At 39.8% G+C, this 141,820-nt stretch overlaps 10 protein-coding genes across 23 annotated transcripts; 5 read left to right on the top strand and 5 right to left on the bottom strand.

Moving 5' to 3' along the window:
- Nucleotides 1-21,601: 21,601 nt before the first annotated feature.
- Nucleotides 21,602-29,698, top strand: LOC122876941 (secretory carrier-associated membrane protein 1-like). Of its 4 annotated transcripts, XM_044197931.1 has the most exons (10): nucleotides 21,606-21,847; nucleotides 23,055-23,135; nucleotides 23,360-23,470; nucleotides 23,669-23,680; nucleotides 23,979-24,090; nucleotides 25,046-25,174; nucleotides 25,530-25,689; nucleotides 26,111-26,212; nucleotides 26,299-26,416; nucleotides 26,851-29,698. In XM_044197931.1, the coding sequence occupies exons 1-10, from the start codon at nucleotides 21,791-21,793 to the stop codon at nucleotides 27,010-27,012; spliced, it is 1,044 nt and encodes a 347-aa protein (XP_044053866.1). In that variant the 5' UTR covers nucleotides 21,606-21,790; the 3' UTR covers nucleotides 27,013-29,698. The 4 variants fall into 4 exon arrangements, with proteins under 4 accessions (XP_044053868.1, XP_044053869.1, XP_044053866.1 ...); XM_044197933.1 differs by lacking the exon at nucleotides 23,055-23,135 and having other exon boundaries at nucleotides 21,602-21,847; XM_044197932.1 differs by lacking the exon at nucleotides 23,669-23,680 and having other exon boundaries at nucleotides 21,608-21,847.
- Nucleotides 29,699-30,147: 449 nt separating this feature from the next.
- Nucleotides 30,148-42,731, bottom strand: LOC122876943 (LHFPL tetraspan subfamily member 2a protein-like). The gene is made up of 3 exons (XM_044197938.1): nucleotides 42,549-42,731; nucleotides 33,032-33,775; nucleotides 30,148-31,896 (listed from the first exon to the last, which is right to left on the bottom strand). The coding sequence occupies exons 2-3, from the start codon at nucleotides 33,441-33,443 to the stop codon at nucleotides 31,640-31,642; spliced, it is 669 nt and encodes a 222-aa protein (XP_044053873.1). The 5' UTR covers nucleotides 33,444-33,775; nucleotides 42,549-42,731; the 3' UTR covers nucleotides 30,148-31,639.
- A 12,319-nt stretch (nucleotides 42,732-55,050) lies between these two features.
- LOC122876937 (betaine--homocysteine S-methyltransferase 1-like) lies at nucleotides 55,051-58,125 on the top strand. Its single transcript, XM_044197925.1, has 8 exons — nucleotides 55,051-55,193; nucleotides 55,730-55,862; nucleotides 55,985-56,097; nucleotides 56,256-56,447; nucleotides 56,561-56,708; nucleotides 56,816-56,998; nucleotides 57,413-57,641; nucleotides 57,750-58,125. Exons 1-8 carry the CDS (start codon nucleotides 55,176-55,178, stop codon nucleotides 57,937-57,939), a joined length of 1,206 nt encoding a protein of 401 aa, XP_044053860.1. The 5' UTR covers nucleotides 55,051-55,175; the 3' UTR covers nucleotides 57,940-58,125.
- Nucleotides 58,126-58,396: 271 nt separating this feature from the next.
- Nucleotides 58,397-62,539, top strand: LOC122876938 (betaine--homocysteine S-methyltransferase 1). Its single transcript, XM_044197926.1, has 8 exons — nucleotides 58,397-58,546; nucleotides 59,606-59,738; nucleotides 59,908-60,020; nucleotides 60,317-60,508; nucleotides 60,656-60,803; nucleotides 61,314-61,496; nucleotides 61,674-61,902; nucleotides 62,046-62,539. Exons 1-8 carry the CDS (start codon nucleotides 58,529-58,531, stop codon nucleotides 62,221-62,223), a joined length of 1,194 nt encoding a protein of 397 aa, XP_044053861.1. The 5' UTR covers nucleotides 58,397-58,528; the 3' UTR covers nucleotides 62,224-62,539.
- Nucleotides 62,540-63,766: 1,227 nt separating this feature from the next.
- Nucleotides 63,767-67,944, top strand: mrps36 (mitochondrial ribosomal protein S36). Of its 2 annotated transcripts, XM_044197929.1 has the most exons (6): nucleotides 63,767-63,794; nucleotides 63,989-64,103; nucleotides 64,352-64,454; nucleotides 65,854-65,917; nucleotides 66,391-66,599; nucleotides 67,047-67,944. In XM_044197929.1, exons 3-6 carry the CDS (start codon nucleotides 64,401-64,403, stop codon nucleotides 67,062-67,064), a joined length of 345 nt encoding a protein of 114 aa, XP_044053864.1. In that variant the 5' UTR covers nucleotides 63,767-63,794; nucleotides 63,989-64,103; nucleotides 64,352-64,400; the 3' UTR covers nucleotides 67,065-67,944. The 2 variants fall into 2 exon arrangements, with proteins under 2 accessions (XP_044053864.1, XP_044053865.1); XM_044197930.1 differs by lacking the exon at nucleotides 63,767-63,794 and having other exon boundaries at nucleotides 63,825-64,103; nucleotides 64,355-64,454.
- A 70-nt stretch (nucleotides 67,945-68,014) lies between these two features.
- Nucleotides 68,015-71,282, bottom strand: LOC122876939 (pyridoxal (pyridoxine, vitamin B6) phosphatase). Its single transcript, XM_044197928.1, has 2 exons — nucleotides 70,475-71,282; nucleotides 68,015-69,144 (listed from the first exon to the last, which is right to left on the bottom strand). The coding sequence occupies exons 1-2, from the start codon at nucleotides 71,070-71,072 to the stop codon at nucleotides 68,798-68,800; spliced, it is 945 nt and encodes a 314-aa protein (XP_044053863.1). The 5' UTR covers nucleotides 71,073-71,282; the 3' UTR covers nucleotides 68,015-68,797.
- Nucleotides 71,283-72,593: 1,311 nt separating this feature from the next.
- Nucleotides 72,594-79,898, bottom strand: LOC122876936 (UDP-glucuronosyltransferase 3A1-like). 2 transcript variants are annotated; one of them, XM_044197923.1, is made up of 10 exons: nucleotides 78,635-79,898; nucleotides 78,242-78,343; nucleotides 78,013-78,133; nucleotides 77,535-77,698; nucleotides 77,114-77,278; nucleotides 76,195-76,403; nucleotides 75,856-76,001; nucleotides 75,554-75,639; nucleotides 74,920-75,139; nucleotides 72,594-74,812 (listed from the first exon to the last, which is right to left on the bottom strand). In XM_044197923.1, the coding sequence occupies exons 1-10, from the start codon at nucleotides 78,810-78,812 to the stop codon at nucleotides 74,545-74,547; spliced, it is 1,659 nt and encodes a 552-aa protein (XP_044053858.1). In that variant the 5' UTR covers nucleotides 78,813-79,898; the 3' UTR covers nucleotides 72,594-74,544. The 2 variants fall into 2 exon arrangements, with proteins under 2 accessions (XP_044053858.1, XP_044053859.1); XM_044197924.1 differs by lacking the exon at nucleotides 78,635-79,898 and having other exon boundaries at nucleotides 78,242-78,611.
- A 138-nt stretch (nucleotides 79,899-80,036) lies between these two features.
- Nucleotides 80,037-98,060, bottom strand: spef2 (sperm flagellar 2). Of its 5 annotated transcripts, none has more exons than XM_044197911.1 (39): nucleotides 97,839-98,060; nucleotides 97,329-97,431; nucleotides 96,931-97,183; nucleotides 96,547-96,717; nucleotides 96,110-96,256; nucleotides 95,502-95,578; nucleotides 95,149-95,368; nucleotides 94,665-94,853; nucleotides 93,681-93,868; nucleotides 92,433-92,604; nucleotides 91,966-92,188; nucleotides 91,730-91,803; nucleotides 91,444-91,510; nucleotides 91,240-91,280; nucleotides 90,874-90,977; nucleotides 90,413-90,660; nucleotides 90,176-90,248; nucleotides 89,925-90,079; nucleotides 89,637-89,843; nucleotides 89,171-89,277; nucleotides 87,744-87,871; nucleotides 86,968-87,106; nucleotides 86,717-86,848; nucleotides 86,330-86,475; nucleotides 86,166-86,222; nucleotides 85,985-86,048; nucleotides 85,555-85,614; nucleotides 85,333-85,462; nucleotides 85,097-85,222; nucleotides 84,679-84,817; nucleotides 84,001-84,073; nucleotides 83,608-83,764; nucleotides 83,398-83,504; nucleotides 82,903-83,085; nucleotides 82,538-82,630; nucleotides 81,973-82,143; nucleotides 81,467-81,703; nucleotides 80,596-80,718; nucleotides 80,037-80,286 (listed from the first exon to the last, which is right to left on the bottom strand). In XM_044197911.1, exons 1-39 carry the CDS (start codon nucleotides 97,894-97,896, stop codon nucleotides 80,221-80,223), a joined length of 5,208 nt encoding a protein of 1,735 aa, XP_044053846.1. In that variant the 5' UTR covers nucleotides 97,897-98,060; the 3' UTR covers nucleotides 80,037-80,220. The 5 variants fall into 5 exon arrangements, with proteins under 5 accessions (XP_044053846.1, XP_044053847.1, XP_044053849.1 ...); XM_044197912.1 differs by having other exon boundaries at nucleotides 89,171-89,274; XM_044197914.1 differs by having other exon boundaries at nucleotides 89,637-89,819.
- A 315-nt stretch (nucleotides 98,061-98,375) lies between these two features.
- On the bottom strand, nucleotides 98,376-118,699 carry lifra (LIF receptor subunit alpha a). Of its 5 annotated transcripts, none has more exons than XM_044197916.1 (19): nucleotides 118,543-118,699; nucleotides 111,731-111,944; nucleotides 111,382-111,518; nucleotides 110,641-110,794; nucleotides 110,060-110,335; nucleotides 109,530-109,656; nucleotides 108,607-108,737; nucleotides 108,277-108,419; nucleotides 107,805-107,958; nucleotides 106,903-106,967; nucleotides 106,322-106,553; nucleotides 106,064-106,144; nucleotides 104,852-105,028; nucleotides 104,547-104,648; nucleotides 104,297-104,443; nucleotides 103,906-104,049; nucleotides 102,970-103,063; nucleotides 102,670-102,736; nucleotides 98,376-102,464 (listed from the first exon to the last, which is right to left on the bottom strand). In XM_044197916.1, the coding sequence occupies exons 2-19, from the start codon at nucleotides 111,834-111,836 to the stop codon at nucleotides 101,769-101,771; spliced, it is 3,033 nt and encodes a 1,010-aa protein (XP_044053851.1). In that variant the 5' UTR covers nucleotides 111,837-111,944; nucleotides 118,543-118,699; the 3' UTR covers nucleotides 98,376-101,768. The 5 variants fall into 5 exon arrangements, with proteins under 5 accessions (XP_044053851.1, XP_044053855.1, XP_044053852.1 ...); XM_044197920.1 differs by having other exon boundaries at nucleotides 106,064-106,141; XM_044197917.1 differs by having other exon boundaries at nucleotides 118,522-118,670.
- A 4,976-nt stretch (nucleotides 118,700-123,675) lies between these two features.
- On the top strand, nucleotides 123,676-137,029 carry cep78 (centrosomal protein 78). The gene is made up of 16 exons (XM_044197922.1): nucleotides 123,676-123,872; nucleotides 125,296-125,564; nucleotides 125,735-125,910; nucleotides 126,398-126,470; nucleotides 126,579-126,682; nucleotides 126,853-127,027; nucleotides 127,153-127,266; nucleotides 127,639-127,703; nucleotides 127,795-127,897; nucleotides 129,077-129,194; nucleotides 129,407-129,449; nucleotides 129,645-129,794; nucleotides 129,934-130,011; nucleotides 130,493-130,674; nucleotides 133,663-133,831; nucleotides 134,456-137,029. The coding sequence occupies exons 2-16, from the start codon at nucleotides 125,303-125,305 to the stop codon at nucleotides 135,068-135,070; spliced, it is 2,427 nt and encodes an 808-aa protein (XP_044053857.1). The 5' UTR covers nucleotides 123,676-123,872; nucleotides 125,296-125,302; the 3' UTR covers nucleotides 135,071-137,029.
- Nucleotides 137,030-141,820: the final 4,791 nt, after the last annotated feature.

The following is a 141,820-nucleotide window of genomic DNA, read 5'->3' as shown; positions in this document are numbered from 1 at the left end:
AACACAGCAAATAAAAATACTTTTGGTCATGATGACAGAACAAAGACTGACTTTTTAAGGGAAGTATTCTCACCAGACAAGCAAGTAAGTACTGAGTGAATATCCATCAGTGAAGAAAGAAGATAAAACTGTGGTTTAAAAGCAATAAAGACGGCCAGGAAATTTGTGAAGAGCAGTCAGGCTAGAAAACGAAGCACTCAAGCCAGAGCCAATTCTGTTCTGGTGAATTAAAACCTAAACCTCTTTCGCATTAACATCCGCAGAGAGACAAGTGCTGCGGTAAGTGAATGTGTTGCCTGTGTTTGTGTCAAAAGCCTGTTTTTCTTCCTCTGCCAATTAGAGTGACTATGGCACAAAGGCTGCTAATTTTGTCAAGCTCCTGTTAATGGAATGATGGATGCTGACGTTTGGGGGGATGGGGGGGCACTGTGAGTGAATGTACGCTTCGTGGTTACTCAGCAAAGCCATCTTCATTAAAGCTTCTTCTAGAGAAACACATAGACATATTGAGAGAGAGACAGAGAGATGCACAAACATTCCCTATTCAGGATGAATTAAAAACCTACAACTCACTACTTTTCACAAGAGAGCATTCATTATGTAGCCCTAATGTAATGGCATAAAGCACAGGAGCAACAGCCTATCAAGTGCAGCAATTTGGCTTTTTTCACTTGTGCTGTTTCGTTGCTATAGGGTAATTTGTAGCACTCAGCAGGGCAGGGTAAAGTGAATCAAGATTAATTTACATGCAGGCGAACACTTAGGCAAGGCAGAGCGGTAAGCGAACGCACTGTCTCTGCGGCTGAGCGGGAAGAAGGCAGCAAGGCAGAAGGGGGAAAGTGTTGGATAATTAAGGAGCATCAAATGTGATTGCTGAAGGCAGTTAAAAGGCCACAAAATGCCGAGTGTGGTTGCTCTCAGAATGCAGCCTTCACGTTTTAGTGAAGCTGCGTTGATGGAAGCATGGATTCTACTGGGAACAACAGCTGTACAGCCAACCAGCCACTCCACATTCAGTCTTCATTAATTGTGCTTTAGTGTCTCTCCTCTAAGCATATTATTCCAATACATTAGTTTGTTTTCATTTAGAAAAAAGAGTGCCACACTCGCTACTGCACCAAACAAGACTGTGTACTGCTATAGTCTTTGGAAGAGTCAAGGAAGCTCTGTATGAACCAAAAAGCAGAGGTTATTCAATTGAAACACTTGATTTAAATAACACATCACCACACATCACGGTGACACAAACACAAAGCAAAGAGTCCCTGAAGATGCAAGGTTGAAGTGACAAGGCTAACTTGGACAAACCGCCGCAAACATTCAGATACAAAATGCAACTACGAGTGAACCAAGGAGAGGGGAATGAAAACGTTAAATGAGCTGTTTGAGCTGGACACACATCTTGGAGAAGCGATGGAAGCTGAATTCCTGCCCCACTGAACAGACTTAACATATCAGAGAAAGAGATCACTGGGATGGGATAAAAAGAGAATAGCTGGTAGACTTTCTCCCCTCTATCGCTCAGTGGTAATGGACCCTGGACCAAGCCTGTGGCAGGGGAATCCGATCAAGCATGCTCTCCTGGAGACACATGCACACACTTCACATGCACGCACACACACACACAAAATCATTCTGTCAAATCTGAATAAACACAAACACACATCGGTTGGATTGTGGGGTGCAGCTTGGGGATTTGGGGAGAGCGTCTGGCATATTTGGCCATCTCAGATCTCCTGTCAGGGCCTGAATGCGGGATGACAGCAAGAGAGAGCCCGCAGCGTCTGGAGACCTGTCTCCATCTATGCATCTCTCACATAAACAAATTCTCCCATCGCTGTATTCAGACTAGCCTCTCTGCTCTATTACACACAACACACAGCTGCCACAAGCACTCAGACACCCAATCAACAACCACAGAGAGAGAGAGAGAGAGAGAGAGAGAGAGAGAGAAAGAGAGAGAGGGGAAGGCAAAAGGAAGAGAGAAGGGGAAGAAAGAGAAAATAGCAAAGGGGGAGAAGGGCAGCAGAGGGAGATGGAGGAGAGGAGAAAGCAAGACAGGAGCAGCATCAGGGGAGATGCTGAGATGAGAATGTTGAGAGGAGGGCCAGCGCACCGAAACTCTGCTCAGCGTTCTGTCTGGCCGAGCAGGAAGCTCCTAAAAGCAGGACGACGATGACCAGCATGGATAAAAGAGAAATGGGCTCTAGTGGGATGAGGAATAGACAAGGGGCAGGAGTGGGGGGCTAAGGGCTGCAAACACATTGAACGCATGAATTATTAGGACCACCTGCTCTTTCATGAAATAGGCTGAGCAAGAGAATGCAGCGGCTGAGACCAAACGTTAGAAGAGTGATCCCGGTGTTCTGTGTAATCTGAGGGGTCGGGCACAGTGGCTCCATCGTCAGCACTTAGCAGTAAAGGAGCCGAGTTTGATTATCAATTCCAGCTTTTTCTATGTGCGTGTTTACATGTTTTTTTAAAGTTCTTTCTGGGTGCTTAGGGTTTCTTTTGACAATTTAGTTACAATCCACATCAGGTGGATAAAAGTCTTGACATTGAAATAAGGCTGTAACTAATGATTATTTTCAGTTTTGATGAATCTATTATTTTCTTGATTGTTTTGTCTATAAAACGTCAAGAAAATAGTGAAAAATGCCCATCACTATGTCACAGAGTCCATGTTCAAATAGCTTCTTTTGTCAAACCAACAGTTCAAAATCAAAATGTATTTGTATGATTCAAAAGAAAGAAAATTACTCACATTCGAGAAGCTGGAAGCTGCAAATGTTTGGCATTTTAGCATGATAAATGACTTGAATCATTAATTAAAAATTATTGAATTAAAATTTGATTTGAGTCAAGTCAATTGTATTTATTTAGCCCAAATGTTCCTCAGAGTGCTTTACAATGTGTACAACATACAACTGTATGTAACCCTGTATCCTCACACCCTAAAACGACGATGAACCTCTGTCAGGACAGACACACATGCTCGTACATACGGAATCGACAGAAGTCGTAATTACAATATGGATTAACAGAATGACAATATTACGAAAATTGTGAATTAATTTTCTGTTAACCGTCTTGACTAAATCAGCACTACATCAAACAATTATTCAATTGAATGTAATATCTTAATGAAAGATTCTCTGAGCCCCCTTTAGTAACTATCAAGAATCATCATAGATATTGATTTAGAAAAGTGGAGTTACTCCAGAAATGGACAGAGGCATTATTGCAGTTTCAAGCTTTTGGTTTTACTTTAAAACCATCATCAGAAGCAGGCAGAGGTGACAGAAAACAACAGCTAATAAATACCAGGTGTGCCAGCCGATTGCTCAGAATACAACTGAGTTTCAACAGTTTCCTGTCACCTTTACTTGCTCTTATATGTTTTAAATATCAGTGGATCTCCTGGTTTCTAGATATTGACATAACTGTCCAAAATTCAGCTCTAGTGAAGATTTCCTTTTTTAATTGCCCAAAGCTGTGACGTTTGTGTCGGTCTATCTGTGTTCAGCTATTGGTAGATAGGTAACTTGGGTGTCATCGAGCCTTCTGGGACAGGTGTTAGCCTTTTGTCAAAGAGTGTAAGTAATTTGCAAAGTCATTTGTAATGGTCACTTCTGAATCCAGATATGTGGCAGGCAGACAAGCGCGGCACCGGAGAAAATAGCTTAGTAGCAAAGTTAGGCAGCACAGTGAATGTGATAGGTGGACTAGAACACACCCAGAAACTGTGCTGTTCAGCCAGATTGATCTGCCACATTACAAAACATCCCTCCTCCTTCCTCTGCATCCCTACTTTCTGCTCCCACCTCTTCTGATCAGAGTATTGATCCCCGGACCAGTCGATCGGTTGCTACTCTGTGATCTGGGCCAGGCCAATTACTTCAGTGAGTAATACTGATTAGTTTGTGTCTAGATCAATTGACACTGATACAGGCAGAGAGGCTGCAGATTGTCTATAGGGGGAACCGCTGACTATTCACGTGAACAGCACATTTGTGAAACAACAGTGTCGTTGCAGGATCCTGTCCTTAGTATCTTGAATGTAATTGTTTAATCAGTCCATCAAACCTCCACAGAGCACATATCTGTGGCAGGTAAATTCAAGGCATACAGAGGGGTTCTATATTTGCAAAAAGTAAAAATGTTGAGACTTTTCTTCACAAAGAAGCCGAGAAAGTTTGAACAGACTGAGACAGCACTACATCCATTTCTTATAGCCCATACCAAACACACACACACACACACACACACACACACACACAAGCAAGTACACACACAAATCCATCACATACAGTTAGTGCTTAAATCTCAGCCTGTGGCATTGGTTTGACATTGTACAGGTCATTAAAGGAAAACTAGTACTAATGTCGAAGGCAAATCTATTTATGTTGATAGTATTCATGGGCAATCTTTCCATAACATTGATCAACACAGTTCGTCTAATAGGAAAATAATAAACAATTACTCCTGCAGACGAGAAGGGTAATTGATTTTCTTCTGTAAATTACTACCACCATCAGGCCTGCGTACACAGAAAGGTGATCATCTGCATAAAATCAATGGGATATGATCCTATCTGTATGATAATCATGGACTGTAACCAAGGAGCCTTCATTAGCTTCAGAGAGAGAAAGGAACGTGGAGGGTAAAACAAAGAGAAAGACAAAGCGAGCAGTAAGACTTCAAACAGATGTAAAGACAGCTGTCCTCTTAATAAATCTAGTCTGTCATTGCTTGTAGAGAAATCTTCAACATTTTTGGATATCAGGAGTTAGAGCACGATCTTAGCTCTAGAATCAATACTGCATAGATTGTATATGACATTTATGAAACTGAGATGCTTTGGACCAAATCTGAGCACCACAATACTCTTGTTTGTTGAGTTTCTCTTTAAATCTACAGTCATACTCTAGCATACTCTAACAATATGATGCTTGCATGAATAATGTGAGAAACTGTATGAACTGCTGAAATAGTAGAGACAAAGGCTGCATTAAATCTCTCTGATTAATTTCTGATGGGTGCTCATACCACCCCTGGTGTTCCCAGCCAGACACTGACTTATGGTGATTGGTAAGCCCACCACCGGACAGCTGTATGTATGACTGTGTGCAGGCCTCCAAATCAATATAGCCACCAATATTAATATCACCACAAACCTCAACAGGCGAGTTATCTGCCTGCAACAAGGACAAAGAATGAACGGAATGGATATGACTCACTAACACTATCAGTTACTTAATTCAACAAGACCAGAACAAAAATATTAAATGTTGCTATTCTCACTCTCTCTCCTATGGTCTCACCAAAGACAGCACTGGTCATTTGTTAAAACACGTAAATTGATCTATGTTAATGTTTTCCTGACAAGCAACTTGTTTGTGCAAAGTAAAGTGAATTTGGAGGTTTTAGAGTTTATATTCTACTATTAAAAAACATACACGAGCATTTTATGAGCAGATTTCAGCATTTTCAGATTCGATTTGTTTAAATTTGACAAGTTTTAGGGCAACAAAATAATTAAATCAATAAAGGCTTCATCATTTCCACCCTAAATTTGGGTGCTTTGGGGGACTCATGAACTTTGTATTTGTAAGATCTTGGCTACGTTGAGCTTACAAAGTGTCTGATTTTCATGTCAGAGACTGCGGTTCATTCCAAAAGTCAGTATTTTTTTTCTTTAACCATGAGCACATCCTTCCTTAACCAAGTAGCTTTAGTTGCCTAAAATTAACTATATCTTAATCATAGAGATGTCAGATATAAAAACATGAACATGAAGCTTTTTGTAGTAGTTATACTGGCTGTTTAGGAAGGCAACAACAAACATTTAGGTAAAAGGATATACAGTGGGTACGGAAAGTATTCAGACCCCTTTACATTTTTCACTCTTTGTTTCATTGCAGCTATTTGCTAAAATCAAAAAAGTTCATTTTATTTCTCGTTAATGTACACTCAGCACCCCATCTTGACAGAAAAAAACAGAAATGTAGAAATTTTTGCTAATTTATTAAAAAAGAAAAACTGAAATATCACATGGTCATAAGTATTCAGACCCTTTGCTGTGACACTCATATTTAACTCACATGCTGTCCATTTCTTCTGATTCTCCTTGAGATGGTTAAACTCCTTCATTGGAGTCCCGCTGTGTTTAATTAAACTGATTGGACTTGATTAGGAAAGGCACACACCTGTCTATATAAGACCTTACAGCTCACAGTGCATGTCAGAGCAAATGAGAATCATGAGGTCGAAGGAACTGCCCAAGGAGCTCAGAGACAGAGTTGTGGTTTGGCACAGATCGGGCCAAGGTTACAAAAGAATTTCTGCAGCACTCAAGGTTTCTAAGAGCACAGTGGCCTCCATAATCCTTAAATGGAAGAAGTTTGGGACGACCAGAACTCTTCCTAGACCTGGCCGCCCAGCCAAACTGAGCAATCGTGGGAGAAGAGCCTTGGTGAGAAAGGTAAAGAAGAACCCAAAGATCACTGTGGCTGAGCTCCAGAGATGCAGTAGGGAGATGGGAGAAAGTTCCAGAAAGTCAACTATCACTGCAGCCCTCCACCAGTCGGGGCTTTATGGCAGAGTGGCCCAACGGAAGCCTCTCCTCAGTATAAGACATATGAAAGCCTGCATAGTTTACCAAAAAACACATGAAGGACTCCCATACTATGAGAAATAAGATCTTCTGGTCTGATGAGACCAAGATTGAACTTTTTGGTGTTAATTCTAAGCGGTATGTGTGGAGAAAACCAGCCACTGCTCATCACCTGCCCAATACAACAGTGAAACATGGTGGTGGCAGAATCATGCTATAGGGGTGTTTTTCAGCTGCAGGGACATGATGACTGGTTGCAACTGAAGGAAAGATGAATGTGGCCAAGTACAGAGAGATCCTGGAAGAAAACCTCTTCCAGAGCGCTCAGGACCTCAGATTGGGCCAAAGGTTCACCTTCCAACAAGACAATGACCCTAAGCACACAGCTAAAATAACAAAGGAGTGGCTCCGGAACAACTCTGACCATTCTTGACAGGCCCAGCCAGAGCCCTGACCTAAACCCAATTGAGCATCTCAGGAGAGACTGAAAATGGCTGTCCACCAACGTTCACCATCCAACCTGACAGAACTGGAAAGGCTCTGCAAGGAAGAATGGCAGAGGATCCCCAAATCCAGGTGTGAAAAACTTGTTGCATCATTCCCAAGAAGACTCATGGCTGTACTAGCTCAAAAGGGTGCTTCTACTCAATACTGAGCAAAGGGTCTGAATACTTATGAACATGTGATATTTCAGTTTTTCTTTAATAAATTTGCATAAATTTCTACATTTCTTTTTTTTTTGTGTTTTGTTTTTTCTGTCAAGATAGTGGGCTGAGTGTACATTAATGAGAAATAAAATGAACTTTTTTTGATTTTTAGCAAATGGCTGCAATGAAACGAAGAGTGAAAAATTAAAGAGGTCTGAATACTTTCCCTACCCACTGTAGACAGTCTTGGATACTTACAGCTACTGCAGGGCCTGGTTAACCCACTATGAGGCCTGGGAGGGAAAAAAAAAAAAAAAAAGCTTTTGGGCCCCTATTAGCCACCTGTTTCTCATGATCTCTTGGGTCAGTCAACTCCAAATACCCATTAAGTGATATCAATGACAAAATTGTAGTTCACTTAGAGACCCAGTAAACAACCAGTACTACCTACCTGTATGTCCATTGGGTTTTGGCAATTAAAATACTTTAGTTTTATTCAACAATATGCTCCATGTAAAGTATCACCTAACATAATTGTTTTAAACTTGATTTTGACTCAGGACTCCAGAGCCTCAGTATGAGGTAATGATGCAAGACTCATTATCTGGCCTTTGGCATTTCAGTTGATACTATACTGTAGATGTGCATACTAATTTGTGATTTACTAAATTACTATAATCCAAATGACACAGTGAACCTGAGGCTGGGGTGTCTGGGGCAGCTGAGCTACAGTTGAAACAGTTTGCAGACAGTCCACAAAGTCTGAAACTACACTATGGTTTGTAGAAACTATAAGACAACTAAGACAGGAAGTAAGTGGGTTTGACAGTGGAGCACAACCTACAGCAAGAGGGAAAGCTTTTAGTGTGATTACTTTACTTCCATATCTCTATGAATCACCTTCAGTCTCTCCTGTCTATTTAGAAGCCAAACACAGACATACTGTATAATCAATCTATTTTAGGAACAGATGGCACTCAAACCCTTTTCATTCTGTGTTCACTGAGGAAGATGTGGTACACAATTTCGTTACACCCTAAAACCAAATAGAGGCCTTTTCAATAATAAAGGCTTTGGGCTTTTAAAGCTGAGAGAATGAGTAGCTGGAGACAAACAGCAAGAAGAGGCTTTCAGTATATTAGCTTCTCAAATCAAATCACAGTGAAGGGAAGACAGAACCAGCATTTAACATAGTAAGGAGCCCTGGACACAGATGAATAAAGTGAATGTTTGAATCTGTCCTCTCTTCATAGATTTTAATGGCCTATGGTAAAGTGAAGTGCGTTAACACTTGATAACCACATTAGCCTGGGATTATTTTTTAAAGTACAGAGAGGGCTTAGCCCATTTACCATCTCCATTTACATTACTGCTGTAAATTACACAGAATGAAATTATAACCACTGGCACACTCAGTCTGTAGCCTGTTATCAAATTATACTGATTTATTAAAACTAGTTAACTTAAGGTACTAAGTGCAATTAAAAAAGGTACATACTGATATGTAGTGGCCACTATGCATAGTCAACACATCACCTCACACTGAAGCCAAGTTTGCAGGTTTGGATTTAGCAAATGTACAGCTGGATTATAGTTGTTGAAGAAGTAGCTTTGTCCAGATTGATGTCCTGCTTCCGTCATGACCGGCTGGAAGGCTGGGATCACTCAATACTAATCAACAGGCTGGACACGAGCTGGTCTTTATCACTTTGTCCCCTTTATATGACTCCCAACCTTGGCTGCGCGACCAGTTGCCTGATTTCTCATTTTGTTGCACTGCGACTGACAGTGAGCGGCTCTGATTGAGGGGATCCATTAGGGATCAGCCTGAGGAAAGCCTGTTTGATGGATGAGACCAGCAGTCACCTTCAGAGATTGCTAACAACACCTGTATCCTCTCTGTCACACACACACACACACACACAGCACACTTTTGCTGACATATAACAATTCACACAGTGTACTGTGTAGAGAGTGAGAGACAGAGAGATTTAACAAGCCGAAAATCCATACTGTTTTATCAGCAGTGACTGCTCAGTTCAACCTGTAGCCAAAACTGATAACTGGTGAAACTACACTTGTAAAATAAAGGAGCTACTTTGCAGCAAAACCTCTTTAGTCAAAGCCTGATTTCCAGTTTAAAGATACCTGAGAGAAAAATGTTTATCTAACCATTTATAAGTTTTACTACACAAGTCAAGAAACAAAATAATATTTAAGAGCTTCAAGGAATTTGAGGAAGGTAAAACAAGATTTCTGTTTTCATATTTCATCATCTAAAAAAACCCCAAAAAACATTCAGACCATCTGATAAAAAGTATGAGCAATTTCAACAAAAATTTGAGCAGAAAGTGTTTCCTGTATTTCAGAGACATGGCTGAAAAATAGATACTGGACACTGAGAAGACTACTTAGCTGCCTATGTGACAAAAAAACAGCATGTGAGAAATATTTTGACAAAGCCAGCTGAAGTACTGGGAAAGAATGCACCTTAAATTAACTTATCCAATGATTACTAAAAACATACTGTAGATGGCCATCCCCTAAAGATGCTGTACCTCCAACAAAGAAACTTAAATAATACCCCAAAGCTATTATATTAATAAATCAATTAATCAAACAACATACAGCTACAGAATAAACTGAAAAATATTAAAACTGTTAAATTACAACAATAACTCTTAAAAAATAACTATTAAAACTGAATGTTAAATGTATATTGTTTTGAGTAGTTTGACATCAATAGAACATTTTAAGATCAGCTGACCATCAGCTGAAGCAGTGTCCAGGACTAAATGAACTTGAATAAATTAAGTTATACATTAAAAGCAATCTTTGTTTCCCCTTTAAGTGGCATATGTTTTCTCCACTCAGCAATATACAGTATACACAATTGTATGTATACACCTACTGTATGTGTGCAAGTCTACTTGTGTTGATGTGAATAGTCTTCTGTGTGTGGCAGGCTAATTGCTCAGCAGTATTATCTCATTAGGGCCCATCAGCCTTTGACATTTAAATACAGAGCAGCTAAAAGCCTCTCTGCTTATTTAATATTAACATTACCATCCATCACATCCTCCAGAGAGGCAGGGCAGGCACGGGCCTCGGTCTTGTTAGCTCCTTTTCTCCTGACTCCCAGCTCTTGAAGCCTCTGGGTAATTTTTTCTTCAATCACCAATTGATGCATTTAGTAAGAATAATGTTGTTAATAGCTAAAGGGAGAGCACAATCATATCACATGTACAGTCAGTGAACATAGTATAAAACAAGGAGGCAATGCCGTCATGTGTGAAGTTAAGCAGGAAGGTGAAATGGAGGATGAGAGATGGAAGAGAGTCGAGGAACGGGAGAGGGTGAAGGAGAGGGAGGAAGGTCAGCAGAGCAGTGTTAGAGAGGGAAGGTAGAGCCTGATGGGCACCAAATGAACAAATTATGACGGGCTCCATTTTGCAGGATGGGGTCACCCCCCCCCATCCCCCACCCCCCATCCCCACCCTCTCCTCCTCTCTTCTCTTCTCTCTCTGACAGTTCAATTTCCCCCTCTCGCCTCCCTGCTTCTTCCTGCTAATTGTGAGTGAAGCCTTATCATTGGGCCCCCCATCCACCCTCGGTCCGAGGGATCGCAGTGTCTGAGAGAGGAGACTGGAATGTCAAAATGTTATCTGAGACAGCAAACAGCCAGAGAGACAGAGGTCACACACAATAAGACCGGACGTTCATCTGAATGCACAAGCACAGTCACGCCACCGCTCACAGGATGCACAGACAAAAAGACAAGGAAACATTGCAAAACAATTCTGTGTAGAAAACACAATTCATAAATTCTGGGTTTAAATTCTATTTTGTATCTTTTCTATAAATGTATGAAGAAATGTTTTTGTGTTAAGCTTCTTGTCAATTGTCTGAAAGATTGGTTGCAGCAAAAGATAACTAATAAGTGCCAGGTGTCAATCAAATACAATTATTAGAAAACACCTCTGTTACACCAGGGGCAATAAAACTCAAAACCAATAGATTCTATTCTAAAACATATTGGACTTTGAGACTAAGAAACTGAACTCATGCATTCATGGCAGCAGCGAATTCTTGGAGCTGAATTGATTTATGTGCTTTATAAAAAAAAAAAAAGCCTGAATAGTGGATGTACTGCTGTCTCATTGGGTAGAACCCACACAATCACAAACACACACAATCACACACACACACACACACACTCTACTCCAATCTTGGCTGAGAGCACTTGACTCTTGTGTGCAAAGTGGAGCTAAGGCATGTTATTTATAGACTAGAGGAGGCCAGGTTTAAATGACACCTGAGGATAAAGCTCATCTCACACCAGTGCTCAGCTCTCTGTCTCTACTTTGTCATTTGAAATTGAAGCATTGCCGAAGAGCATTTGCTCATGGTTTGCTTTTTAGTCGCACTGTTCCCTCCATTCATACGAGACAGAGACAGATAGACAAACAAGCTGAGAGATATGAGGCAATCTTTACTCTGTGGGGAGCAGCTGGCTGTTGGATAGGTTGGGGTTTAAAGTGCTTTAGTGGTCACCTGATAGGGCTGATCTAAGGTCAGAATAATCTGAATGCAGGAGGAACTATCAGGGGCGACACAGGACAGAATCACTGATCCCAGACGTCCCCCATCACAGAAAGCTAGATGGAGGGTAAGAACGGGATAGAGGGAAGAAAATTCAGAGCAAGAGTGGGAAAAAGGGGGCTCATCTATATTCCAACACGGGTAATGAGGGTTAATTCATTGGTTAAGGATTAACAAGGTGCAAGAGTATGATAGGCAAGCAGTTGCCTTCTCGAATATAGGTTTAAATCAACCCCATTATGCTTGATGTAATTTCAGCTCCAGAGCCCCGCCTAGTGGGAAAGTAATTATGCCGTGACTTCAGGGACTCTTCTTCAAGTAAAACTACAAACCTGTGGTGCACTGACACAAATGAGAGGTGGTACAGGTGGTCAGTCCTTTTCATTGTCTCCTTCCTTAAGACAATCACTCCCTTCATAAGTCATACAACATCTCACATTGTGCAATTAAGTCATTGTGAAAGCTGTTTAACCCTATGAAGTTTTCAGAGTAAATTGTGTCAGGGGATTAGATGCACTAATCTGTACATATTAAATATTCTATATGCATACCACATACAAGGGGTGACTATATTACCAGCATCACCTTTGTGATTTCATTGCATTACAAAAAGATATTGCTTCTACAACCCTATATGCATATCAGCTTGACAGGACACAGCAAGGTGCAGAAGATCCAGAGCAGCATGCGTGGTTATATACAGGCTTTGATTTAGTAATGGCTGCAATTTATAATCAGTGGGTTTTAAAATGTGTTTTCAGCTCTTGGTTTTCCAATATTAAGAGAATTAAATGTTGAGTTTTATTAAATGTTGAAGTTAGGTTGTTAATTGTCAGTTAATGTAATGTATGGTTAATGTAATTGATACAGATCATTATTATTGACATTACTTTTAGACATGTGTAGAATATTTGCCAACATTATGCATGGGGTTCGTACTGTATGTGATCTTATGATACTTGGCTCTTTATCTGTGTTCTGACAGTTGAAAGGGATGTAAGTGACATTTGAAATAAGGCCTAATTCTACAGGAGAACATAAAATAATTGTATATATCTTAAATCAGGACAGAATTTCAAAACCATCCATACTTTTACAATAAGTAGAATTCAAAAAATTTAAATATAAATTTAAAAATACTAAACGTTTACTCAACATTTAAAATCATCTAAAAAATGGGTGTCTAAAAACTCAGTTGCATCTTTTTCACACAAAAGAGAGTGTAGGGTCTTTCCTCAGATGTTTTTCCATACAAATGTCAGATTTACAGTTATATATAATGCTAATATGGACTATCCAAGCAGATAAAAGAGGGGAAAAAATGGCTCCATTTGAAGAACAAAGCAAAGCACTGATATTAAAACCTTCAGATTTTAGCTGCAGCAGTCTTTGTCAGGTTTAATTTTTTTTTTTTTTTTTACAAACTGATAAAATTAAGAAATTCTGCACATTCAGTTAATAACTGGCTTTGATCTCTGTGTGAGAAATAAGAAGACCTGACCTCCAAGGCAAGCCCAGACTAACTAATGACGGCCTGAGCTAAGCTAATATTTTATCATCAGCTAGCCGGTGTTGAAGTTGTTCATGATGCTATTAGCAGACTAATGGCTAAATACTCTGGCACTGCTAAAGAGGAGCCAGCCACTGACACATATAGCATCCGTTGGCTCGTTTAGCATGGACATAAATGAGCATGTGAAATGGAGACATGAGAGGGATGGGCACACCAGTGACCCCTACATATATACATGCACATATACAGACACATACACCAACACACACACACACACAAGCACGGACATGGTGACCCCTACACGGTTGATGAGACGGGAGCTGATATGCGAGTCAGACGGAGCCACATTTGTAAAAAGCGATAGCCAATTACGGCAGCCCGGGCTGGGGATAATAGCCTGCCTGTCAGGCTCTGTGTGCAGTATATGCGAGTGCATGTACGTGTGTGTGTCTGTGCCTGAGCACGTAGTACCCAAGAGTGAATATCGGGTTCCTATTCTCATCTATTTGCCCTATATCTCCATTCCTTAGATATTAATTTCAGAGCAGTGCTGCAGCACAGGGGCCAGGTCGTTAGTGTGATTCATTTGGGCGTCATCCAAAATGGGCACGAAAAAAGGCCGAAAGAGTAAGCCATGTCTACCAAAATGGGAGGCATATTTCTGTAAGATTTCAGCAGCATGGAATAATGGGGAGGTTTTTAATCCATAATATTCTCTATGCCTGCTTCATATTACAAATGATGTGCAATACTGGGTGAAGCAGAACATAAAGACAGAAAATAAAAAGATTGGTAAAATATAAAAAGGAACATATTCCAGAGCATCAGAAAGAACTACACTCACAACATATTAGTGATGGTATATTATTCCCTACACCGTATATGATACTTCAAAGCACTCCAACAATGCAAAATCCTGTATCACTGTATGTGCCATGCCATGGACCTCTGTCATAGAGACACTGGGAATGAAACACAGAGCAGAGTCAGAGGGAAAGGGGAAACAATAGGGACAGTGGTTTGAAAGCTCAAACATCAGTGCTTGTCCTGTACTTTCCACAGACACATGATCTCCTCAAGGACTTGGCCCTGTCAGCCACAGTGTCCAGCCACCTGAAACAGAGGAATGATAGACTATCAGAGGAAGGGAAACTGTTCAAGGGAATTGTGTGGATTTAGTGGTCTAGTGCTGACACATGGCTTTGAGCATGGTAGAAAAGCACTTTAACTCTTCAGTGCTTTTATCGTATATACACACCCCATAAAACATGGGTCTGTGTCGTAGCATGGCTCACATGTACATTAACACACACACACACACACACACACACACACACAGTGCATACATAACACTCAGAAAGAAGCAGCAAGATTGTCAGAACAAACGAAAATCAGGTGCGACATAGCTCAGCCACTTTAATAAGTTTACACACTTTCCATAGTGTTGGCAGAAAGGTTCAAGCAGTCATTTGTTCCTAGTGTGATGAGACTGTGGATTGAACATAATGGGAGTTTTACCTGACCTATTCTCTGTATTTTTTCTCTCTGTGAGCAGCAACTTGATTCTGCTTTGTTATCTGCATTTGTAGTATTTCAGCTGTAAACAAATTTCCAATGGTGAGACTCACACTCACCGATTCTTATAAACCAACCAGACTTCTGTATTAATAAATGCATTGTCCCTGCATTTGCCATCTTATCATTTCCATAAAATCAAATCACAGAGAAGGCAAAAATGAAAACCCTACAGAATTGAAACACACCATAGCAAATTATATGGCACTGCTTTTTATAGAATTCTTTGATTGAATTTAAAGTAGTTTACTGAAAATAAATTATTTTTCAAGGGCTGGCAGCATACAAGCACATGAATTTTAAATCTATTCTGAAGCTGTAACAGTTTGCTTTTGTTCATATTTATTTGTATTGTGACAGTGGAGAAAAATGTAACTATGGTGACGATATGGTGGATTATAAAGTTTTCACAATATTTTTCATCAGCAAGCCTCTCCTTGTATATGTATATACATAATTCCTATGTACTTAAAGAAATCCCAGATTGGGGCTTTAATGCTGAAAACAAACAATGAAGTTAGAGCATATCCTATGAGATATTCCCCTCTCTCCTATTCATCTCCGTAATAGAGATGCAAGCTCCGTAATGCTCGCTGGGAGCCAAGCATGAGATTGAGGATTTCTCACACACCATGCATTATTCATAGTCCAGAGCAACAGAGTGTGTAAGATGAGAATTACACAGCATGAAGAGAACAGGAGAGAGGGGACTGAGGGGAGACGAGGGGGAGATGGGAGGAAGGAGAAGGGAGCAAAGGTGAGAGACCGTGTGGAAGAGAAAAAGATAAAGGAGAAGAAAAGAGAGCGAGAAAGTGGACACTGTCAGACCTCCATTTCCTATCCCTTTCAGGTTAAACTCCAGGATTGTTTTTGGAGTTTGTGAACAGTGGGGTGGAGGAAATGAATATGGAACCGGGAGCCCAGATAGCTCGACCAGATTGGCTCACAATTTGCATTTCTTAAATGTGCGTCTTGTGAGTTGGTTTGTATTCCGAGCACAAACTGAGTAGTGAGCAGGAAATTTCAGGGTTCTGTTATGATTCGTGTTCGGCCTTCGTTCTTCATAATGAAAAACAATGGGAAGTGAGTCAGGGTTGGAATTGATTTGTTTAACAATGGAAATGAAACAAAGTAGGAGGCATGGACCAAAATAGGAGGCATGCTATCTTAAATGAAAGCTCGGGACCAAGAAATTGCAAGATTGTGGCTGATACAATTTGACAAATGACTTGTACAGAATGATATAGAGCATTTTTCATCAGAATAATTGGTAGATGGATAAAAAATGATTTCATGTCCATTATAGTGCAAAAATATTCCTGTGCTGACATTCGTAAGGCTGGCCAATAAACTCGCAGTGCACTTAATTTACAGCTCAAAAAGTTCTTGAAAAAAAGCTGATGCAATTGTACAATGTAAATGTAATTTACAGTAACGATTTTCTGATTGTAATTATTAAATCAAAGCAGGGTATGTAATATGAAATAGTTGCAATAAAATTTTACTTATTCCTCTGATGACCCCATTTGCTTGGTCTGAAAGCCTTTCTCAGCAGAAGACTAATGTTGTTAATTTGCCAAGTTAATGGAATATTACATTTTATATTTTTTCCTTCCAATTTAAATACATATGTGTGCCTGTGTGTGCGTGTGCGCGTACGTACGTGTCTCCTCAGATGCAGCCTTAATGACAAGAATGTGATGGTTACTGGCTTTTTAACTTCCCAGTGATGAAAAGCCAGTATTAATTTAGGCTACAGATTTCATTTGTTCCGAACAGGAAAAACAATATAAATCACTTTTGGAGTGATTAGAGAGAGGGTTAGATTAATCCAGGCCTGATTAGGGCATTATGCTGGCTTGTTATGGACACACAGGGTGACTGACGGTAATTACTGTCTGTAATAGGAGAGCACACACTCAGTCAAGGCATGAGCCACAGCACAGTGTGTGTGAATTTATGTGTGTGTGGTTATGTACTGTATGTGTGCACATAGTTTGGCTGAAACTAGGGTTGATAATGTTTGCTTTTCACCAATTACACATTGAAATATGTAGACTGTGTGCAATCAGAGTACGGGCTGAGAGCAGTCTTATGTGAGAGACAGCCAGGGATATCGAGAGGGGTATGAGAGGTGAAAGAGTCATGGCTTTGTTTATGATTATTGATATCCTTAGACAAACATATTCACCCGTATAATAAAAACAGATGGCAGTAGGTGAGGCAAATATTACCCTGTGGAAAATTAGAGAGGTGCTAAATCAGCAAATCGAACCTCAGTGTGCACAACACACACACACACACACACACACACACTTGAGTCTAATCCATACACACAATATAGACAACATCTGAGTGGAATTTCTACCTCTACAAAAACTGTAGCACTTAAATTAAGGGATATCCTGATATCCCTTAATTTCCTTAACTGATATCCTATTCTCATTCTCTTATCACTTCCAAACAAAAATAAAAGTCAAATATAACCTCTGGAGTGATCAGTTTTATTCTTTTCAAGCTGCATTAACACCATAGGCGTCTTGACAGCACTAGAAAGCATAGAGCAGATTCAGCAAAGACTCCATATGTCAATATTGTCTTTATTATGGGGAATTTCCTGCAGGTGTAAAGCTAAATATCTTTTATAGTTTGGAAGCAGACATAAGGCGCCCAATGAGATGTGTCCCATTAAAGGCAAGGAAAATAAGTATGCATATTTAGCAGAACGCTGCACATCTCTCTCCAACTGCACTCTGTCTCTCTCCTCCATGCTCCTTTTCCATTTTCCTTTTCTCCCCCCTCTCCTCTTTCTTTCTTTATGGCAGCAATTGTTCCTTTTCATCACATCATTGGTTGAAAGAGAACTTTAATACGCTGTTGGCTCAGCAAGAGCGCCACATGATTTGATAGGCTGAAAGGCCATACACCGGTCCCTTTGGGCTGTAAAACAACAGTCTCGAAGCTTATTTTATGAGTGCACGCCTCTGCTCTTTGCATGTTTATGTCAAACATTTGGAACAAATGGCATCCATTGGCTGGAACAACACAGATAAATCTAGTCAATTCACAGGCAAGGAGAGCAGCACAGACCACTAAGAAAGTGGCCCACTTGATGGCTGACAAGAGGAGTGCTTGCATTATTCAATTAATACCTGAAAGGGGTGCATTTTATGCAGCATTTGCTAAAGCATCCACTCATCAATGTACGCACGGCACACACAAATACACAAACACACATACTCCCACACAAACACAGGGACTTGTGTTTGCATCCTGGGAAAAGACTGGACTCCCCTTCCATTTTGCCAAATCAAATATACAGTGAGAGCAAGCTAAAAGGCACTTTCAATCAGCCGCTCTGGGTCTGTCTGTCAATCTGGGAACAACAACAATCTAGCCTACTTGGAGTGGTCTAGTCAACATCCATTCCCCAATAAATTCAATCAGTGATGCTTTGTGTGTGCGTGTGTGTGCGAGTTGTGATTGTCTAAGTGCAAGTGTTTACGAGAGAGGCAGAGCGAAAGACAGATAGTCTTTCTGACAGGGTTGTTTTAGAACAACAAAGGATCATTTTAAAGTGACACCTGAATGTATAGAGGATGCTGAATATTCAAGGAAAAAGATACAGACACATCCAGGTTTAGAAATACAGGAAATACAGAAACGAATACATTTTACTTTACGCGTAATCCTCATTCAAAGTGACAATAAGAATCTCTAGTTACCAAATAATCTTAAAAAGCCAAGCAGCAGAGTTAACAGGCCTGAGCTAATGACATTGATGTGGAGGGCTGCACGCTGGAGTGATTGTCTGAATGTTTGAGACCCAAAAGCAGCACTAGCAGGCTCATCATGGACCCGCACTCTCATTATTTGGCCACAAATGGAAATGCAAATTGCTCGCTTTGCTGCGGACGCCTCAAATTTATTAAACTAAAAGGTTTAATTTCCATTTTTCTCTGCATCAGCTTTATTTATAAATGTCGTGCCCTATGAAGACCCTGTTATTTTCTCCCTCTCCTGCAGGCTCTTAACAAATCTGCTCATTAATATGGAAATGGAGAATCAATCGCTTTTCCGGCGACAGAGGGCTGTTTCCCTCTGCGGTGTGTAATGTGCTCTGACTGGTCAACAGCACAAACAGATTCACACATACATACACACCATATAAAAGCTATACATTACCGCATATCTATACAGTATTTTATATCTCCATCCACATATTTATACAAGAATAATACAGTCTACACTGTATTTTACTACATGACTGTAACAACAGCTCAATACTGAATTTTCCAGCACATTCAGACAGCTATCAGACTGTTGCCAGAATGGCACCAGATGTTGCAGCATTAATAACCCATAATATCAAGTCCTGCTTATCCAACCTTTTCAGAGCCCTAAAATAACACTCATAGACCTTAATGAGATCTAATTATGCACAAGGTTCTTATTCAGGGCAATATGATGATGATTGCATCTGCGGCTTTTAACACTTGATCGTCATGTTGGCCAGTAAATTGCTTCGCTCTCCCTTTCCGTCCGTCCGTCCGTCTGTCTCTCTCTCTCTCTCTCTACTTGTCTTTCTACAGTCAACAGTAGGGAGTGAACTATCACACCTATCCACTCTGGTCCGCGACCTAATGAACATTTATAAATGGCCATGACCAGCTGGTTAAGAGACTAATGTAGCAGCTATTAGCCAAAGCGGTTGTTTCCACACAGAGTCATCTGTGGAAAGCAGCAGGAAAGAGTGGACAAGGACAGACAGGTCCCCATTTTCATACTATTCCTCTCCATATGCACACACATATAGTACATTCATACACACACACACACACACACACACATTGCACAGCATGTTTATCTTTCACATTCTGCAGCAAACAAACCATGTGACGTATTCTCAACCCACAGTGCATTAGTGCTTATTAGAGCCTCAAGGTGTGTGAGTGTATGTGTGTGTGTCTTATTAGGAAAATTCAGTTTCACTCAAGGTCTCAGCACTGTGGTTGCAGACCACTGGCCATTGATTATTCATAGAGTCTGTGATTGGGTCCATTAATACAAGATTAGGGAAGGAACCGATGCTCATTTTGTGTTTGTGTGTGTGTGTGTGTGTGTGTGTGTGTTTGTCGGCCTGTGTGCATACGTTTGTGGACAGGAGTTGAATTGCAATTAATCCACAGTTTGTGTTTATCTAGACTCTATCAGTGCAAAACATTATATAGGTACAGTACATACTGTAAGGCAGGAGGAGCACATTAGCAGGGTATGAAGGTGTTTAGTTACTTAAAAGAAAATAAGTATAAAAGTTAAAGGTATTAGGTGTTAGGCTACTATAAAACCAACGTAACATGGTGCCTTCGTTTAAAAATGAGCAATAGGATTCAAACAATAAAAGGGAATATTTTAACCTCCATCATTCACCACATACTGTAAGATTTCCACCTAATAGCATTTGTTCTTCAATTGAAACTTAATCTGGGTAAATGGTGCTTAAATGTTTAAATCACATTTACAGGCTGTCAACTGATGTGATGTTCTTCACATGGTCACCCTTTGTTTGAATGAAAATAAATTGATGGCAAATGAGAAAGGATTCTGCAAAGCGGGTTGAGGAGACATATTGAATCGTAGCTCCCCCAAGTGGCCATTTTGGGAAACTAACAGAACCTCAGAGCCAATGTGGAAAAACACACACACCACAGGCACTCTCAGTGGGTCTGATACTTCTTATAGGGGCAAGTGAAATAAAATGATCTCCGGTAAATTGGGGGATCGCTGCAGAGAACGAGGTCACTGTTACATATCATGAAATAGGCAGTCTGGGTTCGCCCCTCCAGCTCTTTCTCACAGGAACAAGAGACCAACTGAGCAGCAAACACTTCCATACATCATCATCATCATCATTAACATCATCATCATCATCATAATCATCAAGTGGAGGAGACTGCTGTGGTATCTGACCTACAGGAGCTCAAATACGGTGTAGTGTGCATACAGTATATGTACAGGAATGAACGCAAGGATGATGTAGCCCAGGTGGGTTACATTGGCTTTTTCGTTCCAACTGTGTTTGGCGTGGTAAAGTTTTAATTTGTAGGACTATTCCCTTCAGTGTACAGTGAAATTAAATGTTGGTCCTCTAGGGTCTCTAAGAAACAAAGGTGGAGACGGTAAAAGTAAACAGCTATAAGTTTGGGTTGACATCTTTGTCTGGGATATGGAAACAAAAAGTATAAAAATTATAACTTGTCAGTTAAGCTAAGCGAATCCCGTGTTATTACCTAATCGTGTTGTGCTTTCCTATAGTGGGGCCCTGTGTTGTGCACATATCCTTAAAAAAAAAAAGTCTGTTTAATTTATATTACCACAAACAAATTGACACACAGAGAACATGGGGCCAGGTAGTATTAATCCAGCAGAGGAGTTGATTTTTGCGTCTCTGGGTAAATAATGACGCTGCCATGTAATGCTGTGCTTTAATGATTTAAATGTAATCAAAATGTAGAACTTGCACTGTACCAGAGACACAAAGGGCAGATGTTCCTCATCCCAGTACAGTGCGCCGGGGTGTTCAGTACCTGTGGTCGAGACGTCATGCTGTCCGCGGTGCTGAAACAGTGACGTAGGAGGTTGCCGTTCATCACGCAACCTCTCCTATGCTGCCATTTTTGTGCTACTGGCTAACTTGCTAAGCAAGGGGTCTCCATCAGAAGGAGGCGGAGAAGACTGCAGGCAGCAGAGAGAGGCAGTCAAATCAAGAGACTGAACCTTCCCTGGAAAATCGGGGAGCTCTTCCACACAGGAAACCGTTATTAGAAAGGCTGTACAATGTCTGACTTTGACAGCAACCCGTTTGCAGACCCGGACTTCAGCAATCCCTTTCAGGTAGCTAACTTAGCTAGCTAACGTACGCTTCAAAGCCCAGTGAGGCCATTCTTACTTTATCCCAGCTAGCTGTCTTAGCCAGTAGCTTGACAGCTAGCTAGAGGTTTTCCTTTGGAATACGGCTAGGTAGCAGAACGAGCTAATCATCATTCACATTATTTATCTCATCACTCACATATTATATGGCTGTTCACTTTGTAAAATAAGCTATGAAGGATTAGCTAGCACGTTGCTCCTGTGGACGTTTGTTTTCAACGTTGTAATAAGGGTTATGCCAACTAAGAACAAAGACACATGATGTTACATGGCTAGCAGTCCCCACCGCCAGTAAACATTTGCTGGCACCTGCTAGCTTGATAAATAGCTAACTGGTTGGTTAGTATCAGTTAGGCACATAGTGCTTAACTTTGCGTTAATATAACGTTAATTAACAGTTACACTGCACACGTAAACATTTGACACTAATATTGTCTTGAAACATTGATTTAATACTCATTTTAGTGTGGAGTAACACAGAAGACCGATTCCTCTTGTAGGACGTTCATAATTCTGAAATAATGTTAGTTTGTTTTCCATCCAGCTTATTTTTCATTGTAGGCCAGATGCAGGCAACACGCTGTTTATTTGTGTACAGTACAATTCATTCTCCCTTGTAAACTATCTTACCTTTTACCATAGACCAGGGGCTGCCAACAGTCTGCTGGTTCTCATTCAAACTGAACACCTCAGTAGGTGATTTAACTGTTGAGTCCCTCCCCTGGGAGGTGTGTTCATCAGCGGGTGGAGTCTTGGTTGGAATGAAAACCTGCAAACTGTCGGCTCTTCATGGCACATAGTGGGCCACCATAGACTACCATGGACTGTCCAGTCATGCATGCATGTAATTAGTGGCCTTTTCCAGTTCCCTCTGGACCTGATCCCATTCATAGTGTTTCAAGTGGCGACAAGATCAAGAAAGGCCACTTCAAATGGAATATAGTAACAAGAACGTTTTTATTGTGTTGCCTGCTCTCTTTTTCCACCCTACCTGTTGTCAACACATCAGTAATAACTGGTCAGAACACGTGAATTAACAGGCCCAGTGTATGTGTGGTCAGCTGGGGGTTTTCATACAAATTATAGGTTAGTTATCAACAACAATAAATAAGCTTTTGATTTTGTGGTTGTAGTTTTTACGAAACCCTTTGTGGTCCTCTCTGTCCCGTAGGATCCTTCGGTGACGCAGGTGACCCAGTCTGCCCCTCCTGGTGGTCTGGAGGAGTATAACCCCTTCACAGACGCCAGAACGGTCAGCTGAACTAGCATCACTATTGATGAGAGTGTGTGCATGCATGTGTTTGTGAGCTTCTGACTCATTGACCTAATTTTATCCACTACCCTCTTTCTCTCTACCTCTACCTCTCAGTCACAAAGGATTTAACTGACAAAATATGACTGTGGCCTAATTACAGTTTTAGGGTCTGTCTTTTGATTGCACAGATATTAACATAGCAGGTCTATGCTGGTTTACAGGCGGCTCCTGGAAATGCCCCAAAATCTACTCCTGCCCCTTCCCAGAACACACAACCTGCCATCATGAAGCCCACAGAAGAGCCGCCGGCGTACTCACAGCAACAGACTCAGGTACTACACTACTACACACAGAAACATGTTTATATACATTGATCACATGTAGTTTTCTTTTGACTTGGTTGAAGACATAGGCTCTCAACAATTGTATTCACAAAACTGTAACATTACACAGACACTCTCTGTCTTTGCTTCTGGTTCACATTTCCTCTTGTCCTCCATATATTGATCTGTTTTCTGATGGCCCAACAGCGGCGTAATGAGGTACTGTCTTTCATCTGATGTTTTCCATACCTCTTCATGTCACTGTCTTGAATAATGGGAATTCATTTAATGCCCTTTCCCAACTTTCCTCTTGCAGTACAATTTTAGACCTAGTTTAATACTAACTAAAGTAGACAAGTGACTGATTGATTTTACAATCCCTTTGTGTGTAACCCCTTAAAACTAACACAAACTCACCTAAGTGGAAAAATATCTTCATTACTTACCCGATTGGATATTATAACTCCTGTCAGATGTTGGGTGGGGAATTTTAAGAGCATTTCTGTGTCTGTGTTAGGACCAAGCGCGTGCTCAGGCTGAGTTGTTGAGAAGGCAGGAGGAGTTGGAGAAGAAAGCAGCAGAGCTTGATCGTCGGGAGAGAGAGTTACAGTCCCACGGAGCCGTGGGAGGTCAGTCAGTCCATCACTCGCTTACTTTTCTCATTAACCTCAGAGTCTGAATGGTCATTCCCAATCAATGCTAGATTCATGACAGTGTCGAAAAGATGTGTTACCGTGGCAACAACATAATTTGGTTCAACATTCCATTTGTTATGAACGTTATAACTCTCTGAGTCGCATAATACATACACATGAAACTATGCTCATTTATTTATTAAGCATTCTATGGAAGTACCAATATACATACATCTGAAGCACTTTATCTGTCCAATTATGTTCTATTTTAAACTTTGCACTGCACCTCAATGATTTGTAACACCATGTATTTTACAATAAATTTCAAATAGTAGTATTTTAGATTACAAAGGAATAAAGTGAGTTAAGTAATGGTTGTGTCAACAGTGTGACACAAACTTAAATTTGATGGGAAAGCATAAATATTTGAGTTACTACCATCTTAGACACTCGGTTATGAAACTAATGTGAGCTCCCAGCACAGAAAAGGTGAGTTGTACTATGAGAAATGTAATACAGTGGGAAAAGTATCTTTGAGCTTTATGTGCCGTGGCTTACATTATCAAAAGGCATTTAGAAACTGGGAAGAACGCTGATTGGAAAAGGTATGCTAGCATCATTTTTAAAACAAATGTAGAGTAGCTTTTCTGCTCTCCTATTTGGAGTCATCAAATATCTAGGCCATTTTCAAAGTGATCCAGGCTATTTCCGATAAAATAAAAAGTCACAAGCATTCTCAGTTAACTCACACCCATACTTTACTCATTTACTTATTTTAGCATATATATAGTGATCACACTGCTTGAGATTTAACCAAAAAACAGCAATTTTTTATTGGCAGTGTACTGTACTTTGTTCTTTTGTGCCGATTCTTGCACACACACTTGATATTTGTATGCTTCATAGTTTGTTAACTTAGGGTGAAAAATCCATGCTATTGTCCACCCAGGGCGTAAGAACAACTGGCCTCCACTGCCAGAGAAGTTCCCTGTTGGCCCATGTTTCTACCATGATATTGCAGTGGATATTCCTGTAGAGTTCCAAAAGACCGTCAAGATCATGTACAACCTTTGGATGTGTAAGTGGATCATCTGACACACCCCAACAATGGGCAGTATTCCCTCCTATACCAGTAAATATTATCATTGTACTATTTTAATTCTCTCACAAACACTCCCCAGAACACATGGGTTTACCAGACGAACCCACATATTGCATTGCAAGAGAAGCCACTTGCTTTGCAATGTATCTCACTTCAGAATCATCAAAAAACATGCAGAAATTTTAGTCAGTTTGTTATCAAACACACTTGTCTGCTCATTTTTCACAAGGATATTAAGAGATTTTTATTTATTTTGCTGAGCATAAATTATAGTTTACTGTGTTCTTGTACTCAAATGACACTAAAGATCTTAATTTTGTTTTTCCACCAGTTCATGCAGGCACGCTCTTTGTGAACATGTTTGGCTGCTTGGCCTGGTTCTGTGTGGATGCATCTCGTGGTGTAGATTTTGGTCTGGCCATGCTATGGTTTCTGCTGTTTACCCCCTGTTCTTTCGTCTGCTGGTACAGACCGCTTTACGGGGCTTTCAGGTAAGCAGATACATTGAAAATGACACTGCCTTCTGCAGTAGTAGAAAGAATCAGAAACATGTCTCAGTGGACAAAAATGACACACTGATAAGGCAAAAGGCAGGGATTGCTCCAAGTATGAAACTAGTAAAAAAGAGATGGGAGCGGTTGAGTTTGTAAGTGCTGTTATTTCTTGGGGTTGTAGAAGCTCGTTCTTTATGCTCCTCTCCTTTTCCAACCCTACACTTACTAATTCCCAAGAATTTTTTACTGTATGGGAAGAGAGTATCAAGTAAAGACATGGATAAAGGCAGACTCTCACAGACTGAAGGAAGAAGAGAGGAATTAATGTTTAATAGAGGATGAATAAGTGACTGAATCGAAGAAATTTTATTGCCTCCACATTGCTTTCTCACTACCTTGCTCTTTGTCTCCACTACAGGAGTGACAGTTCATTCCGCTTCTTTGTCTTCTTCTTCATCTATATCTGTCAGTTTGGAGTTCATGTCCTACAAACGATTGGCATCACCGGCTGGGGAACATGGTGAGCATTTTGTGCTTTTACTGATTCTGTACCACTACGAGTGTGTACTGAAGTTCACTCACATTGTCATTGTTTTGTTTTGCCAGCGGTTGGATCGCAGCTTTAACTGGTCTGAACACCAGTATCCCAGTGGGCATCATCATGTTACTGATTGCAGCTCTGTTCACTGCACTGTCTGTGGGCTCGCTGATTATGTTTAAAAAGGTAACAGAGTCACAAAGTTCTCCAACATGTCAGCACCAGTTGCTGTGTTTAAAATAGACTCTACCTGAGATGCAAGAAACCAAATGGCAGTAGCGAGACATCTTATTATAGAAGACAGCCCATGAAAATAAGGTTACAAACAGATTAAGGTTGTTTTTATTAATTGAATATTGGCGAGTGACCAGATGTTCTCTAACATACTGACAGTGACAGAAAGTGTGAGTACAAGAAGGCACTGTCAAGGCTTCAAGAATAAACAAGATACTGTGTGTCATTATTATTCACTACTAAGGCTGAGCAAACGTCAATGTTGTGATTAGCCAGGAAGTGAAACATCTGCCTAACTGAATCATTCAGTGCTGTGCTAAAGGCCTTGTGGTAGATTGAAATCACTTAACTTGATTCCAACTAATTTTCTTCTCTGCTCTTTCCAGGTGCACGCTCTGTATCGTACCACTGGTGCTAGTTTTGAGAAGGCTCAGCAGGAGTTTGCAACTGGGGTCATGTCTAACAAGACCGTTCAGACTGCAGCTGCCAACGCTGCAGCTAATGCTGCAACCAGTGCCGCTCGTGGGGCCTTCAAACCTCAGCCATAAACTGACACACATATGCACATGCACACACATGCTCACACACACACACAAACACACACACACTCAAAAGTTGGAGGTGCACAACTCTGGCCCTGCAGGCTCTCAGATCAAATTGATTCTATTTATGAATGTTGTTATACAAAGATTGCTCGGTACACTTTGCTTAAAAAGTGCAAAGAGTCAGAGACCAGAAATAACTGGATAACAGAAATTAGTCAGATAAAGTGACTAGAGTTGTCCACCTTCACTTAAAATCAAGTTTCAGTAAAAACTCTCCTACATCCTTCCTGTCTGCTTTTCAGTCAGATAACGGCCTGCTCACATCCCTTGAAACATCCACTAAGTGACTCAAGGTGTGCTCTCTGAGTATGTGGGATTTCATCTCACTCCTTCGCTTTCCCAGTTCTTCTGTCCCCTTGAGGTGATCCTAGGTCAGGCAGTTCCAGCATACCTTATTTTTGTCATGGTGTTGACCTCCAAACTGCTTCCTGCCTGGTTAATACAGTACAGAGTCATGAAAAGTGATAATCTGATCATGGTGTTTCTTGGTCACATACCTAAAGTACAGTGTATGTTTGAATAGCTGGGCCTGCGTGTGAATGTGTACTTCACTCTAAGAAAATTGTGGGTCTGACTTAGGTTTTTTATAATCCAGTGCTTGGTCATTGAGATCTGAAAGGTAAATTGTACCTTGTCCCATATCTGTGCTTCTATTCCAAGACTCTTGACAAATACCATCCTGGTAATCCTTATAAATAGAAATATGCCCCCAGCAGTGCTCCAGTGACACCTGTCAGTTGAACAATTATTCCCACTTTGTGTGCTACTTTGATTGCCAACGTGGGCTGCGTCAGCATCTCTCTGGCTTACCAGGATTTGACAGCATGATAACGACATGCATGTTTAGCACACTCAAGGTAGCTGCTTCTTTGGCAAAGTCATTCTGTCTACAGGTGGTAGCTGGGTTTGGGGGAATGTCTGCCTACTTAATTTCCCTTGGTTTCTGTGAGAAGTGAGCTGTAAAGGTATTGCATGTCCCAGTGGCTATTGGACTGATTGATGATGTTTGGATCTATTTGTGAAGACACATTGAACACCCAGGTCAGTAGTTCTAGCCACAAACCTAAAAGAGGTTCAGTCAGATGCTTTCATGACCTGGTGCACTAAAAGGGGAAAAAACTTGAGAAATATTCACATTTTTTAATGTATGTATGGCATTAACAGACTACTATGTGGCTGTCCCTCAATTGTTTTTGTAGCCCTTCACACTTCGTTAAAACCTAACGCTGCTATGAATCTGAGGCCTCCTGCTCCTCATGTCTCCTGTTGAAAAAGACACACACCATGCATAGGGGGAACTGAGAGAAGTGACCTGCCTTTTCTCACAGAAGATGACCTGGACCGTGATAAAGCTATGGTTCTTCTTAAGATTATCTTGCATACATAAAATAGTAAAAACATTAATACTGTGTATATGTACACTTCATAGACTAACAGTCCGTTTGCATTTTTACAGACAAAAAACTCAGTCCAGTGATTTTCCTCTATCAGTATTGGATTACTGGCATCAGATTTTTCATAGCCAAAATGAACATTAAGATAACAGAGGATTGGACTTGATTTCACATTCAGTGATATCGCTACATTAATTTATATACAATAACTGTGTTATTCAGTACTAAGTTGTACAGACTACTGTCACTGAAGTGAGATATGGACGTGGGTTACATTTGTGTCATGCTTTAGCACCTCTTGTAGTGGTGGTGAGTGGTGGGAGATGTGCATGATAGATGACTGGTGACTGGCAGTGCTGTTACAAATGAATGGACTGAACATTATAGTGGACAAAATACTCCTGTGAGTGTTACCAAGTTGAAGCTCAATAATTTGTCATGACATAATAAGCCTACATCGTGGCAATATTTTTTTTTGTTTGGAAATATTTTGTTTTAAATTCATTGCACATTTCTTGTTTTACGTTGAAATTAGTGCAAAATACAAATGTGTTTATTTATGGTGTAATTTAAGTTGTTTGCATTTCAATTTTGTTTGGTTTGATATGATCTTCTGTATTATGTTTGTGACATGATCATAGCATCAGCTAGATTTAAAAGTGTTTAACAACTTTGTAACTTGACCCTGCAAGAGGTGTGCTTGTGTGGATGAGGATGTGTGTATGATTGGTATGAAAAGAAAAAAAAAAATCTCCCTCAAGTGTTATTCTGTGTCCTGAAAAGCTGTGAGAAATCTACCAAATGTCCATATAGATTTGTTTTTAAATCTTTGTGATGTGTTCCCTTGCCATGTTTTATTTTAAGATATTACACAACTTTTCTTTGCTACAAACACCCATGTGACTCCCATGTAACTATAGTTTTAAACAGTTGTTATATGAAGCCATGCCACAGTGGGTCATTTCTTGATGTATTTGGCGAGCTGCAGTACAGAATGACGTGTTGCTGACACAAAGATGTGTTTTTGACCTGTGACGATGTTATTTCACTGAATCAGAGAAGAAACTCATTCAAAAGGGACACTTGTATATTTTGTAAAGTTGAAAATTTGATCCCCATTATCAATCACATGTAAAAAGAAAACGTAATGCACTCTTGTCTGGCCTTTGTTGCATGTGAAATAGTTTGAGTTTTGTATATTTATGGTATTAACATGAAATAAAATTTGAAAGAAATCTTTGTGGATTTTCAGAAAACCATTATGTAGTTACATAACTTTCATCTGCTTCTTATCTGTGTATATTATTGTCAAAAAAATTACTGGAATTTTTACTTAAAGCCAGAAAAATTTACCAGATATTTGCTTAGGATCTGTGGTATAAGCCAGTGACCCTTTAAAAAGAAACAATGTCTAGTCGAGCAGTTCAACCAAAATGTTGATGTTCACTGGTCAAACTCTTAAATTTAAACAGTTTTAAGATGATTGATGAAGTAAAGCTTAACTATTTAATAAAACCCCTCAAATTTATCTTGCAACCCAGGTTGGGATGCACTGGTATAAGCTACTGTTCTGTGTTGTCTACTTTCCATCTCTAGGTGTCAGTGTTTCCTCAGGAGGTTTTGGGTTTAACAGTAGGAACTTATGCACATCAGAGTAAAAGAAAAAGTTTTACAAACTTACCACTAACTTTTACTAAAGAAGGCCTGGTTTATTTGAGTACAAAGTACAGACTGCATCTTTCCTCACACATATCAACCTCTCATACATACAGCATCATACAATGTGCCACATATGCTGTTACTCTTTTGTTAATGTAACAAAAACAGCAGACAGTGAACATTAATTTAAGCACAGACAGACTAGAAATGCTTTGGATACAGATCCATGCTGTGATTTCACTCTTCAGTCTCATCCTCTCAGTCCACTCACTCTCACAGCAAACACACTATAGTTGAATTATTGCACACCTCATCTGCAATGAATAGAAGCAATGACATTTACAGCTACTTAATATAGCATTGCTGGAAAAAATGAAAACAAGTGAACAAAATGTGTAGCAATGTGAAATGAATTAAGGAGCAAGTGCAAAACACAATATCAGGTGATCTTTAGGAATCCAAAAGTGCCAAACAAAGAAGTCTGCCTTAATCAGCTTTTCAGAACACTGAAATGGCAACACTGATGACCCATTGGGAGTTTTTGCATTAGACTAGCAAAGCCTCAACAACAGCTTTTTCAGTTTTTACCCACTTTTTTGTGTCTTTACAAAGCCAGATCTTTTCTGTATGGTGTGCCATAAGGTAATTCATGATAAGCTATGGTGCTGCCTGCTTTATCTCGCTGAGCAAACATCCCCTCATGAAAACTCACCACAGTGAAACATATGGCAAAGTCTCTGTTCCTTCTCTGCACACACATTAATAAGCTGCAATAGACCAGCAATTAACAGGAGGAACTCCTTTTAAAGTGAGCAATCCCTTAAGTGGTAAATCTAAAGTTAGCAAGAGAGTCTTACTGTCCTGCTGTGCCACAGAATCAGAGCATATGGACATTTTGAAACCTCAAAAGTTAATGTCTATAATACACACACACACACACACACACACCATTTGCAAGCTGTTGTTGGGTGTTTTAGCAGACACATCTGCTAGTATTCAGTGGTTTGTTGAGGTTTGCAGGTGAACATTATAATGATGATACAAACCTACACACTGTTTTGCTGACAGTGTTTAACCTGTCCACAATAACACTAACGGCATATCCACTACCAATTTCTTTAACTAATCTCCTGCTTTTTCAGTACAGTGGTTTGTTTCAGGCAATTATTACAGAAATAAACAGTATCTTGGTCAAAAACACTGAATAAGTGTACACATAATGTTCCTTAGCCTGCTGCTGTACCAGAGTCTTTCTGGCAGTTTAACCTGAAGCTGTAGAAGGGAATAATACATTTTCTTCCTTCGTCTTGGTATCATCAGGTAGGCTTCAGCAAGGTACAGAAAAGAACAACGCGACGAACGATTTAAAACACTGTTACCAAGGCTTCTATCTTTTCAACAATCAGCTGATTTTATCCAGGCTATCATGAAGAAAATCACTCAGAGAGATGTCTGTCCTCCCTCCACTGAGATGTACAGGTACAGATTTCCTGGAGTTTCCCAAGGCTTCTGAAAGCTCAAAGCAGGCAAATCAGACTCTTCCCTTCCTCAATCTCCTCCTGAACCTTATCGCTGGAGGTGGCGATCTCAGCCTGTGCGGACAAAACAGCACACAGGAAGGTTGCCAGCGTTCCTCCTATCGCTGCGTAGAACGCCCAGCCGAGCGAACACAGATCCGGCTTAAAGGGCGAGGCCTCTGGACCGCAGTAGCTGATCACCTTCTCTGAACCCCAACCAGCAGGGTACAGCATGAGACCCACCATCAGCAACAGGCCTGGAGGGAGAGTAGACAATGAGACGAGGGGTTTAGTCACGTACACGTAAACATCGGGGCTGAAAGCACAAACAGATCACAGTGAAGCTGGGAACGTGGTGACTCAACTTTGGTGAAGAATACATCTATTTAGCTGACAAGCATTTGATTTGTGATGAGAGGAAAGACCACCACTACAATGATGTCACATAATGATAGATTACCTAATCGACAGACCTGTCAAGCCAAACACACCTGTGGGAGCCCATTGTTGAAAGAAACATGCAAAAAGATTTAGTTTAGTTAAGTTTGTTTGGCATATCCAACCTCCAACTAGGAAACGTGGGATGGAACACCACTACTGTAGATGTTGCCAACTTGTAAACTCAATAGCAACACTGAAACTCCCTAAAGGCATGATTATAAAACGTACAGCAATATGCCTGCATAGACATGTAACCACTATAAACAATGTCTCACAGATTCCTGATTATTAGCATTAGCTTCTGTAGCAAGTGAGGTGTAACTGTTTGTCACTGGTTCTTCACTACTTTTCCTGAGCTTTAGAGGATGCAAATTTTGTGAGAACTTCCTTCCTTTTCAACTGGTATCTCTGAATGTGTGAACCCAGAGGAAGCATGGCCCATTTTTTTGGGTGAAATCATTGTATGAAATGAACACTAAATTTTATTTGTAAAACATTCAAACAATTTAATCAATATTTTTCAGTTTTTACTTTACTTCAGACCTCTGTTTTGCAGAAACGATAGTAGAACTTTATTTTTTTTTGCTCGTCTCTTGTTAGGTTAGCAAGCAAGTTTTATGAGTAACTTGTATACAGTATATACGATTCTACTGTACTTTGGGGTGTCCTCTTGGCCTAGTGGTCGGTTTGATTCCAGCTGGGGACCTTTCTTACATGTCATCTCTTTCACTCCCTTCCTGCGTTTCCTGTCTATCTCTACTGTACACTACATGAACGAAGGCAAAATGCCAAAATAAACAATAAAATAAAATATATTCCAATTTGAGTGAAATGAATTTCTGAGGGTACAGTTTATGTGGAAGATCTGGACACAGGACTACTTTTTCTGTGTCAGACATGTACTAAACACACCTACACCCTTATCCACACACACAGAGACAGATATCTCACCTGCGATAGCCTGGAGCAGTCCACAGATGTTGAATATGCTCTTCTTCAGGATGCTCTGGAAGCACAGGCTGAAGACGGAGATACAGGCCACTCCTCCTAGTACTAACGTCCCTGCTGCCAGAAACAACATGGCGGCCTGCCAGAAGCCACTGGCCACTTCTCCAAATGTCCCGGCGTAAGGCCCACAGCTCACCCCTATTCCCCGGGTCCCGATACGAAGGCAGCGGCTGTAGAGGCCGAGAGACGGCCGGTACTCCCCGGAGTCCACTCCCGCCCCGCTCGCAGTGGAGTCCGACTGAGGGAATCCCAGCAACCAATCGGGGCTCATGAAGGCAATGAGCTCAGCAAAGGCCACTACAATACTGAGCAGCGTCCAGAGCATGGAGCGGCATGTTACAATAACATGGCACATGGCGTTAAGTCTTTCTGAAATGGTAATAATGACTGATAAAAAAAATTAAATAAAAATGATTGAAGCCCTTTAAAGCTCCTCCAAGTGACAGAGCACTGATATTGGGGAGTTGAAATTCCTTGCCTTACAAAGAGAAAGGTCAAATAGGTTCAGATCCACATGGGCGGCTGATCTTATCCTCTCTGAGCAGATGTTTCCCCTCCTCTCACAATTCTTTCTTCTTTGCTTTCCCCTCTTCTTTTTTTAACGCAAGGCCCGGTTCTGGTCATCCCAAACAGCTACAACGCACCAAAGCAGCTTCCCTCAGCCATGGTACCATCTGAAAGGCACGCCTACAGACACAGAGACAGAAGAGATTCAGAGACACACACAGAATCTGTGTACATGTGAAGTGGGAGTAAATGACGTGTACAAGGGGGAAGCGGGAGAAAAGAGGGACACAGTGTAAGAAGGATGAACAGCAACTATGAATCCACTATGAATCATCAAGCTCCCTTGTGTTTGGTGGTTGCCCCACAGGATGTCTAATTTGTACTATTGTCATCAAATAGACCCATCCTCACCCACCATCTTCCCACACAGTGCTACTTCAAATTCACTATCAGCCAGCTGTGAGTACCATGAGTAACACTTGCAGATGTCTCTTGGAACAGTCAAGATGAATCACACACACACTGAGAGAGATAACTGCCAGAGACAACAGAGTATACTGTTGTCATTTTACTCATGATTACTAGGCCTTTATGTGTTTGATTTTACCTGCAAAAATAACCGGAGCCTTGTGTGTTTTACCACTGAGCAGCTGTCACACAGATCAGTGCAGAGCTCTGTTACAGCATGCCACATTTGACAGTAAGACACAGTATAACATGCCAGATCCTCACTGCTGTGGCAAGCACACACATGACATCAACTGGAGCTCCATCAGTCAGTTTAAATTACAGTCTCAATAAACGCAATACATTAGAGGGAGTGGTTATTGGCTTTATTGTAGCATTTTATTATGTTATTTCTGGAGCAAAAAATCAAAAGTCTTTGTTCTTAATTCAACAGCAATCAAAACTTGATTACAAATAACTTGTAACCTGTAACAGATGACAGAGCAATCCTCTCAATCCTCTGTGTGTGTGTGTGAGTCGGTGTTCAAGTGTGTTTTGTGCGAGTGTGTCTAAGTCCCAATCAAAGCAATTGTGATACTGTTGCTATGTTATGATTTAGTTGCTGTGACCACACTGGCCCCGACACAGCCGTGGTCTCATGGGAGCACGGAGGTTTCTCAGAAGCCCTATGATGTCATGATCCAGCATTATGATACACACAGGAAAATATGTGGGACCTGGTTTAAATACAGTGAGGTCAACTCTGCTGTCTTGGTGGATCTCACTGGTGGAGTTAGGAGGAGTTCTTGATATTTCCAAGTCTGTATATCCCCCCAAAAAAGTCTGCGAGAAGTTTAAAGGATCCCTAGTGATATACAATGGAGGTGAATGAAATTTTTATTCACAGAGTTCTGGAGACAGGCTATTAAAAACTATATTTTTAAAAATTCAATGTGTCATTGTGGTATTTTCATTCTTTAGAACTCCTTTCTAGTGAAAAAATAGTCCCTATTCATTTTATATGATTTTTCCTAAAAAGACAAGATGCTGTTTAATTATTTAAATGTAATTATTTAATTGTGTGAGCATCAACAACACAATTCCATTCACCTCCATAGTACCAGTGTGCGGGCAGAAATCTCAGAAACTGGTATCTCAAAATCTGGCAACATAAAACCAAACATAAGTACATGGAGGTAAGTGAGAAGTAAGTTATTTGTTTTTTGCAATTTTGGTAAAGCGACTCTTTAAAAATGTCTCCAGTCTGCACCAGCTATGAGATGAACTATACATCAGGCTTAACCTCAGTCTAATAGATTCATAACTTTCACATAAAAAGGGAAGGGAGGCTGTTCTATCATGTTATCACTCTAATTCTTGCTGAATGTGTCATTTTGTTGGTGACGATGAAACGTTCAGCACACAAACATTCGTTAAGAGCCATAAGTCACTCTGATGCCCTGAGGGGAATAAATGTGGTATTAGGTTATACATAACCGACCCGCCAGCCTCCATTTAGGATGGTAAATCATCTCACCACATCTGTAGGGAATGAACACTGATGTTGTATATTGTCTGATATGATCTGAGTCAGTTCAAGGCAAAACACTTCAGACAGTTCCCAGGCCACAAAATAAGAGTATTATCTCATGCAGCTAAAAAGGCTGACTGATTCATATGAAGTCAGGGTTGACTAGAGCCCAGCAGAACTGGGTCATAATAGCAAAGTCATAGGCATGACAGCAACTGAGGAGCAGGTATGAGATTTGAAACATTTAAGATGCGGGTGTGATTCAGTTCAGCAGGATTCAGTCGTGTCTGCAGTTAAAGTTTGTGTTGTCAAGGAGTTCTGCTGTAGTTACGATCGGTATCAAGGATTGTGCTTCTTGTTTGTGCACAGGTTTGCTTTGTCTTGACATTCCCAGTCAAGTTCATCTCATTCCATCTCCTCTGCTTGTGCAGAATTTCAGGGACATGTCTCCACTTAAAATTTGCTTTATTCTCACTCTACAATTAATTATAAATAATTAGAGATTACCCTCAGCCAAAATATGCTGTCTACATATAATTACCCATCTTGAAGACAAACTGAGGCAGTGCATTTCAGTTACAACTGAGTTGAGTAACGTTATAGCAACAGGATATAGACGCTACAGCAACGTTACTATTCATTATCAGTCAAAAAGGAAATGGCAGAAATAAACAGGAAGCAAACAGGAAACATCAGTGTCTATCCAGCAGCCTCAGAGGCAGTCATGCATTGTGAGGATGATCTGTCAACCTATCTTCTTTCAATCTAAACCGTCACCCCTTACACAGGTTTCTGAAAAAAAAGTGTAAAAGGAATGTCTGATGAAACATATTTGCATTTGTGATTCTACTTCCGGGGAATTACAGCTAAAAGGAAAAGGCAGAGTACAATATAATCAGGTATTTTAAGTGTGTTTATGTGTTTCAGGATGGTTTGGGGTGTGCCCTATTCTATTATAGTCCTTGAGTTTATTCCAGGCCTCCTCACAAACCATGGCTCTCCTTATTGTTATCACAGTTTCCATTCTGCAGTAGTTACAATGGTTTCACACAACAGCACTCACTCAGTCTGACTCCCCACACACAAAGTCTTTCAGCACTATTTGCAGTAAGGTTTTTTTTCAGCGTGTGCAGCCTGAATAACTCAATGTGGATCTTTTAAGTGTGCACACACCATGTATATACTGTATGTGTGCATATTTGTTTGTATGACTGTTTTCAGCCACCTACGCTACAGTTTTGGTTTCTCTGTGGAGTTTGAGTCTTCTGTTTGCAGCTGATTATAGTCCAGGCAGGGCATGGTGCTGTTTGTTAAGACTACAATGCTCTCAAATTAGCAGCTCTGCCTCTTCTACTACAGGGATGGAGCCTAAACATATCCTGTTGCGGCAGTCAGCAGGCACCTTGTGTGATCTCCCCAGTTCTCACTTCATGGCTCTCTGCAGTCTCACTAAGGACTGCACTCAGAGGGAGAACTTGAAGGGACTTTTTCAAGTGGGGTAAAGAGCAGAGTATTTTGAGGAAGTGTGCAGCAGGGCTTTCTCACCCTTTTTTGACAATGATATTGACATTTAAGGCGAGACTTTAGAGGGCTGCTAGCAGAGAGTTTTTGGCTGATAATCTAAACATCTAATATGTATTTAGCATTAGATTATTGCTTTTCCAATCATATGAAATTTTGCTAATTTGAGATTCTAATCTACACATGTGATTTGCATGTGTCTGTGGTTGCATGCATGTATATATTGTCTATGTGTGTATGTGCGTGTGAGTGTGCATGCTGCAGTTCAGAAAGGTCACTACATCCTGAAACTGATGAATACTTTCCGCTTGTTTGCTGGTTGTTGAACAGACTTCTGGGAAAGTGCTTGAACAGCACTTCCTTGGCAAGGTCAAGATTTTCTGTGTTTATGTGAGTGCTGAGGGAGGAGTATTTTACACTTCACGGCACATGAGACACTCAGAATTATGACTTATTCATAACCTGTGGGTGAGAGGTCTCTGCCTCCCAGTTGCTTTTGATAGATACATATCTTCAAACTGTCAGATCTTTGTTACTGCAGCTCTCCATGTGCCCGTGGAGTCACCATCATAGATATGTATCATCACCAACACTGACAGATCATGGAGTCTTATGCTTCTTTCATGAATCCTCCTGATGCTGAGTTTAACTGATGATACAGTAGATATGCTACAACATGAAAGCTGACCAGCAGTAATGTGGTTGTGCATCTGATATGGACCTGCTCATTCCCACACTCTGCTCTCCTGTCCTGACAGAAATCAAGCCTGCCACACAGGATTATATGCATGTAGTGAGGGCCTGAAGCCAATTTACACACAGTTTTCCAGTCCTTCATTCAGCGAGCCAACATGAACAGTCTCCTTGCTGCTATGAGACAAACTTTCTCTCATGGAATTTACAAAAAATACAACCCAACAGCCAGCCATGTGGACTTCAAGTTTGGCTGTGAAAACCTGTTGGCCAAGCAGCCTGTATGCTCAATAAAATTTCTACTAATGAAGCGTAACATCAGTTTGAGCCGAATCCTTTCAAAGCCCCAGAAAAAGCAGTGGATACGAGGCATATGTGGGTCAGTCAGTTGGCTGTTAGTTACAGGAGGTCGCTGAGTAGTAAATCTAGAGTAATTGGTCTGAGATATCAGCAAAGGCTCTGGTAGCATGCCAAAGTGCTGAGGTAATGAGTGCTGGCTACTGCAGTCTGTTACAGAGGGTGAAAGTGTATGAGTGCTGAAGGTGGGTGGTAGAGAGATCTAAAGCACAGTTGACCCAGATTGGTCTATAAAGGGGAGGTTAGACACAGCCGTTAAGAGTTTGCAAGAAACAATTCCATTCATGGACATGAATTTAAAAATTGTGAGAGATTATGGAGATGCTTTTGTTTCTCTATAATGGGCATGAGCTCGTCACTGTTTAGAGAAGCGTATTTCAGCTGGTGGATCACCCACCCAGATCGGATGACCCCCCCAGTTGATCTGGGCTGGGAGAACTCCATTAGCTCATTTTTCTTAACTCAGATCCTGAACCAGAAACCTCAAACCAAGGCAATCTGTTCCCTAAGCTGCTGCGTCTGGTCTGGTCTGGTCATGCATCTGGACCAGCCAGGAGGAAGGCCCTCAAACCAAAACCACATAAGAGGCTGGTTCGCCATCTTCAGGGCCACACAGCTACTCAAACAAGATGTGGACAGTGGGGAAATCACAGGCCACTGATGAGGGTCTAATTTCCCTCTGTATCTCCAAGAATCAGGACAATAAAAAAACCCAAGAGTTATGAAACTAGTATGAAACCAGTCAAAGTTGGGCAGGACCAAACATATCCCTCTTTCATAAAAGAATGCAAGCAGCTGAGCTCTAGGTGAAGTGAAGGAGAATGAAGCAATGTAGCTTGAATACTGAACATACACCACCCACACCGGGAAAATATTACACCCTCAACTCTCAATTTCCCAATCAACATCCTATTAATTTTCAAGGACAGGCATCATTCTCAATACTTTATTAAGACTCTGATTTGACATGACAGAGTGGATGACTTAAGATCAGCAGGCAAGCCATAGCATTAGCCGGAATAGAGACACCCATGCCCTGCAGCAATGACTCGTAAATTTTCATCACAGCTCATTTCTATCTACTGAGCAACAACAGATTAACACCAAGCTCTCTTTGCCCACAGCAGTCTGAAAGGCAGATTTGGGAACATGTGAAACCCAAACCACGTCTACCATCACAGGTGGAGAGAGAACAAAGCCTTTCGAACAAAAAAAAAAAAAGTATGAGAGAACTTACACACAACACCAATGAGTTGTATATTATGGCTCCCTTTGATTGTCACACCTAAACCTGCAGCCTTAGGGAGGCAAACATCCTCCTGCTTTCACAGCATTCTTCATGCTACAGACAGAGGAGAGATAGTGAGTCATGCAAAACATACAAAACACCAAAGAGAACAAGCACAAAGATGAGTTCAGTTTCTTTGGTTCACACAAAGCTTTCTCAATCCTTCCAGATATTATGAAACAACCCGAGCTGCTCTATTGGAGAACTCTTTTTTTGCTAAGCATAACCATGTGAGCCACTGCTTTTGTAGCCCTCCATAAACAGTGAATGAAAGAGTTGCAAGAGGAGAAAATGTTTCCCATGGATAGGCATTTACCACAACTTATGTCTCATAAATTCAGCCAGTGAGTGATGGCGGCCATCAAATGCATGTTTAGCGCTCCAGAGTTAGTTTAGATTTATTTTACAGACCGAGATTAAACACTATAAAACAATTCAAGCTGTAAAAAGCAATTAAATGTTATTCTCTGACTGTGTATGAAGAGTGAAGAAATGCCAGCAGTTCTAGCTTTCAAATACAACTAGGGGGCCTGAGGTTTCGATGACAATAAGAGGCCCCAAAATGTAAACAGCAAGTCAACAGTGAAAAGCCCTCCAACAGTGTGCTGAAACAATACAGCCCACTATATTTATGCACAAACACGAAAACAAATACACACCCATCAACTGTGAAAGGTGCCGGCCTGTGCTCATTCGTCCGGGGTATAATTGCATCAAAGTGCATGACTTCCCCAGAGAAAAGTATCAACCAAGCTCGTTGGTGTGCATGTGCCAAAAATCCTGAATAAAATCAGCCCTCTTCATCTGGTGCAACTCAACTCAACAAAGGCTGCACAAAGACGTGCCGACACCGGCCCCCTCACTCACTCTTCAGCTCTCAAAGACATGCCACCGTTGGCCCAGAATGCTCAAAGACAGGCCGCTGTGGCCCCTAACCTATTCAATCCGTGCAACACCCTGCCCCTCACTCCCCACACTGAGTCTGTAGTGGCCCCGCAGTTTGTGACGCAGAAAGCCCCTCAGTGACCCCCACATTTCACTTACACAAAGACAGGAATGACATGGCCTCACTCTACCTACATCTTCAGCTGTCTCGTTTGTTTCTAAAAACATGATGGATGCACACACAAACTGTTCCTTTTTTCTTTTCATTAACATTAACTTTTACAGTCATGTTTGAAGGACCTCATGGGTGTTTTTTGCATGTTAACTAATAACTAATAGCAGCTTATACTTTATAATACTTAATATATTACACCTGTTTTTAGATCAGTTTAGATTTCTACTGGTTTCCATTAATTGCTACCATATGAAAACCATATGAAAACTTGCAGAAACTTGCCCGTGATATAGGTAATCCATCACAACAAACATTTTGTCAACGTTATGTTACCATAGAGTGGTAATACAATTGTGAACGGGTACAAAATCTTGTTTTTGGTGCATTCACAGATGTTTTCCTATCTAAGATGAGAGTAAGTAAAATACTGGCGATGAGAAAGAAAATTATGAAAAATGGGAACTTTTTTGCATTAAAGGGACACTTCACTGATTTTACATCAGAAGATCAGTTTATTGGTCATAAAAAATAATACTCTGCCAGTGAAAACTGTTGTGTAAAGAATTTTAGGATGCAGCTGTGCAGTGGCTGCCTCTAAAGTTTTACATGTATAGAGAGCTGTATGTATACAGAGCATCCATGAAGGATAGTTTATAATTTGCAAGTTGATTTTCGCACACTGGTGAATTCAAAGGAGAGCAGTGACCTCCTAGAGAGTAGGAAGACCTATGCTAAACAACAATCTAAAGAACTGGCAATGAGTAGTTAACAAGATAACATATACAAAACTATTTGTATGGTTTTTTTAGAGTCTTTAAATGTTTTGCTTTACTTCTACTCATAAATCACCAAACTTCTTCCTAGACTCACCACTTTCTGCTGATGTTCAAAGCACACACGCACAGGATGAAATCAATCACAGAAGAGGCAGAGCTACCAGTTTCTCAACTGTCTGGTTTAAGCATCAATAGATCAACAGACATAAAGACACTAAGAAGCACAACTTGTTTTTTCACTCCCTTTGCTATCACAACCACATTGCTCCATCCCATGACACGTAACAAGTTTGCACTTGTCATCTGGGAGTTGTCCATACTCATTCTAGCAAAAGTAGGCAGCTTCGGGCAATCACACTAAAGTCAATTACAGCATAACTGCATCATGAAATAACTCCTGGAATTTGTTGAACATTAAAAACCACAGACTTGAAACACTGTAAATGTTTTTGAGAGTAGATTATTCATGAAAAGCACTTTCTGAAAGACAGAGATGATTCTCTCCTCTCATCATTTCACTATAGTTTGTCCTTGAACTCAGCTAGAATAAACACTGAACATTTTCCTGGTTTTGTTTATGATGTAGTACCACTTCCCCTCTCAGTGCAGTGTGTATCAGGCAGAGAGCTCCATGGGTGGCTCCAGCATAAGATGGACCTCCTCCCTGCACTTCAAGGACATGGGGTTGTGGTGGAAAGAGAAGGGGAGAGCAAGGGCTGCTGTGTGGACATGAGTAAAAGACAGATTAAGAAATAAAAACAATATAAAAGTGCCCTATAATAAGTAGTTATGCTTCCCGTGGAGGTGTTTTCTCTAATAGGCACTGTGCTGTGAACTACTACCAGATGTTGTGCCTGAACACACAGTGTCATGAGTATATGGTCCAACCCACATCCCTCCAAAAAATGTTAAAATATCACCATTCAAAATGTCTTCAGCTGGCTGCTTCAGTATTATCTCTATGGATGAAGAATCAATGAAGCATGCAAACTCCAACTCCTTAATAACAGCTGCCAATAAACACTGCTATGCAATTAAAAGCTTGATTCTGAGCAAAAAACACCAAAAGGGCTATTAACTGACAGTTATAGGAACATGAACCTAAGCATGCCTCCTTGCATTGTGTGTGTGTGTGTGTGTGTGTGTGGAGCTGTAAATCCAAGAACTACTGACACTTTCAGCAACAGGATTCAAATCTGCCAGCCAAAAAGCAGATGTATGAAATCAGTGCCTAAAACAGCTACATTATGTTTCCTTGTTGCACTGTTGCATCTACTTACAGGAAGTGTGGTGAATATGCAGGCGCAGAGTGAAGACGCTGTTCTTTGTTTTTGAAACGCTGGTTCTTTTCCCGGGGCAGCCCAGCTTTCCAAACGCTCATTCACTGAGTCTCCTTTCTTCAGGACGTTATTCTCTTTCCTTCTCTCTCTCTCACATAAGGCCATCCCACTTCCATCGACGTCGTCCTTTCTCCTCTTTTCTCTCCTCCCTCCCCCTTTTCCCCTCCCCCACTCCGTTTGTCAGAGCGACAGAAGAAGAGAAGTTGCATATAATATTATTAGATGATGAGAAAGTTGATGACTAGTTCCTGGATTCCGCGACTTCTCTTCCCATAAACGCGTTGAGACTGATTTATTCACGCGTTTTCTTTTCAGTTTTTTCAGTGCAATTCAACGTCTTGGGAAACGTTACAATAAATTACAAGTTATCCATTTTTTCTTTTGAAAAGCCTTTATGAGCTACCCTACGGAAGAGGTATTGAAATATATTTTGGAATATAAAATTAATTAATATGTAGAATAAGAACATTATGTATTTACATTTTAAAAATACACTTTAACATGTACATAGCATCCATCATTATCAAATATAAATCCTGCACGCTGTATATACTGTATATAGGCAAGGCAAGGAAGTTTTATTTATTAAGCACAGAGGTAGATTCAAGGTGCTGTAAAGAGAAGTTAAAACAACACAATTAAAAATAGCAATATAACGAGATAAATATATATATAAATATAAATACAATTTAAAAATGAGATAAAAGAGTAAAAGAATAAAAATAAATAAGAGGATTTAAAATAATGAGAATAATATAATATAGACATGTATACATGCATGTACTGTACATAACATCCACTTCATATATATATATATAAAGTAATCTATTACATTACCCAATATTTATTCATTTGCACTATTTGTATTTGTTTACAAATACAGAAACACTTGACTTGTATATCGACTTTTTATGTTGTTGGCCATTGTTGCTTTATATATATATATATATATATATATATATATATATATTTATATATATACACCTATTTTGTCATAACATTTCTATGTTTATGTTTACCTATCTTTGTTCAGATTTGTTGTCCTTGTTTTTAGCTGTATGTTCTACCTTCCTGTAAATTGCTCTGTGTGTAACAGTGAGAGCAACTTAAAGCAAATTCCTTTATGACACATACTCGGCCAATAAGGCATTCTGATTCTGATATAACAGTGAGATTTGTAATACAATGACTCAATACAAACAGTAAATGTATTTACCCATCAAAATATTAACAATGCTAGTACAACAAAAAATATTAATCATTTCACATAACACTGAGTATTTTTAAGAAATTAACAAATTGAGTTACTATGTTCCTGTATTGTACTGACTGGTTTACAGCAGGTGTTGATTATTGGCAGAGTTGTAGACTTGACACTTGGACTCAAGTTAGACTTCAGACTTGACTCGGACTTGACTTCGCTTGAGTCTTGAAAGCAAAAACCTTCAAATATCAAGTTTTGACCTGATAAAATCCCAGAACAATGGTGGAAATGGTGAGCCTGCATAGCTGCACTTATTGATTGATTGTAGTATTGATTTATTAAGATTATGCATTGGAAGGACTTGGTTTCAGCTATGTTAAAGAAATTGTTCAAAAGCTGTAATTTTAACGGTCAGCATTCACATGCCTTTAATTCACTTGCAATTTGCTTATGAGGATTTGTGGCTTAGATTGGATTTATCCTTGAAGGAATAGTTCAAGGAGCTTAAGAGGTGGTCGTTGCCTTTGGACAGAGCCAGGCTAAGTGTTTCCCCCTGTTTCCAGTCTTTGAGATAAGCTAAGCTAATCAGCTGCTGGCTGTAGCGTCATACTTACCGTGCAACCATGAGAGTGGCATCGATCTTCTCTTGGTAAGAATGCAAAACAGCATATTTACCAAACTGTCCAACTATATAAAGAAATTGAGATTTGACTTGAGATTACTTTAGGAATGCCTGAGACTTAACTTTGACTTGACAGCTCAGATTATTGGTTGTGGAATCATATAGTTGTTTTCTTCGTTGAAGGCTCCAGAAAAGATTTCCGATCCTAAGCTTCCCCCTGGTTGCTGTATCTCCTCCTGTTCGTTCCTCTCTTCTCACTCAGGGAGCTGAGCTACAGACATAAACCACACTTATTACATTGTGGTCTGTGGAACTGTGACAACTCAGGGAAGACTGTCACACTGAGACCATATGAAGATTTTAGGGAGGGCAAACACAATGCAGCAGGGAACAGTGAATGACACTGGGCCCCAACTGCATGTTTTGAAGGATCGTGTGGCTTGTAAGCAATGTTAAATGGTGATGGTGATAAATTGCTGGAGGAAGTCCATATAGATGAATGTAGACGTTACACAATTCTGTTTAGAGTCACTTGAGACTCTATCAGAGGTATCATTTACAGACAGGTTTGGAAAAACATGTTCATGCTTTTATTTTTGGCAGAATGGAAACACTAGTCTTTCCTCAGGTCTCTGCACTGGCTTCTGGCGTATTTTAGAATAATGGGTAAAGTATTCCTGTTTGTCTATAAGTCTGGTTTAAAAATACATTTGATTGTCTTGATTATCTCCTGATATCAGCCTCAGACCATCAGGTAGCAGTCGGTTAACAGTTCCAAATTAAACATCAAGAAGCAGCATCACTTAATATTGCCCACATACTCTGAGGATATAGGACTTGCCTGAAATCTGACTCCCCTGTAAAAGAAAGGTAAAAACTCCATTGCTCCATTTAAATAAATCTTAAGCACCAGCTTCTTCACCCTGCACTCTCCTGTATTTATTTCTGTACATTTTTATCCTTTTAATTTATGTTTTAAATTCCCTATGCTGTATTTCTCATTTATTGTCTTTTAAACCTCATGAAAAGCACTGTGAACTGCCTTTGTGCATGACATGTCCTATAATTAGCCTTGCCTTGATATAATTTAAAGCATGGCTACAGTTGTATTTTACTTGCTGTATTCAGTGACTTATAGGTTCAGCTTTTATGCGATACCTCTTTTCCAAATTTTTATGAGAAGAGAAAATAATCTGGTGGAGGGATCCCCAAGTCTTGTCTTTATGAGGTCTTGCACATGTTCAGCTTCATGTCTTCAGTCTCTTTGTTTAGATATTCCAACAGAGAATATGCATCCAAATCAGCAGGCTTCAGCCAATGGAGGAGCTTCGATGTTGAGAAAACACTGTACTGTGAGTAAAATGTTACTCCAGCCAGACACCCATATAGTCTTTTTCAGCAAAAATAAAATTACACCAGAAAAAAAACTAAAATGTCATCAGTTTAATAAGCTTTCTGGATGTCTTTCTCCTTCTCATGCATCTGTTTATTAAACAGATGTTAAGTATGTGGATGGACAAAATTGCATAAACTGCACAGTTTTTGTTTAGACTATCAAACATGATCGTAAGCAAAGATCCCATAGTGTCAGCACTGGTGAGGGTCTACTTGTGACCACTGATCCAATTCACTTTCTACGTGTTTGACATCCGTCATCATGATTATTTAGGCTTTTCCCCTTATTTTGCAGTGTTTGTGACAGTGCAAATCAAACACCACATTGGAATTTATTGCATTCTCCCTGCATGCTGTTTCTGTTATTTTCTTCCAGCCATACAAAACCTAAAAAGAAAAACAACTCCTCTTCCCTGCCTGTTAACACCAGCTTTCATTTCCTCTCTGGGATGCTGCAGTGGGAGTTTGTTAAGTGCAGGCCTCTTCACAGCCTCAAACTTCATACTCTACAGTTTGTCTCGTTCACACGGCGCTGTGTCATTTGGTTGAGCCCTGCCTTCAGGACTTCCTCTCTACACACCAGCTCTGTCTGTGTGTGTCGTCCTGGTGAGAACACTGTGGGAGGCAGAGAAGTCTGTAAATAGATAAGTGTGGTCAAGACTGCGCTCTGGTCTCAGAGGCAGGAGGATGTTCTTAGCTGCAGGGCAACTCCATGGGAAATGCAGACAGGACTTATGAGACACTGGGAGAAATGATTGGGTTTGATGGTTAGTCGCTGTGGGGAGGAAGTTACGCTCTGTGCAGAAATTATGCCATGATGCCATTCCTGGTGCATGTGTGTACAGATACATATGTGTAAGGGCTGGTATTATTGTGTTAATTGCAGTAGGGCTTTAAATATGTAGCTGCACTGATTCTAAAACTGATAATAGATGATTCAACAAAGATGTACATGTTGGTGTTTAAATTTCCAAAAAGAAGTGGCCAAGGGCTTTGTATTTTGATTGTATGGGTGAACAAAGTAGTTAAAATTCATAATGTTTTATTTTTGGAATACAATAATTGTGAGTGTATATTATCAGGTAATGTCATATTAAGCATTCATATATATTTAAGGAATATACTGAGTTTTCAGAACATAAGTCAAAACTTGTACATTCTTGTTCACACAAACTTTAGCAGATACCTAAAACCTTTCACATAAACAAATATATCATATAGTATAAAGCAGTGGTTCCCAACCTGTGGGTCAGAACCCCTCCAGTGGGTCACAAGGTAAATCTGAGGTGTTCGTCAAGATGATTAATGGGATTGGAAAAGACAATAAAGAAGAAGTTTGGCTACAAAATGTTCATTTGTTTGGATTTTTCTCTAATCTTTTTTTGTGAAGTATTGGTCAGTGTTAGTAACTTTCTTAACTTTCGTAACTCTTTGAACTTTGACCAATTATTAAAATGGCACAATTTGAAAACTCTTTGGTGGAGCTACTATAACTCACAGATATCTGAAACCTGTGACCAGGGTTCACAAGTAGCACTGCTTTATTTTAAGGGGCTGCAAGCCAAAAAGTTTGGGAACCATGGGTATAAAGGAGAAGGACAAAAATACACGGGAGAGAATACACCTGTTGTGTTATACACACTAATAAAGATCAGTCCAGTTTTGAGTTGTTTGAGTTATGGATGTGCTATTACCTTCTCTAATCAAACAATGTAGAAAAGGCCACAGCCTCCACTTGGTTAGCTGAGATCTTTAAGTCCTGCACTAAATATGGCTTTTAAAGAGTTAGGATGAATAACGTGGCCACATACTGTACATTAGACAGGGTGCCAAAAACCTCTGCTCAAACATCCTCCAGCCTTAGACATGTAGGAGACATGTGAGGGTGCCTGGATCACCCCTGCATCTTTAAGCTGCTTTAATCAATATTTTTTACTAACAATGGATCAAATGACTGTGTCTATGCGAAAGGGGTCGACGAACCCGCTGAGAATTATCACCTGACTCTGCAGCTTCCCCTCAGCTACACAGTCTTTCAGCTCATTGTTTTGGTTTTAAGGCCCACAACGTTATTATTTTGGTCCACTCTCACTGCTCTCATCAGCTTTGTTTTTCGACGAAGCAGACAGATGTTTTCAGCGAAGCAGCTCTGATAAACCGACTGTACTCGATAGCTCCAAGCAGCTGACAGACAAAGTTAGCCACTAGCTTGTGAATATAGTAGAGCTAGCTGCTAATGAGCCAGATATTTCCCTCAGGAGTTGACAGAGCTAAAAGGAGGGTGAATATGAGACTTGCATTCATCAGATGGCCATAGACACGTCTCCAAATGAATGTTAAGGTTTCTTCCTATTGCCTGGATGTGTAAAATGCAACTTTGTGCAAACAAGGTCACCGTATCAACTTAAAAGATGATGATATGTCAGTGTTGTGTTTACAACTTCTTTCCATTGCCCCCAAATGGCCAAAAAATGAGTTAATGTGGGTTTAAACAATTTCATTCTAGTTTTGCTGATTTAGATGAAGCCTGTGAAGTACTCTAATCTGTAGTAGAAAATGCCTGATGCATTTTGAAGATGAATGTATCAAACTAACTGCCACAATGTTTCTGATATGTGTGAGCCTAGTTCCTCTTCTCATTGCACTTCAGTGTGATCCAAAGTAGGAGATGGATTATCTCTTTTATGCACATTAATATTACACCTTTTTACAAAGGGTCAATGTTCAAACATTTTTCTCTCTGGCTACTCTGTGGGGCTCCAAGAGATGCTGAAAATTGTTTTGTTTTTTTAACATTTTCAACCTGCAGATACCTGAAAAAGTTAGACTGAGGAAACATGCTGATAAATTGGTTCTCTCATGACTATGTCTATCACTTGATTCAAGGCCTTCACACTAGGTGAAGCTTTACCTTGATAGCATGAATAAGATCTTGAATATTACAAAGTAACACCAAACAACCACGATGGTAACACACATTCATTTTCATCCCATTTTAGCAAGCCTGAATAGAACTTTATTTTTCTTTTAAAATACCTTGAGCTCATGTTGTTCTGACATACACATACTGCCTGTCCTTGAAGAAAGAATCCAGTTAATTAGGGATAAAATGCTTCAATCCAGTGAGGTAAACATAAACATACAGTAGGCAGCAGTGTGGTCAGAGTCCTGGCATTTAGAAAAAAGGAGAGTCCATCATTTGTGTTTTTGTTTTTGAGGATTTCCCAGCAGTACACAGTTTGATGTTGGAAATAAGGTCACGCTGGGACACACATGAGACAGAAATAAGGTATGACATAGAGGTGACACAAGACGTTTGGACCACAAAAACACAGCAAAGAAGAACATAACAGATGAGTTATAGGTCACCCAAACAGAGCACACAGAGCCTGCTGGGACAAGCCAAGCATGAGTAAAGTCATGACTTTATAAGAAAGAAAATGCTCTGATGGCTCATTTTGACCATGATGGAAAATAAAGTTGTTTCATTTCATCTAAAAAAACAAAAGCAGCATCTGTGTCTGACTCATGAGTGTGCACACAAATACATAACCTAGAGATCATCTTATATGGTGATTTTGAAGAGTACTTTGGCTCACCATTTGCTTTACAAATATTTTGACTCTTTGCTTATCCAAATTTATCTGACAAACCCTCTTCCACTAATCTCAACATATTAACGACCTGCAGACACAGGGAATGAACTAAAACGCTGCAGCATCTCCTGACTCATTTCCTGTAAAATCACATTAAGCATTAAAACCTAACTAGCATCAACAGTGTTACACGGCTGTTTGTTTTGCCAAAATAAACTTAAGTCTTGGATGCAGGTGACTTCGTGAATTGTGTTTGGACAATGTGTCTGTGGTTGCTAACAAACAAAAGAGAAACAACACATACCGGCTAACTCAGTGTGATATTTGAAAGGGGTCATTCCTCATGCTTTTCATAATCCTACAGCAGTATGTTCTATGTGATTTAAAATATGGAAAATGTAAACAAGGATATAAAGAGAGCATTGTTTTGAGGTCAAGGATCTGCTGCTCACAGTTACTTAAATCTTCATGCGATATATACAAGTCCAGGATTTTATTGGATTCATCTGGCTAATATTTGATGATAAATTGCACTGATTATCTTTTCATGTACATTAGAGTAGTAGCAGGCTGTCGCTGTTCAGTTTTCTGCACAGTCATGCTGTGAAACTTTACAGTGAGATTAGAAGGAGCAGTTAAAAGATAAGTTACTGTAAACCGTCTGTGCAGCTCGACATATTTACAGTGTCTTCTCGCCAAGAGGTAATGAAAAGAAGAAGGTAATGAAAAGTTGCGCCGCTACTTTATTACAGTGAACTACAAGTAGACTGGTTTAAACCATCCTTCTCTTTACTTACTGTCACAAAGTTTATGTTCACCTGTTGTGAAGCAACTACTGCAGTAAAGCCCTAGTACTACTCTATGTGGTCTGCAAACATTTCAGGTTTCTTACAGCTGATTGTTATTATAATACAAATACAAATTTGCCGGTGGGTGACAAATTAAAGGACATAGAATAAAAAAGGAGGGAATATGTTAAATGAGGAGTGAAAACACATTTTTAATATACTTTGTGCACAAATGCAAACACTTAAGAGGCAAAAGGAAGACATAAAGGTTTCAAGCTTGGCTCCTGAGGAAGAACACTATGTTTGCAATTCTGAGAAGCTGCCTGTCAAGGCCTTTTTGTGTTCCTTTTGCCTTTTACAACCTGCACTTGTGCACAAACTAAGTATATTAAAAAACTCAAAATCAGTTCTCGGTGTGGATTTCTGACAAATGAAAGGGGGAATAAAACGACATGTGTCTTTGTAAGGTGTTGGGCCACCACGAGCCTGCAGAACAGCTTCGGCGCTCAAAAGGGATGAACACCGCTCTGCCAAAAGACGTTCCCTCATTTGGTGTTTTGATGATGGAGGTGGAGAGTGCTAACACCTCAGTCCAAAATGTCCCATAGGAATTTCAACTGGATTGACATCTGGTGACTGCAAAGGCTTTAACATATCATTCACATCTTTCTGATACTGATCAAACCATTCAGTGACCTCTTGTATGGAAGCATCTGCATTGTTATTTTTCTCCACTCATTTATTTAGGTTTCAGGTTTCTGTCTGTACATAAGAGAGAAAAGTGTTTACTGAAGAATGTGTACAATAGTGCCCTCTTGTGTCTCAAAGTAGTATTACATTGGATAGTTTTTACTACCTTCTTCTTGTTTAGTACAAAAAAAACCTAAGAAGTGGGTCATGCTGCATCCAGATGCAATTTCTTACAGCTACTGTCTTTATGCAGCATAAGAGAGATAAGAAACAAGAGACTCCAGCCAGTTTATATGGTCACAGAGTGCTCTCCCTCTCTTTCTCTCACTCACTCAATGTCTTTCTCCATATTTATCTCTCTGTGGCCTACAAATCCACAAAGAATGGACGATTTCAGCAGAATGTCTTCTTCAGCTTGAGCTGTGATTGGACCATAGGAAGGGGTGGAGGTAAAAAGGGGGCTGCAGTGGCACAGAGAGTCCCTCTATAACAGGAGAACAGAGAGTGAAGCAACACAGAAAACAGCACATGCGTGAAGGTTATGGGGAGAGGTTTTGGCTCTACAGGCTCTGATGCAGATCAATTTCATTTTGTGGCTTAGGGTTCACTGCATTCAGCACAAGCTCTGTACACACACACAAACTCAGGCCAGAAACATGAATGTGCAACTAAATATGTCATGAATGACATATAGTTGGAGACTGAAGAAACTGGGTAAGATCATCAATAATCAACATATAACAACATCATTAGCATAACTTGCAATGCTGTTTACAATGTAAAAACATAAACTCATGTCAAGAATAACAATTTGGGGTGTTACACCAAATTTTCTCTGTTCAGCATGTTACAAGTCAAACACTGGACACAGGAGTCAATAGTTAACCACAACTTTATCAGTGTCAGCCCAGGTAATTTCAGATGTGTTTCCCCACAGAAAGACCCAGGCTTGCAAACTTGCAATTTTGTGCACCCTCTTCCTCCACCTCTTTTTCCCAGCCAGCCTCGCTCCCAATCTTCAACACCCCCCCCATTGAAACTGCAAGGACGGCCTCAGTGCCAGCGTCAGTCTGCGAGAACTAGTTGTGGCTGCAAAGAGAAGAAAATGTAACCCAGTACAGCTTCTGGTCAAAGCCTGATACTCCAACTGGAATAGTTGGAATTACTCGGAAAAAACACATTATGTAAATAGATTTCCTAGAACTGAATCTATAGTGTAACCTCACAAGGCCCCACATATAAAAACTCTTGATGTGGTTTCTGTGACAACAAGAGAAGGAGAAAGAGAGGAAGAGCTCTTAATCTTGTATCTAAAAGAAGGTGATCACTGGTCCCTTCATTGCATGTTAGAGCTATTTCTGCTCTTACACATAAATACACATGCACACACTTGCAAACATGTTGACAAACACTCACTAAAAAATCCACATGCACTACACATGTACATTTAAACAGTTGTGCCTGAGGGGAGACGTTCAGAAGGTTCCCTCTGATGCTGCCTTTGCAAGTGAAACTGTTACACTTCACAGTAAACAGACCACTCCTCTCTAAATACAGCCAGGGTAAAAGAACACTACATTTAAGTTGCCAGTGAGGATAAACTGTTTTTTCTGTTTGATGAATGACTGGACTTTTTTTTTTTTTTTTTGCTTTTGGGCAGCTCTGTTTGGTAACCACTTAAATGCTAAAGGTCACAGATCAGATTCCTAGTCTTTCTTACCTTTATATTTCTCCTGTTTGTCTGAGAGCTTATTTTTATCCAGATGTGAAACATAACTATAAACATTTTATTTGGCTTAAAGGCATAGTTGGAGATTTTGGGAAATATGCTTCTTCACTTTCTTGCCTAGAGTTAGATGAGAAGCTCAAAACCACTCTCATATCTCTTATATTTTAAGCTACAGCCAGAAGACGTTTAGCTTAGCTTAGCACACAGCATGGAAACAAAAACCAAACAGTAAAAACAAGTTTGTGGTTTTACAGGGGATTGTGTGTTGCTTTTTGGCTGGGCACAGTGACTTCTCACCCTGAGATTGACTCCTGGAAGTGGCCGAAAAATATTTAAATATCAATTTGTTGTTCATACTACATGGTTTTAGATTAAACAATTGAGATATAATGTCTTAATTAGTGAGCTTTAGAGGTGCTCGTAGGCAGAATTTGTTAGCTTTGGACAGAACCACGCTAGCTGTTTCCCCCTGTTTCCAGTCTTTGTGCTAAGCTAAGCTAAGCTAAGCAAACCTTGTCGTGGCTCTAGCTTTATATTTAACAGACGAATATGAGAGTGATTTTTTCTCATCTAACTCTCAGCAAGAAAGCAAATAACAAATCTCGAACTATTACTTTAACCTGTTACTGTAAAATCCAGTTTTCCCCTTTTATTTCCCCTTTGCTGCTTCCCACATCATGGCCGCACCATTCATCAAATGGAAATAAGACAATGTGGACACAATTCTACAAAATTCAGCCCGAACTATTTGAAATCTTTGGAAATTTCGGTATATCCACTAGAATTTTAAGTCCTTTGGGTTTGAACAGTGCTTGGCTGCACAGCATGAGTTTGTAACAACTAAACTGTGAGAACCTGTGAGAGTTTACTGTAAAATGGACTGCATATTTGCAAACTAGTGCCAGAATCCATTTTTGGGACATGTAACACTTAATGTAATGCGGTAAACACAGTCCTTTTTGGTCAGCAGAGGGGACAACTCCAACTACAACTCCAATACAAGTTGATGAAATCCTATGGTGAACTATAGATTAGAGGCATTTTTCTGAACTTTGACTCTGTTGATGAATACCTTAGGGAGGCCTATCTGTAACATTCCCCCTGAAACTGGGTAGACCAGAGTTGACAGAACTTTACACCAGCACTCTATTGAAGGTCAATATCCCTGTGTGTGTGTGTGTGTGTGTGTGTGTGTGTGTGTGTGTGTGTGTGTGTGTGTGTGTGTGTTTTATTTGTACATGTTTAAATACGTGTCTGTGTGCAGTGCATGGAAAAAATAAGGACAGCAATGAAGACTGTGACTGGTAATGGAGGTGTTAACCTGTATTAATGCAATCTACATGCAGCAGTGTTTTTTAAATACTGACATACAAGACAAAATGGTCCAGCAGGGCTCTGGTTCAAGAAAACATATCTGTCAAGAGCTGCAACTAATGATTATTTTCATTATCGATTAATCTGATGTCATCTTCTTAATTAATCGCTAACTCGTCTAGTCTAAAAAACATCAGAAAAAAAGTTGAAAATGTAGGGCCTAGGGCCTAAAGTGATGTCATCAAATGGAGATTGTCACAATGGCGAAGCTGGAACCATCTAATTGTTGGCATTTTTGCTTGAAATATGATTTTAACAATTAATTTTATACCAATTAATTTAATCGAACAATTGTTGCAGCTCTATATCTGTTATAGTATGTGCCATAGCTTCTTTGCATGGCCTAAGATTAAAACGTTTTTTAATCTTGAGTTTAAAGAGTTTTACAAACCACAAATATTTCTGTTCATTTATAAGATCTTCAAAGCTGGATTCAGAGCCATATAAAACCACAACATACTTCAGTCAATCAACACATATTGCTCTTATCAGTCTTTTGTCCCAATTGGACAGAGGTGCATTATGCAAGCTTATCTCCTCATGCATTTTCAGAAGGTTCCAACTGTGAGGACACTGTAAGTTTGTAATGTCCCTGATTGCATCCTACATTTCAGGGTCACACAAAGAAGACCCAAAGTATTTGGTTGGTTTAATGTAACCAAGCTGGTTAACCAAGAGGTCATAAACATGTATGAACATTTTACCAAAAAGCTAATTTGCACACTCAACAAGTAAACTCAACAACATAATAAAGATGCTTAAACTAACCCTGGTACTTTATTTCATGTTACACGGCACTGTGTCCCACAATTTGTCGGACAGTAGTTTACAACAAAGCACACATGGTTTGGGAGTAAGTTAATGTTTAAACTAGAGATATTAATATAATCATTAAACTGACACATCTCTCTTTCACATGTCCCTGGTCTTACCTGAACTGACTGTTACAATCCATGTCATCTTTAGTGATGTGTGAGCCAGACAATGTTGCACAATTTCCAAACAGACATGTGGCAATTAGACATGAATTTGGCACCAACATGAAATCCTCCCATATTCACCCAGCAGTATAAAACTGGTGAGGAGCAACTCTCTCTACTCTTCGGGTCAAAAGAGGGGTTCGCTGTTACCAAGTGCTTAGTGCTTCAACTGAAACTGGGAAAAAAGAGATGGCTCCTGGCAAGAAGGTAAAATAACCTCTGTGCAGACTATACTGCTTGTATATTACTTCTTTGTTTTTCCGCAGAAAACTGCGATTTTGTTAATGCAACATGCATAGCTTTTACATCATGCAATGCAATAAAATACTATAGGTTGTCCTAGTAGTTGTCCCATTGGTCGATGGACTGTCGTCTGTAAGGAAAATGTTGTCAGTGCAGGTTTTATGTGTGTGCGTGCATGTGATTTGTGAAATATCCAGACTAAAGCGTTATCTTAGGCTAAAAACTGCTTTTAACTTTGCACCTTTGTACCTGGACTGCAGCTTCTCGCACATAAACACTTACAGAATCATTGCACACATTGTCTCTGTATCAACTGCAAACTGCGACAAAACTGTTCACATATAACATCACATGTCTGTCTTTAAATACATACAAACACATACATTTTGTCTGTCCATTGTTGTCCTTCTTCCCTGTTGTATTTCTAGAGATATTAAGTAATATACAAAATATCATTAAGCTCATAAGCCATGTGTGCATGGATCCCTCTGCTCCCACAGAGTATCCTTGAGCGTCTGAATGCTGGGGAGGTGGTGATTGGCGACGGAGGCTTCGTGTTTGCTTTGGAGAAGAGGGGGTATGTGAAGGCTGGGCCATGGACTCCTGAGGCTGCTGTCACACACCCTGAGGCCGGTAAGACAGACAGCACACACACCTATTGTATCCAAAACCTCATGAAGCCCAGAGGGAAGGTGCACAAACCTAAAATAACAAAGTTTTACCTTTAATATGACAAATCTGTATGTTTCCATCAGTGCGGCAGCTGCACAGGGAGTTCCTGAGGGCAGGATCAAATGTCATGCAGACATTTACATTCTACGCCAGTGATGACAAACTGGAGAACAGGGGTCAGACCTTGAAAATCTCTGTGAGTACCCAACTATAGCACTTTGCAACCAATATTAGCGAGATTGTGTAGATCTTGAAAATTCTACCCCGTACTGATTGTGGACTTATCAATAAACATGAGTTGTATTGTACAGAGCATGATCATCAACAAACTCATCACCTGACTCATTCTTTCAGGGGGCACAAATCAATGAGGCAGCCTGTAACCTGGCAAAGGAAGTAGCCAGCGAAGGAGACGCAATGGTAGCTGGTGGAGTGTCTCAGACTCCATCCTACCTGAGCTGCAAGAGTGAGACAGAGGTGAAGGCCATCTTCAAGAAACAGCTGGAAGTGTTTGTGAAGAAGAATGTGGATTTCCTGATTGCTGAGGTGAATTCACGTCTTATTTCATTTTGTTAAGTGCACAAGTCACGTCAAAACTTCTATAATCTGAAAGATGATTAGTGAAGCAAATGGTGACTGTGTTGTTTCTGTCGTTGCAGTACTTTGAGCATGTTGAGGAGGCGGAGTGGGCCGTGCAGGTGCTGAAGACCAGCGGAAAGCCTGTAGCCGCTTCTCTGTGCATCGGACCGGAGGGAGACATGCACGGCGTCTCACCTGGAGAGTGTGCTGTCAGGCTGGTGAAGGCCGGTACGTATTTCATCTACCCTGCATGATCTCACGATTTTTCCTTTTGTTTTTTTACTTGAAAGTTAGCTGTGTCATCTGATGTAACAATCCCGCATGTTCTTCTGTAGGTGCCCAGATTGTGGGAATCAACTGTCACTTTGACCCCATGACCTGCGTAAAGACTGTCAAGATGATGAAGGAGGGAGTGGAGAAGGCCGGGCTGAAGGCTCACTACATGGTGCAGCCCCTGGCATACCACACCCCCGACTGCAACTGTCAGGGATTCATCGACCTGCCAGAATTCCCCTTTGGTAATATGCTTTGCTTGGACATTCAAATAAAAAAAAACATCTACCAGGTGACAGTCGTGCGGGTGGCGGCTTTTCAGCAGGTGTATGTTTCTAGAAACCACGGATACATTTAATTTCAAACGTTTAATCTCTGCGTTTCAAACGCTCTGCAAATTGTGCCGTCGAACAGTGGTCTCTGGTGCTTTTGCAACTTCTGACTACTGACCTCCTCCGATTAAGAAAATCAGCTCTTAAAGACGTCATCTTAACTGCATCTCCATGATACGTATTGTAGAAATATACCTATGTATTAAATGCATTAAAACGTACAGATTGCACATATCTGTGGTTTGCAGAAACGTACAATTCATAAATTTTTTTCGGGCAACTGGGCTACGGCTTTTCACAATTGCCTCCTTTTCCTTCTGCTCTCAGCCCTGGAGCCCAGGATCCTGACCCGCTGGGACATGCACCAGTACGCCAGAGAGGCCTACAAGGCTGGCATCCGATTCATTGGCGGCTGCTGTGGGTTTGAGCCTTACCACATCAGGGCTGTGGCAGAGGAGCTGGCCCCTGAGAGAGGGATAATGGCCCCTGCCTCAGAGAAACACGGAATGTGGGGTGCTGGTCTGGAGATGCACACCAAGCCCTGGGTCAGAGCCAGGTAAACCATCCAAAATATTCAACACACTGAAATGCACACAATTTTAGGAATCATATTATTTGGTGCATCTTTTCTTCTGTGTATAACATGTGTCTTTATCTCCTCTAGGGCCCGTCGTGACTACTGGGAGAATCTCATGCCCGCATCTGGTCGTCCCAAGTGCCCGTCCCTGTCCACACCAGAGGGCTGGGGTGTGACCAAGGGCCACGCTGACCTGCTGCAGCACAAAGAGGCTACCAGCATCCAGGAAATGAAGCATGTGCTAGAGATGCAGAAGAAGGCCAAGTCCTCTGTATGAGCAAGGCAGAGCGAGAAAACTGAGGCACCCATCCCTTCAGTCGGTCAACAAGAGAGGGACGAGGGGGAAGGAGTGAAGTCTTTCCCAGTTCCCTTTGGAGATAAAACGCACTTGTAACAGCGATGCTCCAGTTGTGGAGTATTACTGTATAAACCCCGAAACAATAAACCTGAGTTTGTCACTTAATTTTGTTGTCAATATTATTATTTAATTATAAACATGTCACACTTTCACATATGCACTGATTTAGAAGTTACTCAATCCTTAGTGCTTTGTTAAAAGTGGCTGCCTACTATCAAGTTGGACTTTATTTTTGTCCATTCAGGGTGATAAAAAACAGAAACACACACCAACAACTGTAATTAATCCGGACCAAACTAGTAGAACACACTCACAGTACTATCATTCAGTAAAAGAGGGGAGGGAAAGGAGTAAACATTGCAGTTGTGTAACCTGCCTCTTGCCAATCAGAGCAGCTCTTACTCAGACCCCTCCCCTACTTCAGAGAGATTTATAGTTGCCCTCTGCTCTAATGTTGCTTCAGCCTCTCAAAGTCTGAGCAGTCAGGGGTCCACACAGCTGCAGGATTATGGCACCAGGAAAGAGGGTATGTGTGGACTTTTGTGGTATGCTATCAGAATATCCATGCAGAGAATTACAACTGATAATTTTGTGGACTGCCAATAATTCAATATGTGTGATGTCTCTCTTGAGCTCCAAACTGAATCATATCATAGAACAACTGAATGTAATATAATGATAGATTAACCCAAATTACAAAGAAGATTGCCTTTATTTGTCCAGGTTTTTAAAGATCTTTGTGTCTGAGATTTCTGCATCCCAATGCACTGGAGATGAATGAAGTATTTATTCTTAAAATTTTGATCTATCACATTCTGAAAGAGTTTAAGAAGTAAAAATATTTTGAAAAACATTAATTTAAATAATCGTGTTTTCAACATTTTACATTAAGATTTGCCTTTATAAGAAACAAAGTTTTCCTTTCCCCTAAATAACAGATAATTTAACATTAATTTTAATTATTGTTTTAATATTGTACAATTTCTATGATTTGTCAAGTTTTATATTGGGATTTTTTGGAAACTTTGCTCTCAAATCTGACTCTCACTGTGGTATAACTTTAGGAGGATCTGGTGAGGGTTCATGACATGAGTGCATGGATGCAAATGCATTTTGCAAACACAGTCTAAAGTGTAATAAAGAGGACCTTTTCAGACTGAGGCTAAATGGTCACACAAAGTCTAAACTTTACTTTGACAGCCAAGCATGTTGGAATCAAAAGGTGCAGCTCTATCAGTCATTACAAGCAGTGCAGCTGATCTCAGACGTGCTGCTTTCTTGATGACTCAGGGTCACTGAGAGAAGGGGGGATGTGGCACTGGATTTGGGAAACCGCTATGCATGAGGCATAATGTTTAGATATAAATTTCTATTTATTTCTAGTGTCTTAACAGAGTCAGTCTGGCCAGAGGTGGGCCATAATGCTGTACAGGATCAATACTAGAAGGTAGTATGCTGGTGTCAGCTGGTGTTCTTTGAATGAAAACCTGCAGACCCTTTGGCCTCAGTGGCTCATCTCCAGCCTGACTAATCTAGTGATATTCAATCTACATCATTCTAAACTTACATTTATCCATAATCACAGGGAATCTTGGAGCGTCTTGACGCTGGGGAGGTTGTGATCGGCGATGGAGGCTTCGTGTTTGCCCTGGAGAAGAGAGGCTATGTGAAGGCCGGTCCCTGGACCCCCGAAGCCGCTGCAGAGCACCCTGAAGCAGGTGAGAACAAGCTGTTTTACCAACTTTAATGCTCTATTTCAACTTCTTCATTATCCTCTGCAAGTGTTCCCTGAAAATTACCTTTCCTTATGCATTATGTGTCACAGTTTAGATGGATTTGCTAGTATGTTCACCTGCTGATGTGATCTGTTTGTTTGATGATATTCAGTACGACAGCTGCACAGGGAGTTCCTGAGAGCTGGGGCCAACGTTATGCAGACCTTCACCTTTTACGCCAGTGATGACAAATTGGAGAACAGAGGCAACAAGCTCACCTTCACTGTAAGTTAAATGGGACATCACACCACTTTCACAGGAATACTCAGAATATCCTGCAGGTGGTTGGTCATCTGTACACTGAAAACGTTAGCTAAAATGACTCAAACCATCAGTTCCTTTATCAATGTATATTAATCACAAAGTAAACAATGTAGAAGCAGTGCTCATTAGCAATATCCATAAAGTGGTAATCTCAATTTCCGCTCTTTATAGAAATACTTGTGATATTCTTTTACGTGTATCAGTGCTGACTATTTGATTCTTGCCTTTGTTTCACCATTATTTGACTTTTTCTGCAGGGAGCTCAGATCAATGAGGCTGCCTGCGATTTGGCCCATGAGGTTGCCAATGAGGGCGACGCTCTGGTTGCCGGTGGAGTGTCTCAGACTCCATCCTACCTGAGCTGCAAGAGTGAGACAGAGGTGAAGGCCACCTTCAAGAAACAGCTGGATGTGTTCATCAAGAAAAATGTGGACTTCCTGATTGCTGAGGTAGAGATTTTCTTTTAAAAACACCACTTAATCATAAGGGCAACTGCATTTATTCCTCATTTTTTAAGGCATTTTCTGGTGGATGTTCTTAAGCCATGTCATGTCGGGAACATGGTTTGACTGAGTGCCGATGTCTCTGTCCTGCAGTACTTTGAGCACGTTGAAGAGGCTGTGTGGGCTGTGCAGGTGCTGAAGGAGACAGGGAAGCCTGTGGCCGCTTCTCTGTGTATCGGACCAGAGGGAGACATGCACGGTGTCTCACCTGGAGAGTGTGCTGTCAGGCTTGTCAAAGCCGGTGGGTACAGAGCACTCTAATATACCCATGAGTATAACTTGTTATTGGTCTATTTCAATCTAAAAGGGATAGCCCCTGTCTTTTTTCTGAATAGATGCTCTAAATAGTAACTGGAATTCTAGTTTTTGAATACTGGAGGTAAATGTAAGAGAAGCATGAAACTTGAGATTTAACTTTAAACTTGTTCATATTAACTCATCTTGTCCTCACATGACCTCTCTGTAGTGTGACTAGGCAGTGTTTGCTGATATGACACATCTGTTCTTAGACTACTGGTATTATAAGTTAATAACTGGGACCAGTCTACATGCCAAAACTGTGCCCGTTAGTTTTTCTGTTGAGTTACCAGTGCGGAAATGTGGACCATTAAAAGGAATCAGCCAAATTCAAAACGTCTTATAGATTCAACCCAAACTTTGCAGCCACAACTGCAAACCACAGTTGGTGTGGTCTCTTCTACATTGCTTGCTCTGTAACAGTCAGCTCATTCCAATGCATGTTTTTCTGTAGGTGCCCAGATTGTGGGAATCAACTGTCACTTTGACCCCATGACCTGCGTGAAAGCTGTCAAGATGATGAAGGAGGGAGTGGAGAAGGCCGGGCTGAAGGCTCACTACATGGTGCAGCCCCTGGCATACCACACCCCCGACTGCAGCTGTCAGGGATTCATCGATCTGCCAGAATTCCCCTTCGGTAATAATATACTGTGTTGCATTTTAATTTTACCATTCCGTTAATGTAAGTTCTTTCTAAGGGTGCATGTACTGCATTACATTGCAGCAAGGTCAACCATTCAACACAGAAATACATAATTTCACCAAAAGCAACCGACCTGCAGTCAAATGTGTATAAAACTGAATCTTCTGTCAGGTCTGGAGCCCAGGATCCTGAGCCGCTGGGACATGCACCAGTACGCCAGAGAGGCCTACAATTCTGGCATTCGCTTCATTGGTGGCTGCTGTGGATTTGAGCCTTATCACATCAGGGCTGTGGCAGAGGAGCTGGCCCCTGAGAGAGGCTTCCTTCCAGCTGCATCAGAGAAACACGGCAACTGGGGTGCTGGTCTGGAGATGCACACCAAGCCCTGGGTCAGAGCCAGGTGAGAAGCAACTTTTAATTTGTTAATCTGTCACTGAATACCATAATTATGCTCCTAAACTCAGTCAAATGGGAAACATTGAGGTTTTCAGCAATAGTGAGTACTAACTGGCATGAGTGTTCTTGTCTTTTTGTCTCTTTTAGAGCCCGTCGTGACTACTGGGAGAACCTGAAGCCAGCCTCTGGTCGCCCCCTGTGTCCCTCCATGTCTGCCCCCGATGGCTGGGGTGTTACCAAAGGCCACAGTGATCTCATGCAGCAGAAAGAGGCCACCTCTCAGGACCAACTCAAGCAGCTGTTCGACAGGTCAAAGAGCCACTGAGTTAGTCTGTCTCTGGCTGCAGAGCTGAGTCAAACAGCCGTGTCGTGGAGCTACTCACGCTGCACAGTGGTGTGCTCTATCTGCATACAGTACTGAACCTAACAAATATATTGTCGGGGGCCGAATCTTCACTTGAGACTGGCACTGTTGTGTGCATCTGTTGATTGTAAAACTGTAGTTTATGTGAAGCCACAGTGGTGTCTCGAGTTAGGAGTCGGCCCACGTTAAGATCGGGACCTTTTTGTTTTCCATGACTCTGGACCAGTTTGTTCAATTAAAAAAAAAGAATCTAATAAAATGTGAATTGGTCACTTGACTGTTGAGATGTAGTTTCTTGCTGTGGATGGGTGGGTGGAGACGGGGTAGGGGTATCTCTACTTCATCAGTTCCATCATCTGGAGATATGTGATCATCATGCTCACAAACACATTTATTATTGGAAAGAGCTATAATACATGGACAAATACAATATAGACTATAGCAAAGCTCCAATGCAATGAGAAGTGCCATTTGATGCTTGGGTCTATATCAGTGGGCTTATTCTTGCCATGGAAAAGGAAAAAGAGACTGAAATGTCTGATTAATTGTAGGCCTGTTAAGTTTACATTTAACAACATACACATATTGCCACCCAAGTGGCTCTCTGCAGTCTGCACAATATAATGTCAGAACATGCCATAAAGGTCTGGAAATCCCTTAGTCCCACACTGTGGTTCAAGGGCTGGAGATGGGCTTTATTATTTATGAATGCGGAATTACACGAGTAAAGATAGACACTTAACATTACAAGGCTTTAGTGAATCGTGCAATGATTGAGGAAACCAGTAGATGGCGGTGTTCTGACATCATGGCCCATATGTTTGACATTGGCTACAAAGAGTCTTATAGGAAAGATGTTTCACCAGCTAGCAGTAATTGTAACAAGTTGGGACTGTGTTGTTTTGTTTTTTAAACTATTCTTTAAGTGGTATCAGAAACAAGACTTGTTCTACAGTATTTTCTGTTAAAAGGTTTATGATTTGTATTAAAGGGGCACTGATTTTACAAGTTCAGGTCAAGATGAGTTTACTCTTCGTGAACAGTATTACTCAGCCTGTGAAAACTGTTGAATAAAGTGTTTTATAACCCAGGTCATGTCTTGGGCTTGGATGTCTGCTTTACAAACTGTAGGGGCATGGGGTTTAGAAGACATTCAGACATTTACCAGTCAGGGAGGGCCAAATGAAAGATGCTATTAAGTTACATTATGGAAATTGTAGGATACAGCATTTTGACCCATAATAGGGACAAAAAGTTGAGATATCTGCTTTGATTTTGACTCACTCTTGTGAGTCCCGAACATTATGGAAGGGCAAAATTAAATAAGCTCTAATTATTATGCATTTGTGCAATGCCGCATGAGGGATTCGTAGTTTAGCTTGTTTAAAGCGCGCTGTAAATTTTCTGCTGGTGATACATCTTCTTATGTGAAACATCTCTGCTCATCTCCTCGTCTTTGATTGGACAAGCCTTGACCACCTGACCAAGTTAACAGTTTTTTTCCCCAAAGGTGAAGTGAAATTAAAAATAGGGTATGGTATTTGTCTTTGCCTAGCATAGTAGTCTTGTATTGATATTTTCAGTTATTATACAGACAATATTCTTACCTTTTAATTGCTTTATGAGGAATAAAAGCCTTTGGAGTCTTACTGGACCTCGACTGGTTTTGCTTTGTAGTGGATTAAGGTCTTTTATCGGTCTATTTTTGTATGTCCTTTATTGACAGGAGGCTAACTTACAACCCGGAGTGATAAGGCTGCAGTATGGTCTAAGGATTTGTCCCAATCATTGGGACAACACATCTGTCGGCTGCTTGCTATAATCGCCACAGATAGCTAGAGGTAAGGTAACGTTATAGCTAATAAAATATTATTAATTTACGCATTCTAGTCTTAATTACATGCGTTATGAAGATGAATATTCTTGCTGTATCCTGTAAAACTCAATCTCCTATTGATGCTATTCATCTGTAGGCTCTGATGAGCATGTCACCCCCCTGCACCATTATCATTAGCTGCATCGTCTGTATGTTATGGTATATACTCCACTGTTTAGAATGACAACAGCGCCATCTTGTGGTGTGTTTCAGCAGCTACAAGGAGCTTTTTTTTTATACCGGAAGTAAAGCTGAGGTCGTCATGGGGAGCAAAGTCAGCTCCAAAATGTCTGCTCCCGCTGCCCGAGTTATACAGGTAACGCTGCTCCTGAAAACCTAATTACTCTAGACATCGGTGTGTTGAGCTCAGATGAACGTTATGGAGGAAATCCTCGCTTTTCTGTTGTTGTGAACAATTGATGACTTATTTTGGTCGGGCCTTTTTGGGTGACAAAATACCGTCGTACCCTTGTTGGTGTCCTTGTTAAACCGCAAAACACTCAGTTATTTTATCACGTTGAGACAGCAGCAGAAAAGCCTTTTACTGAGTAAAATCAATATTAACGTTAGCTACATTTTCACTGTTTCGGCAGTGCTGTTAGTCCAGTTTGTCACGGCTGATTGCTGGACTCAGATCTGTTCAGGAAGTAGATAACTTTGTCCAGATCTGAAATTTACCTAAGAGTAGCCGTAGGACAGAAACCCGTTGTTGACTAGAGTTATTCAGTCACTCAGTATTTAGTCATTTTGTTCTGTTCTCTTGCTCAATGACAAAGATACTGTGTCTGACAGCCTTTTTACATGTTTTACATTAATCATGTAAACAATGTTTGTACGGACTTCATAATCGATTCATCTTTTGAATATTTTTTTTCGATTAGTTGAATAATTGTTTTACGTCTCTGATGTCTGAAAATAGTTTGAATGCCTCTCAGTATTTTGCAGACCGAGGTGCCGTCTTAAAATTTGCCTTGTTTTGTTCACTCCAAAACCCAAAGATATTCAATTTACAGTGACAATGCAAATTGAATTATGTTACTATATCAACTGACTGACTGTTTCAGTAACAGTATGGATCCAAGTTATTGTTATCTAAGACTGTGACAGGAGACTCACACAACATGTACCTGAGGCTATCGTCTCATTGAGGAGTTATTTAAATCACAAAAAAACTTGTCCTAATTACTCAAGTGGCAGCTAGACAAACAGTTATTTGTAAGTTTTAACTGCCCATGTTTTGAGGTATCTGCTGCTGAAATACTCTGGTGGTCAAAGCTTTAAAAATATGTCATTTGTAAACGTCAAGAAACAATGTCCCAGTTACCCAGGTAATCCACACACTTTGCTGGCAGCTTTTTGCACTGTGTAAAACATTGGTTATTCTGCCCAAATCGAGGAGTATAAATTATCCTGAGAAACAAGCTCATTCTGTAAAGACAAGTTGCTTTTAAATTGTAATTTTTGTTTGAATTGATTTTTTTGCACTCCGCAAACAAGTTCTTTTCACCTCCACAGTATGTGGTTTCAGTCTCAGCGGCAGATACCTCAGAAAGTCAGCAGATAAAACTATGTGTATGGCTAGATACCTCATTGGGGAAGTGGGAAAATATTTGTTTGGTTTTGGGTTAACTGAACCTTTAACTAACACACAATTCTTAATTCACACAGCTGTTGATTTTATATATATATGTGTGTGTGTGTGTGTGTGTGTGCAGGCTGTTCGGCCTCACGCTCCTCTGATCAAGTTCCCCAAAAGACAAGGCATCCCCAAGCCCAATGGTGAGTATGAAGAAAGTGAATAATGGTCAGATAGACCTAAATGAAGGAACCCACCCTAAATAACAGCTCTTGGTGGTTTAACTGGTACTTCCTGGCCTATTTTATTGTTTCATGGCCAGATGTCAACATCTCTTCAGGTTGAGATACTGTATTTAGAGTAAGGCTGCACTGCAGTTTGAAATTACTGAATTTAAACAGCGTATAAGGGTATCCAATGCAAGATTATCACTTCAACAACTCATTTGAACCTACAGCTTGGCCTACATGTGAACTGTTTTTTACAACACTCCGATAGATGAAATACTCGACAGTCATATAATGAAAACATTTAGCAAAGATTGAATGAATTTTGCTCAGGAAAATTTGCTTAAGGGCCTCAACAGTTATGATTTACCCAGTTTGTAATGTTTTCTCCATTGATGATTTCGGATTTCTCCTTTTATCAGTAGCAACTTTTTTCTCTCCCTTTCTAGCCCAAGAGGCGTTGAAAACGTTAGCAGTTAACCTCCCAGCACACGACACTCCAGGTTCCCCTTCAGCTGCAGCGCCGCCTCCATTATCAAGACCTCATGTACCTTTGACCCCAATCCCAGGCACGCCAGACACCCTGGCCTCTATTCAGCAACTAACTGCAAGGTACCGCAGGAGACCGTTGACAGTGGATGAAATGGACTACATCCAGGTGAGGGGTCAAACAGACCACCTACATCTTGGTATCAGTTAGAACATAACCTTTATCCTTTGTTTAAGATAAAACTACATAGTAACCTTTTGGCCTTAAAACTCCTATAGATTTGAACTGTTGTCTGCCTTGGTACTGTGCATATAGTTAATGTGATGTTTCAGTGTACTCCAAAACTAAAATGTCATCAAATAGATTGGAAGGTGGACTTTTGGTTTGCACTGACATAAAGGAATTCCAGTGGATTTATTATAGGAATAATATTAAACAAGTTTACCCTAACTCTGCATTCCCATCTTATGAAAATTACAAAAAAAAATGTGAACCTAAATAAAGTTAGCCTATTTAGAGAGAGTGTCATGTATGAGCAGCTTCCATGTCATGTTCCTTATTGGTAAATAGAAATGTTTTTACAGATTTGTATTCTATTTTCTTTCTTTTCCACAGCGCGGTGGACCAGAGTGACATGAAAGTCACTGCAACCAAAGTCCTTATCTGTTGGAGATCAGTGTGTGTCTTTAATTCTGTTCCTCAGCACAAGAGAACCTAATGCCACATGAGGCATGATGTAGAATAAAGTATTTCTTAAATCCTGTTAAAATGTACATATTTTTATTTTTTATTTATTAAATCTTAATTGTATTTCAAGCTCATTCTGAAGGACATCTTCATTGTATTACACACAGCAAAGCCATAACGATAGCTTCTAGGTTTTCCTTTCCTTATTTATTTCACTGCAATTATTCCTTAGATTTCTTGTTTTTGTTAAACCTTAGTCTTAACATTATACCAGCTTAAAGGTGGGGTATGTGATTCTAATCCAAAACACGTTTTTTTTTTTGTCAAATTCAGCGAATATCACTGTCTGGAGCCGGTTTGCTGGTGGGAAACCGTCTCGTCCTCTCTGCATGTTAGCTTAGCAGCAACTGTAGTGACAGTTTTCTAACCCACAACCTAGCAACGAGTAACGTTAGTTACATTACCTGCTGTGTCGTGGTTTGCTCTCCATCATGATATTTGTCGTGGTATTGGATTTCTCCAGAATCACATACCCCACCTTTTAACTCAACATTTTTCTGGGTTTTAATGTTGTCATGCAATTTGTTTGAGCTTAATTTGCAATAATACCACCATACCCAAATCCAAGAACAAGGCTCTGCTACATAGAAGAAAAATATCGGAAGGTTTGTTTGTTTTTCATGCCTTTCACTGCAATACACGGAGCGTTTTTTTGGAGCTAAACAAGGCCAAGGAGATGCTGGATATCAAGTTGCAATAGTACTGAGTGAAATGAGTTCATGTGAACTACTGGATTTAAATGATTAAAAGAAATATTGTATTTTGATTGTGGTGGTCTTATCATGCTGTAATAACAGGACACCATTGTCTTCAACAAATGAACATCACATTTAGGATTCATTTTAGGTATTTATTTTTGTTACCGTTGCTAGCATGCTCTATATGGTAAACATTAACAACATTTCACAACAGTGCAGTATGAGCGGCCACTATTCGTGTGTTATTGGTTTTCTAACTATGAGATTCAGCAAGTTTTATTTACTCAGATGACTATTGGCACAAGTTGCACAGACATGACAGAAAGGCCTAAAGTGAATATACACTTCACCTGTCTGACTGGCAGATTGTCATCTTGGTCTCTACCAGAGTTGCACAGTTTTAGTTTTTATTTTCTCCTCTTGCCATGAATTAATCAAGGAGAAGTCACACCCAGGCACAACACATATGACAAAACAATTCTGCATTAGTAAGGACATGTCTGCCTTTTGGCAAAAAAATTTAACTACCAGCTCCTACACACATGAATGCTGTTACAGAGCAATTTATGGCTTTACAAAAATACCTCTGGATGTTCAAAACCAAATGTCAAACACAACCTATGAACTTAATGAACAAGAAAGTGCAGTATATTCAGATATTAATACAAACACTTACAGCAAGGAACTGTCAAGTCACAAATGGGCACAACACTATTAGAAACACCGAGGTATGCACTGGACTACTGATTATTGTGGGGGGAATATTCTACACTATACGTGGCTTGGTATTGAGGAGCATTTATAGTTTTTTGACAATTGTGGATTGTTTTTTTTTGTTTTTTTTGCAAACACCAGACTAAACATTGCACTTGAAATGTAGTAGAAGCGATCTGTGCTCCATATTAGAGGCAAAAGGACTCGTCAATTGCTCTGCTCGTCCAGTTCCTCAAAAGCAGGTAAGAAATCAGCGATGGTGTCTACCACGTAGTTGGGCACCAGGCTGTGGTTGGTGGTCAGCTCACTATTCCTGTACTCCTGGGCCTCCTCGATCTGAGACACGCCGGTGAGAGTGAGCATGGTGTCGAGGCCGCAGTTGGACCCAAACAGCATGTCTGTCTCTAGGCGATCCCCGACCATCAGGCACTGGGCGGGGTCCACCCCCCTGAACTGACTGGAGATGCACTCGAACATGAAGCGGCTGGGCTTGCCGATCACAGTGGCCTTGCGACCTGAGGCCACCTCCAGGGCTGCAATGAGGGACCCAGAACCTGCCGGGGGTAAGGATAAGAGCAAGTTTAGATTAAAGTGAATCTTAAGAGACATCCTCACCCCCAACCACCTACACCTAATGTTTTCAGATTTCTGAATGCAGTATTGCTATTTTCCAAAGAGCTACTGGTTTCAATTCATTTCAGTACAACATAAAAAATTGCTGAATGGGCAAAACTGGCAACTCACACTTCCTGGGGCCCTGAAAGACTCAGGTTCACTTTGTGTCAGTTGATTTTTGGTAATTTGATTAAGTGCAAAATGTCTGGAACTAAACATGGCTAAAGCTAATGGCATTCATGCAGGTCCTGCGTCACTACTTAATCTTTTTAGGAGCATTTTTGTCTTTGTTTTATAGCAACAGTAGGGACGTGGCAGGAAATGAGGGGAGAGCAGCAAAGGCTTCAGGCTGGACTTGAACCAGTGTCATTGCGATTGACTTAAACTTCTTAAACCCTTAGGCCACCAGGCCGCCCCATTATCACCTAATCTTAGGCCCCTGCGAAATAGTTTTAATACCTGTAACATATCAGTTCATGTTGCACTTACATGATGCATATTCATTCCTAAATAAATCTGTGTTTAATCAAATTAACACAAACTGACACAAAGCTCAGGCCAGGTGATATTTCGGCATAGGAGTACTGGTTAGTACCTTGGGTTCCAAACTAAATATACTGCAATGAAGCTGCCATGTGCACTACATGGTGGGCCCCTCAAGGGTGATGGAGTACATAAACAATGCACAGAGAGTGAGAAGAATGACAGTCAATGGGGGCCTAATTTTTGCCCAGCCCCCCACCCCATTCAGCCATGGGTAATCCATCACAGTGAACACCATGTCTAAATGTGTTTTTGCCTAAATAAGTGTGTAACAGCAGAAATGCAGCTAGAATTTGCAGGTTAACCTTAACTTTCTTAAAGCTCTATTGTTGGTTGAAACTATTTAGTTCATGCTGGACATGAAGAGAAGTCCTCGCCAAACCTTTCTGTCTCAGCAGATCCACACTGACACTCCTCTCCACAGATATCATACATAATACTATAGCGTAGGATGAATATTATAGGAAAACACTGAAGGAAACCTGTGATGCAGGTTACATTTTCTTCAAGCATGGCTATTCTGCTGTCACACATTTAAATTGCTTTATTATTTATAATATAGATTTACTGTAACTTAAGTCTGCAACGTGCAGTTGTATTAAGACACCCTGACCCCTTAGGCTCCTGGGCCTGAGCCCTGTAGACCCTTTTAATAATCTATCTGTGATTGGCACTAATAAAAAAATATATACTCTAAACTGAGCATCATCATCACCACCACCATACCTGGCAATATCCTTCCACCTGACAGAGGGTGCCAGGGGTCGTTGTCGGTGGCCAGGAACAGACAGTCCGGGTCCCTCAGGTAGCAGGAGGCTTTGGCCAGTTTGAGAAAAGTCAGTTTATCATCATGTCCCACCAGCACTGCCTTGACGTCCGAGGCCAGGGGGCAGTCGTAGATGGTGGCGTCCGGATCGTCCGCCTCCTCCACGCAGGGGATGCCCGCCTCCTGCAGCTCTCTGCGCAGTCCGTCGCAGCCGATGACAAACACCTGGCCACAGATCTTGACGACGTCTCTCAGGTAGAGAGCCGAGCAGTACGACGAGCTGAAGATCTGCTCCAGCATCACGTCGGTGAAGCCCAGCCGGTCGAACTTGTGCACATAATTCTCCCGGGGCCTGGTGCTGTTGTTGGTGACGAACACTACGTTTTTGCCGAGCCGGATCAGCGAACTCACCACCTTCGTCGCGCCCGTTATCGCCTTCTCTCCGTGCCATATGACCCCGTCGCAGTCGAAGAGAATGAAGTCCTTCGCCTCAAGCAGATTTCTAATCTGCGGACCTCGAATTTTCTGGCAGCCTTTGAGCCCAAAGGCTCCTGCCATCCCGGCTTTTTCCTCGATTTCCTCCGTGTTTCACCTGCTAATGGTTCCCCATATCAAAAGCTGGTGCATAATGTGGCGAAGACAGCGAGTAAAATGATAGGAAAACAAATCAATGTCAAGAAATCACATTGCAGAGTCCTTGGTGCTGTGTTACATACACAGACAGCGGGCTACATAAACATTGACGTCTAACCACGCCCACGTTGTCAACACTGACCAATCAAACTACAGCACTTTGACCAATCAGGTTTGTGCGTATCACAAGCCATTTATGAGCAAGATCCTCTAAAAAATACATTGCCCCCCCATGGCGGCTGATGGACAATTTTATCGTTCATCATATTGATGATAAGATGATCATACTTTTGTAATATAACTACTAACTATCTGTCAGATAAATGTTGTGGAGTAAAAAGTATAATATTTCCCTCTGAAATGTGGTGAAGTGGAGTAAAAGAATGAAGTAGCATAAAATAATACTCAAATTAAGTGCAAGTAACTCCAAACAAGTAAGTCCATAAATTATTATTATAGTACTGATTATGCAGAATGGCTCCTAAATTGCTGGCGCATTACCCTGTAAGCAGTGTATTTAATACTGTAGAATGCCTACTTTAACTATGTTTGGGTATGCTAATCTATAGCAATGAATCATATACTGTATTTTGTTACTTCATCATACACTCAGTTGCCTGTTTATTAGGTACATCTAGCTAAAACTAATGCAGTCTAATACAACAGTCCTTCAATACATCCTACCTTCATGAAGGTTGTAATTTTCATGTTTTTTCAGTTTCTGAGAGGTGTTTCTAATATTTTGTCCACCCAATCTATATAAATGATGATAAATTAAGTAAATATTAGAAACACCTCTTGATATAATGCAATACAATTCCACCACAAACTACATCCTCTAAAATTACCATACACTTTCTAAAACAGTTTCAACAAAAAACTAACATCCTTAATGAAGTTAGTTTCAGGGCTGTTGTATTAGACTGGTAGGTCCTAATACATGTAAAATCTTCATTTGCAAAGTAGCTGAGTACAGCCATCAGAAAAATTTAATGGAGTGAATCTAGTGGAGCAGAAGTGTAAAGTTGCACAAAATGTTAACAATAATACATTGGTAGTAATGTGCCAGATCCTTAAAGCTGAAACTTTAACAACAGTATTTGAATACATTTACTTTATTATTACATTATTTAATTTCTAGTTTTATTATTTAATTTTTAGTTTTTAGTTGTAGAATTAGGCTTAAGTCCAGGAAGCCATTATATTTTTTAGGCACAAGATGGGGGTTTTTAGGCACAAGTTCACTAGATGGGGCTCTAACCCACAAACACAGACGTGAACTTGAGAACACAAATTGGTGAATATCCCAGCAACTCCAATACATACTTGGACCAATCTGTTGACCTTCAGTAATTACAGAACTTATTCAGCCACAAAGATTTGCTCTCAGCTCCTAAACAATCACTTCCCACCACCATTCATTATTAATAAGACACAACTCATGGGAACATGCTACTGGATCCATTTAATGCCAGCTACAAGTATGTTCAAACATCCTTTTTTTGACGCATATACAAAATTCACATCAGAGCCATTTCAAAAGAGCACATAAAACTATTTATGTTTCAAGGACAAAACTTCTACAACCTTTACATCATTAATTCACTTCTACTTGCTCCATCGTACGTTTTTGTATATGACATTTTGATTAAATTATCATTATGTTGTTTTATTTTTGTTGATTTCATCTTCCTTGTCACTGCAGGACACCTGTATTAAAACAGTTTTGAACTAAGTGTCATGGCTGTAATCAAATGTATAGATGATTGCAATTCCAACTTAAAAACATAACTGTAAATTAAATGCAATTACTGTATTAAAACGGCCAAAAGTGACACAGTTTATTACTTTTTGGACAGTTGTGTATGTTGTCTGTTTTAGTCTGATCACTATTTCTTCTAGCTTTTGTTTCTCTCTACTTTGTTTTTTCTGTTTCTTCTCTGCTCTATGATTTCCCTGTCTTCTATTTTGCATTGGTGTATTTTTCTTCTGCTTCATTAAAGTGTGCTTTTTTTTTTGCATTTTTCTTTTTTTCCCTAGTGGTCCTGTCCTGTCATGCTTCGGCTGCTTTGCCCTGCCTGTTTTGGATTGCGTGCGAGACAGAGGAAGACTCACTGGCACCTGCAACTGCCAGACAAACAGACAAATGAAATGCAGTGAAGTAATGGACAGCTGAATGGACAGAGAACAAGCCGTCCTAATTGGTCATTATTTCCTTGCTAATCTATATTTTCCTCCCTGCTAACCCCCAACACAGATGTGAGGAGTGGAAGGGAGGACAGAATTGGGGGCTTGAGCGCTGACCGTTAACATTGCTGTGTGTTTTTGTGGCTTGTTTAGAAAGGGAAAGGAGACTCGGTGGAAACCAAGACAGGAGGGTGTGGGGGTCAGAGTTGAGGATTGCAGGTGGTGCTGGTGGTTAATAACTGAAGAACCAGTAGACCATAACACTGCCCCAAACACACAGATGCGCACAGACATAGACACATGCATACACACACTTTGCAGGTAGAGCATTCAGAGAATTCAGGTGTATTCTGTGACTCTCAACACACTCTGTCTACACATACAGTACGTACCCAAACCAGCCAAGCAAAGCAGCACACAAAAATATTCTCAACACCCTACCATGGCTTGCTGCCATTTGGAAAAATGCAACAACATAAAGCACAAATGCATTACTTAGTTAGGGTATGTGTATTTGCGTGCGTACTGTCAACCAGCCCTGCTTGCAGCGCAGCCAGGTCAAAGCAGCACAGAGGTGTTGGTCAATGTGGCGCTGCAGTACAAATGAGACGTCTGGTAGACATGATGGTGCTGGGAGGGGAGAGGGCAGGACTCTTGGCATTAAGGCTATTCCACTGAAGTGAAACTGAAAATACAGAGAGTGAAACTTCAGTAAGGAAAGAAAAGTACTCAACAGAAAAAGCAAAGTTGAGCAAGAGTATTAATGGCATCAGAAACGCTGTTTAAATGCATTTTTTGCTAACTAAAATAAAACCAACAGCATTGTTCTGCTTTGCAGTACTTTGCAGCTTTCCTTTTGATAATAAAAGGGAATATTTTGAAAAAATAACTTTTTTAAGTTATATTTTTGTCCTTAAGGGATATCTTTTCTGGGCCTATCGGGCAACAGGGGAAAAGGAAGTTTGAGTTTAACGCTTGTGTCAAAGCAGAGGTTTCCTACATCAACATGCCAGCCTGCTATCACTTATTTATATGAATCAGTTACAACAAGCATGGTTTACTTATTAAACATCTGCAATATTTAAGGGTAGTGGGAATTAATTTTTTAAAAGTTATCATATTGGTACAGTACACAATAAGTCAGAGATAAAAAAGTAACACAGAACTGAGGTATAAATCTAACGTGTCCCTCACGAAACGCTTAGTGCCGCTATCGTATTTTTTTGTGTTTATCCGTGCTATTCTTGTTCCTACAGAAAGTCCAGCAGAGAACTACAGGTCCAAGAAGCCCCAGGGAGAGAAGAAGCACCAGGTCCAACAGGTATCTCTGGTACCATGGTTGTGCCAGTGAAGCTGGCCTTAAATGAGTTCCACCTCCACTGTGCAGGATGTGCTCCACCCACTGGATGAGTCGAATGGCTGGAGGGGCAGGATGAGATTTGTGGATCCTGCTAAGGGACAAAGCTGAAGACTTGAACCTAGAAAAGGAGAAATGATTGGAAAAAAAATAGAAAGAAAAAGAGGGTGTAGTTACAGACATCTCTGTACTCTACTACATCACAAATATTGCCTGGCCATCACATACCTGATGTCCTGTATGAGTGTTTGAATAGTGGAGCTGAGCAGTTCCCTGGTGATGTGTGTGGGGTTGATGGTGAGGCCAAGCCCCTTAGTTTCAGCCCTCACCACATTATCAAACTGGTCTCCAAACAGAGGGATTCCCAGCACAGGAACAGCATGGTACACTGCCTGCAGCAGGCTGTTTTGCCCACCATGGGTGATAAAGAGACGTGTTTTTTTGTGGCCTGGGGTAAACAGAAAAATAGAGAAAGCTTCATTACTGAGTAAAGGAAGTAAGAGTGTTTAGTAAAGACTGATTTTTAACAAGCATTTTTAACAAGGGATCAGTAGGGATGTACACACATGAACACTTTTTTCTTTGCCATGATTGCACTTGAGTCTTGTAGCATTTCTTTAAATATTAAGAGGTTAAAGGGAAAGAATGGAGCTGCAGTGCAGCAGTGACCCAGTCTCCTTCTGCTGCAGTCTTGGTCCAGTGTCTGACAGGAATCCTACCTTGAAATTTATTGTTTTGGTCTTCTTTCAGATAGTCCAAAATGCTCGTAATGAACAATGCTTTTGACGGTCTATCATATACTGTAATTCCGCCTTTATGTTTGTAACACAGGGTTAGGGTAAGAGAGGCAGACTGTTCCTACCCAGTAGGTCATTAAGAGGCAGCCAGTCCACTATTCTGAGATTGGGAGGTGTGTCCAGGTGAGATGGCCATCGCTGGGGGTCATACCTGCAAGCAAAACACTGCGGTTTAGGAACTTGCTGTAACATCTTGCCAAGTACCAAGTTTGTTTGTTTTTGAGTTTGATTTAATCTTTTCATGACTGTGAAAAAAATCATATTGTGTGTGCTTTTCCCCCTATTTATGTGTAAAAATTGAGATCTTTGACACAGAATGTTAAAAATGATATATTTTTTATGTCTATGAATTGTGTCATCCTTTTACCTCCAGAGCACCCCCTGAGGGATCCTGGAGAGGCCAGCCACCAGCTCCACAAGAAGAGGGTCCACAGAGACTGAAGAAACCATTGATCCCAGAGTCACGACAATGAAACCTGCCTCTCCAAAACTGGAGATCCACAACTCAAGATCCTGAGGGATCAAAAGGGGTGGTGTATGGAGTGTTGAGTAAGGCAGGATGAGCGAGAGATGGTTGTGCATAGGGAGGAGTAAAATTCCAGAGAAAAGTGGGAGTGAGAAAGGTAAAGAGAGGGAAAGAAGGCTAGTTAATTTGAAAATCTGAGTCTCACTGATGTATTTGGATATGTGCATCAAGAGAAGAGACCTGTTCCAGAGGCTTTGCAAGTTTATTCAGCAGACCTCCCACCAGCACAGTGTAGGGCATAAGAGGCTGGGGGAACTCCAGTGAAAAGTCAGTGTTGAAGGCCCAGAGTTCAGCTCCTTGATGTAACTCCTCTAGACCACCAGGGAGTGAGCCTGACTCAAGGTGGCGCACAGCTACTTCCCTAAATGTTGACCATACAAGTTCCTGGCCTTTGAAATAAGACACAAGACACAATCAAAAAGAACCAACATTGTATGCCCAATATTTGTTGAAAGCCATTCAGATTTAATTATTATAACTAAATGATTGTTAATGGGTATTAGCTAAAACACTTACTGACTAGTCACGAATAACACTAACAGAGCATTCTTTCAGGAAGAAATGGATAGTAGATGGTGATACAAGGAAATACCATTAAGATAAGAAACAATCTTATTCCTGAGAAAGTAGGCTATTGCATATGCAAACAATGCTAGAATGGAACAAAGACAACAGATTTAAATGAGATAAGAACAAATTTAAACATTCTCACCACATGTACAATCAGTCTCAATGGAATATTAGCCAAAAATGTACAGTATGGAGGAAATTGAGCCAATAAAACAAAATAGTATGGATTACTGTATTTAGGTGGTGTGCTAATGTCAGTAGAGGATGTTGAACGCTGTTGAAGATAAGTAGTAATTTTAAAGTATTAATATGGAGTCAGTATGTTGAAAATGAGAGAAGAATGAGAAATGAGAAGAAATCAAATGTAAAAACTGAGTACATTCATTATATACAAAAATGCGCTAATTTAGAATATTAATACGTCTAGAGAGCCATTGACAAGTACAGCGTACAATGAAGATGTGTGTTATTAAGCAAGCCAGATAATACCCTTGACAATGTGTGATCTCCTGTGTAACACCATTCTTACCTACAGGAGCCAGGAAAGAATAAAAGAGGTTCTTTGCACGACCCCAGAGGTTCATGTGGTCAGACAGCTGGGAGCTGAAGACTGGGATGTAAGAGACTGGGCTGGGGAGCGCGATGGACAGAGGACCATTCAGAGCGCCAGGATAGAAAGCTATATAGTGGACACCTGGAGTAAAGGGTAAAGTGCATGGAACGTTTGAGCTGCTGTTGATTTATTCAAAGCTGTTGATAAATTTAAAATAAAAAACACTGTGAATCTGGCTGACAATTTGTTTGAATTAGCACATTTAAATACGTCTAAAATCTACAAATAATGTAAGTGGCAAGGTATTGGTAAATCATATATTACTGTAGTAATGTTAAGATTTAAAGGATAATTGTAATTATGAAATAAACAAAAGCGATATGAACAGCAGATGTACCAAGTTTGTGTGCCAGGATGAAGGAACAGGGATTAAAAGCATCTAGGATGGTGATGTCGTAGTGTTCCCTCTGGAGGAAAGTTATCATCTCTTTGTCCCCTAACAGCTTGTCACACTGATAGGACAGGTGGTTCATGAAGTTTAGAAAGTTATTAAAGTTATCTCTGAAAGAGAGAGGGAGGAAAAATGAGAGAGTGAGTAAGATAAAGACAAACAGAGAGGCAAGGGGAGTGAGAAAGAAACCATTTAAATCTGATATAATATAATGCTGTTAGAGACAAATATTTTTGTCAGATGTCAGAAGGTTCAGAAGTCTAAAACAGAGACAAATTGGGCATCAGTATAATTCAAGAGCATCAAAATGTTGATGGAAAACCAGACTCAAGATCAAAACAAGATGAAGTAGCTTGTAAGAGTGTGTCTGTTTCTCCTAACAAAATTATCAATGTAGCCATGTCTCCTAAAATCTGTGTGATACCTTCCCAGTAAAAACTGTGTCTGTTGCTCCAGGAACCAGCCATTGTATTCTTTGATGTATTTCTCTCCTAAGGACCAGGTGCTCGTCTGGTAACTGTCTGCACGGCCTTCATCGGAAAAACCTGTGTGCATTTCAAAAGAAATCTGCAGTCATTTACATGAAAATTAGAGTGACAGAGAAAGGATGAGAGAGAAGTTGTGCAAAATATGTTTGTGTGTGTATAGTATACCTGTAATAACAGGGTTACCCAGTTGCAAGAGCATGCGGACCTCATGGCCATGCTGGTTTAAGTTATGAGAAATTTCATCTAATAACAAGTAGTGGCTTCCTCCTGGAGGAAAGGAGAGGTGAAGAAAGACTAAATCAAAACTGTTCTATCACTATGCTTTCTGGACATTTGGCTCACTGTTTGCATCATACTATGTGAATTTGCATATAATACAAATACTGTAGCAAATTTCCTTCACAAACTTTTTTAACAACCTGTACCTATTACTGTACTTTCTTGACTCTTCAGTCTGGCAAGGAGTTGCCTATTCTTCTTATATTTCAGAACAAATATTTACGATGAATATCTCTATTACTAGTAAAGGGCACTTGAAGTCACTGCTCCACTACTCACCAATTAAACAGACAGTCAGGATCTTGGCAGACTGAAGTACTGGAAGAGCCAGAAGAGAAAACATCCAAAATACAATTCCCATGTTGTTATTAGAGTACAACACACTGACCTGCAGCCAAAGTCCTCCTAAAATAGTCTTCCAATTCAAAAATAAACTGTAATGAAAACCTTCCTGCATGAAGAACAATTTATTGTGAGAAAATTTGCCCTTTTAACTGTATAATACAGCAACAAAGTTAGATCCAGGAAGCGACTGGGGCAGACAGGTCCAAAGCCAGAGTTGTGATCCAGACAAATGGAAAATTTTCCACAAGAAATCAGCAGGACAAAACGCAGGATTACCAACATATAACTGAGGAAAATCCCGAAAATCCCTCATCTTTTCAGTGCACCAAGTTAGGTCCTGAAAGTCTTCTTTTTGATCTCATGTCCATTTGAGCCAGGAGTAAAGATTATTTTATACAGTCTCCAGTGTCAAGTTGATAGGGGGAATCCCAAATCCTTATTTAGTGTACCTAGAATCTACCCAGTATGCTTTGTCTTGCAACAAATGAAAAAGGTCCAACATTAAGACACTGATTTATTCCTTAGTATTCAGGAGGTTTTGGATGCATGTCTGCGACTATCATTCTATCTATATGACATGTGAGTGGCTCTGTTTTCTCTAAAAGTCAGACACTGAGAAGTCCAAGAGCCCTGGACCTGCAGTGATAATGAAAGGGAGGAAAAGAGAGAAAGGGCGGTGGGTCAGGGGGGTGGGGGGTTCCCTAAGCCCTCGTTGTATCAAATTAGAGAAATGGAAATGTTAACAGGAGTTACACTCTCTCAAGGCTGCTGACAGAATGTAACCAATCAATAAGTACAGGAAAGGACTTACTGATTATAATGATATTTGTTGTGACACCAGTACCTAATTTAGATTAGTGATGCATTAATAAGTTGCTTTGTCTTTAGTAACAAGAAAAGCTAGCTAACAACACTGATTACTTTATTTATATATGTCTTTTTTTTAATTTCTTCATTTTTTTATAGACAGCACGCACATTAACTTGATTGGTAGACAGGCAGCAGTGACTGTGAAATAGAGTAGCTACCATAACACATCACTGCTGAATGAACTGTGATAGGGTTGTGGGTGCCCTGGCAGGCAGTTGCTGGTAAGTCAGGCTTGACATGTAGGTTATCCTGGACAATGCACTCATTGTAGTTGCAACCAATGCTTGTCTGTGTCAGGGAGGTCATTAGAAAAACAAGTCAGTCAGAAAAACTGCTGGAGTGTATCGGGGGAAAAAAGTGAGTACGAAGGGTCAATCCTGCCATCACTGATGTTATTGTTGTCATTTCAGTTATGTTGTCATTCCAACCTTTATCAGTTACAGACATTTCTATATTCTGAAACAAGTTATGGTTGCAAATCTATTTATTCAATACTGAAGTAAGCAATACATTTCAGCAAACAATTCAAATGTAAAAGTAATGAGAATACTTCAAAATGGACAAAGCAACATCTTGCATTTCCTAAGTGAAAGGTATTTGTGGTGCAGACAGATGTATGTATTGTATATGTACTGTATATGTCTTATCCTTTAGGAAACTGTCAAGCTGTTAGCCTCTTCTTCATCCTGATGGGCCAGTAGCAGTCTATGAATGTTCTGAGAGACAAAGAGAGAGAGAGAGAGAGAAATTTGAGAGATAAATAAAGGTTAAAAACAAGAAAGAAAGGATACAAAGGGTGGGGAGGGAAGAGATGAAAGATGAGGGTGAATCCTCATGTAGGTTCATCAGCTTAAAAAATATGCAATGAGAAAATGAATGCACATGATGGTGGACAGTCTGGATGCTAAGTATGTGTGGCTGATCGCAGCAGCAGAGGATAAGTGGTGTGCTATTTTGGATTCTCATCTAACAGACACTGTAGTAGGGGAACAAGTAACAGGTGATGAGTCTACATAGAGACTTACTACAAGCTGGTAGTGTGTTGAGGTCTCCATCAGGCCCTGGGTGAAAGGATGCTGAGAGAGAACGGCGAAGGGGACACAGTCCTCAGGGTTGTAGCCCAGCTCTCTGAATATATGCACCAGGTGCTAGAGGCCAGCAGAGATAAACAGTATTACCATGAGGGAAGACTTTAATGAATAATATGGTTAATTATGCTTAGAAAATGTATTTTTCAGTATAGACCCGTAGCCTTTAAAATACACTAAGGTATTCTGCAAACTCACAGAATCCATAAATTAAAGGTCCAGTATGTAGGATTTAGTGGCATCTAGCAGTGAAATTGCAGTCTGCAACCATTTGAATACCACCCGTCTCACCCTACAGTTACAAACGTGTAGGAGAAACTATAAAAACTACAGAAACTACAGTGTACTGTAGAAATATGGTGGTGCAACATGCCGACCTTTAAAGCTATTGACAGCTTTAGTATAGTGGGGCTTTTTTTCAGCGGCTTGGCCTAATTTATTTGACGCCTCATCCCCAAAAATGGTGTAGCCTAATTTGTTTTAAGTTAATTATGTAAATGAAGGTGTGGACTCTCCACTAAACATCCCAATTATGTAATACAAGTCAGGTAGGTAACCCTTTAATCGTGAATCTCATACAATCCCACAGAGATTTGCTAGTCACACATATTAGTTGCATTTTGAAACTTAAATAAAATACACCATGCCTGTATATGCACATTGATGGTAAAAATGATGAAAGCATAATAGAAAACAAAATCTTGTTGAGGGAAAATGCATTCTGCTGAATTGAAAATTAGACAGAATTTAGTCAACGTTTTCTTCCCTTAATTAATTCAATATTATAAATAATAATTTAGGGCTATACCTCAGTGTGCTCCTCCTGACTCAGGCAGTCTGGAGGAAGGGGGATGTCATGTTTTATCTTGTTGAATTTGTGGCAGATGACAGCAAGGAGAGCAGGGATAGATACTTTCTGCTCCCCCAACAAACTGCTTGATGCACACAGAGTCTCTTCTTCCTTGCACTCTCCATCAAGTTCTGATGAGCTGAGCTCTGTAGCCTCTTCTATACTGGGCATAGACTGCATACACAACACATTGTCCTGTTGATGTGCAATAGTTTGTACCGAAGACAAACAAACGTTTCATTCCAAAACAAATTACCAACCACTAGAAAATCCTGACACATGCTGTTACAAAATCATTGCTGGCATTATTGAAAATAATATCACTGGTTTCTATTATAATTCTGGGCCATCTGAAGACAGTAAATAATGATGTTTTGACGATAGAAGGTAGAAGATAAAATGCTTTTGCTATGAATTGAGAGTGGAAATTTAATTCACTTTTCTTTGTACATTAATTTACTCACCTTGACAAGATGGCCCGGTGAGGAGTGCTTGAGATGTTGTCCCACCACTACACTAAGTGCTCTGATAAAGCCCTGCCTGGGGTTGGGGTCAGCTGCAAAGTACTGCAGCATGGACACATAGTCCAGTCGAGGGGGAGAGAAAGAGTGGTCCGCAAACAACTGGAAAAAGAACTAAAAAGGAAGAATAGAGGCAAATGTTACTTTATTTTATTTATTACTTGCAGTGCAGTTCATTTGGATGCACAGTACACATAAGACTTTGAGGTTTGAAGCCTTTGAGGTTTAGAAGAAAACAGATGGCACCATGATGACTGTATCCCCTTGTGTTTTAGATTAATTTCTTTTTTCTATAAGATAACATCGAAAAGAGCTGAAAAGTCCTTTTATACTAATAGTTTAAAAAGTTGGGTCTCTATTCTACCTTTATGTACTTTCATTACTCTATTGTCTTTGTTCATTCTTTTTATGTCTTTTATGTTGTTTGTGTGCCATGACCATTTGAATTTCCCATTTAGGAATAACAAAAGTTTACCTTGACTTGGAATTAAGTTGTCAGGTAGTTTACCTTGCGTAGGTTAACCAGACGGTCATAAGGTAGAGGCTCAGAGGGGTCCTCGGGGACAGGCTGGACACTCTCAATGGAAAACCACAACTCTGTCTGATAAGAAAGGAGGCAAGAGGATGATTTTAAACATTTCTTTTAATGTTTAGGGAGCTACAGTTTTCACTTTATACTATATAAAGTGTACAATATACAGTGTACTAAATGTGTTGTCATGCTGACTTGAACCCAGGCCTGCTTGTAGAAAGTCTCAGTATATATAATGTCACAAGAGCAAAGAGGGCGGGGGGGGGCGTGGCTAGATAACTTGTGGATACAGGTTCATCCAGAATAGAAGGACTATGTGATTTGTGTGTGCAAAGACTAACCTGTTGGTACTCTTCCTCGTTTATATAGCCTGTGTCGCCAGTATCTGCTGCCTTGAAACGTTGTAGCACGACCAGCAGCTGTGTTAAGGAGGGAAATGGCCAAGGGAGGGCAGCACTGAGCAGAAACCGACGCCAGTCTATCAGCTCACAGTCGTCCGTTAGCAGAGCTACAATCTCCATCAACTGGGGTCAGGAGAGAAAAGGACCATGCTTCTGTAAGCAATGTCTTTTATTTGGATATTTAGACTATGCAAGTAACTGGACAGTATGATGCAGGAATGTTTTGTGTCTTGCTTTGCTTTCTCTGCTGGCTACTGTGTTGTAGCCAGCAGAGTGCTATGTGATTATGTAAACTTTTTGTCAGTTGACTCAAATTGTTCATAAACTGTCTAACTAGCGGCCTTGTTATTATTGTTATTATTATTATTTGGTGCTATGAGACAAATTATTTCCCAACTTTGTGTTTTGAGTCTCTGGAATAAGTGAAAAGAGTACCTGTGTTTCATTCTTGTCGATCCAAGGCTCAGGCAAGGTGTTTCTGCCCATGTTAACAGAGATGATATGCCTGAGCAAACTGAAGAACTCAGAAATGGACATGAGGCCTGAAAGTCAGAAAGAAAGGAAAAAGATGGATGGATGGATGGAAAGTTGGATAGCAGCATTAATAGACCCAATCACACCACGACTTGTCTCCCCTGTATGCACCTGATGGAGCAACAGTGCATAGCTGTTGGTGGAGTGACTCTAGCTGAGTGATGGTCGGGGTGGACCGAGTGGGTTTCTCCAGAGGAGGTGGACGGGGAGGAGGAGCCGGGCTAGCCACCATGTGGCAGTCTCCATTCAGGTAAAAGTCAGTACATTCCTGGAGAAGAGAACATGGAGAATCTTAAAATGGGAAGATTGACACTGTGGTCCATTGTCACATTTCACACTCTGGAAGAACAATTCAGATTTACATCCTACAGTTACCCTGTAACCAGAAAAAAGAATGAGAGACCCACCTTGTAACTAGTGAGCACCTTACTATACTTTCCTGCGGCAGATATTACACATTTTCTTTAAAAAGAAATTCAATACAATTATAAAGTCATTACGTACCAACACCAGCTCATTCTGCAACTTAGCACCAGCCTCTATGTGGTGCCGAATCACCTTTGATAGTTGGTCAATACTAAAAAAAAAGGAGACAGACACAGACAAAACATCAACCATGTCTTCTGTGTATAATTAATATCAAAAACTATAATGTTAGTATTATTTTCAAAATAACCTCAGGAGCACTTAAAGGGCTTTCAGAAATTTGGATATCTTTCATGTTCTGACTTTTTTTCCAAAAAATAAATAAATCAATAAAAACAGTAGCACACTAGTCCAACAATTCAATTCTGGAGGGTTATATACATGCACATATATAGTATTATGACATGACATGGTGATAAAGTACAGATAGCATTTGTCACACACTAATCAAAAACAACAACACTAATAAACCAGGGACATCAGTGCTGTGCTATGCTATTCAGAATCAGAATCAGAAATACTTTAATACAGCAGCTCACTATCTTGTCAGTGCACACAGGAATAGAAGTACTAAGCAAAAAATATAATACACTATAATACAGGTCAGAAAATAAATTAAGTACCAAGCGGGTATAAGTATAAAATAAGTGTGAAGTACAAAGTGGGTGCTATTGCTGCTTCATTCACATTCATGTCCCTCTATATGCACGTGGCCCATACCATACCTTACACACACACACACATACTGTACCATACCTCTCCATTTCTGCAAGATAGTGTGCTTCTAACCACGTCTCCATGCTGCTAAAGGTCTGTTCAGCTCTGCTTTGAAGGGAGTGCAGCATCACCAGACCATGACCTTTCACCAGCGCAATGCGCACCTTTGCTGCATTTTCTGGAAAACACACACGTGCATGCAGGAAGACAAACAAAAGAACACAAGCATATATAACCATATTGACCATGTGCACACACATGCATACATGTATGTATGTATGTGCACATATGAAAATACACATGGAACAACAAACTCACCTGCATGTATATATTCTTCATATTACACAGTTCCACTTAGAAAATTGGCAATATGTTAATATGACGATTAAATATGTTGTGATATTAAGAAAGTACTGCATCTCTTAATGTGTGTGTGTGTGTGTGTGTGTGTGCATACCCTCGTGATCCAGTGCAGCTGCATATTCTTTATGTATTTTGTTTCTGACTTCTTGATCATGAGTCTTCTTTGAGTTTTTGTCATGAGCTGGTGCAGGGCTGAGTGCCGGTGGTGGGGATGGTGGACCTGGAGGAACAAGAGGGGGGGTTTAATGATGTAGAAGACATACTAAAACATACAGTACATGCTAGAGGGCACCTCTCCATAGTTTTCTAAATACTCTGCAAAAGACATGCCTTTCTGTTTTTGTGATGACTGCTTCCCTTGTTCTTTTTTGCTTGCACTTGCAGAGGCCCTCGCCCTCTCCTTATCTTGTAGTCTCTCCTTATGCTCTTTTATCTCCCCCTGGTGGGCTTCTGCTGACACCTACACACATGTATAATCCATACACTTCAGGAGTCGAAAAAAAAAACTTATACCTTCGCAATATGCTCATGCAAACTCACGTAGAGCATTACCAATTTGCTGATGGCTGTGAGTGCCTCCTCATAGTCGGAGATCAGTTTCTCATGGGGTAGCTAGAGTTAACAATGAAAAGGGTCAATATCTCTTACTATAAGATTATATATCAGCATATCACCATTAATATTTTCAGAGTTTTTTTGATTGTTTTGAGGTACAATTTCACACACTGCATTTGAAGTGCATTTCCAGAATGACACAAAAAAATTGTCAATTAAAAAGAACTGTCTTATAAGATAGTACAACCTAAAACAACTAAAATAAACAAATACAGCAGGGTATATAATATATATGGCAGTCCTTTATGAGTGGATATGAGTAGATTCTAAAATAAGAAAATCAGTTACTGACCTTGAGGAAGACTAAAAAAGATCAAAGTGAATGAAAGCTACATAAAGAGAGGTAGGAAATCTGATTTGACATGACCTTGGCAGGTTCTGTCTGACCCTGGTCTTTCGTCTTGGGGACCCCTGCTGAGGAGTCAGGACATCTGGGGAGGAGGGAAATACAGGAGAATAGGAGGAAATTGTGTATGTGTGTATTTGGACTGCAAGGAAATGACAACATCCATTTCATCTTTCAGACTACAGAAACACTTCTCCCTTACAATTTAGTTTTCCTCTTGTCCTCTCCATTATCCATTTGACTACCCGCTGGTTCAGTACTGGTGGAACAAAATGCATTTTTCAAAATGCAATTTTGTAATTTAATTTCTTGTATTATTATCTTGCATTAACATGGTTACGTTGCTATTAATAGTGTGTTTCTTGCCTCTCGTCCTGATCCTTCATTTCTGTGGTGTCCAGTAGGGGGATACAGACAAAGTTGGAGGGTAGCGCAGGCAGCACCTGTCTATACATGCTCACATAGTAGACCCTGAGAATACAGAGTGTGTTCTGGAACCGGTCCAACTCCAACTATATAACACAAACAATCCAAGATCCAATCCAATCACAAAGAGTTACATAGAAGACGTAGGTGCCTATACACCATAAACACAAAGAGGATGAAAAGAAGCAATGCAACAGGTACAAAATACACAGAATAAAGGAAATTGTCTATAACATGAGTTTATAGTTTATAAACTACAGAATTGAAATGGCCAAAAAAATTACATTTCTGTTTAGTCAAATGCTCACACAGAAACAGAAAAGTTACCTGGATGAGTATAGAGTGGTGGTTGATGAGGACGGCAGTATGGTCCCCCAACCAGCCCATGAGAGCAGCCCTCTCTTGCTCGTCCTCCTCCTTACGCTTGTCACTAATGTCCCACAAACGTTCACATAGTTCCTGTACACATTTCAAAATATCTCCATATATTTTATTTTCATTTTTTAGCAGGTTTTAACACTATTTTCGTCATCAGTTTAAGAATATTTGTATTGTATTATTTTACAAATTCTTCTCACATCCAGTCTCAGATGTAGCTCTGCTTTGGTATCCTCGTCTTCTCTCATATCCTCAGGTATGCTGTTGAAGTCCTTCTGCCACTGAGACACTAACTCCTGCTTCAAGTCTGGACGCACCAGGTAATGCTTGTACTCCTCTCTACAGATACAGGGAACCAGGTAATATTTATCTAGTAATAAATGTTTATTATTTTTATTTATCACAAATATATATATTTGTTTTACAATTTTCTATAAACATACATTTTCTCTTTCATTTGTAAAATATTTCTGACAAAGGACCTAATGGTATGAACATTTGGGTTACATCCAATTGTACCCAAAAACAAGAATAACCATGACAACCTGTGACTGATACTGTATTCAGAGGCTAATTAGAAATACTTTGTTGTTCAACTTCCATACTGGATCTGCAGCTATACACTAACATGACAAAACCTAGTAATAAAAAGATAAATTGATTGTAGCTAACAAGATATTAGTGGCTCTTGGGGTGTGCAAGGTGTATGGCTACCCACACTGTTAGGTTTACAGGGCATAGATGTGGTGCTAGCTTTTCATGCTATCAGATATAAAGATGTAAGAATACATGTATAGACATGTCCAAGTATTTAAATATGCATCTTCAGCTATAGAGATCAAATGTAAAAATGGAGAAAAGACAAAAGAAAGGTGTCCATTATGCAAATGCTTAGTTATGTGCTTATCTGTAATTAGTGTACTACATGAAATGTAGTGTTTCATGTTCCTTTTACTTCAAAGGCCTGGCAGAATACCTGATGTTGAATAGGTGATGATTAATAACAGTGCGTTGTGAGCGCAGCTGCTGCATCACTGTCTTTATATTGTTCACATAAGAATCACACACTGTGTCCCAATGGGTGCATAGGTATTCTGGGATCTCCTAAAGATAGAGATGGGGAGGGGGAGAGATGAACAAAAAAGGGGGCGAGGGAGGATAGAGGACAATAAAGCAAAACAAGGCATACTGTAGTCTGCATCAGATTTCACAAAGACGTCACATGACATATTTTCACATAACTGAAACAGACCCTAAAAGGCAATACAGGTAGTAAAACTGCCAGGTCACAGACTAAATCATGTTGGAGGGCCACCTTGTGGTAAACCCCAGTGAGTGCATCTGATTTATCCTTTAACTCCCACATGAAACAAACTTCAAGGACTGCCTTCTTTCACCTACGCAACGTTGCAAAAATCAGGCACATCCTGTCTCAAAATGATGCCAAAAAACTAGTGCATGCATTTGTTACTTCTAGGTTGGCAATTCCTTATTATCAGGCTGCCAGAATAAGTCCCTTAAGACTCTCCAGTTGATCCAGAATTCTGCGGCACGTGTACTGACAAGAACCAGGAAAAGAGATCATATTTATCCAATAATAGCTTCTCTGCACTGGCTCCCTGTAAAATCCAGAATAGAATTTAAAATCCTTCTCCTCACCTACAAAGATGATGATCAAGAACCATCGTATCTTAAAGAGCTCATGATACCTTATTACCCGACTAGAACACTGCACTCCCAGGATGCAGGGTTACTTGCGGTTCATAGAGTCTCCAAAAGTAGAATGGGAGCCAGAGCCTTCAGTTGTCAAGCTCCTCTCCTGTGGAATCAGGTCCCAGTTTGGGTTCGGGAGGCAGACACCATCTCCACATTAAAGAGAAGGCTTAAGGCTTTCCTCTTTGATAAAGCTTATAGTTAGGGCTGGCTTAGGTGAGTCCTGAACATCCCTTAGTTATGCTGCTATAGGCTTAGACTGCCAGGAGACTTCCCATGATGCACTGAGCTCCTCTCTCCTCCTCTCTCTCTCCGTCTGTATGCATTTTTATCCCATTAATGCATGTTACTAACTCAACATCTTCTCTCTCCCGTAGTTCTGTGCCTTCTCGTTTCTCTCCTCTCTCCTTCTGTGGCTTTCAGCAGGTATTTCTGCATCCAGAGCTGCAGAGACTGGATCTGCGCTTGTGGGCCTCTTGCTGCCCCCGTGTTCCTGTTCGACAACTGCTACTACAGTTGTTGTTATTGGCTCTGTTACTAATACTGACATTATTTTTCCTATAGCTGTCATTCCTATTATTATTAATTTATTAATATTAACACTACAATTACATTTCTACTATTTTAAAAATTCTAGGTGGTATTTGCATTGTGCCCCCCCAAAAAAAACAAATAGAAGTTGTATCCTACTGGAGGAAGGGGTTCATCCACATAGACCCAGCTGGATGACCTTGGGCAGGGAGAGGCAGAGTCCTCATTGGTCACTGAGGAAGCTGACGCCTTCCTAGAGTGCCCTACTGATTAGCCAGGAGAAAAGTACATACATCATCACTATTACAAAGTAGAATGAATCATATTCATTGAATGTTAAGCATTGATTAATAATAATCATTGTATCATATTAACTTTTATTGGTCCAATTAATCCACTAGAAAAACTGATAATGATAATAATGTGTTTTCTTATTGATTACAGCAGTGGGAAGGTAATTTAGTGCCAAACCACCCTAAAATAGATCTTGGTAATGATATTTAAATTACCTTAAACAAGTCAGTCACCATTTGTCAGTAGAATGAGGCAGAATTTCTTTTGTGACCAGAAGTGACTTTAAAATAACAATTAAAATGTGTAATCCACAGACTACTGATCAAATCACCTCTGGGGGAGTGTGTGTTGGATTTGGAAAGTGACATCACACTTTGGGCTTTTTCCTCATTAAGGCTGGAATAGGAGTCTGTGCGGCCAGGGGCTTCGTCTGTGAGGGCTGGAGCTTGGTCTACAGTTGGAGGTGTGGCTGAAGAGGAGGAGTCTGGAGCTTTCCCACTGTCCAACACTACATCTTCAACAGGAGGAGTGGCAAGAGCTGAGAGAATTAGATGAGGGAATATATTGGAATAGGAATACGGAGTAAATATTGCATTTCTTTCAGGGAACAACCAGTTACCTTCCTGTGTTTGCATCATAACTTCCTGCAGGACAGACTCCAGCCTCTTGCAAAGCTCCTCCACGTCTACATCTGCATCAACACGGACCAAAATGTTTTGCTTTCCACTAAACCATTTCTCTAGTTTTGGCCAGGTGTCCTGAAAAGCTGCGATCCTTGAGAGGGGAAAAGGATGTTAGATATTAGACACACAGTTGTGCAGTAACGTATTAATTCCACTGTAGCCTCCCATTTGATTCTCATTTTGGTACCTGTGTGGAATCTGTGCCAGATACAAGTTCTTGTCTGTAGGATGGCAGGTTGTAGCAGCAGCAGTATCTGTATCTGCACCAGGTTTGGGAGCAAGAGAACCACATAAACACACAAACATACAATTTACCTTTAACTGGTTACTTGTGTATGTATATTTACACACACACACACACCATCTAACAGATAATGTTTGGTATACAGATACATAGCATTAAACTCCCACTCCACTAACGTACCCGTCTGACTGAATGCACGTCGGACCACACACTCATCAGGGATATCCAGCAGCAGAGCCAGGTCCAGTACAGGAGCTGGGGGTGGTGGAGGTTTGGGTGGATTAGGATCAGCTGCAAGGTTCGTCCTGCTGCTTACAACGCCATTCCCTACCTCTACAGACCCACCCAGGGCTTTCTCTAGCAGGTAGGCCTGGGTGATGTCCACTGGAAAGCCATCCAGGATCCAGCCTGACTGAGCTGGAACCTGCCTAGTAAGGACACAAGTATTTCACTGTCTAGAGAGTGCTTGTGGGGTTGTTGTTTGTTTATTTTGTCCACACTGTATATGAAAGTAAGATTGTATCATTGAGATTTCTCTGAAATATTGACTATGTGAAATGAATTGCATATGGTAAAATTGAGATAATACAATTGACTGAATCCTATATACTGTATTTTATAGCAATACAGGTTATACTTACCTGATAGCCTCTACTATAATGTCCACTAATAGCTCATTAGGGATGGCGTTGCCTTTCCTTAGCTCTTTATCTGCAGCTGCTCCCTGTATGGCCCGGGTAGACAGCTGGATAAGGGACATGTGAGCAGGAAAGTGTTCAAGTGTTTCATTACAAAAAAGGTAATTCTGAAAATAATTATGTTATTATGTATGTGACTCAATATTTCAAATTATTAGTATCCCAAAAGTCATTATTTTATCTACAAGGAAAGTTCAGGTTCAGGTTGGTTAGTGATATAAACTGAATACAGTTAAAAGGAATATATACAAGGAAGTATATACAAAATAGTCAGAAAATCACAAATGGAAAATATACACAAACACTTACTCTTATGTTACTGTCTCTACTTTCCTCTTGCGTGTCAAGATCTGAAAAACAATAAAATTAGGAGTGACGTGTATCACATCAAACAAGCAGCTGTGTGAAATACTAATTAATATGCAGTGCATTTTTATTACAAGCAAATAAACACATTGTAATGTAAAGTATAAAATAGCATAGAATAGAATCATGCTGGCTTCAGTAACCCACCAGGTTTCAGTGATGTGGAGGATGTGAGCAGTTGCTCATTGTCTCTCTCTTCTTGCTGCTCTGTGACCTGTACATGTTGTCCAAAAAGGTTTGTTTTAAAAGGTGAAATGCATAAGATAATTTTAAGGCAATGCGTTTACAGGTTTATATATTTTGGCACCGGCAGGAGAGACTAGTGAGATTATATGGTCCTGAAAAATCATTTTAAAGGCAAAATGATGTGACAAAATTAAATAAAAAGGGACACTACTGAAGTTACAATATTATTATACAGTATCAAACCAACCTCCTCTCCATTCTGGTAAGCATTCAGCGCCTCCTCAATCAGTGTGTCAGCTGATAAGACACAGATGCCATGGGCTAAAGCAGAAAACAACACACGTACTCAGCAACAAATAAGCCATACAATCTTATTCCATATCCATTTTTAATATATAATTTCAGTAAAGACATAATTAAGGGGTATGACATCGTGTTTGTGTGTGTATCCTTGCATCTGTGGTCGGATTGCATGCCATGTACCTTCAGCAATCTTGGCCAGGCAGGTGGTCTTGCCAGAGCAAAACTTGCCCAGGACACAGGCCTTGAGGGTAAAGTGAGGAAATGAAGGTGAAGACGGTTCCATGATGTGTTGATGAACAATGTTCCTCAGTCGCAGGACAACATGTCCGAGAATGTTGTTGTTGGTCAGGGGTAATTTGGTCTCCCCTGCTTCCTGTGGCCATGCCCACTCACCTACCATGTTCTGACAAACATAACATATGGCTGAGACAAAGAGGATCTTCAACATTCAGACAGTTCAGGGCTTCAGTTCAGGGACAATTCAAACTTTTTTATTGTCAAAACTGTGAAATCAGCATTCGTTTGAAAATGTGGGTTTGACCAACAAGTTATTCAGTTTACACAGACAAGCTAGATGAAAGTGTGCGGGCAAACACACACATACAAACGTGATTTAAAAACACACTGCACTCGTGTTTCAAACTCACAGTGTATTCATCATAGTCCTGGTTTTTGAGTATCTCCTGCTTCTTAAGCTCTACAGGGTCTAGTGGGGTAGAGAACTCAAACCCTGGCTGCTGGCCCTTTATCGGCTCATAGAGAGGCAGACCACTGAACAGCAATTCCTTCCACTCTCTCATCGGCTTCTCTGGAATCAGACTGGACATGACAGCAGAAAAAATGACAGGAGGCAAAGCTAGACTTAATAAGTGGAATTGTGGTTAAAATGAAACCTGGAAACCTGAACTACTTAAGTTACTGCTTACCAGGTAACTAATAGGACCGTACAGTACTTTTTAATGTCCTCTAAATGTATTCGAAATAAAACTTGATTGAAACTAAAAATTATTAAACTTAACTGTATTTCAAGAAATGGTTAATCTAACCATGAGCAGAAGAGCTGATGTACTGGATATGTAAAACCTAGGGTAGCAGGATACATATACAAAGTGAATATTGAGCAGGGTTGTGTGGCAAGTGCATATCTGTGGAAATGATGTATTTGATCATGAGAAGAAGCAGACAGGATCTCCTGATTGTATCTGACCACTGGTCAGTTGTACAAAAATGTTTCTAATATTTGTAATTTTTTCACAGGTTTATGACTAGCATCCGAATTAGCACTGCACCACAATGCTTCAGTTCATTACATAAAATATTCCTGTCTTCAGTCAGATTTCAGATTGTCAGTACTTTCCTAAAATACATTTTTAATGTTTTACTGTAAAAAGAAAAACAATGAAACAATGATGAAAGGTAGAAACAAACCAATACTTAAAGGGCATATGAGCCCATTTTTCCTTCTGTTGCTCCTGTTCTTGTGAACTTTATTTTACCCAATTCTTATTCTGAAAATTTAAAAACTTTGATATTATGTTTTGTGCTTGATTGTGAATTTTGTTCAAGCATAAATAAATAAATAAAATTTGCAGACAAAGCAGAGGACTTGTCCTATCACTCCCTCAATCCCATCCCTCAGATCATGAAGTGGCCAAAGTCGAAATGTCTTCACAACTGCAGTACATTCAACTCAAAGATTAGATTGCTTTACTAACTTTTACAATAATTTCTGATACTAATTATTGGTAACTACTAAGGGATGTAATTTTTATAACACATTTTGGAATTTCTACATATTCGATAACTGACAGACCAAGAGGTCAGTTTGGAGGTTTTAAGCCCAAATACCGTATGCATGTTTCTACTGCATCATTAAAAGCAACTGTGTTACGTACTTCCCAGTGAGCAGTCGATATTCTCCAACCTTGGTGGCCAAGTCCACTATCTGCTCCAAAATGGCCTTGCAGCTCGTAAAGTGCTTCTTGTACCTGCTCTGAGCTCGCTCAGCAGCAATCCTGTTACAGAATTCCATCTCCTTTCTGATCTCTTCGGCGCCTTCCAGCTTAGCCTGCTGAGCCAAAGCCTATACCAGGCCCCAGTCAGAAAGATGGAATGAGTGGAGAAGGCATGACATAAATGTTCCTGCTAATTACCACTGTTGTAAGTAAATAAGGAAGATGAAAGATGTTACATAGGTCATTTATTGTGCAAAACACATAACTAGGAGTTTTTGTGGAAAAAAACCTTAAAGAGACACAAACTAACAGACATCAGTTTTTATAATCAGTAGATTACTGATATTGAAGGTTGCAGAAAAAAGAAAGGAGGATTTCAATCATACTTCGTTCCACATTTGATTTTATGATTTTCTCCCTAAATTATCTCCTAAAAAAGATCACTTTTTCACTTTTTAGAGTAAATGGCAAATAACCGCATAATCTGAGTGTTAATCGCATGACAGTCTGCTCAGGGACAGCCTGACTTAGGTTTATAACAACGCCATTGCACCATGACCACACCGTACTACAACACACTGTATATTTAACACTGAAACCATGCTGGACCATGGCCTTCATCTTTTGCGAGGCATTTATCAAAGTATCTGTGCCTTCCTTTCAACCAAATCAGTCATCTACAGTATACAGTAAGTGTCACCGGAAGGACATAACAGATAAACATATAGGTGTTTATTTCATGATTCATACAGTCTTACTTTATCTGTCTCTCTGACCTCCCTCTCTCTCTCCCTCTCTTCATAATACCAAATCAACCCTTTCCCCTCTCTCCCTATTTTACTACTCATACATACTCACTGATACAGCCTAATACAAAGCGACAATAGAGAGAATTATTCTTCTTCCTTATTCATCCTATCTCACCGCCTCCCTCTCCAGAGCTTCCTGGAAGTCCCTCTCTCTCCGCTGCTGGTACTGCTGCTCTCTGAACAGGCGGTTCTCCCGGATCACCTCCTTCTGCATTCGTATCTGGAGGAGCTGAGCTGCCAAACGCTGCTCCTGCTGAGTCTGACGTGTCAGACGCTTCACCAGCTGCTCCTCTCGCCGTGCCTCCTGCAGGGTGAGGCAGTGGTGGCTGATCAGTTGATTGATTTTGGGTTAATGACACATGTCAAATAACCGATTGTGTGAAGTCGGAGGATAGGATGTGTAAGATTTATTTAAAATTAATTTTCCATATTACATTACATATGGTCAACAAAAACAAATGGATAGATGACTAGATATGAATGACTTGAGAAAGATTCTTCAGAGGAGAAACAGACTGTACTGAATGAATTCTCAAGTCTCCTGAGTTGCTATTTATCTCTGTTAACATTTCCCAATGAGAGGAGAAGAGAAGTTTCACCTCTTGAGCTTCATGGGCCTTGAGCTGCTCCACCAAGAATCTGTCTCCTCTTTTCTCTCTCTGCTCACGAGCTACGGCGTTCTCCTCCAGCCTCTGTCGGATATCCTGTATATACTTGCTATTGGATTGCAATATCAGCTTAGTTCCACTTCCAGGGACCTCACAGCCCTGGCGGATGCCACCAAGAGGAAAATCTCCAGGGAAGGGCTGACCACTAGAACTGAAAAGGTTCAAATCACATATTTATGAAGTCATTGTTCTAATGTATGATGAGATGGTGGATATCTCAGGTTGCTATAAAATTCCCTTAATACAAATATTTAAATAACATAATATTACATAAATACAATCACCTTGAAGAAGAAGCAAAACCATAAGTAACCAGTTTCTTCCTGTTTTTTTCAAACTGGGCTATTTCAGTCTGGACCATCTGCATGGACAAAATGGACAGAAATTGTAATAATTCCAGAAAGACAAACAAACTCATGTCACTCAATTAATTGTTGCCGAACTTGTGGCATGACAATTGCCTTAGAGGTAATATTGTATACAGAGGGTCATCAGTTGAAATTCCTAGTAAATCTGGAAAATCCCAGGGAAAACCTGGGCAGAGAAAGTGAATTAAAAACATCTCCCCTCTGTAAACAATGACAAGTTTTAAGCAATAACAAGCTATTGGTTTTGAGAAGACGCTTGGAACATCTGGTGAACTTAAGAACACACACAAAGTTCTTGGGCCTGAAATTTTCTAAGGTTTTTTTTCATAATGTACTTGACAGATTCTGATGACCAATGTGAGTTTCTGAAAGGACTTCTACCTAAACTTAAGTCCCTTTGTCAGCAAGCACTGGCCTTTACAAACTATGCAGGCACCACTCTATAGCTGACCCTGTGTCAACAAGCCCAAAATGTATTTCCCTCTGTATTAAATTATCACATAATTATTTAATATGGATCACACCTGTGCTTGTTGTGTTCTGCGTTGCTGCTGATGTTGTCTCCTCTTTAGGTTGAGCTGTGAAGTGTAGGGTGGTGGCTTGGGCACCTGGACAATAGTGGCCTGGATACAAGTCATGATGTCATTGTGCTTCTGACGACACACCCGCAGCTGCAACACACACAGTTCCCCATTGTCAGTAGCATGAACTTTCCTTTATTTCCATCATCAAGCTGCTGGGGTTTAAATGTAGGTTTATTACTCAGTACATGTATAGCTATAGTAATGTCTAACAGCAAAATACTGCAAAGAGTTGTAACTGTGTGGCATGTGAGACTGAGAAAAAAAATATAATAATTTTAATTTTTTAAATAATAAGACTGCCTTAAAGTCTGGTCATACATTTTGATCTTATGGGGAAATGTGTTACAATACTGTATTTTACTTTCCACCTCCAGTACCTTCTCAGTATTCTTCATTCGTTTCTGACCCTGGACTTTGATTTGTCTCTTTTGCTGGATGGGATGGGTCATCACAGACCTGTCGTTCCATTGCTGGCATTTCTCCTCATAGTGCTGAGAAATTTTCTGCAGCTTCAGCTCTGCATCGCGTTTCACCACCTGATGCAGTCGCTACATAAAAAGAAAGAGTAAGCTTGAAAATACATGTTTTTGTAGATATTGATATTACACTAGTCTAATAATATGAAGTTCAAAAATCAAAAATGAATGAAAGACTGAAAGACAGTCGTCGTTCCTATAAGTCACCATACAGTTTTTCAGTATTGGTAAATGACCCCTAAACACATGCACATGCTACACATACATCTATACAGCCACTCTTACATCAGAGTAGATCTCATGCTCTTTTTTGTGCAGGCCAGCAATGGCTGCAGGCTGCATGATTTCCATCACTGTCCCGCTGATTTCTGCTTTCTTCTTCTTTTCAAGTGAGACATAGAGTTGGTAAAGGAGGCGTGTGGCAACACCTTGCTTCTCCTGCATCAGTTCCTGGGCTGTGTTTATGTCGAAGGAGATCCCCAGTAAGTGGAGAGTAGGCTCAAGGCGGGTAAAATTATTCAGTTTGGAGATGGAGGTGCTATGAGAAAAGGTGCAAATAACTTTAATAATTATGAACACTTTAAATGAGCTGGATAATTAAACAACAGTTAGCTATATTTCCAGCGACAAAAAGCAAAGGAGCATGGCTAGACAGCTAGAGAAAGAGAGAGAGGCCAACTTACTCTTTCTTCATAAACATACTGAAGTCGCTCTGCAACTGATATTTATGCAGAACCTCACCAATTAGATAACCACTGGAGAAATTCTTGGCAAAGGTCTTTGGCTCTGTGAAGATGAACGTGCAATTATTTAACGTTAGGCAATGGACATTTTCAACATGTGATAATTTTATAATATTGTTTACAATTTAAAAAATGTTGGACAACCATTAAAGTAGATTATAAGTAAGTAAGTAGGTTTAGCCTAGCTGTGTTTTTTCCAAAAAATACTCTTGGTCCATTTTTAAAAATAACGTTGCTCATAATATATCCTACCCTACCAATCAATATCCCTTGCCTGTGTTGATAATTTAATCATTGTTTATCGTCCTTGATATGTAGCATCTAAAAAAGCTCTTACATTGGTAGCTTTCCTTTTAGTGTGCCAAAGTAATCACAGTTAACCTAACGAAACCACCGCGTTAACATAATTAAGCTAGCAGGTAGCTAGGCTGTAACTTTAGTCACACTTACCAACAGCTTTTGACAGCCGGAGCTCCTCGTTCAGCCACCTGCACAATATATCCGACATCTTCTTTCTTTAACGTTCAACTTAGACAGTATACAACCTAATAATTTACATGTTACTAGGTAATAATGTGACTATTTAGCTCGCTAATAACGACTGAACAGTCAAGAGCGGAGGAAATCCCAGCGGTGCACTGTTGCCATGATAACATGTCAACTGGGCTGCCAACATGGAGGCACTCATGGGAGCGGGCGGGCCCAGCTGGCCCTGGATCGGTTTTCATAGCTACACTCAAGTGAAAACAGGAATGTAATAACTACAAACGGATCCAGAACCTGTACAAGTTCGCACTTAAGAAGGTCAGCAGGGACGAAAGTATTTTTAGCAACACTTGCCTGCAGCCATCCTTGACTAATTAGGGAACGAAATAATAACTTATATTCATTGGACTGAAAAATTTACTTGACAGTGATGTTTAGCACATTGATTATGGCAATTGGCAACAGATGAACAGTGATCAACACTTACAAACTGACAAGTGGTCAGATGAATAACTTTATTGCCTTTAAACAAGTAGCATTTCATTTTGTTATTAGTGTTAACATTTATTTATTCACTCAGAAGCACTCTTCTCTTTTCATTCAATCAATAGTAAAATGTTTTGCAAAATATCATGAAATATAAAAGCATTTTCAGAAATGAAAGCCTTTTTCAGGTGCACAATACTTAAGTCATGTTGTCATGCACATTAGTCAGTGTGAGTGTTTTAAAGCCATACGGTAACATAAACATCGAGTTTTAAGGATTTATGAGCCATTTTTTTGTAGTAATAGTTTATACAGCATGCACTGATTTCGCAAAAACATCTAGGGCAAGAGATGACAATGTGTAAGTCAGTAATGTTCTACACAGTAATCACAAGCTCCAATTAAAAATGTATATGGATAATGGAAAAAAGTAGTGGCCTGAATGTAAAATTGCATCATATCAACAGTTGCCATATATGAGTCTGCATGGTGAGTAATCTAGCCCTACTGGCAAAGCGACACTGCTGTGATAAGATAAGACTGCAAAGCAGGCTAAAATATTATTAGAAGACAGGATCACAATTCTGATTAAGTTTACATGACTGACCGACACATTTAGAAACAATTCCATGTGTTTAAACACACAACAAATATACAGTGTGATGCCTCTACATTTCATAGGACTCTATATATATATTTGGTGTCATCAACACAAACATTTGCCTTTATTATAAGAAAGCTGGTTAGTCAACATTAACTCTGCCTGTTGTAGTATATGGAGTATCATTTCCAATGTAAATCAACATAAGATTTTGTATTGTCAGAAGGGAATAAATGAAAGAAAATTACAATTATGTACAGTTAGTTGTATAAAAACAGAGAAAAAAAAAAAAAAGGTGCCATTTTGTTGATCCAAATCAACATAAATGTAAAATGTAACACACAGCGTTCATAGGTTTGTCTCCAAAACCCTGCTTGTTTGTTCAGGCTTCAAATGAATAGAATCTGCAGCCATGTTTAAGTACTCAAAATTATATCCCCCCTTTACCACTGCCTTGAAGTGATCACTGATCTTACACAATGCAACAGGCTGGTTCACTCTTTACTTAATTTGACTGGTGCAAAGTGTAGCTTTTGACAAAATTCTTTTAACCATTTTGCCCCATTAATCAAGTAAAAATTCAGATCAGTGTGACAACATAAAGAGAAAGAAGGGATACATTTTCTCCGTAGTCAAAGAGGACTGCCTGCCTGTTATCAGTTCATCAATGAAGCTATCGATTATAGTTAATCTAAATCATCATTTATGTCACAGTAGTTTTACTTAAAGCTTGTTGGCTGGAGGCACTGAGAAACAACAGACCACAGGCTGCCACACAGGCAAGCCAGGGCTAGACTCTTAAGAACATGATAAAATAAACATCCTGGTTATCACTGGATTCGAAGGCTAATATTTGCATAATGATGCTTTTGAATGCCAATGGTGCGTCCTTAACACCCACACTGTACACAAGAGTAGAGAGCAAATGGAGTATGTGGAGCACTTGGGCAATTAGTAGGCTATGTTTGACACCATTATGGAGATGCCAAAGTGCTGTCAAGCAACCGATATCCACAAGGTCATTTCCCCACATTTTAGTCAACAAAAGCTAAATTATAGCATTTCTGGACATTTTTGGTCATTTCCCATTAAATGCTTTCTCCTTCATCCTCTTTTCCAATCACACATTTTACAAGGAGGCTTCAGGAAAAATTTGTAATGAAAAGATCCTAGTCACATTAAAAAAATGTAAATAAAATAAAAAAACATTAAATGTAATGTAGACTTAGATCTCCCTAAAAATAAACACACTTCCAAGCACAGCAAATCAACATCAAATGCATTATCAGCCATCTCTCTGGGCTTGAAAATAAAGCAACTGGTTCAAATAAAAATAATTCTTCACATCCACATAAATATACTGAGAGGGCTGAGAGTAATATCAATGCAATTATAATGCAACCAAAGTTTAGAAATTTCAGCATGTACTAAAATTTAATTAAAACATCCTTTGTACATTACGCTCAGTGGCAGTGGAATCTGTTGTATGTCCAACAAAATAAATTTCCAATCAGTTCTGAACTGCATTACATTAAGATATTCTTTTTCACTAAACATAACATTTATGAGCAAGGCAGTGGGTGAAATGTGATATGGTGCAAACTAATGGAAGCATTACATTTATCAAGGCAATTTAAACACTGTAATAACCCATCCAAGTTAATTTTCATAATTTGTTCAATACCAATCATCAGCTTGATGATAATGCCCGACACATTAACATTATATTAACAAAAGGACACTGGTCTGACTGAAATGAGCTTCTTAACAAGAAAACAAAAAGAATGAAAAAAAAAAAAAACCCTACTGGTTAAGGAAGACAAAACAACAACAGAAATCTCAAAAGTAACATAATACACAATAATGTGTTCGTTCATTAAATTACATCAGTTTGTATTTATGTTCTAGCTTATATCAGTGTATATCCACTGGGCTCATCACCCATACAATCCCAGACAATAGAAAGCACCACTCCTGTATCTATGTAAAATAACAACTGTTCTCATTCATTCAAGTAACATCTCACTGTTCATTTGTGAAAAATAGATCACGTCTGTAAGGATGAGAGCTACATTGCCATCTTTACATACCTTTCAAATTGTATAGTTTCTTTAAAAGTAAACATGCCTCCCCCCAATTCAGTAGCTCATCAGCTGTCAAGCAAGAAAACAGGCATGATTAACTCAATAACCAACCAGCAGAAGACATGGATATTAATGAGGGGGAAGTTTTCTGTCTACTTAACTACTTTCTACTGAAACTGTTCTTTTGTAGTGTTCTTCGGTTTGAAACTTTCTTGCTTTCAGTTTCCTTCTGTAGTATAGTTCACATCACAAAAAATAAAAACATTAGAAATGCAAGCAAAAAACTGGATATACTCAACTGAAACTCAAACTGAAAAGGCAGTGAGAGGACGTAACAGCCACCAGGTTGCCAGGGTGTGCAATAAATATGGTGGAAAAGAGGTATGAAGAAATCTTTTGATGAGATTTGTTGTCAGAATAGAAATGTTTTGATGTATAAATATACAGATTTTGATATCTTTTATATCTGCATGAAAGAGAAAATTAACTACAGTATATGTGTATTTCTTTATGTTTGGAATAAACACCTTAAATAGCATAATTAACCTGCTGTCAAAGTGCCACTATAAGAATGTAGTGTTACATCAGAGGCGATATTTACCTAGACCATATGGGCTAGGCTTGTTTGATGCATGACACTGGTAACAGTAATGAATCTGAAAGTTTTATGTTAACCCCCTTGGCCTGGCTGCTAGTGAGCGAGTGAGTGAGAGAGAAATGAAATCACGGTTTTGTGGATGACAGCAGGTTGGTGAACCAGGTTGCTGCAGATGATGACAGCTGTCGTTTCTCCTCTGCATGTTCCGCTCCATCAGGGAGGAGGAACTGAGTGGAAGCAACAGAGGTGGGGGATCCAAGAGAGGGTGCCAGGCCACCACTTTCCTCAGCCTCTACAGGGGAGTCCAAATGCCAGGAGCTCTGGGGTTTGTAGCCCCCAGCACTGGCAGCCTGAGGCTCTAGGAAAGGCTCGTGTGAAGATAAGCCCATGTCATCACTTGGGGCTCTAGGTTGCATCTGGGGTCGGTAACCCCCTCCTCCACCTCCACAGCTGACAGACAGATCAGCCTGGGGTTGGTGGCCCTCAGAGGAGCCCTGTGAATCCAGCTGGAAGACCAAAGAAGACCCTGAGGTCTGAATCCCTGTGTATGTCACATCGGTGCGTGCTGAATCCAAAGAAGATGCAGAGGAAGCAGAGGAGTCTGGGGAAAACGGTCTAATGGGCCGCTCATCTACCACTTGGTTGTAGTAGCGTAATGAGGTTGGCTCATCTGTGTCAACTGGCTCGTCTCCAATACCCTGCCCGTCTTCATCCTCGTCTTCTTCAGGAATGACAACAAGCACTTCTTTACTAGAATCCCACTCAGGCTTTTCTACAATGTGGACCATACTGTGGGGAGACGGCTTCAAATCCAACGGCCCCTGTGAGAGAGTTATTAAACGCTTTACTGAGTCAGTTTAAACAGGAGAAAACCGCCTCAAAAACACAAAAATAGGAATGGTCAGTTGTAAAGATCTATCGAGAGAGATATATATAAAAATCTCGAGATAGATCTATTCTATCTATAGAATTAGTATACAATGATTTTAGTTGTGAGGATCAGATTGGATTAGGCTAATACAGTACCTGTGTCCTGGACCAATCACCAGGCAGCTTGGGCTCAGGTATGTCTGGATAGAATGCCTTTTTCACCCTGGTGACAAAGCAAAAATGTCACTTGTAACATACAGTATCATAAAAAGCCTAAACAAATTCAAATAGCAGCTCCTCTTCGATACAGTTTAGAGAATAAGCTGCTGCTTATACTGGGTTTTCACCAATGTGTTAGATATCTTTACAAATGTTGCTTTGTGTATAATTGTTACATTATTTATGCAACACACACAAATAGGAGAGAGACACAGGATGGGATCATAACAGTCTCACCATTTCCTTTTCTTGTAGCAAATGAAGGTGACAATGAACAGGAATAAGGTTGTGATTCCCAGAGAAGCCAAGATTTCCAGGATGAGCCAATCAGCTGTCAGGACAAGACAGTAATAATATTAGATACAGTGTTTCCCCCGCCACAGTTTTATAATGAACCGAAAATATTTTTACATTTCTCATATTAACATAAAAGATCTTTAACGTTGTGTAGTGTGCCATTGCTTCAGCAAAGCATCTGTCACTCTCAGTCAGTCAAGCTAAAACGAAAGCTGTCTGTATGTAGCCTAACTGCTTATCTTAGTTTGTCACTAATCTTAAAATTTGGCAAATTCTTATAAACTTACTGCTGGCTGAGACAAACCAGCCCCTCTCTCTACAAGCGTGATCACAGCAGCAGCAGAGGGAGGAGGACAGGAGGAAGGACTGATACTGTCTGTCTGTGTTCTTCATATTTTAATGTCAGGAATATTATTTATTTGACTGACATTTTAGATTTGTTTCCAGTGAGATATTATTGAGTGTATATAGGGACTTTGCTGTTGTGAACTTTACTCCTGCTGCTATAGAAACAATATTTAGTTATATTTAAAATTTAAATAAATTCTAATTCTGTTATGAATTTATTCTTTTTTTAAAAATGATAATAAATAAATAAAAATACCCAATTCTTTAGTAATGAAAAAGAACCGGTAAGAATACTGATAAAGAACCAGGCCGATAAGAGTATGGATAAGATAAAGATACAATCCTAACGATACCCACCCCTACAGAGTGTTTGTGGCTTTACCCTGACTTTGGGAGGATGAGCAAATCACAGTTCAGAGTTCACAGTTCAAAAGAGCATCTTTTGTAGCCTCAAATAATAGGAATAGAATAAATACAAATGTTAATTACCAGTTGTAGCTATATAGATATAACTATACATTCACATACTGTATGGCTCCAGCGTTACGGAGGCAGTGCCGCCCGTATCCTCGCCTGCTGAGGTGTAGGCCTTGACAGTAAATTTATAGGAGCCCTTTTTATAGGAGAAACCTTTTACAGTGTAGTTCCTGCTTCCTGGGTCTGACAGATTGGCTGTTCAAAGGACAAGGCAAAAAACAAAAAGGTAGAGAGGGACGGGAAAGAAAGTAAAGACAGAGGAAAAGAGAGGAGGAGAGGGAGCAATGAGGAGGAAAGGGAGTGAGTTTAACAGGGTACAAAATGCACTTTCAATAACATTTTGATGAATGTTGTAATAACACGAATTATGCACGTTTTGTATTTGATTCAAGCACTCTACTGTAACAGCTGTACTGTTTACAGTTCACATAATAACATTTACCTAAAAGTGTGAGCTGGGAGCCATTACTGATGTAAATGTTGTAGCCCAGGAGGAAGCCTCTTCTGTTGACCAGTGGGATCTCTCCCCAGGTAAGGAGAATATCAGAGTCCTGCTGTCTGGCTGACAGAGGGACAGAACTAGAAGGGACTGTGGAAGCCGTAAAGAAAGGAGGAAAGAAAGAGAAGTGTGATTTTTAAAGTTACTGCTTCTTCTAAAAAGATAAGCTTTCCACATGCAGTGCTATCCTTACCCAGCTCCTGCGTGTATCCCTGCCAGCGCTGCAGCAGCTCTGGGGCCTCCGAGGAGCAGCTGTACAGGGAAAAGCTGTACCTCACACCCTGCTGGAAGTTGGCTGATGGCAAAGAAAGAGATTATTATGTATTGTACAGTATAATTTCAAATTTGGCAGCCCCTTATTGGCAGATACTAAAGATTGAAGTTACGTTTGAGTATGCGGGAAGGTGAAAATCCTGTACTTAAATTACGTAAATTACTAAACACTATCACAGACTTGGATGTTTCCTTTTAAAAATTAAGGCATCAAGGCTGGCATACCTGATTCAATAGAGACATTAGTGTTTCCAGCGGCCACCTTGACCCAATCCACAGCGCAGTCCCACATGCAGGAGGAATCATGCCATTCTACCACATAACCACAGGTGGCATTGGCATCGCCCTGCCAGAACAGAGGGAAACCTCCGTCCGCATAAACTGCCACGAGGGGTTTCACATCTGGAAAAAAGAAAATATGCATACAGGAATATAAAAAAAATGCATGTCTTCATATTCTCCTTTTATAAACTACCTAGATAAGTGCCCGTTCAAAACGTGCCTGTTCAGAATGGGCCAATTGCTTGCCCTCCGGTTTTGCTGCTTGCAGCTTTCTCGAGAACCGCTCACCCAAACAACTTAACACTCAACAATAGTGTTCAACTTAATAGCCAACGTGCGATAACCAACTGGCTACTGTCATTGGTAACAGCTAGCTATTTGGGCCCAGGCTATTTCAGGGAACAAAAGCGTTCATTACAAAAGTGACATCACTGATGTTTGAAATGTTTAAGTTTAACAAAACGGTAAACTTACAAGACTTTGCCACAATGTAACATCTCCAGTCTCTCTTTCTTCACCTGTTATTAAATGTACTCTAACAAGCGACGGAGAATGAGCTATATCCAGCATGCCATTCGGAGGTGTAACAGTTAATTGGGGTCGCCTCTCAATACACTAAACAGTGTGTACTTCTCGTGGTAATAACACATTACTAATAAATGTGTCCTGTAGATCTCAAGAGCTCCCACTTGACATTGCACTTCCTTGAGTCCTCAGCAATACACCCGCCAACTGTGAAGTCGATCAGATGAACGGTTGTTGAGAAAATCAAAGGACAGGCATACACAGACAGAGATCCCTTCCATTTTAGTTAGTTTGACTGCTGCTTTAATCTTTCAAGTGAGAGGAGGTGGGCATGGTTAGCAGGCAGCTGCAGGGAGAGAGAGGTGGGGGAGTGGCTCAGGTGAGCAGTGCCAGGGAGAGTAAATTGTCTCAGACTAATTGTGCTCTCCCTTTATAAGCAGTAGCTTGCTGAACCTGTGGCCAGCACATGGCACCACACCGGCTGTGAGGTTTTGTTTGTACTCAAGAATTAAGAAGAGCCACAGACACCAGCGTGAGGGAAGCAGGGCAACCAGAGGTGCACGGTCGGCTCGTTTATGGTTTATGTGGAAACTGCGTGTGTGAGCAGACTGTGACAATAAAAGACGTTACCTTTGGAACACACTGCTGTGTATGTGTTTATGCTGGGGAACCCATGGTGGCAACAAGTTTTGCTACAAAGTTTCATGACTGCTGGAACCAAACAGACAAATCAACCAGTTGCTCTCCATACCTAAAAATATGACTGAACATATCTACGCCACATGAAGTTAAACTTGTGCCTTTGAGAAACTAATTACTTTTTGCCTTCTTACTTGCGCCTTACATGCTAAAACATCCCAAACACAGTCTCCCTCCGTTTCCACATACCTGTCAAACGTAGAGGTATAAGTACACTTGCAGGCTGAGACACCCCATCAGCATTCTTTGCAATGACGGTTGCTATGACCTTGTCACTGAAGGTAGCAATCTGTGTGAGGTTGATTGGAGCAGCAGAAGTATCCGGTGAAAAGATTTCTGTGTGCTGTAGATTTTCTTCAAGGCTCCAGAGAGTAACTTCATAACCTGTGATCTGACCATGGCTTTGTCTTCGAGTCAGAGGCTAGAAGAAATCAAGTGAAAGGGAAGGAAGTGGGGACAGAGAAAGATGAGACTATTTTAAATCACATTTTACTTATAATTTCAGATATTCATGTTATATATTCAAAACAGGTCAAGCTTCTTTATGACAAAATGGAGAGAGCAAAAGGAGGAAGGGGATAGAAAGCCAGAAACAAAGGATAAAGACTGAACCCTGACAGGCAATGCACTTGCTCATCATCTGATTGTGGCTTATGTGAACATGCTGTAAATATGTGCTCGCCACAGTAAAAAAAAAAAAAAAAAAACGCTAATTGTTAATTGTAAATCTACCATCTAAAACAATTCAGTTCAAAGATGAAAAAAATTACCTTCCAAATGACCTGCCCAGTGTTGTCTCTGTTCATCCACATCCACACATCAGGAGCATCTGGAACTGAGAGAAGACAAAAAAAAAAGATGAAAAAGAAAAATGGTACCAGTGCTGCTGTTTCATAATTATAAATAAGTGAGATTTCTACTACTGAAAACAGAGCAATACAAGGACTACTAAAAATAAAAAGGAAATCTTTTGAGCTTGAAAGTTCATTATTGATTTCAGAAATAGCAGTTTGACAAAAAAAAAAAATTCCAGTAAGTAAACCTCAAGTGAAGTTTCTTTTTGTCAGAGGAACTCTTGTTATGTCTATGAATATACCTCAAATGCATTAAGTCAAAACAATGATGACTGGGCCTTTGATGAACACACTGGCTTCATAGTAGGTTTTACAGTTATAAAATGTCTACTGTCTTTTGTAACTGACAAGCTAAGCTTCCATTTTGGAACAGAGAAACCATTACATTTTAGTTATACTTTAGAGCAATTCGTAACAATTATTTAAGATTAAGTCAGTATTTAGCAACATTAATTACTTGCTACAAGTCATTAAACAGGAACTGCTCGGGGCATCCTGGTAGCACAATTGACTGATGCCCATTTACGTTAGGGCTGAAACAATTAGTCGCTCGGCAGAAAATTTAAATCGACAACAATTGTCAACAATTCATAATCAATAAATCATTTGTGTTTTGTTTTTTTTCCCCAGGCAAAAATGTCACACATGGACAGCTAATTACAGCTTCTAAAATGTGAGCATTTCCTTTGTTTTTATATATTTTATAAACTAAATCATTAATCAAAAATAAAATCAGTAATAAAAATTTACATTAGTTGTAGCCCTAATTCACTGAAACCTCTGTTAAAATAAAGAGATACCACAAATAAAGCCCTTACCATAAGTGTTGGTTCTGAAGGAAAATGGTTCGCTCCAGGTTCCCCACTTCCAAAAATTCTGCTGGGCACCGCAGCGGACTTGAACAGTGTAATCCTCATCAGGATACAGGTCCGATAGAAACACCGACTGCAGACCCACACCAGAGAAGGTACGCTGGACACATACATTAGACTTCATTACTGTTTGGTACATTGATGGTCACACAAATGGAGAGAACATGCAGGTACAAGCTTGCATTTGTTGAAAGTAATAGGTAGGTTATTAGTATGTCATAATGGAAATGTGGTAGAAGAATGGAAGTGGTATTGTCTGACTGACGTACTGCGTATACACAACCGGCAGAAACCATTTAAGACGGACCAAAAAAAACAGAACAGGTTCTGTACATTGAGACAGACAGAGCAAACAAATACAAACATGGACCAGTGGTCCCCACCCTGCAAAACACACACAGACAGACAGACAACTCACCACTGTTTTGTACCCATGGGAGGCAAGCTCTACCTGGCAGACAAGAGCCAGGGAGGAATAGCTGTTGTACTTCCACTGCCACAGCAGAGTGGCATTCCATTCATGGACGAAAGAGTTCAGGTTAGCTGGTGCTACTGGACGGACTAAGGGAGAAAGGGTGAAACAACAATCAGTGAACTGAGGAAATAAAAACAACTATTATGGGTGTATTTCATGTCTATGTTTAACTCTATTTAGAAAAATTGGTATAAAAAAATCAAGTTTATATGAATTCTTCTTCTTGATGTGTATCCATCAATTGATTTCGTAAGGTAAGGGTGATACACCTACTTCTGTGACTGAGTTCAGCAGAGTCAGTGAGGCTGTACTGGCCGAGAGGATTCACAGCTAACAGTGTCAAGTTACCCTCCCAATGGTCCACACTACACTCTTGCTGCTTCTGCTGTTGGCTGCTACAGTTCCTACAATCAAAAACAAAACAGATCAATAATAATAATAATAATAATAATAATAATAATAACCCCAGCAGATTCCCTAAGAGTGTGAAAATCAAAACAACTAAATTAAATTACAATAAAATATAATCACTTCAGATGCTCAATCTAACCTATAATTTAACACGTTCATAATGTAACATCTCTTCTGGCCAGTCTTCAGACAATTCCTGTAAAAAGGTCTGGCAGACGGCCAATCCACTATCAATGTTAAATGGACACACAGAAGCAGCAAGTGGTTACTTAGACTAAGTGCTTTATATTGTTTGTCATTCTCTCTCTCTTGGTTGATTATTTCTGGGCAGAAAACACTTTTTAGAGAAAGGCAGGGGAAACAATCATAAATAATGCAGGGATACATTGCACCATATCTTGGCCCGCCCATAAATTGCTGTCAATCTGGCCCAAAAAAAAAAAAAAAAAAAAAAATCATCATTGCCACCTCTGTCCCGGACAGTTATGAGAGTTTCCAATATACTGTGTCTTTGCTTTTTCTTGTTTTATAGCGTTTTCGATCTGAGTCTGATACAGATAGCATTGTATGATTATGTAATGCTTTTCGTTCATTGCCCACAATGGTGCTAAAATCTTAAGGTGCTTCCACACCTAACCTGTTTTGTTTGGTTGGTGTTTGCACATGTTTTGGTTCGTTTAGGTGGCGTGAAAGTTGTCAACTGAACTCTCGTGTGGACTAAGCACAGGTGAGGTTTGGCTATTTTTAAGAGTAATTTCTTGTGTTTGCAAGTGTGGCTGTGGTACCTCTTGTTAAGAGAGTAGCGCGTTCCTCGTTTGGCATACAAGTATGTGTTTCGTCCTTCGTTCCACTGGCACACAGCTGAGGTCAAGTCACGAGTCTCACACACAAAATCACTGGGCAGTGGTGGATCTGGGGAAGGGGACAACAAGTAGAAACTTAGTTACATGCTTAATCATATACATATATAAATAAATAACAGATATAAATATATAATATATTTATTTAAAAGACAAGCTCTGGAATATCTACAGACTCTTTCACACAATCATTCATTATCACCAACAGACCAGTCAGTTCAAGAATCTTTTCAGATTAAACACATCGTACTTATATAATAACATTTCATAAGCTGTATAACAGTATAACTGAAGCAAGTTGCATCTTACACTGACCCCTTCAGTGAAATCTATAATTTCTCTGTTTTAATAACCTGTTTACTTTGTGCTACCTCCCTCTCTCTGGCACTCGAACCACATTCACCCATCTTAGATATATAACCATTCACACTTCAGTTCTTATCCATTCATCTTACATCCAACAAACACCACTGCTCCAGTCACTTTTGTCTGTGGGTTGTCGTTAACGTAGACGTTGGTTCCCGTCCTGCCGGATGGTCCCTGATTAAACGCTGTAGTGGCATAACTTCGCCTACTCAGGCGTGTTGCATTCATGACTGTGTTGCCGTAGTAGATGGTTCCAAAGTTTTTCCCCTCTTCCATAATGCAACAGAAAGTGGTGTTGGCCCCCACATGTACAACTCTGTCCTGGGGGTACATCTGAAATTTTTCATTGCTGGGGAGATCGCTTCCTGAAAAGAAGGAGTGAGGGAGACAGACGAAAGCAGAGTGTTTAAAATGTTCTAATAAACGATGAACGGGGAGAGGGAGATATAAATAAAGATCTATATTTTAGGTACAAAGGAAAGTCATATGTTTGGCTTAAGAGTGAGATTTCGGAGAAAAAGAATTTGAATAAGATATGGCCTTCACTCCCCCTGAATGAATAAATGCATTATGTTAATCCCAAATTGAGAGGACAGGCAAAGCAGTATTTATGTTTCTTTAATTATTGGTGTTCTATAATATATATGGGTGTAATTAATGCCCCTCTGACCTTGAAGTATCTCAGTGTTGCTCCATTCACTTGTTGTCTGTCCATCTCTTGAGCGGATTTTGATCGACAGCGAGGTACACTCCAGAGGTTCAACAGAGGTCCAGTTCCACTGGTGCAGACCACTCACCTGATTCACTGTCACAGACACTGTCTCCTACAGGTAATATACAGAAAACACAGTGAGGGAATGAACCAGAACAACATGAAGCTGGTAGATACTTGTTGGTGATGATAGTCATAGCTCAAGCAGGAAAAGAAACAAACTGTTCTGAATTATTATATAATCTGCATAACTTGTGACATAATATAAAAGCAAATAAAATATTATAGCAAAATATGCTGCAGAGGCAAATAACCTAAATATGGCTTTGAAAGTTGCTTTTAGAGCCCAACAAATATTTCAGCCAGGCCGATATATCGATAAATGACAAGAAATTCAAGTAGTGAAATGCCAAAGATGTTTTGAAACAGCATCATCCTTCTATAGTTTGTCCACCAGAGAGTAGTGACAAGTTTTGTTTTAAAAAAAAACAAATATAAAAGGAAACCATATCAAAAATGTTTATTTATGTTATAGGTTGTGTAAAGAAAATCAATATCGGCCAATATATCATTATCTATTAGACTGCTAAATCCTGTATCAGTCTGGTTATAGCTCCTTTCCGTATGAGAATGTAACAAACTTGTAATATAACTTTGTTAATAACAAATTAACAAAAAATGAAGAAGAAATGATCTTACATAAAAGACAGTTTCATTGAATTCAGTTCTTAGAATCATGAGGTCAAAGGTTGTGGCTGCTCCTCCCAGCCAGGATATGGATAGTTGCTGTGTATACATGTTGGCTGATAGGCTCACCTGCTGGGGTACAGTAAGGACTGGAGAAAAACAAAAAAGGTTGGGACAGGATTAATATACAGACTCAATGCAAGTTTAAATCAGCAAAAAATGGTTTTAGTATCAGCTCCACAGAACCAAAGAACAAACCTATATTGCTTCAATGTTCAACACTTTCAACATCTTGTGCATTGAGCGTTGCAGATTTTTGATTTATCAGAATGTCGAGGGTGGAATTTAGTTTGGTTCTTACCATCTTTAGCATGAATGTGTATAGCCGAGAGGCCCAGGAGAACACAGATGAGCCAGACAGGGCTCCAGTTAGGCTTTGAGCTGGGACTGACACTTAAGCGAGGCATGGTGATCGACTGGCCGAGTCACTGTCTGCAGATCATAAGGTGGCGGTCCTCTCCACTACAGTAACACCATGTTAGACATCCTGAGAGGCAAGACAGACAGGGGGTGCCCTGTGGGAAAAGACAGAAGAAGAGAAAAAAAATTACCAAAACATTACATTACCAAAAAAAAAAAGAAAGGTAACGCCTAAGCTGTGAGCAGTTAGGATTTGTTAGCTAACTGGGAAACCTATTTTGGTTAAATGAAACTCCCTGACTGTCAACATACAGTGTTGTTTTATACTATGAAGGTGGTGCTGGACTGAGGGCAGCTGTTGTGCTGTGAAGTTGGAGTCATGCCAACATAATGTCCTTATTCAGGGAATATTCTGGCATGCACAGTAATTTCATAAAATGTCTCTGGACATTAGTTTGCTCTTGTCAATGATAGGTTCTGGGGAGGAGCTAAAATCTGTTGCGCAGTTTTGAATTTCTGCAATGATTTCCTGTCAACTGTGTGGAAAAGCCAAATTTTACATCAACACAAGAAAACATATCTCTCAAGCAGCTGCTTTCAGGCGAGATGTGGAAACACAAGTCAGAGAATGAGATTACTCACACACACACACACACACATCCTCTTCTCAAATTGTGTAGTTTTTGAATGTTGAAGGCTTGGCTTCGCTGCTTATCTACTAACAACGCTACTACTGTATAGTACTGTGAATAGCCAGACGGTGATCAGGCAGACAGAGACAGTAAAGGTGGGGACGAAGATGGCTGACAGCTGTGGGTCCAGCATGATGAACTCATACATGATACCTTATGTAAAGCACAGAATTACCTGTGTATTTTTTTCCCCAGGGAAATATTCATCCACCAGCATAACCTGGTTTATACCGAATAGAAGGTCATAGTTAGTGTATTCATTTCTAGTGTCAACACACCTCCTTCCACGGAAACCTTTAGCAAGAAAGTTGCACTGCCACAACTTGCTCACTGGCTTTGGCTGGCTGTCCACTACAACCACATACATGGACTTTTACATGCTGTGCTCCAACCAAGTTTACCATACCAATGTTATGGAATAAACAAGTGATAGGTGACACTGCTGTTCACTGAAGCTTTTACAGCAGTTACAGCAAAACTGTAATTAACAAAATTAAGAATAGAGCTAAAACAATTTAAAAAAAAAAAAAAAAACATCGATAGAAAATTAATCGGCAACTATTTTGATAATTCATTAATCAAGTAGTTTTTTCGAGCAAAAATGCCAAATATTAATTGGTTTTAGCCTCTCAATTGTGTGATTTTCTGCTTTTCTTTGTCTTATGTGATAAACTGAATATCTTTAGGTTTCGGACTGTTGGTCTTACAAAACAAGCAATTTAAAGACAGGCATTTTTCACTATTTTCTGAAGTTTTATAGAGCAAAGGATTAATTGATGAATCCAGAAAATAATCAGCAGATTAATCTATAACAAAAATAATCATTAGTTGCAGCCCTAATTAAGAATATGGTCAAATACTTGCAATGCAATAATTGCATAAGGATGGATTCAACAAAACCACATTAGTAATACTGCAACACTAATGTAATAATGGGGATACAAAGGGTTTCAGCTTGCCATACTGAAAAAAAAAAAAGGTTAACTGCAAAAACATCTAGCTGGGGAATGCAAGGTCAAGGCTCAGCCTGTACACTATGTGATACATGCCTGATTAAAAACAAAAGGAGGATTTTGCAATGATTTTGTCATGAGCCTCTGTCTTGATGAGCCTGCATGTGCACATTTTTGTATGTAATTCTCTGTTGTTTGTGTGTTTAACTGTCACAGAAACGCTGCAATGTAGCTTGTCTGGTTTCCCTTGAGACAGGCTGGGACAGGCCTCAAACAGCTTAGTAGCAAAAAACAATGCTCTCAAGTGCTGCAATCCCATTACTGCAACAACATGACCTGAACGCAAAAAATACACAAACACACAAGCAAAGGCCATTTCGGATAACTGAATAAGAGAATCTAACCCTAACCTGAAGCATCTTTGTGAAACAAACAAGACAGCCATAGACTAGCCATTGCAGACAGTAGAACAGTATAGTAAAACCCTAATATAGCAGGTTATTTCATTTGATTTATAATGTGACCACTGCAAACCGTATGGAACAATTGAGACATTTTTTCTGCATCTGGTTTCATAACTGCTAAGTAAAAAACAGATCAGAGATGGATTAAAAAACAAAACAAAAAACAGATAGATATCCACCTTTGCAGACAGCTATCTATTCGTCCTGAAAGTGGTAAAAAAAAAAATAATAATAATAATGACAATGCAAGAATAAAACACAACCCTGCTCTCAAATACTGGCAGCCTTACAATTTATTTTCAAGAACATGGTGGATGATTAACAGTTGTTCTCCTTTCACAGTGCAGGGAGCAAAACAAGCTGCTACTGGTGCCAAAGACTTGCAGCCCATAACACTTCACATAAGGGTACGCAAACAAACACACACTGATTCCAGAGAATAGAAAGTTTACATTACGGGAAAGGAGGACTGGAACACCTTGTTTGCTTATCTAACTGCCTGATCAAGGTTTCAGTCCAAATCACCAGTTAGTTTAGTTTATTTTTTATCTAGACTTCTGGTGAAAGATACAGTGCAAATACAGGGATAGAATGCAATGATAAAAACAAGAGTATACGGTAAATAATAAAACTCTGTCTAGGTTAGATAAAAAATATTCCAAGGGACTTTTTCAAAAACCTTTTAGCACAGTAAAAACACCAGTAAATTGTGTAACAACATTAATGGTAGTGTATACAACTGGAGGCTGCTGCTAAATTAATACAATGTAAATACTGCAATACTACACTCTACCCAGCAACTATTTCTGAAGCAAAAAAACACACACACTACACAATCACTACTCTTTATGTGATTTCTTTAGTTTGACTTGGTTAACAAGAAAATTTGAACACTTATGCTTTTGTTAATTCAAATGTGTGCTGTTGAGTCTTTCCATAGTTGGAAATTTTTTACAATTTTTAAAGGCTTCTAGTGTGTTCCTGGCTTAAAAAACATCACCTCCAGATGAAATTCAGAGGCATGGCTCAACATAAATACAGCTGTGTGGAGTCAATGTTTCACACATTTATGGTGAAAAATGGTTTCTGAGCCTGTTGCAGGCCTAGTGGGTCCCAACATGGAAAGAGCAGTTAGACCTATATGTTTTAGTGATCCTGAATCCTAAAGATCTTTTTCCCCCCAACATCAGCAATCTGAAATATTTTACAACCTCCAATATATCATACGACCATCTAAGCCCTGGGGAAAAAAAACAAAAAAAACCAAACATAGTGCACTGATGGGAAGCAGGACAAACAACCGTAGATTCTGGAAAATCTAACCAAGAAACTGATAGCCACAAATGCACATCAACACAAAAATCAATACTTTTCTGCTGGGCTCTGGTCCTTGTCCTTGCAGCAGTAATGAATATGACCACAATCTACAAAAACCACAAGGATAGTGTTGTTACTTAAAACCCCAGCCTAAACCTCATCTGTATGCCTGCAGTAGTTTTATTTAAGCAAAGAACAGACTCGTCATGATTTGGAGTTCGCCTCCTCTTTCCACACTGGACTTTGCCACTGTTCTGTTTGACTATTCAGCTGTGTAAGGCAGCCTTTTGAAGTAAGCCATGGAAAATGTCCAGGTAAACTCCCATGCAAAATATACTGTGCAGGACTGACCACACTGTGATGCAATCATTTCTCAGAATCCAATTTCACTCAAAAGGCCTCATTTGTCTCTAGTTTACTATTTCTATATGTATCTAAACATTAGTTCGCACTAACATATTGTAGCAAACTCAGTCAATATGTAACATACCCCTGTTTTCAGTACATGAATTCAGGGATTGTGCAAGTCATAATATATCCACAGTTACTGGTACATGCAAAATTATGTGTTTTCTTTGAGTGAGTGAGTGAGTGAGTGAGTGAGTGAGTGAGTGAATGTATGTATGTATGTATGTAGGCTGGGGCACTTCACATTATAATAATAACAACCATTTTGTGTTTCAGCTAATGTTGCCCTGGAATTAATGATTAGTTATCAATTAATCCATTGATTAATTTTTTGTTAAATCAAATTTTGTGTAAAAAAGAAAAGTGTAGAAAAAAGTCACTGATTAATATTTAGTCAGTCTACTTATTGATCTATCAACTGTTTCAACACTAGTTTCAGTCTGAAAGACATCCTAAAGTATAAAGTGGAATGTTTGCCCCTGCTAGAACCAAAACCAGGACAAAAATAAAAATGAACTGGAGCCAAAGCCAAAATTACTCCAAACTACCACTGCTTGGAGAGAAAAAAAACCTACTCATGGAAAACACTACAACAAGCTTAACATTTCATCACTATCTAAATAGACATCAGATTGTGATTAAACCTTTTATATGCGAGCTGTAGTGTTTTCAAATTGAGTTTTGCCCCAGGCAGTAGTATTCTTACCTGTAGTGGTAACACAGATCAAGTGCCATATAGTCCCATTATATTCAAAAAATACAGACATCTCTATGGCCGATATCTCCAAAACTCAGCAACTCACACCAAAACAATCTAGATTGTATGGAAATATAGATTTTTGATTTTGGGGTGTCCCCTTAAAAGCATCTTACTATCACGACCACATTTTTGTTTTTGTTTTGTTTTTTAAACAATCAAAACCTCTGATAGCATTGTCTTTACTAAAAGGGTGTGGGAAGGAAGCTGAAGCCAAACCCAGGCAAAAACTTGTGTCTGTTCTCAGCCTACACTCAGCAACGCTGTCATACGATTACCACCAGGACCAAAAAAATAAGCAGAGTGCTTCTAGTATACTATACAAGTGAGGCAGCATTTTGAAACACAAGCTAAGTTTGCTGCTAATTATGTTTGACCTTTAAATGGGACAAGAGGAAGACCGGATGCTAATGAGAGAATAAATGAAAAACAGAGAGCTTTAACAGATGATTGTGTGTGTGAAATGTCAGTGCTCTGACCTCAGTGGAGAAGGGACATTCAGTCCTCTGTGTGTGTAGCTTTTGGACCTCAACCAAACGTCGTTTCCTTCCTTCCCTTTCCCTGTAATCCTTCATGAATGTAAATGTAAATCTAAAGCCACAGAAAGTGATTAAAAAAAAGAATCTGTCTAAAAAAACACAATTTGCTTATAGATGTTTGCTTCTAAATAACTGGCTGAAGACAATTAAACAGATACACAGAGTCAAAAGCAGGCCAGTCCAACCCCCTCCCCCAAAAGACAAACTAGTCTGATCTTTTTTAAAATCACAAACACAGCCAAGTGACTGGTAATAAAGAAAACACACAAACAGGGCAGCTATTGTCCTGCCAGGTACAAGTAGGCGTTTTCCATTCATCCAGTTTGTTATGGTGACTAATGTTAAGTGTTACGAGTCTAGAACCATACTAGGATGATTGAATATAGCATGAAAACTAACCACCTGTTATTACAATTCACCCTCACATAGGACTACAGCAGATTTATTCCATAAGAACACTAGGGACAGGATACAACACAAACAACTCTTGTTCCTTATTGTTGAAAAATTGAAGGGGAAGACTGCACCAAGGGGAAGAGGACTGTTAAAAGTATCAAGGCTAACACGGACATGTTAGACGTCTATGCAAATGCATGTAAATGTCAACTAGGCATAATTTGTCTCCCCTGTGCAGGTGCAGACAATAGCACTGTAACACTGACTCTGTATTTCTTTTTTTTTTTTTCTTTGAAATGGTCTCATGAAAAATATAATAATTAGTACGCACTGTTACCTGTAAAAGTAACCAAAACTACTGAGTAGGGTATGTTATTACATTATCTAAATTTTAGAAAATATGAGATAATATCCCTGCCCAGTTTTCTGTGAAAACACATATGTTTACAGAGAGGAAAACAACTCTTCCTCTGTGCATGCAGACCATATTTGAGCAACACACTATATTTGTTCACAATATAGTGTCAAATTGATCACGGTCCTTATCTTTTTTGAGACCAAGAGAGAGAACAAACAGCCTTTGTTGCGGGATACATACTGAAGCACATTGGTTGGGTAATCAAAATATGAATCCTTTATCATAAAAGATTAGTTGATCTCACCCTCTCCAATGGTTCTGATCACAAGTGGACAGCTCAACTACACAAAAATCATCATGTGCCTGCTCACTCAACGCCTGGTAAATGTCCATGTGTAATAGCTATTTTTTGACTCTGATTCTGCTCCTTCAGGAAAAGTAGCTAATACAGCAGATAACCCAAACTGCATCATCTCGGTTCAGCCCCGGAGGTTGCTGCTTGCTCGGGACGGTTTGGATCATTAGCATTAGCAACTGGACAACATGATGGGTGTTACCGTTAAAAGTCTTATCACAAACAACGGACAGACGGTGGTTACACTTTAGAAATGTAACGTTAGCTTTAATTTTTAACAACATTTTATCAAGGGAGACAGTGTACTTAAATTGGACAAACTGAGTTAGAAATGCCATTTTAAAGTCACTTAGCAGCCAGCACCCCACCACACACGCGCAGACAGGCCACTGATGTTTGGATAAACACTGCTAGCTCACGTTACAGTAAGTAAACTGCTATCTACGAACTAACATTAAACGTTATTATGAGTTCACAAATAACACAAAATTACCTCCGATGTAGCAATACATACTTTTCAGTGTTGTTTCGGTTATATGTCCAATAATCCAGCTTCTTAAAAAAAAAACAGTCCCCGTGCTACGTAGTTAGATCATTCCCAATGAAATACATCGGGATTACTGGAATAGAGCGAATCTTAATGGCGCTGGAGCGAACCAGGCGTTTGATTGACGCTTGCAATGACCAATGGGTTTCGACTAAACCGTTTTTGCACAGGAGAAAGGGTGATGTCGTGCTCGTGTTGCGTTTAAGTCACACAGGAAAGTAGACCCGCTAGGGGTCACGTTACCCGTCCAGACCACGGTCAGGACTCTGCTTGAGCCGATTTTACTGCATATTCTGGATTCCAATACAGAGTCGCCAACTACAGTGATATGGAAATAAATTGAGTGATGTTAATTTCTAATAGAACGAACCCCTGTAATGATTTTTAAAACGTGATCATGTAACCTTTTCTATGCCATAGCCATAGACTGTATAAAGCAGGCCATAGCACGCTACAATACACGCCGACATTTTGGAGGACTTTATTCTTCAATTCCTTTCGGCTGTTTCCTTTCAGGGGTCGCCACAGCGAATCATGTGCCTCCATCTAACCCTGTCCTCTGCATCCTCTTCACTCACACCAATTAACTTCATGTCCTCTCTCACTACATCCATAAATCTCCTCTTTGGTCTTCCTCTAGACCAACCTCAGCATCCTTCTACCAGTATATTCACAGTCTCTCCTCTAAACATGTCCAAACCACCTCAATCTGGCCTCTCTGACTTTATCTCCGAAACATCTAACACGAGCTGTCCCTCTGATGTACTCATTCCTGATCCTGTCCGTCCTCGTCACTCCCAAAGAGAACCTCAACATCTTAAGCTCTGCTACCTCCAGCTCTGCCTCTTGTCTTTTCTTCAGTGCCGCTGTCTCTAAGCTGTGCAACATCGCTGGTCTCACCACCGTCTTGAACACCTTTCCTTTCATTCTTGCTGATACTCTTTTATCACACAACACACCTGACACTTTTCTCCACCCGTTCCAACCTGCTTGCACTTGCCTCTTCACCTCTTTTCCACAGTCTCCATTGCTCTGAACCGTTGACCCTAAGTACTTAAAGTCCTGCACCTTCTTCACCTCTGCTCCCTGTAACCTCACCGTTCCACCTGGGTCCCTCTCATTGACACACATGTATTCTGTCTTACTGCGGCTAAGCTTCATTCCTCTGTTTTCCAGAGCAGACCTCCATCTCTCTAGATTTTCCTCCACCTGCTCCCTGCTCTCACTACAAATCACAATGTCATCCGCAAACATCATAGTCCATGGAGATTCCTGTCTAACCTCATCTGTCAGCCTGTCCATCACCAGAGCAAACAACAAGGGGCTCAGAGCCGATCCTTGATGCAAACCCACCTCCACCTTAAACTCCTCTGTCACACCTACAGCACACCTCACCACAGTCTTACAGCTCTGCCACTCCAGACTTCCTCATACAATACCACAGCTCCTCTCTTGGCACCCTGTCATACGCTTTCTCTAAATCTACGAAGTCACAATGCAACTCCCTATGACCTTCTCTGTACTTCTCCATCAGCATCCTCAGAGCAAATACTGCATCTGTTGTACTCTTTCTAGGCATGAAACCATATTGCTGCTGACAAATGCTCACCTCTGCCCTTAGCCTAGCTTCCACTACTCTTTCCCACAACTTCATTGTATGGCTCATCAGCTTTATTCCTCTGTAGTTGCCACAGCTCTGCACATCTCCCTTGTTCTTAAAAATTGGCACCAGTATACTTCTCCTCCATTCCTCGGGCATCCTCTCACTCTCCAAGATCTTGTTGAACAAACTAGTCAGAAACTCTACTGCCACCTATCCTAGACACTTCCATACCTCCACAGGTATGTCATCAGGACCAACTGCCTTTCCACTCTTCATCCTCTTCAACATCCTCCTCACTTCACTCTTGCTAATCTTTGCTACTTCCTGCTCCACACCAGTCACCTCTTCTACTCTTCGTTCCCTTTCATTTTCCTCATTCATCAACTCTTCAAAGTACTCCTTCCATCTTCCCATCACACTCCTTGCACCTGTCAATACATTTCCATCCTTATCTTTAATCACCCTAACCTGCTGCACATCCTTCCCATCTCTATCTCTTTGTCTGGCCAACCTGTACAAGTCCACCTCTCCCTCTTTAGTGTCCAGCCTAGCATACAAGTCCTCATATGCTCTTTGTTTGGCCTTTGCCACCTCTACCTTCACCTTACGCTGCATCTCCCTGTACTCCTGTCTACTCTCTTCAGTCCTCTCAGTGTCCCACTTCTTCTTAGTTAAACTCTTTCTCTGTATACACTCCTGAACTTCCTCATTCCACCACCAAGTCTCCTTGTCCACTTTTCTCTTTCCAGATGACACACCGAGTACCCTCCTACCTGTCTCCCTGATCACATTAGCTGTAGTGGTCCAGTCATCTGGGAGCACTTCCTGACAACCCAGAGTCTGTCTCAGCTCCTCCCTGAAAACTACATGACATTCTTCCTTTTTCAACTTCCACCACTTCGTCCTCTGCTCTGCCTTTGTCCTCTTCATCTTCCTCACCACCAGAGTCATTTTACACACTACCATCCTGTGTTGTCTGGCTACACTCTCCCCTACCACTACTTTACAGTCACTGGTCTCTTTCAGATTACAACATCTACACAAGATGTAGTCCACCTGAGTGCTTCTACCTCCGCTCTTATGTGTCACCCTATGTTCCTGCCTCTTCTGGAAGAAAGTGTTCACTACAGCCATTTCCATCCTTTTTGCAAAGTCTACCACCATCTGTCCTTCTGCATTCCTGTCCTGAATACCAAACCTGCCCATCACATTCTCATCACCTCTGTTCCCTTCACCTACATGCCCATTGAAATCTGCACCAATCACCACTCTCTCACCTCTGGGGATGCTCTACATCACTTCATCTAACTCACTCCAGAATTTCTCTTTCTCTTCTAACTCACATCCTACCTGTGGGGCATAACCACTCACAACATTGAACATCACCCCTTCAATTTCCAGCTTCAGACTCATCAACCTGTCTGATACTCTTTTCACCTCTAGAACATTCCTCACAAACTCCTCTTTCAGGATAACTCCTACTCCGTTTCTCTTCCTATCTGACCCATGGTAGAACAACTTGAACCCTGCTCCTAAGCTTCTAGCCTTGCTACCTTTCCACCTGGTCTCCTGGACACACAGTATGTCCACCTTCCTTCTCTGCATCATGTCAATCAACTCTCTAGCCTTCCCTGTCATAGTCCCAACATTCAAAGTCCCTACTCTCAGTGCTACATTCTTAGCTTTCCTCTTCTCTCTCTCGCCTACAAACACACCTTCCTCCTCTCGTTCTTCGTCTTCGACCAACAGTAGTCCCATTTCCACCGGTACCCTGCAGGTCAACAGCACCAGTGGCGGTCGTTGTTAACCCGGGCCCCGACCGATCCGGTATGGAAGTCATTGTCATGATTTGCATTTTTAATTTGGCATGTGTTTTACGTTGGATGCCCTTCCTGACACAACCCTCTGCATTTATCCAGACTGGCACAAGAAGACACTTATTGTGGGACCCAAATGCCCCTCATGCCTTGTAACGCAAACCCATAACATATTTGATATATATCGTATCGGTACTGTTACGGAATAGATAATTAGGACTGGTTCAAATCATTACCAGAACATTAATAAGGATATTTTCGGCTATCGGGCCTGACAACAATATAATCAAACTGATCTTAAAAGCAACATACTGTGCTCCACTTTTATCAATGACATTAAACTCTTTTTTCTTTATAGTTTGTTCAGATTTATTAATTTAGACAACAGATAAGATCAGATAAGATAAGCCTTTATGATCACTGGGTAGAAATTTACACAGCAGTACAAGAAAAGGCTGAGACAAAGAACTATTTAAAATGAAAGACATTAAATTGGATGAGCACATACATAATATACATTACAATACTCTAGGCCACATACATGAGTTGTGCATTGTGCAAATATGTGTTCAAATATGTATGTGCAGAAATAATGAGTCCAGGACCACTAGTGTATGTAGTACATATATTATATAAATAATGATGATGAAGAATAATAATACCATATCATATATGATTCTACCAAAATTTCATAACGATGAATATTTTTAAAATGAATAATGGATGGAATTTTAGCATACAAAATCTATTGTACACTTTCTTGTCATCCATAAATATATTTCTGTTCAGCATATGGAGTCTTCCCCTCTGCCTTCACTTTTTTGGCATTGTCACACACAGTGGTGGAAGAAGTATTCAGATCCTTTACTCAGTAAAGTAGCAATACCACACTGTGAAAATATATAAAAAGCCCTGCATTCAAAACCTTACTTAAGTAAAAGTATGTAAGTATTATCAGCAAAATTAACTTAAAGTGAAGTACTCTTTATGAAATAAAATGATCACTGTCAGTGTTTTATTATATATTATGTTTTTGGAATAATTTTTCACTGTAGTTATTTAACGTTGTGCTAATTTTAACTACTTTGTATAGTGTTAGCTTAATCAGTACAATACAGCAATGCATCATATTCTATTCTAAGATCATCATATGTTTGTAGCGTCGTTGTCCTGTGAGAACCATGCATCTCTAAAAAGTCATCTTTTCATGAGTTCAGAAAAACAGCCCTGTTTTCATCTTTGTGACAATGCATTTTCCAGCTTTCCAGGAGGGCATTTAAATTGTTTATTTAGCTGAAGTAGGAGAAATTTCTCAACCCATAAAGGAACACTTAATCCTTCAGTTTATCAGATTTTTTTTTATTCAAAATCACCACCGGATAGGCCTACATAGTTTTCACTGGACAGGAAGAGTATGAACAATTGTAATCTGAAAAGTAACTAAAACTGTCAGACAAATGTAGTGGAGTAGAAGTATAAACTTACATAAAATGGAAACACTCAAGTAATGTACAAGCAGATTCATACTTAAGTACAGTTCTTGAGTAAATGTACTTAGTTACATTCCACCACTGGTCACACAAGACTATCAGTTTACAAGACACTCCACTCAAAAGCCATCTATGATTATGAGGGAATTCATGTGTGCCTCCGCTTCGATAGGTGGCAGCAGGGCTCTGGATGGAGCATAGGATGGACTCACACCGACAGCAGTGAGGAAGTGAGGTGGCCGAGGCTTTTGACTGGCACAACAGCGCCACTTTTAAGCGGTCGTTCACTTCGTCAACAATAACAGTCCTCAGAAGTTGTCAGACTGTGGTCAAGGATAACCGGGAGAACAGTGCCACGACGATACAGCCTTCAGTTATATGTGGGAGGTATATTAAATTGTTTTTGGTTTGATTAAATGTTATTTAATAATGCATGAAAATACAGCTAAAAACATAACCGTTGACGGCTTGTCAGCAGCACGAGAGCCTGCTACTCGCCTTCACAACCGACGGTTGCTAGGAGCTTAGCTTGCTAACGCCACTGGCTGAACTGTGCTACCGCTGACACCTAACTATGTAGGTTAGCACCAGGACATAGTTTGTAATTAATACTAGACAACCAAACTATCTTTTAGCGTTTAAGTTACTAAAGGTTTAACTTTAACGTTCAGGTGTCACACCAAAATCTGTGACCGTTATCTTTAACGGTAGGTCAGCCATGGAGGAAAGGCTGATTAGTTAGTTAAGTTAGTTGACCAAATAGTGACAGGTGAGGTGTTGGCTCTACAGACAAAACTATTCACTGCTTCCACCTGTTTCTGATATCAGAGCTATCAAAAATGTCCCCCGATGTATCCCTAACATTTTAGGTAACACGAATCAAATTGTTTTACTTTATTTATAGGATCGCCATTTTTGTTAACGGATATCAAAATATATGACCAGAAAAACCTTTGGAAGTGACAGTATACTATATTTCTAATCACGTCACAGAATCTGCCAGTATACAAGTTGGCCAAGACGTTTTGTTACCTAAGACCAAATGTCTTTACTACAATTTTTTTGCACACCAGAAAGTCTTTTAGACAGATCTGTCGGATCCAAACTCTTACTGTGAAAGACCCAGTTTATGATGTTTTGATCCTCAGAACTTAAAATTCAGAATGGACCAAATTAAATAATGAAATAAAAATATGTAATTAAAGCTGGTACAAGGGATCAACAGTGTATGCGACTGACTTGATTCTTCCAATAGTTAAATAGGTTCATACATAAGTCTGTCTTAAAACAATAGTCAGATGCCCATATATACATTAAAACACTTCTTTCTGTAATCATTCCTCCTGATCATACTGTCCCTAAAGAGATTCCTTTCTAATGTACTTCAATTGTAACTGATGGGGGTTGTGTTTCCCTGGACAGTGTTTCCTTGTTGAGCTGCAGTGGAGGGATAGTAACACAAAGAGGGAATTTTGTACTTAAAAGACTAACTTTGGAACATACCCACATGGTTTGTCTAACTCAGACTGCTGAAGCCTCATATTCAGAAAAATTGTGAACCTATCCTATAAGTAATCTATTCTAAGGACATTGACCTTATATGCAAATACATGTGTAAAATTGCAGAAATCAAGAATTGGACTGAGGCAGCCATTTACTGGATAAAAATAAAATTATGGCGATGGAGAGATTTTGTTTATTCACTCTGTCAGTACCAGAGGAGTGGATAAGATCGCATGGCCGTATTAATCTTGAATTATTCTGACCAGTGAAAGTTTGCTTAACGACTTAAAATATTTTTTGTTCCTAGGTCAAAGATGGTTCAAGACAGTGCTCACATTCGGCGGCAGGGTGCCCAGGACTTCATGGCATACTATGACTTTGCCTGTGCCAGACAGGAATCAGTCCCTCTCCCTGCTGTGAAGATGAACCTTGACAAAGGGAGGCTGGACTTTAATGGAGACAGGGTCAAACTCACCGACTGGCCACCCATTCTCAACTCTATCTGCATCAACAAACACCTGCACCACATTGCAATAAGTAGCACATACCAAGCTAGTCTGGGTTCTGGAGACACAGGTAAGGCAGAAAATAAACCTGGTACATCAAGTAACAGTGAGAATAAAAAACTGTTTATACCCTCTTAATTAGCTATGTTATTGAAACATGTACAGGATAAGTTACATTATAAACTTGAATGACTTACCAATTTTGCATGTAAACATTAATCATATCACTGCCAATTTCAGATAGACGGTACTATAAGTCTAGCTTCAGGAAGAAGATCCCAGCCATTCGCTCTAAGGAGATGACATTTAAGTTGTGCAAGGCCCTGAGAGAGTGTCTGAATGTCTCTCCCAACCTCAAGACTTTGCAGCTTAATGGACTTCCACTGAGAGAGAGGGACCTCATCACCTTGACAAAGGTAAAAACAGAATATGATTTGCTGTGTAAACAGTGAAGTTTTAACTATTTTATTGTTTTTTATGTATTTAGAGAGACAGGCACAGAATCATACGCTCATTTGCATTTACTCCCCACTTGTCTTCTTACTCTCTAATACCGGAAGCAATTTCTGAGCTGTGAGTGTTGAGACTTAACCCTGTTTACTGTAAACAGCAATGAATACTGTCATCTTTGAGGAGGAAACATGACTTTTGGATGTGTCGGACATAAAACCTGGGTAAATATTGATTCAAACAGCTGCTCTGTTTAAGAGGGAAATTTGGTAAAAACTAAAAATAATGAGCCCTATGTATTGTAGAAAAGGTTTCAGTTGTAGTCATCTGGACAATGTTTTCAAATTCAAGAAGTTTTGGCTCCCATCCGGAAGTCATTCTCAATGTATAACAATGGAACACTCCTGGACGAATGAGGGACTACACCGTTTAGCCCTATGTATTCTATTCCAGGGTTTAGCAAAAAGTGTTTCCTTGGAAAACCTTTCTCTGGCTAACTGTCCAATCACTGACGAGGGCTTAGAGGGTATGTATATTCACAGTATTATTTCCTTTTATTGTTCAGAAAGCCTTCATACAATTGTACTGTATGTGAGTGTGTTGTCTTTGTAAGTAATGTTGTCATATGTTTCAGTCATTTGCCAAAGTGTTAAGTATTCTACAAGCATCAGGACGGTGGATTTTACAGGGTGCAATCTCACCTGGAGAGGGGCAGAGCATATGGCCAGCATCATCAAGGTATAAAATGTACTTTTAAAAGACTTTATCTGGCATACTATTTTTAATATGTTATGGACTCTATGTACTGTAGTGACGTGTAATTAATCATTAATTGTAAACCCAGACCATATTTAACATATTACCTGTATACAAACATATTTGTGTAAGAATGCATTTTTTTTTCTCAGCATCAGGGAATGCAGAGGCATGGTACTGCATGGGCAGAGTCTCTGAGGTATCGACAGCCACAGTTTGAGGGAATGGGGGGTCTCCGGCGTGTCACCCTAAACTCTAACACTTTGATTGGGGATCGGGGTGCTGCTGCTCTTGCACATGAACTGGCCGAGGACCTCTGGGTTAAAGGTTAGTAGGTGTGTGGGTTTGAGAGAAATACAATGAGGCAAAGAGAAGAGTGTTTTTTGATGCTGTTTCTTATTGTAGGAATAGTGCTCAGGTTTTCTTTTTCTGTTTTGTGACTGTTTGAACAGCTGTGGACCTACAGAGGTGCGGTCTATCCAGTGATGGAGCTCGTCGTTTGCTGGAAGCCTTGAAAACTAATTCTGCTCTTTGTGTACTAGATATTCGTAGTAACCCTTTAATTGGTAAGAAGCTACCTCAACCAAAGTCATAACATTCTCTAGATTTTTCCACACTGAATAGAAATTTGGCCAAAATTATAAATTATTGGTATGTTGTTTGTTCCACACAGCGCTTGTGTATTGTGGGTATAATTAACATTGCAGCCTCAAGGTACAGCTAGCGCATTGTTAGATTTTTATTTAGCTGTGTACCAATTGCATACTAATTCTAACCAAGTTTCCAGTATGTAGAGTTTTCATACCAGAAAAAGCTATAATTGCTATATAACACTATAATTACTTTAACACTGTAATTGTTCAGAAACATCTCTGAAAAAAACATAAATCTCTGGAAAAACATTTTTCCTTACTGAATGTTTTTTTTTTCCTTTACAGACAAGGTCCTAATTAAAACTATAATAGAGAAAGTACTGATGAATGCTGATGGACAGTCACCAGAGGTGAGCTAATGTCATCATTCAAAGTCTAAGAAAAAATATTTTGTTACAAATGTGTTTCTGTGGTTTGTATCTTCCTTATGTTGTACTGCAGTATTGCTGGATCAAGCCTGCAGCCACAGAGCCACAGAGAGCTTCTGGTCCAAAGAGGCGAGCACTACCCAGTACAGTCAGAGGAAAAGCTACATTTAGGATAGGTACGTGTATGCATTTATCTTGTTTCTCACAATGCAACATTCAACATAGGCACCTGTCTGTGATTTCAAACAGTTGTATCCCTAGTCAGACAAAACACACTATAAATATTTGTGGTAGTGACCACACAATCATTTATCAATCCATAAAAATAAAAAAATTAGTTTATTTTTAATTAACATTGGCAAAAGGGTTTTGTCTCAGCACTTCATCGGGCTCATAAAAATATCTTTTATTGTGGCTGTAAGTGACCAAAAAGGTTAATTTTCCCATACTGATCTAAACTGTCTTAAGTTGCTAGTGTCAAAGAATTTTTGGATGGTCAGACTCCCAAACTGCCAATTTGGCATTTAGACAAAGTTGAAAGGCAAATCCGCAAGTCTCCAGCCTTTGCAATAGTAAGCACAGCCTTCAGTGTTGGATATCTTTTGAATCTGTTTGAGATAGCGCCTATTATCTCCTACTCATATTATCTCTTTCTGACTTCTCATCTTTTGGCTTTTAAGTCATCTGGAGACATGGTAAGAACTGAATTAATTTTCATCCTGTTCTCCCTTGTGTTACTCCAGACAGCTCTGCAGACTGGTGCAAAAAGAAACTTGAAAATGGTGCTTGCTTGATGTGATTTAGATGTCTTTAATAGAATGTTAAAAATATTTTTAACAAGTCTACTTTTATTTATATGACAAAATGATGTAGATCCTCACCTGACATCAATGTCAACCCTTTTAAATACTTTTGGTTTGGATACCCTGTGGTAAATATGAAAAGCAAAAGATGAGAGTGCCATGTTGTCTCATGACTGATACAGTAACTAAAATTATTTTCAGCCAGACTCGTCAGCCTTTATGTTCTTTTGCTTGTGATGTTTAGAGCCTGCTTTTTTAGATGTAAAGCACCTCGTGGACACACAATATATCACTCCCTTATAACCGGTAATTCATGTATTAATTAATTCATGGTAAGCCCAGGAATGGCTACACACATCATGGAACCAGGATCATTCACCCACCACCTAATGAAGTACATCGAACTCTGTGAGGGCCTTTGCAGCCATGACTCTGTATGTCCTTGCTCAAGAACAGAGCTCAATTGCCAATGCTCCCAGAAAACTTTCCTGTGGCTAAAAGCTCTACGTTCGTGAATTTGCACTTGTTTACACAGCTCTCTTTCTGGTGCAGCCCCTCGTAAAGGAGCATCTCCTGGAGGGCGGAGTTCATGCGTTGCACAGACACAGAAGTCCTTTTCCCGCTCCCCTTGTGTGCCTTGGCGTGCTGCTGCACGAGCTGAACGCCAGAGGTGAGGAAATGTCAGCAAACCAATTTAGTTTTATTTATTTTCTATAGACACTGTGTTCTATTTAGAAGTTCAAGACATCCTAATTATTATTTTAAAACATTGATAGAACAAAATTATCAGATCAAAAAAATCTACAAAACACTCATCAGGTGTTGCTGTGATATCGCTCAGTGAATCAAAGACTAATATTATGTTGGATCCCTTTGTTGCAGAGGTATGCCTCCTGCAGTCAGTGTGATAGATCAAAGCTTTCAGGTGAGTTTTATTTTGTTTATGTACAGTGTATTACTGTAAAAAAAAAAAGCATTATCGCAGAGTATGGATCGGATTAATATCAAATCATTTATGTATTTGCCAGAGACTTTCTGGAGTAGAAAATAGATCCAGAACCCAGTCAAGAAAGGGGATTTAAACTCAAACTGTATTTTAATCTTTATCTGTTGAAATTAGGGTGCAGCTACAGTGAGAGTAACTGTGGAGTCAGATTCAGAGAGAGAGGAGGATGAGGAAGAGGAAGAAGTGGTGGTGGAAGTGGACCAGAGACCATCTTCTCTTAGTCTCCAGGACAGCATCACTGGATGGCAGTTTGAACATATGCAGGTTAGTCACATCAGGCTATTGCCCAAACTGGAACTTTTTAAGTTTTGTAGACAAGACAAAGGCAAAGTTTTTGGACTTAATCAGTTTACTTTGAAGCATGCTGTGTATTTGTGTGTGTGTTTTTATGCATGCCCTGCAGATGGAGCTAAAGGAGTGTCGTCTGAGGCTGGCAGAGGAGCGCAGAGCCAGACTGAAAGCTGAGTCAAGGCTCATGGAGGTAATGATTATCTCATTATTATGTTATTTATTTTCCATCTGTTTTCCTCTACTGCAGCTTTTCACCAGATTGCATTTTCTTGAATAAGCTGAGGAATGCGCTCTGGATGTAAAGTTTGTGGACATGGTAAAAGCCTTAATTTTAGAGATCTTGTTATGACACAGCAGGATCTTTATTCCATGCTAACATTATATAGCTTGAGGGTCGGCTGCCAGATTGAAGTAGGTTTTGGATAATTACAGTCGTTATAACTCCAAATGAAGTGTTTATTGTTCAGTCTAAAATTGGGAGAAAGCTCCTTTAATGGTAGGTAAAAGAGGCTACTTCCAGCAATTTTGTAACATCTCAAATCCAACAGACAGTCATGTGCTTTTGAAACACTTGGATGTAATGGTTACCTTTAAGTTACAGTACTGTGTTATGTTCATATAACTGGCTTCAAGATGCCCTTTTATTCAGTCTTTTTCTTATTTCTATTCAGTATGAGTTGGAGAATGCCCGTCTTCGTAACACCAACCTCTCCCTATCAGAAGTACTTGCAGCCACTGGCTCTGCATCAGCACCACCTGCTTTCAGTGCACTTGAAGATGAGGCAGTGCTTGAGAGCATTGAGAACTCATTTACCAAGTTCCATGCTTTCCTGGATCTCCTCAAGGATGCTGGGTGGGTATTCTTAAAACTGGTCAGTATAACTTTTCTCTTTTGACTTGGACTGTGCCAAATTGGCTCTGGGCCTAGGTGGTTTAAAGAACATCTTGAACTTTCAGTTTCATTATGAATCTCTGGTCATTCCAGTTTTTTTCCTTTCATTTGTCATATTGGTGTTCCCCACCTGGGAATCCAGTCAAAAATTGGCTGAGGGTACTTTTTTGCTTTAAAGAAGTAGCAAATGTTTGATAACGTATGATTTTCAGTTCCGTCAAAAATACAGAAGCTGGTCTTTCTATGATACGGAGATGCTGTATTTTGGTTAGTGTTAAGCGATATGTTAAAATTTCCCAACTGGCCACTGTCAGCCCAACGACTGCCGATTGCCCATATATTCACGCAGGTGTGTATAGCTCACTGAACGAGAGTCTGGCGCTTCTTCGGAGGCAGACCATTAAATTAGCAAAATAAAATGACAAACATTGGCCACAAAAAGAAAACAACCGATTGCCAATGTATTCGTTCAATCACCCAACCCTAGTGGCTGCGTAGGATTGTTTCTGACTCATGTGATCCAAACATTTCCAATAACTCCAGAGCGTTGTAAAGTCCAACAGTCCAAATTTATTGAAAAAAGATTGATGTAATCATTTCCAAACTTCACAACATGTTTTTATCTAGCGAAGTATTCTTCTTCAATCCATATTTGTTTGCGTTTAGCCTTTCAAAAACATTTTCACTGCGCTCAAAAAACTGTTTGCTCTCCCACTTGCCGCATCAATCTAACAGCACCACAATGGATGAGTTATATTCATTAAAGAAAGTTGATTTGATTTAAAAAAAAAAAAAAAAAAAAAAAAAGACTAACTCATTTAATCTGATTAATAACTTTATTCAAAGTGATTTTTTAATTTTCTTTAGGGTGATGACCTCATAAAATGTGAAAACAGACATTCAAAGCTTCATTCGAAAATCTCAAAAGATGTTTCCAATGAAAATAAAATGACATTCTGTACAGCACTAAGTAGGCTAATTGCATATTAGACACACAGCATTGTAGGCTAGCAAATATCATACATGCTACAATGACCTCTATCACCAGCTTTTATGTTGTTTTTTTGGTTGATGTTGGGTTTTTTTTTTTTTTACACAAATACCATCTTATACTGTTTTCCCCCCGGTGAAATGTAAGGAAGGTATGAAAAAACAGATACCGCCTAAGCCTATTACAAAGTATTAGAAAAATTGTAAGGTTGACTCCAAACAGCTTCCCCTAAGCTCCTAATATATAACCATAGGTGAACCAAGCAAATAAGCACAGACAAGCCAAGTATGCGCTACCTGCCCAGCATAAAATGAGACAAAGCAAAAGTAAATAATGGATGAGAGTTAAACATCTAGAAAGAAACCCAGATATTTCTTTTCAGGAGTTTGTGAACCAAACCAGAGCTACAAGACGAGGGATTAGTGGACATTTTACACAATTCCAATGGGATACCCATGTTGCTCTGTGTCTGCCGGTTTTCTAAGTTGGCTACACATGTCAGCCATAAGCCGATAATACTGTCAATGAAGGTTTTGCTGCTATGACTTTGTTTTGTAGTCTGTTGACCCTCTTGTGGACAAACATCGCTTCATGCAGCTTTAATATTTGTTGATCAACTACTTGATTAATCAACTTTCTTCTGATATCGATACATCATGACATTTGCTTATGTATGGAAAACCACATCAAGTTGTGTAGTTTGTGTAGTGCAATATGCACATGATGAAAAGGGTATTCTCTCAGTAGACTACGGGTAAGGTGGCAAACAAGTGTCTTTCCCAGAACCATAGGAGATTTCAGTTTCATTCTGAGATGCCCTTTGCAAAAATCTGATACTGAGCCCAATTCAAAGGAGTGTTTCATTCTGAGAGGATGAGTTTCACTGGCATGGAACCAGTTTTTTTTTTTTTTTTTGTTTGTTTTATTTCAACCTTTTATTTTGGTCATAAATGTATTATCTACTTTTGTTTTAAACTTATTTAATGATTCATACTTAAGGGCCATTAAAGGATGCTGAGTTATTTCAAAACCAGAGCCTTAAGGTGCAGTCAATAGGTGGGGACCAAAATCCACCCAGTATTGTCCTTGAACGTAGGCTATAGTGATGGGAATTGTGGCTATTTGAAGGGAGCCAGATCTTTCCATTCCTCTTTCTGTTCCCGGCTAACGGCTCTTCATTTAGTACCGCTTCTGCTGGTCACTGCCTAAATAAATATGCAAGATTCTTCATCTGCAGTACATTGAAATATTCTGTTATATTGATGGTTAAAAGGTGGGATATATCAAGAATAATTGTCCTAGTTGTATTACAAAAATAACACCCTACTAATGAAATAGTATGGTCAATAAATAATTACACAACTCTATACAGACACATGCAGCGTATTTCAATTTAATTTGTATGATATAATATGAAACAAAAAATATGTCTGCTCTGTTCAAAATGTGTCATTTGTTTGTTCTGCGGGGGTCCAAGAATCAGCTCTCAGACGGGAGCCGGCTCCCATCGTTCACCTAAAGGAGCGTCCGACACATCACTGATCGGCTAGGTCTTACTTTGCTACCTGCATTTACTTTCCGTCAGCAGTGTACAGCTCCATTTGCTGGGTTTTCGGCATTGATGTAATCACCCTACATTTGGTTCTTCTTTTGGGGCTTCGGCAGTTTAAAAAAAAAAGTTGAATTCACCTTTTAATCTGACTCACTCATTCCTCATGTTAACCACTATTTTATCCTTTTACCCAGTGGAAAGATATAGATAAGATAAATATTGTTTTATACTTTATAATATATATATATATATATATATATATATATATACTGTATATTACAGTATGAGCAAGCCATAAGGTCCCGACTGTGTCTACACCATTCAATCTTAATTAATCTTAATGGATGCGGATGGATGGATTGGATGGATTTACTTTGAATGAATTTCATCTCCTTTTTTTTTGTAGCCTAGGTCAGCTAGCTTCAATGGCTGGAATTGACAAGTCAGATTTCCACCCTCCGGGAAGACCTCAGCTCTCTTCTACAATAGGACCTCATTTGGGTGGTGCAGCATCACTGACTAGAGGGGAGTATCGGGCTGTTCGGGCAAGGACTGATGTTTCATCTTTGCTAAAGGTATGCAAAGCAATGTTTGGGGAAACGTTTGCCATGTGATTGTGTTATATCTGCACTGAGTATTTCAGTTTCATGTTTGCATGTAGTTTTAAAACACAGCAGCAGTGAGTCTACTTGACCATATGAGACCAAAACTCCATATGCAAATATTGCATTTTGGTCGAAGGATGAATTATTTAACAGAACCATAAACTTGCCTTCTGCAAGAGGCACTGTGCCTTAAACATTTCCATCTTACATCTGAGCTGTAACACCACGGAACCTGTGTAAATTAGGATTAACTTGACCTATTGTATACTAGCTCTAAGTCAAGTTTGAGGATTTATATTTTTCATAGCACTCCGTGAAGGGTCGTTTAATATAATGAGACATGCCACTCATGCTACTCAGAGAACAGGGGTTATGCAAATAACCTAAAGTTTTGAGTATTGCCTATATTATCATGTCTGTTTATTTGTTATAGTTCTCGTTCTCTTTGTTATAGTTATCTTGTTAACTGTCTCTGTATCTTTGTTAGTAGCATTAAATCCATAGGCTGTTTCCCATTACTAACTTTAAAAGGATCATTTAATGATTTGTCTGTTACTCCATTTTTCTCTTCAAACCTCCAATTTCTGTCTTTAGGTAGGCAGCGTACTGCCTGCTCCCCCTGGTAGACCGGCTGACACAACCACTCCCAGATCTCCATCCTCTGTCAAGGAGTCCTTGCGTGAAGATAGGCTGCTAGATGTGACCTTCAGTCAGGCTTTTGAACCAGAACCTGCTGTAGACCCTGGTGTAGGTGGAAAAGAGGAACCAGATAAATATTCAAAGCCTGATACCCAGCATGATTCAGGTTCTGAGCACAGTTTCCGTAGCCAAAAATCCTTTGATAAAGTTTTCTTTGGTAAAGCTTTTCAGACTCAACCAAGCCACCCTGAGAGCAACAGCAACTCTCACAGAAGCAATGGTTCCCATGGATACAGCTTCAACAACAGCTATGCTTACAGTCATGCTTCTCATAGCAACGGGTCTCTTGGTGGATTGTCCGGAAGATCAAGTGTTAGTGACGTTATAAGTGACAAGGCAGAGTCTGTGGGATCGGTAGGGTCAACTAACAGGGGGCAGGGAAGACTAGTTACAGTAGGCCAGTCAGGATCTGAAGGGTCTGAGGGGAAAGCCTTTCCTGGGAGTGAGACTCTGGAGCAGATCAGGTCTCTGGGCGGTCTGGGAGGGCAGTCAGACAATGAGTCCTTCTGACCAGAGAGACATGAAAAGCTGTGTATTGCGGTGTCTGTTCTTAGTGCCTTCTCCTTAAAATGCTTTCTGTTAAGATTGTTGTTCACTTTAAGAATGTCTATGATGTAGATTTTGTACATATTTTTTGGAGTCTAGATTTATTTTTAAATCTTAGGAAGACACAATACCAGTCTCAGTTATTTCATTGTTTTGTAAAGCGTCACGTTCTTTTGTAGATGCAGTTTGCACTTGGGGCATGTACAGTATACCATTTCATTCAGTAAAGTGTGATAGTAGATATTTGGGTTGCCAAGCTAACCTCGCCACAATCAAGTCTTAATTCAATCATTCAATCCCATTGTGGTCCTGTTCCATGTTTGAACACATCAAACCTCAGAGGGAAAATATATTGCATTATCTTAAAGCCATTTCATGGTAGCTTATTTCTCCTTTTTTAAATATATAATTTATGATGTAGAATTGTATCCTTTTGTTGTTCCTGTTCGGACATTCTTCACTGCTCTAAAATTTACGTTTTTTAATAAACATGTTAGCAGTTTCAAGTTGTGTTCCTGAGCTTCTAAATTCAAAATTCAAAAAGCTACTGCCACTCCCAAGTCAGAAATGCACCATAACAGTGCATTATGAACTTGGCATTGCCCCAATTTATACCTGTGAATTTCTCATTTTGAGGATTTTTCAATATGCCCTATATACTGTTTATGCCATTAATGTGTGCAGTATTGAGAACTAATACTAAAATAGATATTCACTAATAAAACTGTGTTGTGACACAAACCCCAAAAGGCTTCTAACTGAAAGACCCTGGTTTTACTAACAATTATTCTCAGCGCTGCATGTGTTGCTGTAATTTCCCCATTCCCATTGTTACTTGTCCATTCCATATAGCATTGTCAGTGGGTGAAATTGTGCCAGAAAACGTTTTGGACCTGTGTCTACTTGCTTTCTAGATGCAGGACCAAAATCTGTTTACTACATTGGGTGTCTACGGTCTCTTTTGGTGCTGTGTCCTGAGAGACAAAGTAATGGGACCAAAGCATGATTTTTGTGGGTTAGAGTAGGACAGAGTGTTCTGTTGGCGTATCTGCATGTTTTCCATTACAAGTGAGCACCAAACATCAGTAAAAGCCAAAAGTACAGCTCTCTGCAAAGGTGAAAAGGAGTGCATAAAGTCTTTCATCTGTAACATATTCTCAGAGTTACGTAATCTTTTATTCTTCTTGTAGTCTTTTTTTGTACTTTTTTTTCCTCAAGACACCTCTTTTGCAAATAATGTACTCATTTTAGAGACTGAAGTAGAGAGTTTATTTCTTATTTGTTGTAGTAAGAGTTTTCGATGGAAATGCTGACATTTGTCACATCTCTCTGTTTATGTGTAGTTTACACACAACTGTAGTGCCTTAAATGCTGTGGAAGGTAAAGTGTGAATTACTATAGAAGCAGTAAGAGTTTCTTAGCTGTTGTATGTGCACTTGAGTACATCAGCCGGGGTTGGACTGTGTTGTCCAAGGATAATGTGTGATAGCTGTCTGTAATGTTTGAGCGCATGATATGAAACAATTTCACAGTTTATGCACAGTTGCTGTAGCAACCTGTGTCACTGTTGTGGCCCTACCGGACCTTGATTTAATGCTGAAGCAGTTTTCTTTTAGTAAAATCAAGTAAAACTACACTTGTCAAATTTCGGTGAGGCATTTGTGCAACATCCCAGTTGTAATTGTTTTTTACATACATTTATTCAAATTTAAAGTGGGACTATGTAACTTTTAAAAGAAAAAATAGCACTTTTATCCTTTTAGAAATGAAATGTTGAATCCATAAACATACAAACACAACATTGCTCAATTCACTACACTACACTTTTCTTCTACAGCCTTGCTTGGTCTGGTATGACCACTAGTTTATGGTGGCTAATTCTAGCAAACTTTACTGTATAATAAACTATTGCTGTAAAATGGACATTGCTGTTTCAGTTTGTTTGTTTTGGTGACTCCTCTGTGTGTGTGTTACTGTTACACAATGTTAAACAAAAGCTTTTACCAGTAAGCTAATAATAGGAACAAGTGAAGATACAGAGTCAGGATGAAAGTGAAGGTAACTTTAGGCAATACTCAAAATGTTCAGAATGTCCTGAAGGACTTTCAGATTGGTTTATGGAAACACTGAGGAAGCTGAAGTCATTACTGTTTTGCAAACCATGGGTGTGGTGCTCTTAATGCTTCCCTAGTCTGCAATTTTGTTCAGCATTTAGCAAGTACTGAAATTAAGTCCCTCCTTTAAAGTTCTTGACCTGTGTGAGTGATGAAGGTCAGTGTGTAAATGGTCATTTCAGTTTTAATTTGTTCTTACGAGTGATCTGACCGTTAATCTTAAAATGGGATTGATTCACCATTTTGGAAAAAAACATGGGGAAAATCTTTGAAAAATCAAACCAGCTCTTAATTTATATTTTGAAGTGTGTGAATATATATAGTCAATAATAATAATATGAATTGAAAAGCTGAAAGGTCCTGAAGGTGCATCATTCTTAAATTATAATAAAACAATAGCCTGTCATGCCACACAATGTTGATAGTACAGCATATGTACTATTTTGCTGTATGAATGAGTGTTTCACTATCAATGTACTGATGCCACTTTGATAAGTCAATTATCAAAGCTCTTCCGCTTCTTTCGGTGTCATAGAAGATTGTACAACATTGGCTTATTGTTATCATCACAGGACACATTCCCAGACTCTACTTTGCACTTTCAATCTTAGTAACGGCAGAACAAAGTAAGGGGTTGGGGAAACTGTGTGAAAATTGCTGTCATGTTTTATGATCTCTACCATAACTATAGCTGCTCCACAAATATGGAGACGACTGCAGCAGCACTAACAGAAAAAGGAACAAAGAGAAGAAAAAATCCCAAGTGGAGGCACAACAAAAGAAACACCACATGAAAACTGACACACTCATATTGCAAGTACAAATATTTCAGTATATCAAAATCAGTAGATGCCAAGCCTTCTTCCATCTGGGCCAAGAGATATCACCCAAGGTCAATATCTACACTGAGAGAATTACATTCTTTTTGTCCAAGGTGACTTACAGTAAGTGCATTCAAACTCCATACGCACAAAACCACCACATGAACAACAAACACAAAAATGCAACTTGTGAAGGAACATATACGGTGCAGGTGTGTTATATTAGCAGTATGTACTGTGTGTATTTAAAGGAGGTATGACTGACTATATCTGATCAGTATGTGAGTTCCAGTGGTGCCAAATGATCAGTGCAGTGAAAAACAGCAAATAATTAAAAGGAATAGGTCCTCACACATGAAAAGTTGATTTGCTCATATCAGTTGAAACACTGAAAACTCAAGTGCAAATAATCAAGTGCAGTAAAAAAGGACAGGTTTTCTAAATGGCTAAAAATTGCAAGCGCAGCATAAAGCAAGTGTTCTGCAGTTAACTCTGATTACACCCAGAAGAAACGTGGAGGAACAATAGCCATCTTTTACAATTGTGCCAATTGACAACCACAAATAAATAATTAAATGCAGTAAAACACAAGAGTAGCAATTTTAAAGTATCAACCACAATCGTCACCACTGAAACATGTACAAATATGTATAATCATGGCCTTAGTGAGTTTTCTAATTTTCAAGTGTCAAACAGTGTCAAAATTATAAATCTGTTGCATATTTAATCTTTGAATTAATTAATTTCTGAAAGCAATCCCTCTGAAAATGGTATTTACTGTTGGAACCTGCATCTAAAATGTATACGTTTTGCATTGCCCTGTGAAATATAAACATTTAGAAGAGCACCAGTGATGCAGCTTTCTTACATGAGCAGAAATGCTACCCTGCATTTTGATAAAGTACAGTGCAGTGATGTGAGAGCCCCATGTTACAATTATAAGGAAAGTGATGGTTTCTGGAGGTTTAAGGCTGGTGGTTGATGCGTACATAGAGATGATATCACCATAATCTAGGAATGAGAGAAAGCCCACAAGTCTCTCTGCAGAATCTGCAGAACAAGAGGCTCAACATCCTCTTCTGTTATTCCTGTTGATAAATCAACACCCACCAGTGTTCTGATGTTGTTTTATTGTAGGATTAATCTTATAGGCTGCACCATGATCACTAAATTGACTAGTCAAATATCAGAATTTATAATCATATGAAGATAAAGGTCTTCTGGATAAGCTTCCATCCAGCCTGGCACATGGCAATCATGTCCTCTTATAAAACAGGTGCCTCAGGGGCAATCAAGGCTGTTGCTCCATTATTACATAACACTGGCTGCAGTCCATCCCATGGTTGACCTGGTACAGAGAAAACCTGAGATTTAGCAAACTCACCTCCTTGATACACTGGGTGCTTTCAGCAAAGGCAAATAACAATGAAATGTGACTAATGACGAATGTTTGTTGTTTGACCAAAGTGTCAATTTTTGATGTGAGTGAAAAAGAGGCTGGATCTTAGAGAAACTGTAACTAAGAAGCGAGATGAGTAAAAGCAGCGAAATCCAGAGTATTACAAAACTTACATTTCAAATGCCACACATCTGCATGTGTACAATTCATTTGGATGAGTAGATATTACTGTTGTCTATTATTATGTCTTTTATTAGTATTATTATTTTATTGCCTTTATTTGATAGTGCAGCCAAAGATAAACAGGGGGAGGGGGGCAACAAAGGGCCCACAGGCTGGATTTGAACCCATGCCATTGCAATAAGGACTCATCCGTGGTACATGGGGTACGTGCGCTACCAGGTGAACTACCTGGCACTCTGCTATAATTACCTTGAATTGACTCATGGCTTGTGGTCACTGTAGACTTTATTTTTTTATTGCTAAAAACTATGATCAAGGAGATCTGATGAGCAACCACTGTCACTGACTGTCCACATACAGCTACTTCTGCATATCCAACCTCATCAGCTTAACATTAACAGCATAAAGACAGTGTAAAAAAAAAAAATGTAATGGGAGAGGCCAAGAAGCCATAGGTTTGTAGAATGGACACTGTAAAATACAATATAAAGTAATAGATTAATGTGCATTTTACCTCATGTACTGTTACTTACTCTCTTATATGGTCATTGATTATGTTTACAACAGTCTAGCTGGATATGTGCTGACACAGAGGACAAGGCGAAGTATCAATATATATGGTCACTGTAGCTGTAAACATTGTGTATTAATTGTACAGGACAATGGAGCTTTGCTCATACACTCTTGTTTGTCTGTCCTCGATAGGGCCTTATCTTTCACATTTGTTCACTAATACATGCACACTATGACACAGTTAACATACTTGTTTGCTTGCCAAGGAGATGCCAGTTGTGCACACATGTCATCAGGTGCTTTAATGCTGTTATCAGTGCACCATTAACATAATCTATTTACTGGTCAAGGTAATGGCCAATCGATATTTCCCTTGAACCAAAGTACTGATGGCAACACACGCATTAGTTTTCTTGACAGGCTGATGCCAGACAGGGCGTATCTGTTAATAATTAGTGTAAGGCACTTTTATGTGACTATCAATGACCCATTAGGGGTTATTAGACAACATTGATGAAATATTAATGAGAAACTGAAGCTAACAAATCTAAGTGTTTACACCCAGCATTCCACAGCAAAAGACACACATGTATCCGCTGTTACATTGGCGTTTAACACTGAAGCTTTCAAAGGTCAAATAAACTACAGTGGTGTGGAAAAGTGTTTGCCCCCTTCCTGATTTCTTATTTTTTTGCATGTTTGTCACACTTAAATGTTTCAGATCATCAAACAAATTTATATATTAGGCAAAGATAACACAAGTAAACACAAAATGCAGTTTTTAAATGAAGGTTGTTATTATTAAGGGAAAACAAAATCCAAACCTACATGGCCCTGTGTGAAATAGTGATTGCCCCCTGAACCTAATAACTGGTTAGGCCACCCTTAGCAGCAACAACTGCAATCAAGCGTTTGCGATAACTTGCAATGAGTCTTTTACAGCGCTGTGGAGGAATTTTGGCCCACTCATCTTTGCAGAATTGTTGTAATTCAGCCACATTGGAGGGTTTTCGAGCAAGAACTGCCTTTTTAAGGTCATGCCACAGCATCTCAATAGGATTCAGGTCAGGACTTTAACTAGGCCACTCCAAAGTCTTCATTTTGTTCTTCTTCAGCCATTCAGAGGTGAACTTGCTGGTGTGTTTTGGATCATTGTCCTGCTGCAGAACCCAAGTTCGCTTCAGCTTGAGGTCACGAACAGATGGCCGGACATTCTCCTTCAGGAGTTGTTGGTAGACAGCAGAATTCATGGTTCCATTTATCACAGGAAGTCTTCCAGGTCCTGAAGCAGCTAAACAACCCCAGACCATCACACTACTACCGCCATATTTTGCTGTTGGTATGATGTTCTTTTTCTGAAAGCGGTGTTATTTTTACACCAGATGTAATGGGACACACACCTTCTGAAAAGTTAAATTTTTATCCACAGTATTTTCCCAAAGGTCTTGGGGATCATCAAGATGTTTTCTGGCAAAAATGAGACGAGCCTTAATGTTCTTTTTGCTCAGCAGTGGTTTTCGTCTTGGAACTCTGCCATGCAGGCCATTTTTGCCCAGTCTCTTTCTTATGGTGGAGTCATGAACACTGACCTTAACTGAGGCAATTGAGGCCTGCAGTTCTTTGGATGTTGTTGTAGGGTCTCTGAATGGCTGAAGAAGAACAAAATGAAGACTTTGGAGTGGCC

Source organism: Siniperca chuatsi, linkage group LG5, assembly GCF_020085105.1.
Source record: "Siniperca chuatsi isolate FFG_IHB_CAS linkage group LG5, ASM2008510v1, whole genome shotgun sequence".
Taxonomy (NCBI): Eukaryota; Metazoa; Chordata; class Actinopteri; order Centrarchiformes; family Sinipercidae; genus Siniperca; species Siniperca chuatsi.
This window is presented reverse-complemented; position numbering and strand designations above follow the sequence as displayed.

Coding starts and splice junctions, on each gene's coding strand:
- LOC122876938 (XM_044197926.1), top strand. Junction 59,739..59,907: donor TGCAGAGCACCCTGAAGCAG/GTGAGAACAAGC, acceptor GATGATATTCAG/TACGACAGCTGCACAGGGAG. Junction 61,497..61,673: donor TCTGCCAGAATTCCCCTTCG/GTAATAATATAC, acceptor ATCTTCTGTCAG/GTCTGGAGCCCAGGATCCTG.
- cep78 (XM_044197922.1), top strand. CDS start 125,303: ATGGTTCAAGACAGTGCTCACATTCGGCGGCAGGGTGCCCAGGACTTC. Junction 125,911..126,397: donor ACCTCATCACCTTGACAAAG/GTAAAAACAGAA, acceptor ATTCTATTCCAG/GGTTTAGCAAAAAGTGTTTC. Junction 126,471..126,578: donor CACTGACGAGGGCTTAGAGG/GTATGTATATTC, acceptor CATATGTTTCAG/TCATTTGCCAAAGTGTTAAG.
- LOC122876939 (XM_044197928.1), bottom strand. CDS start 71,072: ATGGCAGGAGCCTTTGGGCTCAAAGGCTGCCAGAAAATTCGAGGTCCG. Junction 69,145..70,474: donor AGGTGGAAGGATATTGCCAG/GTATGGTGGTGG, acceptor TACCCCCGGCAG/GTTCTGGGTCCCTCATTGCA.
- lifra (XM_044197916.1), bottom strand. CDS start 111,836: ATGCCTCGCTTAAGTGTCAGTCCCAGCTCAAAGCCTAACTGGAGCCCT. Junction 104,050..104,296: donor CTCCCAGCTCACACTTTTAG/GTAAATGTTATT, acceptor TCCTTTGAACAG/CCAATCTGTCAGACCCAGGA. Junction 103,064..103,905: donor CGTAACGCTGGAGCCATACA/GTATGTGAATGT, acceptor TTGTCCTGACAG/CTGATTGGCTCATCCTGGAA.
- LOC122876936 (XM_044197923.1), bottom strand. CDS start 78,812: ATGCAGGAAGGTTTTCATTACAGTTTATTTTTGAATTGGAAGACTATT. Junction 77,279..77,534: donor CATCCTGGCACACAAACTTG/GTACATCTGCTG, acceptor CCTTTACTCCAG/GTGTCCACTATATAGCTTTC. Junction 75,140..75,553: donor GCCTCTTAATGACCTACTGG/GTAGGAACAGTC, acceptor TGTTTACCCCAG/GCCACAAAAAAACACGTCTC.
- LOC122876937 (XM_044197925.1), top strand. Junction 56,999..57,412: donor CCTGCCAGAATTCCCCTTTG/GTAATATGCTTT, acceptor TTCTGCTCTCAG/CCCTGGAGCCCAGGATCCTG. Junction 57,642..57,749: donor AAGCCCTGGGTCAGAGCCAG/GTAAACCATCCA, acceptor TATCTCCTCTAG/GGCCCGTCGTGACTACTGGG.
- LOC122876941 (XM_044197931.1), top strand. CDS start 21,791: ATGTCTGACTTTGACAGCAACCCGTTTGCAGACCCGGACTTCAGCAAT. Junction 25,690..26,110: donor CCGCTTTACGGGGCTTTCAG/GTAAGCAGATAC, acceptor TCTCCACTACAG/GAGTGACAGTTCATTCCGCT. Junction 26,417..26,850: donor CGCTGATTATGTTTAAAAAG/GTAACAGAGTCA, acceptor TGCTCTTTCCAG/GTGCACGCTCTGTATCGTAC.
- LOC122876943 (XM_044197938.1), bottom strand. CDS start 33,443: ATGTGCCATGTTATTGTAACATGCCGCTCCATGCTCTGGACGCTGCTC. Junction 31,897..33,031: donor ACTGCTCCAGGCTATCGCAG/GTGAGATATCTG, acceptor CTCTCCCTCCAG/GCCTGTTGCTGATGGTGGGT.
- spef2 (XM_044197911.1), bottom strand. CDS start 97,896: ATGTCGGATATATTGTGCAGGTGGCTGAACGAGGAGCTCCGGCTGTCA. Junction 90,661..90,873: donor ATTATAGTAGAGGCTATCAG/GTAAGTATAACC, acceptor TGTCCTTACTAG/GCAGGTTCCAGCTCAGTCAG. Junction 85,463..85,554: donor TCACAGCCATCAGCAAATTG/GTAATGCTCTAC, acceptor ACATGTGTGTAG/GTGTCAGCAGAAGCCCACCA.
- mrps36 (XM_044197929.1), top strand. CDS start 64,401: ATGGGGAGCAAAGTCAGCTCCAAAATGTCTGCTCCCGCTGCCCGAGTT. Junction 64,455..65,853: donor CCGCTGCCCGAGTTATACAG/GTAACGCTGCTC, acceptor GTGTGTGTGCAG/GCTGTTCGGCCTCACGCTCC. Junction 65,918..66,390: donor AGGCATCCCCAAGCCCAATG/GTGAGTATGAAG, acceptor CTCCCTTTCTAG/CCCAAGAGGCGTTGAAAACG.